Below are 144,179 nucleotides of genomic sequence, written 5' to 3' on the forward strand. Positions count from 1 at the left end.
CTGTGCTCTTTTGTGAATACAGTAGATGTTATTTCAAGACTTTAGCTACTAATTCAACCCTAGAGGATGTTCAATGACTTTGCTAAAGACCATCAAGACATTTAAAAATGAAAAGAATCTCAAAAGTCAATTTAAAAATACAGGCAACCAATTATGGGATGAGGAAGGCATATTTAACTAAAGCAAAAATTCTGAGTTTATTGTAAATTTGTAATGGAACTATTGGCTAGGCCAGATAACTCTGTGTGACAGTAATAAGTAATTAATTAATGATCTAATTCACAAGTAAGCATGTATAAGTTTCTCACTGTTGAGAGAATGTTACAGAGATGTTACTAAGCATTAAGATGACACAGATGACTGATTATTGTATAAAACATACACCATTATAAAGCATACAGTAGTATATTCTCCTCTGTGCTTTATTTCCAGTAACAAGAACCTGTTTTATCCATGTTTAACTGTAGGACACTGAGGCATCTACCAGTTAATGCTGTGGTGCAGTGGTTGCTCAGTGGTTAAGGTACTGGACTAGTAGTCAGAAGGTTGCTTGTTCAGGGGCCCAACAGTGACAACTTGGAAGACCCTTAACCCTCAATTACTCAAGATGTGTTCAGTCATAAATGAAAGTCACTTTGGATAAAATTGTCAGGTAAATTCCATAAATGTAAACACACACATATATATATATATATATATATATATATATATATATATATATGTATATATATAGGAGAACTCAGTTTTGTGAGTGTTTGCCTGTCCACCCCTTTGCAGTGTATCTTTAGGTTAAAATGGTATTGCAGTTCCTCCACAGGACGTTGCCTGAGACAGCACTCTGATGCTGAGATTAACATTAAACACTGGGCAACAATATTATTCTCATACACTTTATACAGTTTAATTGGCATTTCAAAGATACAACAGTGCTTACAAACCTGCTGTTTGTGGATCACTGATGTCTAAACCATGTGGAATGACCAGGTCTACGTTCACACCACCAATTTCTGTAAATGTATAGAAACGTATGAAAGCAGAATGGTTTGCAGCACATTACAATGGCTAGCAGTGCTCTCTCTGAACACAGAGGGTGAGAGATAGAGAGATCTAGAGATGCACGGCCTGCAAACCTGTGCAGATGGTCACTCATGTCATGATTACCAGCATGTCTACAGGGGATGGGGGGCATTTCTTGTCAACAACACTATTGGTACAAGCTGTGGGCGGGTGAATCATGCAGGAAAACAGATTTGCTGTAAGCATCCCATCCCAACCATGTTAAGCTCAGACTCATCAGCCTTAAACTGATTTCTGCGTTCCCACAACAGCTTGAAATTGTTTATAAAATTCTCTTTGTGAGCAGCACAGAGACAAAGCCGTTACTACACAGTCCTTGCGGTGTGACTGAGGGTCCTGAACTTCATAGAGGCATCTGGGTAAGGTGGAGGTCAAGAAAGCCGGCAGAGGAAGTTTAGTGATGACAAAGTTAAGAGCTACTACACATGAGTTCAGATGGATTGACAAAGTCTGCATGGTTTTCTCATTGGTGTTGCAAACTGAATAAAATTTTAGAAAAATAGAAATTTGTTTCCCATAACCCTGATTATTGTCACCAACATGAGCAAAGTTTTGGGGTGAAGTGAAAGATCTTCACATATTATTTGCAGGTCAATGTGTGGGGCTGGCAGCGACCAGAGCTGCTAGTGTTAGAAGCATGTAAATGTAACATATTATGGACCCACAACTCAGAATATAGAGCTTATTACCTTGGCCATGTCGCAACTATAGACCTGAGCCTGAATAAAACAAACAAACAAACTGGATATCAGAAATTTGAAGTAGGAAATGTCATGTATCAGCATCTGCGTAAAGCTGGTGAACTGGCCACGGTCAAAACACTCAATTTAGATGTTGCTCTCAACTGTTGTAAGGAAATACAGCGATATTTCATCACAACAGTTGAGAGCAACATCTAAATTGAATGACCAGGTCTATGTGCACACCACCCATTACTGTAAATGTATAGAAACGTAAGAAAGCAGAATGGTTTGCAGCACGTTACGATGGCTAGCAGTGCTTGATAAAGACAAGGACTTGGCAACAAGAACCGAAACATGGAAGTGATGCTAGAGAGAGCAAAGCTGAGGTGGAAAAGCACAGCATATAAAGGCTCTCGAGGAATGAGTGATAGGTGTTAGTCCTCAGGTGAAGAGGAACGAGTGATAGGTGTTAGTCGAGCTGAGAACGGTGGATGCACATGTGAGAATGTGACGGTATGCTCCCCTTCCCACTGATCACGTGGTACGGCCTGCCACATGCAGTGGGAGTTCACTATTGACTGTTAATTGTGTCCTGTTTGTAACCACGCCCCCTTTGTTAGCACACACCTGCACCCGGTTCATTGTGTCAGTTATGTATGTATTTAAAGCCCTGTTGGTGTGTACTTTGTTGTCGGTCATTATTCGTGTTAGATGTTCATATACATGTCTGTGGTGGCGTCAGTGTGCATTGATCACTGGACCGTTATATGTGAGCACTATTAGCATTTATTGTTTCTCCGTGTCTTGTGTCTTCATCGAGAGGTCTGTGTGTCCTATTCTCTGCCCTGCGGCACTCGGGCTGTCACAGAGAATATTTAACAAAAGAAGTTAATTGAATGTCGACAATAATGCTGGTGTGAAAGGTCTTGGTCTTTAACACAAATTCTGGGACAAAAAGTATCATCAACTAGAGTCCACATTATTATGGCCTGAAGTGTTCAAATGACATTCTTTTTGTCATAAACATTTATTAATATTAAGTGTATAATGAGCAAGGAATACACAAAATGCTTCTGGTACATTATGCCCCTTCTGTTCTCCAGGCCTGCGGAGGGTTATTTTATATGTACAGCTGCAGAATTTTGACATACACAAACCTGCTGTGGCCCTGCTGTGGGTACTGAAACAGTCTGAATGCACCAGTGTGGTCCCGCACGGCAGTGTCTCTGCTGGGGTTAGAGCAGTTCTAAAGCTCCAGCCTGCATCAGCACCAGTGATGTGCTGGGAGAAGGTCAGCCACCATTCTGTGGTCAGAAAACCGTGGATGCTACCAGACCAGCCAAAGAACCAAGCTGCACAGCTATGAGGGCCACTTACAAACTTTTCATCTCTAACAAAGTGGCTGATGAATGTATATCACTAATATATTACCACTTGGTAAGAACCTAACACAATAAGATGTGAATAAGATGGAGAATTTGAATGACCAGTTTACTATCGACAGTTTGCAGGATTCTTTGGGAATGCCGTGTGTGATAATTACTGAAACCCAAATCTATCTTTATTCTGTTCATTGGGAGCTACAAGTACTCCGTTACCATGCAAGCTGGGAGACATGTTCATTACTTACCCTTAATTTTGTGTAATTTTGTGTAATCTAAATACATGTATATTTGAGTACAAAAATAATATTTAATGTTTTAGTTTGCTATAACCTCTAGATATTAAAAGTAATTTTACAAAGAAATTAAAATTTGGCTTCCAGTTGTTGCTCAGTATCACCTTCTTCTAAGCAGTAAAGCAGCTTTCAGAGAGCATCATTAGAATAGGCGAACACGCATTTAATCTCAGACTTGAATGGTGTTCCAATCTACTCCAGCAGGTTTGATGACTGTGTTAGAACACCTGTGTTAGGTTTGAGGACTGTGTTAGGACATCTGTGTTAGGTTTGCAGGACTGTGTTAGATCACGTGTGTTAGGTTTGAGGACTGTATTAGAACACCTGTGTTAGGTTTGAGGACTGTGTTAGGACATCTGTGTTAGGTTTGCAGGACTGTGTTAGATCACCCGTGTTAGGTTTGAGGACTGTATTAGAATAGCCTTCTTCAAAACCTGCTCACTGTGCTGATAGTGAATGTATGAGGTAGTAGCAGAACTCAGAAGGGGTAGTTAAATGTTCCTTATGTCTATAATTGTGTCCTTATTATTAACCTCCAGAATGAGCATGAAGGAGACCTAATCAGTTTAGACAACACGTTTGTGTGAGCAATGGGTATTATTGCATGGCTGAACCACTGTAAGGCTGGATTACTGTAGGACTGTACCACTGTAAGGCTGTACTACTGTAGGACTATACCACTGTAAGGCTGTACTACTGTAGGACTGTACTAAATACTGATGGGTGTAACTATGAGAATGGACGCAGGTTTATGGTTTAACTCCCATCACTCAATAACATAATGTCACATAGGGTAGTGGTTAAGGTACTTGACTAGTAATCAGAAGGTTGCTGGTTTAAGTCCCACCACTGCCAAACTGCCACTGTTGGGCCCCTGAACAAGACCCTTAACCCTCTGTTGCTCAAACTGTACTCAGTCATAATTGTAAGTCACTTTGGATAAAAGTATTAGCTAAGATTACCAGGAAATGTAAACATAATGTGTTGAGTGTAAAGCTGTCAGTTATTTGTGTATGATGCTTTGTGTACATGTGCAGATAGGTGTGGGTCTATCTTTTTTTTCCATATGTGTGAGGTTGCCTGTGATTTCACGGCCTTAGGAGAGGGGATTCTTTAGTAACCTGTAAGTGATGTTTGATTACTGCAACACTTTCTCCACAAGTGAGAAATTCAGCAGACAGACACAATCATTCCCACATGAAAAGTAATGACTGATTATTGTTTTATTAGATCAAGAGAGAATAATTTGATTATTCTATCTGAATAATGCACATGGACTTCAGACTATGCCCGGACTGCATCATTAGTGAAGCAGTATTAAGTTGCTTTGTTTTTAGTGCATCTTCTGAGTTACACTGTACAAAATCGTTCATATCTTCACAATAGAAATTTTAGGCACATTCATATCTTGGTATGATGTTTAGAACATTGTGATGGATACTGTAATTCCACATCAGTTCTCAGTTCTATTATATTGATATGAAATGAAATTATCATAAAATTATCCACTTCAAATTATCTAATCAAATTTGTATTCATTTGTTGTCATGCTTACAAAAATAGCCTCTGATTTTGAGACCACTCTAGATTATACTGAGGGATCCACTTCAGAGATTACGGTTTGTCTGTGATATCTCATGCCTGTATAATAGACACCATATCTGTCAACACATTACCTCTCTATTCCATGCATTATGGTCCACCAGATTCAGATAGTGTGATAGACAGGCACTGAGAGAAACACAACCAAAGGCATGGAGAGAGAAAGCACACAAAGGACATAATGGCATCCACATGGATGCAGCGGAAGTCATCCGTGGCCTGATGACAAGAGTCCTAGACTCTCCAAGACTGACAATAACTTTCATCTTTTATTCAGGACTGAAATATAAAAAAGTGCAAACCGAGCAACTGTGTTGTGACTGGGTGCAGTCAGGTGGAGGTGAGGGAAGTCTCACCCTGCTGCACCAGGCATCCTGGAATGTTATTTGTTTTGGGTTTTGGGGGTGTGCGGGACCTGGGGTGGGATTTGTTATGTCACCACAGGGGTCATTTGAGAGGTGTTGTTCAGAAGCAGAGTTATTGACAGATATTAAAAGGGAAACACCATGTCTAACAGGCTGAACAGAAATCAGCACAGTTCAGATGAGTGTTAATTAATGCCTACAGAACGTTCTAGCCGTGGACATCACCAAATCAACCAAAGACATCCGACCAGCAGAAACCAGCCAAAGGCATTACAGATCCGACCAGCAGAAACCATCCAAAGACAGTACGGATCTGACCAATCAGATGCTCTACTACCATAGATAAAAAATAGGAATAAATTTGGAAATTTGAGGAAGGTTTATTGATCAAAAATTAATTGATCAATCATTCTGTCTTCTGGCCTCTGTGCTCCCCAGACCCAGGAGAGTTATTTAAATAATGCAATTAATTAGGGTCCCCAAAAGACATTTCCCAGATGCATTATTTAGCTAGAGGCACACCAGAGAGGAGCTATTTGCTAACCAATTACACCAAAGGGCTGGTTTCTCTCACGAGTCTGAATCAACAATAATGGAATTAAGACGGTTGTCTTTTTAGCAAGCGAAAACGTAATTACACAAAGGCTCCACTCCACTCATATTCACAACTTATAAGTGAGTAAGAAACATTCACGGCCCAGCCTGTTGCTTGACACCAGCACAATAAAGAGACTGACAGAACCTTTCTCTCTGTTTTGTTTGGCCTTTCCCACAACAAAGAAAATATAAGCGTTTCACCACACAGTTCCCACACACAACTCAGATGCCAAGAAGCGAAAGGTCACTTTCCAGGACAAAGAAATTCTGATATCATTCTTTGTAACCACGATGACATGCTGATGGGCCGAACAGATAAAGACGTGCAGAATGTGGCTTAATATATAGAGTGTGTCTGTATATGACAGAATGTGACACTATAGGCAGAATGTAAGTCTATATGTAGAATGTGACTCTGTATGCAGAATGTGACTCTATATTACAGAATGTGACTCTATATGCAGCAGGTGACTCTATATGTAGAATGTGGCTCTATATGTAGAATGTGACTCTATATAACAGATTGTAACTCTATATTACGGTGTCTCTATATGTAGAATGACACTCTTTATGTAGAATGTGAATCTATATGCCGAATGTGACTCTATATAATGTGACTCTATATTAAAGAATGTGGCTCTATATATACAATGTGTAATACAATCTAAATTACAGAATTCGATTATATGCAGAATGTGACTCTATATTACAGAATGTGACTCTATATGTAGAATGTAACCCTATATGTGGAATGTGACTCTATATTACAGAATGTGGCTCTATATATGCAATATGGCTCTAAATTACAGAATGCGACTATATGTAGAATGTGACTCTATATTACAGAATGTGAATCTATATGTAGACTGTGACCCTATATGTAGAATGTGGCTTTATATTACAGAATATGACTCTATATGTAGAATGTGACTCTATAGGTAGAATGTGGCTCTATATGTAGAAAGTCTCTATATATTACAGAATGTGACTATATGTAGTATGTGACTCTATGTTACAGATTTTGACTCTGTATGCAGAATGTGACTATATATAACAGATTGTGACTCTACATGCAGAATGTGACTCTATATTAAAAAATGTGACACTATATGTAGCATGTGACTCTATATGCAGAATGTGGCTCTATATGGAAAATGTGTCCCTTTAGTGTAGAATGTGACTCTATGTAGAATGTGGCTCTTAACTACAGAATGTGACTCTATATGTAGAATGTGACTCTATATGCAGAATGTGGCCCTATATTGTAGAATGTGGTAATATGTAGAATGTCGCTTTTTTTTGTAGAATGTAACTCTTTATTGTAGAATGTGGCTCTAAACTATAGAATGCGATTATATGTAGAATGTGACACTATATGTAGAATGTAACTTTATATGCAGAGTGTGACTCTATATGCAGAATGTGGCTCTATATGCAGGTCACTCTATATTACCATATGTGACTCTATATTACCATATGTGACTCTATATTACCGTATGTGACTCTATATTACCGTATGTGACTCTATATGTAGAATTTGGCTTTATATGCAGAATGCAAATCTATATGTAGAATTTGACTATATATGTAGAATGAGACTCTATATGACAGAATGTGACACTATATCTAGTGTGTAACTCTATGTGCAGAAATTGAGGCTATATTACAGAATTTGACTATATATATAGAATGTGGCTCTATATTACAGAATGTGACTATATGTAGAATTTGGCTCTATATGCAGACTGTGGCTCTATATGTAGAATGTGACTCTATATGTAGAATTTGGCTCTATATGCAGAATGTGACTCTATATGTAGAATTTGGCTCTATATGCAGAATGTGACTCTATATTACAGAATGTGACTCTGTATATAGAATGTGGCTCTAAATTACAGAATGCAATGTGACTCTATATGCAGAATGTCGCTCTATATGTAGAACGTAACTGTAAATGTAGAATGTGGCTCTAAATTACAGAATGCGATTATATGCAGAATGTGACTCTATATGTAGAATGTGGCTCTATATGTAGAATGTGACTATGCAGAATATGGCTCTATATGCAGAATGTGACTATATATGTAGAATGAGACTCTATATGACAAAATGTGACACTATATCTAGTGTGTGACTCTATGTGCAGAAAGTGACACTATATTACAGGATTTGACTATATATATATATATATATATATATATATATATATATATATATATATATATATATATATATATATATATATATATATATAGAATGTGGTTCTATATTACAGAATGTGACTCTATATGCAGACTCTGGCTCTAGATGTAGAATGGGACTCTATATAAAAGCTTGTGACTCCATATTAAAGTAAGTGACTATATGTAGAATGTTACTTTATATGCTGAATGTCACTATATTAAACAATGTGACTCTATATGTAGAATGTGGATCTTAATTACAGAATGTGACTCTATATTACAGTATGTGACTCTATATGTAGAATGTGACTCTATATGTTGAATGTGACTATATGTAGAATGTGACTCTATATACAGAGTATATATGGTGAGTATATGGTGAATGTGGCCCTTTAGTGTAGAATGTGCCTCTATGTAGAATGTGGATCCTAATTACAGAATGTGACTCTCTATGCAGAATGCCACTCTATATTACAGAATGTGACTCTATATGGAGAATGTAGCCCTTTATTGTAGAATGTGACTATATGTAGAATGTAACTCTATATGTAGAATTTGGCTCTATATTACAGAATGAGGTTGTTTCAGACCTGTGAGGTTGTTTCAGACCTGTGAGGTTGTTTCTTTACCACAAACCTCACAAGTAACTGAGGTATATTTTAAACACCTGCTTTATCTCACTGGTCACTTTATTAGTTACACTTATTTCATAGAATTTTTATGAATATATTTTATAAAAATCTGTAAGATTGTTCAATCATTCAGACACAGTTATCTTAGGGAGCTTTCTGACCACAATTCCACCCATGACACATAGATGATACATAGCCACAGATGGGCAATAGATTCTCTCTGTATAAACATACAATATACTGATAGTGATTTTCACAAACAAAGATTTATTCTATCCTCTAATGACACTGCTTGCTCTCAGAAACCCAGCAGGTTGTGCATGTCTAGGTGCAACTTTTGGACTAAAACCCCCAGAAGGACAGTTGTGGCCTCTCTGTTGGTGTTTGTGGCATGTAGAAGGTGGGAATGTTCTCCCTCTCCTCTCTGTTGGTGTTTATGGCATGTGGAAGATCGGAATGTTTTCCCTCTCCTCTCTGGTGGTGTTCATGGCATGTAGAAGGGAACATTCTCTTTCTCCTCTCTGTTGGTATTTATGGCATGTAGGTAGGAATGTTCTCCCTCTCCTCTCTGGTGGTGTTCATGACATGTAGAAGGTGATAATGTTCTTCCTCTCCTCTCTTCATACAGGATGACTGGTTGACTTCAGCAACTTGGAGGTCTCATTTTATTTTGGGTCATTTCCTTCCTGACATTGTGACATTGTTCTGACCAGGTCATCCTGCCTGCCTCATTCAGTTCTCTGCCTCACTGAACTCCAGCTGTGAGGTTCTGTGCATTATTGTAACTCAGTATCACCCTCCTGTAATGTGCAGTTTAATATTAGTTTGAGTACCTTTGATGTTACATTTTGTACAATCCAACATAATGATCAAACAAGGCTGTAGAGGAAAATTTGGTGTTTTGCTGATGAAAGATATTAATCTGTCTTCAGTATTAAATTACTGCTCACAAAACTGGTTGTTCCTCATGACCACAATGTGTTAAGAGTAATGTCACCTAACAGGATCTGAGCAGGAGACCCTCAGAGTGGAGGTGTGAACAGACCTTAGGGTTTGGAGCGTTCCTACAGATTAACAGGTGAAGGAGAGTTCAAAGTTCACAGTGTCCTTTATTTCTCGGAGATTTTACACCAACATATTTACGTAATTGATCACAAAAAAACCCAAAATAATTAAAAAAATGTTTATCCTATACTTTGTTTCATTTGGTTTAACAAATTGTCTTATTTTCTTTTTCCTGTAGTTGTATTTTGTACACAGAATTTGCAAGCAAACAAGAATGAATGTGATGTTTGTGAGACAGATAAACATTCAGTCATAAGGGGTTCACTCTCTGTGTGTGCTGCATTATCTGTGTTCTGTGTGTCTGGCTTGTCTTGAGATCAAACAGGGGTTTGCTATAGGAATCCTCCACTGTATTCTATAGTCTTTAACATTCATAGAAAGCTGAACAAATACCATGTGGTGTGACAGGCAAACTGAATCTGTCTCATATAACAATGGTTGCTCTCTATTTAAGAAGCAGTACAATTTATCAAAAAGCCTTAAGACAAATTCATTTCTTCATTTTTAAATTATATTTGTATTTTTATTGAACAGTTAATATTTCGACCGAAAGTCCTAAAAACACAAATAATAGCAATAAAATAACTTTTGCAATAAAATACATTTTACATTTTTTTTTACACATTTATGAACATTTATATTTTGCATTTAAATATATTTTGGAATGCACCCATGTAATGATCACATTCAGGTTCTCATGTGATGTTAATCATGTATTGTGATTTAACAATACTTCAAGGCATTTTACAGAAAACAAATGAACACAATGTCCACACATTCCCCTTGCTTTGCCTGCTGGGTGAACATACAATTATGGACATACATCTAGTTCACTACCCCCATACTCACCACCCTGACCACACACACACACCTATCATTGTCATTAGAACTGTCATTATTGTTCTCTCATTGTTATTCTGTCAGTTATTGTTATTGTTATTATAGTGAATATTTTCATTTCTATCTAATCTTTATAAAAAATAAAAGTTGTCTTCTAAAGAGTGAGTGAAGTGGGAGACCAAAAAAGAAAGAAAAGAAAAACAGAAATAATTTTAAAGTGTAGCTAAGTGGTTTGTTTGCATTCTGGTTGTATTCAAGGACGAACCATCGATGAACGTTATACACATCTCACACATTAATTACAGTCAATGCCTTCTGACAGGAGACCCGTTTTTGCTTCTAAAGAGTCTCTTTGTGAAAAGACACAGTGTTTGTTGTTATCTCTGTTGACCAGAATCTCTTGACTAAATTAAAGTGAAGCACTGATTTGAGTTTGTTTTCCCGTGTGTCACAGGACAGCTGCTAGGATGTGTGTGGCAGTGCCCGAGACCATGGAGGGGTACGGAGAAGGCACAGGAAGTCCCCAGCTTCTCCCTGCACACACACTTTCTAATGTCCTCGCACATCATTAAATACACACTGGAAAGCATGATGGAACAAACCGGATCCAATTCCAATTTGGAAACAGACACCTCAGGGTTCGGTGCAGGGAAAAGAGGTCCAGATGATCAGTACAGCAAAGGGCTTGTTTGGGATGGCTGAGGTGGAATTTTCTGGCAGGTTATCAGGTTATCAGGTTAACTGGTTATCAGGTTAACTGGTTATCAGGTTATCAGGTTAACCGGTTAACTGGTTAACTGGTTAACTGGTTATCAGGTTATCAGGTTATCAGGTTAACTGGTTATCAGGTTATCAGGTTATCTGGTTAGTTGGTTAACTGGTTATCAAGCTATCTGGTTAACTGGCTAAGTGGTTATCAGGTTATCTGGTTAACTGGTTAACTGGTTAACTGGTTAACTGGTTAACTGGTTATCAGGTTATCAGGTTATCAGGTTATCTGGTTATCGGGTTATCTGGTTAACCGGTTATCTGGTTATCTGGTTAACCGGTTATCAGGCTAACTGGTTATCAGGTTATCTGATTAACTGGTTATCAGGTTAACTGGTTAACTGGTTATCAGGTTATCAGGCTATCAGTTCCTATTCATACAGTCTACTTCCTTTAGTCTCTTTTAAAAGAAACAACATGTCCATATTAGCCACAGCTTTGGAGATAATATCACATTTAATCAAACACCATGAATCACTGATACATAATTAAACATAAACAAAACAGGCACGATCAATGCTCAGAAGATCACTGAAAATACAGAAGCTCCACAGTTTAAAGCAAAGAGATGATGGTGATATTTACAATACAAAAGATAACAGAAGATTAAATGCTAAGTTTATACTTATAAAGCAGCAGACCATAAATCAAATAGTGTCAAATTGTGCATGGTTCAAGTTAAAGACTAGTGTCAGGTCATGTTAGTATTAGGTCATGTAAGTAATAGGCGATGTTAGTATTAGGTGATGTTAGTATTAGGTCAGGTTAGTATTAGGTGAAGTTAGTATTAGGTGATGTTAGTATTAGGCGATGTTAGTATTAGGTAAAGTTAGTATTAGGTGAAGTTAGTATTAGGCGATGATAGTATTAGGTGAAGTTAGTATTAGGTGAAGTTAGTATTAGGTCAGGTTAGTATTAGGTGATGTTAGTATTGGGTCAGGTTAGTATTAGGTGATGTTAGTATTAGGTCAGGTTAGTATTAGGTGAAGTTAGTATTAGGTCAGGTTAGTATTAGGTGATGTTAGTATTAGGTCAGGTTAGTATTAGGTGATGTTAGTATTAGGTCAGGTTAGTATTAGGTGAAGTTAGTATTAGGTGAAGGTCATATAAACCTTTAGGACACGTCACATATTATTGGAAACATGAACCCAAATGCAGTCATGCAGCTGTCTGATTTAGCTGTCTAGTTTTGTTACAATTATTACTGCTCAGTTTTTCCCCAGAAGGCTTTGCAGAAGCATTATATCATTAACGCCTCCAAAGCCAAACTGCCTGTTTATCAGTCCGCGGTAATTCCGCGGAAATACGGCAACAGGAAGGCAATGGAAGGGAATGTTCAGCTTCCTGGGACGCCGCCAGACCAGCTGTGTGTGACTGAGCTGATGTGATGTGCTGAGTGAATCGTTGGTGAATATGATAATTAGAGAGTTTCATTAAATCAAATACATACATAGTTTGGTTTTGACATTCACTAAAAGGTCTGTGAAATTGAAATTTCCTTTTACTCTCTCTTTCACTCAGTCCCTCCTCTCTCTCTCTCTCTCTCTCTCTCTCTCTCTCTCTGTCTCTCTCTCTGTCTCTCTCTCTGTCTCTGTCTCTCTCTCTCTCTCTGTCTCTCTCTCTCTCTCTGTCTCTCTCTCTGTCTGTCTCTCTCTGTCTCTGTCTCTCTCTCTCTCTCTCTCTCTCTGTCTCTCTCTCTGTCTCTGTCTCTCTCTCTCTCTGTCTCTCTCTCTCTCTCTGTCTCTCTGTCTGTCTCTCTCTCTCTCTCTCTGTCTGTCTCTCTCTCTCTCTCTCTCTCTCTCTCTCTCTCTCAATCTCTCTCTTTCTGTCTCTCTGTGTGTGTGTGTGAGTACAATAATTTAAAATTAACCAGTGAAGAAAGACTAATGCTGACTTGGGCTTAAAGATCTGTCTGCTTTCATTTACACAGAGAGTTTTACAGATGCTGTCCATTATATAATCAGACATATGCTGATTTCATGCAGACAGAGTTAATATTCTCAGTGACAGTGCCTTCCAGGATTTAAATATGTGCTGATATTGTGAAAACTATGCATGCCCTAAAATGGATGTTTCCTCACTAAGTTTACTGTGTGATGTAGTCTGCCATTGACACATAATTATTTGGAGAATATCGGTTACTCTGATTGTCTTGTACCCTAACATTCTTATCCTTCTTATTTCATTAAACAGTGACACTGTTCTTGCTTTGTCTACACTGGGGAATTCAGATGATGCGTTAAATGCACTTGGCATGACTGAAAACTGAGAATCCCCTTCGCATACTAAAGTTTGAATATTCTGATTAAAAATAACAATTAGTGAAATATCCATTTACCATTTTGGTGCAGTAAGAATATAAAGAGATATGACTATAATATGAATATAAAGAGATATGATTCAGTTTTCATGTAGTTCAGCGATGCAACTCAACGCAAACGAAGTTATTCCCGAAAAGGAAAGATGTATGTAATATTTGTAACGCTACTCCGATATTTGCCTGCCTTCTATCATCCCTCCATCCCTCAAATAGCTGTATCCAAAATCCCCAGAGTGTTATCCCACTCCCAGATCTGGAAACCATGCTTCTCTGTTGCTGCTAAAGTCAGTGCAGGTCAAGCTAATGCTCTGGACTCTCACGAGATCTTCCAGTCTGACACTAGATACGCACTGCAAGCTTATTGATGGGGCCAGGTTGGGCGGGGCCATTGGCGAGGCCGGGGTTGCTCTTCTTTATGGAGGTCATGCGAATGGCGGAGGTGCTCTGCAGGTAGCTGGAGCCGCGCTCCTGCCGCTGGTGTCCCTGGCACGTCAGCTGGCTGTGGAAGTGGCGGCGGAAGCTCTCGCTCAGCAGGTAGAGGGCAAAGGGGTTCACACAGGAGCTGGAGAAGCTCAGCACACGCGCCAGCAGGGTGACGACCAGGTGTGAGAGCGAGGAGTCCACCTGCCGGTAGTGGAAGGACCGGTACATGTAGAGCAGGTGGTTGGGGAACCAGCACAGCGCAAATAGGCCCACGAACACCAGCACGATCTTGGCCAGACGCTTCCGGGTCTCCATCTCGAGAAGAGCAGAGAAAGAGAAACGTGTCAGACAGATTGCTTGTGGCACCCGGGACCAACGGCAGACCCTACAGCCTGGAATAAAATCATCTGTACTGAAGGAATGAGATTAGAACTAAATGAGGGAGAAAAGACCATGGTCAGATGCAGATAGGTGTTTGACTGTGGCCATTGGATAGAAAGAAAATGAGAATATGTAGTGAAGAAACCTGCAGCTTGATTGTTCCTGTCTGTTCATGGATGTGTTTCTATTTTCTTCTCTGTTTACAATTCAACACTGGGGATTTGTTCTTTATCTCGATGTGAACCGAAATTGATTAAATTATTGCTATTGGGACAAGCGTCAGTGCACAGCTAACCAGAAACAAGTGTCAGTGTTATAGTTCGTTGGTATGTTGGACTCTGACCTGCTGTACTGTACTAGGATGTATCTATGAGGAAATGACAAAGCACTTTTGTAAGTCACTGGATAAGAACATCTGCTAAATGCCATAAATATAATATAATACTGAAATGATGCATTCATAAAGCACTGACAAAAATGTCTTTAAATAACACCTGTATGTCTTGTATTTAGACACCAGTTATTAGAGTTCTCACTCTGAGCAAGTTCAGATACTCTGTTATTTGCAGAAATTCCCTTGTGTTTATGTCTAATGGAATTTGCTTCTCTGATACAACATATTACAGCTTTTCTGTTATCTTCTGTAAATATTTCTTGACCTTAAATGTAATAAATGGCTATAAGGAACCTTTCAAAAGCTCTTCCATCTCTTTATTGTCACGATACAGGGTCTCAGCCAAGAAGACGGAGCAGATGAAACATCAGAGGAACTGAGATCTACTGCCTGTTGTTATGTTGTAAAAGCAGCACGCTCTCTCTCTCTCTCTCCCTCACCCTCTCTCCCTCTCTCTATCTCTCTCTCCCTCACCCTTTCTCTCTCTCTCCCTCACCCTTTCTCTCTCACCCTCTTTTTCTCTCTCTCTCTTACCCTCTCTCTCCCTCTCTCTCCCTCTCTCTCCCTCACCCTCTCTCCCTCTCTCTCCCTCTCTATCTCTCTCTCCCTCACCCTTTCTCTCTCTCTCCCTCTATCCCTCACCCTCTCCCTCTCTCTATCTCTCTCTCCCTCACCCTTTCTCTCCCTCACCCTCTCTCCCTCTCTCTCCCTCTCTCTATCTCTCTCTCCCTCACCCTTTCTCTCTCACCCTCTCTTTCTCTCTCTCTCTCTCTCTCTCTCTTACCCTCTCTCTCTCTCTCTCTCTCTCTCTCCCTCACCCTCTCTCCCTCACCCTCTCTCTCTTTCTCCCTTACCCTCTCTCTCTCTCTCTCTCTCTCTCTCTCTCTCTCTCTCTCTCTCTCTCTCCCTCACCCTCTTTCCCTCTCTCTCCCTCACCCTCTTTCCCTCTCTCTCCCTCACCCTCTCTCTCTCTCTCTCTCTCTCTTTCTCTCCCTTGCATGCCCCTCATCCCCCCTGTGTGGCTTTCAACACGTCCTACTCTGTTTTACCTCTTTGCTTTCTTTTTGCTTTAAAGGGTTAAATGCTATAAGCATTAAACTCGGTTTGAGGGATACAATACACCTGTCTTGTATTTGTTATATATTTGTACTGTTTGGCCTCTGATTTATATTTTTATAATCATCAAAACCAACTCATGCATTCTTATAAATATTTATGCATTAAAATCTTAATGGGTATGGGCTTTAGGGATTATTGTCATGTTGTAAGCAGCACAGTGGTACTGGCTGTGGTTTGATTTTGCTTAATTCAAACTTTTAATAGAAAGTTTATCAGTATCACAGTGTGTGTGGACTTTGGCAGTCAAAGCCAGGACCTTGGTATTGCTGTACTACAGGAAGATATTTGTCACACTAGGAGGAAATCAACACAAAATCCCCAGTGTTGCACACACACTTCTGTTCATTCAGCCCAGTGCTATTGCTGTGTAGTTAATATTGTGGGTTTTGCTGTAAGGCATGTCAGCAAGCAAGGCATTCTTGAAAAGACTGATCATGATGGCCATACATGTTCTGTGTTTAAAGAACACTGTGATTCTGAGTATTCAAATCTGGTTTTATCATGGCTCCTCATTAGCATACTTAATGGTTTTATCATGGCTCCTAGAACATTTACATTTTAATAAAAAAAAACCCTCTGATTTAAGAAAAAGTCTAAGACACGTATGTCTTCAGTTACAGGCTTTTACATGGTGTTTTACCTGGTCTATTAGCTGGCATTTTACCTGGTCTATTACCCGGTGTTTTACCTGGTCTATTAGCTGGCATTTTACCTGGTCTATTAGCTGGCATTTTACCTGGTCTATTACCCGGTGTTTTACCTGGTCTATTAGCTGGCATTTTACCTGGTCTATTACCAGGCATTTTACCTGGTCTATTAGCTGGCATTTTACCTGGTCTATTAGCTGGCATTTTACCTGGTCTATTACCCGGTGTTTTACCTGGTCGCTTACCTGGCATTTTACCTGGTCTATTACCTGACATTTTACCTGGTCTCTTACCTGGCGTTTTGAGTGCTCGCTGACCTCACCAGGCATGTCATGAGCACTCTTGATCAGTGTCCGGGCGATGTGGTAGTAGTAGACAGAGATGATGCTCAGGGGAATGAGGAAATAGACCAGAAAGATCAGGACTGAGTGGATTCTAGGATGCAGCTCGTTGGACAGGGGATACGGCACACAGGCTGTGAAGGTTATGTTCCCATCGGACATGTGGACCACCTGGGAGAAGATGGCTTCAGGTACTGCCAGGAGCATGGACACCACCCAGATAGAGATTGCCTTCAAGCAGGTCCATAACACAGCACTGGAGGACTGGATGTCCATGGGATTCACAATGGCTTTGTGCCTGGGAAGAGGGAGCGCACTGGTGAGTTTAGGCTGTTACCATCCACGGCTTTCTGCCCCAGTAAGGGGTAAATAAGAGAGGTGCCTGGTTTAGTTTCCTGCCCTGGTAATTGAATCCATGTTGACCTCAACCCTATGGCGCCCTTCAGGGATCACTCAGGAGAAATATTTGGACAAGAGGGAAATACATACCTATGGATTAGAAATCAGTACCCATGGATTAGAAATCAGTATTTATGGATTAGAAATCAGTACTCATGGATTAGAAATCCATAGTCTTGATTTATAAACTGTACCCATGGATTTGAAAGATGTAATCTCAGTGGGTACAGATTATAAATCGACAGTACAGATTTCTAAACCATGGCTGTGGATTATGGATTTCCCTCTTCTCAGTGAGCTCTGATGGGCTCTGAACAATCGTTAGGGGTTTTAAAAGTATCTCTTCATAATAGGCTTTGGGATTTTTTCACAGGGTAACATTCTGCATGATTATGAATGTTTACATTATTGAGATGGTAATCATTTCATAGGTTTAAAGGTCACGGACTAAAATTCATTAACGAAAATTAGATCTTAATGAAATTTTCATTGACATTCACTTTACTTTTGTGTCTTTCATCCATTTAGTTTGACTCCAGCACCATTTCAGGTTAATCAAATTAAACCACCAGCTGTTGTCAAGGAGTTCTGTGATTGGCTATTGAGTAAACATATTATCTAATTATCTTATTCCTGCAACAATGTTCAGCTGTCTGAAATGTGTTGTTGACTATTAGCTCATTCACATAGACTGAAGGTAGACTGGTTGTGTTACGGCTCAAATGCCTAGATCAGCCCGTCAGTCCGTCCATGAATCTCACCGTTGCAGATCTTTGGGAACTATATGACTTTGTGTCTAATGAAAACTAAAATATCATATGTAAAATTCCATTTCCTGTAGAAAACAATTTGTTCAGGTTTATATTTGCTCCTTCACACTTAATGGAAATCAGGCCTGTGAAGCTGAAAACAGCCGATCCAGAGGTGTTCAGTACACATGAAAGTTTAAACATGGTGATTCCACAGTACAACACACGTGCCACTTCTGTCAGACTGTCTAACAGCTCCTGGTTATCCTGGAGTACATAAATAGATTATAGATTATTTCTGGATCTAGAAATACATTATTTCTTATTTTGTTTTTCTCCTTATGTCTGAGTAAAAAAAACAAAACACACAGGTAAACAGATATGATCAGACCCCAGTGAGAGCCCAGGGGAGATCCGACCCCAGTGAGAGCCCAGGTGAGATCAGACCCCAGTGAGAGCCCAGGTGAGATCCGACCCCAGTTAGAGCCCAGGTGAGATCCGACCCCAGTTAGAGCCCAGGTGGGGGTAAACTTTCCTCCTCCCTTGCCCAACATGCCCAACATGATAAACACATTCTTTTTTGCTCAACTGGAATAGAAATATAGATTTTTCTTGTGCTGACATTTTTTGAGATCTTTCACTCAGGCTGCAAAATCTATAGTGTGAAAGAATGCCAAACCAGTGGAAACAACATTCATTCATTCATATTCATTTATATTCATTCATTTACATTCACATTCATTCATCTATCCACATTCATTCACATTCACATTTATTCAAATTCATTTATTCACATTCATTCACATTCATTCATTCACGTTCATACATTCATACACATTTATTCATTCATTCACGTTCATTCCTTAGATAAACCTTTGCTGGGCTCAATTTATTAATTTTATGGCAGATGGAAAAATGTGAAATGATTTTATTGATAAAATAATCTAATTAGGTATATATTTTTAATACTCTGCTGCCATCACATGTAAAGTGAATCTGGTTTGGCAGCAGTTCTGTACTGGGACCACAGGTACCGCTGCCTGAAGCAGCCTGTCTGAGGCAAACCAAGACCTGGGACAGCAGCTGTCAGGGCATCCCATCTCCCTGTGATAAAGACGGCCGGGCTGGACATATGAACTGAGTGTGTGGATACAAATGGACTTGATTGTGATTCATGTGTGGGTGTAAGGGCCAAAGTAAGTGGTAATAGGATTCTGTCTGAGGCTCTAACGGTATCAGCAGGGTTGGCATACAAATAACTCATTTCCCATCCCACTCAGCTCAGGAACACACCCAGGTGCCTCCCACCTACGTGGATGAGCGCCTGCCGTCTGTATGAATTCATGCGTTTGACCGGTAGAGAGGAAGCTCTTGGTTCTGCCTCTGACATGTTGTTGGCTGGGGTGGAATCGTCACTACCACCACACTGAGTAATCCCTGAGTCCTGCAGTACATCTGGAGAACCAGACCAGGCTCTTTCATTTCTGATATGGAGAACTGATAGCTCTGATGTAAAATCAATTTCAGTATCTGTGAGACACCTGTTATCAAAAATTCTATTTATAAATGATGTCCACATTTATTTTAGTCATGTGTGATATTAGTCGTGTGTGATTTTAATCATGTGTGATTTTATCTCATGTGTGATTTTAGTCATATGTGATTTTAGCCTAAAATCTGACATATCCCTGCTTCTACTTCTGGTTTTATGTTGTTGCTCCATAAACATTTTAAGAAAACAACTATGAGACAATAAAACACAACTTTCACCAAATGGAGCACAGACAGACAGACAGGCAAGCAGGCAGGAGTCTGAAACACATAAAGCAAGCTGGGAAAAGTGTCTAGGAGTAGGGGATAGGGGTTAGGGGTAGGGGTTAGGGTTATGGGTAGGGATTAGGGGTTAGGGGTAAGGGTTAAGGGTAGTGTTAGGGTTAGGGGTTAGGGGTAGGGTTAACCAGTGGTCCGTCTGAGCCATGAGTATGTGTGGGTGTAAACATGTGCACATACCGAAAATACCACTTCTAACCACAGGCTAATTGTCTGCAGGTTCAGGACATCTTGGAGATAAATGCAACCATTCAGTACATGTGCCATGAGCTGAGTTAAGCACAGGCCTAAAACTCTTTACTCACAAAATGTTCTAAAGAAACCTAAAGTTAGAACAGAGCAGGGGAATTGGGAATGAAGCAAACATATTACGGTTTAGTCCTCAAAGCAAGCCTTCCAATATCATGAACAGACGAACAGATCTTCCCAAAAGACCAGGCTTTCTGTTCTGTTCTGGACACACTCGCCCCATTATCAAGCCATGTTAATCGTATTATTTATTGTAGGTCTGGTACACGCAAAGTCTTAATAATGAGAATATGAATCCCACCCTCATTAAGATGTGATTTCACAAAGCTACAAATCAGACACGAAAACACGAACATTCCTTATAGATTTATTAGTTCTACTGAATGACTTTGGTTTTCAATTGACGCAAATCCATGCGCGTCTCATTATTTGGTCTCGTATGTATGGGGCTTTCGAGACAAAGTAGGATGCTCGCGACTGGAAGAGTACGTGAACGCAACAGTAAATTCTGTGGAATAACAGATTCTGAGCGCATGGCTCCGTACCAATACAATATGGATAACTTTTGAGGTCCGTGGAAATGAATGAACTGCAGTATGCGGGACAAAAATAATCAACATTCCGCAATTAGTTTATTTTGCGTCACTGCACCATTTTAAATGGAGCACGATAATAGCACAGAGATTTAACTTATTGTTTTGAGGTTTATATAGTTCTTGCTATATGTTTGACACTACATATGTGCGTATTAGTGTTTCTTCTGTTTGGATAGTGATGTGAAGTTAGAGCAAATCAAAGGAAGACTCCAACTTACCTGTCGGCGCTTAGCGCCGTGAGCGTGAAGACGGAGACCCCGACCGAGGTGAGCTGGATGACCGGTATGAGCTTACAAGCTACGGTACCAAACATCCATTCCTCGTAGAAATACCGGACTGCGTCCACAGGCACACAAGTGACCAAAAGCAAAAGGTCTCCTACAGCCAAACTAGAGATGAAAATGTTTGGCACACTTCGCATTGCGCTGTTAGTGATAAAAATCTTTACGAGAGTGATGTTGCCCAGTAAACCAACTGTTATTATAAGTATATAAACTGATGGAATGACGCAGCGAATAACGAAGTTAAATGTTTCCCTTCCATCGGATATCCAGTCGTCGGTGAAGTTATCGGAGACACGCGTGTGGTTGGATAAAGACGCATCTAAGGCGTTATCCATGTTCGCGCGGTTTAAGTTCTTCTGGGAGAAGCGCGCTCAAAGGCGCGGGAGCTGTTCTGTAAAGTTGGTGCTGAAACGCGCGCGCGGTTCTCTGGCAGGTTGCCCGGGCTGAGAGTGAAGCACATGCACGTGAAGGGGGGGTGTCATCCCTCCAGTACCCTTAGTGTTGGGGGCGGGGATGACTTCAAACACAGAGCAATACCTCCTGTTTTGGATTTTTACATTTTGTTTCTGTTAGTGCACACAGAGCAAGTTCGTTACAATTGTGAAAACATTTAAGCTTATTTATTTATGTATTACACATTTACACCAATGTATCAAATTATAAAGCATCTTTATCAAATCATATATGTAGTTTGTGTTTTGTATTAAAACCCGAATCGGAATGCTGATTCGCGCGCTATCAGAGCGGGTCCTGTGGTCCCTTTCACGCGAGGAAAGTGAATGAAAAGACCAATCCAATAAATACGTCATCAAAGGAGCAGCCGAATCTAATGCAGGAGAGAACAAAGAAAAAGAAAAAGAAAAAAAACAACAACGACAAATTCGTTTTATACTTTCAAACCCCTCAACCGGAGAGATAAATAAAGGGATAAAGGGTTTTAGACAACCCTTGGGTTAATAAGATGGATGTACACGGCAGAAGAAAGTCATTCTGTTTCGCATTTTTATTCTAAATCAAAGTACTCTAGGCTAACTTTCGTCGCTGCACGGCATCACCGGGAGAATGTGCAGTATGCACTAAATTCGTCCAACTACCCGCGCATGGGACTACCTGTCAGCCCCGCGTTAGGCTAGTGACACCTACTGGCAAGCAGTAGACAGAACTCGCGATTACGGAGGTAGGTAGACTGACACTGGCATTTCATTATAGATATAATTTTATTATTTTATATGATTTAGCAAGGACCAGCACAGCAGCAGAACGACTCGAAGACAGTTGCCCAGATCTCCATAAAGTGGTACTTTACTGTACGCACTGCTGTTCTGCACAGGCCTGAATGCTCCCAGTCTGATTATCAGTAAGAGTGGGTACAGTACAGATTCAGGAGAAGAACACCATCAGCTTCCTGTACAGGACAGAGGGCAGTGGACAGACCTGGAGGACAAACACCTGGGGATTCTCCAATCACACAGGAACCATGAGGCAGAAATAAGAAAGACAGCACCATCCCAGTACCTCCACAGGGCGAGACAGGTGCTTAAGAGTCAACAGAGTGGGAACAATAACGTCAAATCCATAAACGCGTGTGACTGGCCAGTCATCAGTCACCCAGCAGGCACAGTAACCAGGCCAAGAGAAGAACTGGAAACTTGAAACATCAAGAGCAGAAAACTCCTCACAATGCCTGAGGCCCTCCACCCAAGACCCAACGTCCAAAGACTACAAGGAGGGGGGTGTGGGCTACAAAGTGTAAGATCCTTAGTCCAGGGTAAGACACAAAACATCCGTTAACCCATCCAAGCAATGGCCACAAAGGATGAGGTGATGAGGGTGGGCCTTAGAGGGGAGACATGGTCACCGTGGAAACAGAGGAGATGCCATGAGAGAATAAGTCCCTCCACAGAATGTACCACTGACAGACAGCAGGGGTGGCTGACATAAGACAACCCTATGAATGAGTGGGAAAGGCACTAATGGCATATGTATTATATATACAGACATTACATGTATGTATACAATTAATGAAAATAATACATAAGTTTGCCATAAGTAAGTTTTTGTAATGTTAATTTTGAGTATGAATATTAATTAACATTGTATTCATAAATGTGTGTATAAGTGCAATTTACAAGTGCATTTCCAGTGTAAATGGATATAAAAGGTTTCTAGCTATCACCTGTACTTTGGTTAAAACTCCTGACAGAGGTCAGTAAATCCAGGGTCACTCCCCACACAGGTTAACACAACGTACACAGGATACCAGACTGTGGCAGTCAGTCAGCTGCCTTCAGACTGCAGTAGTGGAGTATGCAGTGGTGGATCATAGCAGCAGCAGGTAGAGTTCTGCAGTAGGTGTGCCTCATACACTGCTCCCTCAGTAAAAATAGTCTACATCTCTGAGTGGCAAAGATGGCCTTGCTGCCCTTTTTCTGTCTGTCAGTGCGGTGTTTGGCTTCTGTGTCATGCCAGCCCGCACCCTCTCAGATTGATATTGTGCAACAGTGTGAGACTTAGACAGTAGACTCGAACTGGGGACCATTAAACTGGGAGAAAATTGCAATTTAAAAAGAAACACACTAACTGAAACATATAGCGTTCAATCTCTATACTGAAGCTGTGGCCTCTGTTCTGAGGCTTGTTTATATCATATCTGAGAATTATTATATTTTAACTGTGAATTTGTGAGATCATACTATTTTGACTAAAAATTAACCTCTTTGGTTTCCGTGTTCATTTTCTTTATATGTGCAATCCCAGTGACCTTGAAAAGATGTTCAGTGTCACAAAGTGCATAGTCTCAGAATACTCAAAGACCCAGTGAGTGGCCTCAGAATACTCAGAGACCCAGTGAGTGGCCTCAGAATACTCAGAGACCCAGTGAGTGGCCTCAGAATACTCAGAGAAGACCATCTTCCTCTCACCATTTTATTTTGTTTATTGATGGTAAACTTGTGAATAATCATATTCGCAAAAGTTAAAGTCACGGGAGTAGACTGTTCTGTCAGTTTGTTTTGTCACTAATTATTTAATCAGCATTTGGAGTGGTGTTATGGGATGCTTTGCTTTGTGCAGGTGACCATTACAGGACCACAAGGACAGGATGACAATACCACTAAGACAGGATGACAGGACAACTGATGGGATGACAGGACAACTGGTGGGATACCAGGACAACTGGTGGGATGACAGGACAACTGATGGGATGACAAGACCACTATGACAGGATGACAATACCACTAAGACAGGATGACAGAACAACTGATGGGATGACAAGACCACTAAGACAGGATGACAATACCACTAAAACAGGATGACAGGACAACTGATGGGATGACAGGACAACTGATGGGATGACAGGACCACTATGACAGGATGACAATACCACTAAGACAGGATGACAGGACAACTGATGGGATGACAATACCACTAAGACAGGATGACAGGACAACTGATGGGATGACAGGACAACTGATGGGATGACAGGACCACTATGACAGGATGACAATACCACTATGACAGGATGACAGGACCACTATGACAGGAAAACAGGACCACTATGACAGGATGACAGGGCCAAGCTGACAGGACCACTATGCTAAATTTAGATGTAAATGGACTATGGGACATCTGATTTTACTCAAAGTTTCAGAAAATGTCATTCCACTCTGACCTGCTCCAGATGTTAGTACAGGGCTACCAGTATGTTTTCTGTTCATATTTACTTTTGCCAAATATGTCTGCATGCCACCGTGTTTGATTTAGTTGCTGTATCTGTGAGTGGAAATGTGTAAATTATTTCTTATTATTTAAGGCTGGGTAATGTCAGAATTCTTATATTGTAGTCATGAGGACATGCAGCAAGGCCTCTGGTTAGAATTACAAGATATTATAGGATACAATATACTATATAACATACTCTACTATACTATATAACAAAACAATACACTATATAACATACTGCTGTGTGACAATCTTTGATGTACTCTACTGACTAGGATGTATTCTGTATAAATGACAAAGCACTTTTGTAAGTCGCTCTGCATAAGAGTATCTGCTAAATGCCGACTGCGTAAAAGTAACAAAGTGTTACTTTTAGAAGTAACTTTGTCCATATTTTTAGTGTAATAACAGTCTTATTTATGAATAAGTAATATATAACATTTTTGTGTCACTCATAAACTATATATGGTAGAACAATTCTAAATTCTGCATAAAAGAAACTATTTTGTTTGGGAAGCAAAATAAACAAAATAAAATGGTCTGGACTGTTCACTATGGACCATTGTTTTAAATGGTCTGGGCTGTTCACTATGGACCATCGTTTTAAATGGTCTGGGCTGTTCACTATGGACCATCGTTTTAAATGGTCTGGACTGTTCACTGTGGACCATCGTTTTAAATGGTCTGGACTGTTCACTGTGGACCATCTTTTAAATGGTCTGGACTGTTCACTGTGGACCATCGTTTTAAATGGTCTGGACTGTTCACTGTGGACCATCGTTTTAAATGGTCTGGACTGTTCACTGTGGACCATCGTTTTAAATGGTCTGGACTGTTCACTGTGGACCATCGTTTTAAATGGTCTGCACTGTTCACTGTGGACCATCGTTTTAAATGGTCTGGACTGTTCACCATGGGTGATCATTTTAAATGGCTTCCTCTTATTTTATTTTGGGTGGCGTTTGAGGTTTTTGAAATTGTTTGTTGAAAGTTGGGCTTCTTAAACCATTCAATGAATTGAGATTTCTGTGAGTTTGGTTTTGGTCTGCTGGTCTGTTGGTCTGCTGGCAGACATAACGAAGACACACAGGACAGAAAATATATACTTCTGCACCCAACATTCAGAGACTATACAGCTGCACAAAGAGCAAGGAAAAAACGCTGCTCTGTCAATATTCAGTTTGGAATCAGATGTATTGGATGCCACTCAAAGGGCACTGAATATGGAAGACACATTTCCACTGAGCCTCGGTCCTCTATGATAGTAATAATAGACATACAATTGCAATATGATTAAACTGGGAATGCAGGAAACAGCTTTTACTTGGTGCATTATTACATAATGTACCACACGTTATTATTACATAATGTACCGCATGTTATTATTACATAATGTACCACACATTATCCTAGTGTACCTCACGTTAGTGTACCATATATTATTATCACATAGTGTATGTCACATTATTATTATCATAGTGTACCTCACGTTATTATTACATAATGTACAGCACGTTATTATTACATAATGTACCACACATTATTATTACATAACGTACCGCACTCTATCATTACATAATGTACCGCATGTTATTATTACATAATGTACCACACATTATTATTAAATAGTGTACCGGACGTTATTATTATATGTACCACACGTTATTATTATATAATGTATCACACGTTACTATTACCTAATGAACCACACATTATTATTACATAATGTACCACACGTTATTATTACAATATGTACCAAACGTTATTATTATATAGTGTACCACGCGTTATTATTACATATTGTACCACACATAATTTTTACATAATGTACCACACATTATTATTGCATAATGTACCACACATTATTATTACATAATGTACAACACTTTGCTATTATGTAATGTACCACACATTATTATTACATAATGTACCGCACTTTATCATTACATAATGTACCGCATGTTATTATTACATAATGTACCGCACGTTATTATTACATAATGTACCACACATTATTATTATATAATGTACCACACATTATCATAGTGTACCTGACATTAGTGTACCACACATTATTATTACATAATGTACAACACTTTGCTATTATGTAATGTACCACACATTATTATTACATAATGTACCGCACTTTATCATCACATAATGTACCGCATGTTATTATTACATAATGTACCACACATTATTATTAAATAGTGTACCTCGACCACGTGTGTCTTACCCTGAATTCTTTAATAATAGTCCTCTCAGAATGGTGTCGCGTTGTCCTCCCCACCGATAGGGGTCAGTAAATTCTGGACTGCGCAAATGCGGAAGAAGCTCATTCTTGTGCGCTTGTCATCTTTGTTGTGTTTTTGCTCGGTTTAGATCTTGTAAATATATCTTTACATGAGAGGAGTCTGAGATGACGGCTGTCCCACCGCAGTTAAAGGCTGTTCAGCACCACTTAAGGACTGCCCAGGAGCATGAGAAGAGAGACCCCGTCGTTGCTTATTATTGTGAGTTTGGCATTTCTCCATGTTCATACAGTAGCTAGCTAACGTTAGCAAGCCAGCTAGCCCGCTAGCCAGTAGCCTGATATGGCTTGGCTGACGCTAGCCGCCCTGCCAGCTCACTAACGTTAACTCACTAGTTTATGGATATAATTATTGATTTCAGCATGTCCTCTTCTCGTGTATCTTCCTCTAAACAATATGGGTTGACGTTAAAGAACTAGCGTAACATTTAACATAATCGCAGTCGCTCCTATATCCTGAGGTCTCTGATGTCTGATAACGTTACCCGGCTTTCCTAGGATCAGAACCAGAACAGCCGGGTTAACCTAACCTAACCCTACCTGACCCTAACCTAACCCTAACTAATCCTAACCTAACCCTACCTAACCCTAACTAATCCTAACCTAACCCTACCTAATCCTAACCTAACTAATCCTAACCTAACCATACCTAACCCTAACTAATCCTAAACTAACCCTACCGAACCCTAACTAATCCTAACCTAACCCTACCTGACCCTAACCTAACCCTACCTGACCCTAACCTGACCCTAACCCTACCTAACCCTAACTAATCCTAACCTAACCATACACAACCAGCTAGTTATAGTAGATTGGAGCTTAGCTTGCTATCTCAGTATCTAGTTTCTGTGGTATAGTCTCTGAGGGATAGTGGCTGACTCATGCCAACTAAGCTAAATATAACTAAAGATAACTAAGCTAACCAAGTAAACTTTAATATTTACAAATTATAACCTAGCTATTGTTATAAGGCAATACAGTAATACACCCATGAGTTTCTTATATACAGTGTAAATGAACTCATGTTCATTTAAGTTTAGTACCTAGTTAACCTAGCAAAGTTCCAGCGCAGAAGGTCTGCGGTAATGACAACATCCAGTTTTTCAGGTAGGGTGGCTTTTGTTTAAAGGGTGTGTGGGAGAAGTCATCAGACGATGATGTATTTTGATGTATTATTATACATCGATGATGTATATTATACATCAACAATAAGTAAAAATGAAATATTATATTGTCTGCATATAGAGGTAGCGACAAATATTTAACTCCAGATAATTTCTTGACCCTGACTACATTAATAAAGGCATACCAGAGAGCGTGGACGTCACCGTTATATGACTTATTGTAATGAGTCTTTCTCCTGAGAAAGTAGAAAAATGTGAATATCTCTATATCTCCACAAACCTCATCTCTTAATACTGTTGACCATATTTAAAAACGTGAAAAAAAGTTAATATCTCCACAAAATGTCTTAATACTGTTGGCCATACACAGTGTTTAATTCCTAGAGTGTGCAGGTCTTTAGAACACTGAAAATTAAAGTTCTATTATGCATTATTTTAGTAATACATATATTAGAATACAAAGGTTTATATTAAAATGGATTAATAAAGCGTATCTTTTATGCACTTGACTTACTAAACTTTTTTTAGTTGTCTTTACATTTATAGTCTGTGATTTTCCATTGTTGGCTGCAAAAGATTAAAAAAAAATTTCCCATTTGTTTATTGATGGTAAACTTGTGAATAATCATATTCGCAAAAGTTAAAGTCACGGGAGTAGACTGTTCTGTCAGTTTGTTTTGTCACTAATTATTTAATCAGCATTTGGAGTGGTGTTATGGGATGCTTTGCTTTGTGCAGGTGACCATTACAGGACCACAAGGACAGGATGACAATACCACTAAGACAGGATGACAGGACAACTGGTGGGATGACAGGACAACTGGTGGGATGACAGGACCACTATGACAGGATGACAATACCACTAAGACAGGATGACAGGACAACTGATGGGATGACAAGACCACTAAGACAGGATGACAATACCACTAAAACAGGATGACAGGACAACTGATGGGATGACAGGACCACTATGACAGGATGACAATACTACTATGACAGAATGACAGGACCACTATGACAGGAAAACAGGACCACTATGACAGGATGACAGGGCCAAGCTGACAGGACCACTATGCTAAATTTAGATGTAAATGGACTATGGGACATCTGATTTTACTCAAAGTTTCAGAAAATGTCATTCCACTCTGACCTGCTCCAGATGTTAGTACAGGGCTACCAGTATGTTTTCTGTTCATATTTACTTTTGCCAAATATGTCTGCATGCCACCGTGTTTGATTTAGTTGCTGTATCTGTGAGTGGAAATGTGTAAATTATTTCTTATTATTTAAGGCTGGGTAATGTCAGAATTCTTATATTGTAGTCATGAGGACATGCAGCAAGGCCTCTGGTTAGAATTACAAGATATTATAGGATACAATATACTATATAACATACTCTACTATACTATATAACAAAACAATACACTATATAACATACTGCTGTGTGACAATCTTTGATGTACTCTACTGACTAGGATGTATTCTGTATAAATGACAAAGCACTTTTGTAAGTCGCTCTGCATAAGAGTATCTGCTAAATGCCGACTGCGTAAAAGTAACAAAGTGTTACTTTTAGAAGTAACTTTGTCCATATTTTTAGTGTAATAACAGTCTTATTTATGAATAAGTAATATATAACATTTTTGTGTCACTCATAAACTATATATGGTAGAACAATTCTAAATTCTGCATAAAAGAAACTATTTTGTTTGGGAAGCAAAATAAACAAAATAAAATGGTCTGGACTGTTCACTATGGACCATTGTTTTAAATGGTCTGGGCTGTTCACTATGGACCATCGTTTTAAATGGTCTGGGCTGTTCACTATGGACCATCGTTTTAAATGGTCTGGACTGTTCACTGTGGACCATCGTTTTAAATGGTCTGGACTGTTCACTGTGGACCATCTTTTAAATGGTCTGGACTGTTCACTGTGGACCATCGTTTTAAATGGTCTGGACTGTTCACTGTGGACCATCGTTTTAAATGGTCTGGACTGTTCACTGTGGACCATCGTTTTAAATGGTCTGGACTGTTCACTGTGGACCATCGTTTTAAATGGTCTGGACTGTTCACTGTGGACCATCGTTTTAAATGGTCTGGACTGTTCACTGTGGACCATCGTTTTAAATGGTCTGCACTGTTCACTGTGGACCATCGTTTTAAATGGTCTGCACTGTTCACCATGGGTGATCATTTTAAATGGCTTCCTCTTTGAGAGATGGCAAGTGCTGGGTGTACCACTGGAGGGCAGCACTGACATTTCTGGGCTTCATTAGAAAGGTGCTGGGGTTGCCTTTGCTTGTTTCCAGAAATGTTGTGGCCTGAAGTTGTTGTTCTCTTCTTAACATTATTTTTTATAGTAATCTGTTATATTAAGGAAATGTAAAATATGAATAAGGTGGGGTATCATGAGTTCTCCCTCTCTCTGGCTGTCTCACTGTTTTTAAGTCTTACAGGGCTGAAATGTTATTTAGGGAAGCACTATCATTGGACAAAGGAAAGCCAGTCTCTTGTGCTTTCTTTCAAGGCAGAATAACAGGGAGTCACTAAGGTGTTTGTGTTCATTGACACTGTCATATGTTATTTTTCAGACAGCATTATAATTATGAGTACTGGAAAATTACATCTGAGTGATTGATCTATTAACACTACAGTAATAGATGTCCTGTTTTTAGTGACAGATTCTCACATGTGGAGTGGTGTGTTTTAACGCTGTTTGGCCAGACTGATACTGTGCTGGAGACCTATGGAAAGGCCACTCTCTCTGACATGGTTCCCATTCGGCTTCCTGGACTTCATCCAGTCCTGGAGCCGAGCTGAGGAAGCATAATGAGTCCGTTGTAATAGAGAGAGCAGGCTGCGAGGGCTGGCATTCCTGAATATACAATTCAGAACTGTCCTTGCTGCAGATGTCGGTGAAAACACTTGCGTTCGTCCCCACAAGACGTCCGTCAAACGTCAAGCTTACGTTGAAGTTTATTTTGCCACGACTCATGGGGGACTACTCAGCCTCTTGTACCGGCTCAGGTTACGGTGTTGATGGTTATCCTGTACCTTGTAGTAAGCCACTGTCATGTTCCAAACACACTCCAGTTGTAATTTAGTTAAGTTAAAATTACAGTGTAGTGAATGCCAGCAGGACAGCAAGAAGCTGTTTAAACGTCTGCTTTCAGTTCCAAACTACGCGTCTCAGAACCAGGCAAAGCGAAGATAGAGCTGCCCTTCATCTAACAGCCTTGTCGAAGCTTCTCACACTCAAATGTGTTTCATAAACAGATGACCAAGGCTAACCAGGGCTGAAGTGAATTATGTTTTTTAGGCTGTGCATTCTGAATGGTTTCAGTGTTGCTCTGTCTCAGTTGAGGAAAACTGGATGTTAAGCAGAAAGGCTTCATGATGTCACAAAGGAGAGCTTTGTTACTGCACACTGTGATGTTCAGTAATGGACATCAGACCTCTCCAAATTGGTCGCCATGGTGACCGAAGTGGGTTATTCTTCAAGGAAGTAAATAGGACAGGGAAGAGTTGGCCAAAGCGGAGCTTTTCCTGGCTCCTGTCATCCTGTTGTGCTGAGTGCTGATGGAGCATCATTGAACCTCTTCTTTTCTCCTGCTCCTGTACCAACAGCCCAAAGTTCAAACATGTTGAAGGAACGTTTCAGAGAAAACATAAGTGTCGGACAGTCTCCATCATTGTCTTTTCTTTCTTACTGAATCACTCACCTCTTCACTTAAATGAGCTCTTAAAAACAAACAAACAGTTGTTTGTCTTCTCTCAAGATCGCCTGCCTGATTATATTGTTGACACTAAGCCTATCTGTGCTCACACAAGGATGTGTAATTGATTACAAAACGTTTACATCTCTGTAAGTGGCTCTGGACAAGGGCCTCTGGCAAATCCAACCATCTGTAAATGTTAATGTAAAGTAGGTATCCCACCATCTGTAAATGTAAAGTAGGTATCCAACCATCTGTAAATGGCTGCTAATGGCTCTGTGTTAACCAACCAGTTTAGTGTTGGGTTCATATTTTAAACTGTTGTTCAGTGCCATGGTCTCAGGGTGGAACATGGTAATACTTATGTCCAAGACTATGACATTCTTGACCGATGTGGGAATTCTCCAGAATCATAGTAACCCCTTAAATGGTCCCTGTGCTCGCTGAATATTTTGAGTCCAATCCAGAAGACGTTTCAGAGCTACTTTTAGGAAGAGATGGCATGATGTGTTCATGAATATTTCAATATGACATGATGTTACAAATATTTTAATTCACCCTTTGTTAGTACAGTAGTGCAGTTACAACAGTTTTTATGCATATGAAAAACTTTCATTATATGTTCCCTTTTTAAACAACTTGTGTGTTTTAAAAATGTAAAGGATGTAACAGATGTATATATTCTTAGGCATTATATTCTAGTCTTTAAATGCTGAAAGAGGCAGTTCTCTTCCCCAGATGATACTGGCTCAGTCTAGTATCTAGTATGTTTTTTTCAGGCTGAATATATTATTACACCTTTAACAATGGCTCCAAAACTCGTAACAGGCTTCAGTCATTTAACATGATCTAAGTAGTATCAGTCTTGGAGTGTCTTGGGTCTTGTAAACCTGTGACATTAACCCAAGTGCATCCTGGACTATATTTTCAGTCCTGATTTGAATTTAGTGGAGGATACGCCTGCTCTGATGGTGATAAATGTGTAGCAGGCACCTTTTCCCTCAGGCATTATTCTGCATCCTGGTTTGGGCCAATCAAAGCACTGCTGTGCTTTGCAGTCTAAACCTTTAATGCAGACGTCTGAAAAAACACTTTATAGATGTTTGTCTAGCATTTTTACATTTACATTTATTGCATTTAGCAGATACTCTTATCCAGAGCAACTTACAAAAATGCTTTGTCATTTCCTCATAGAATACATCCTAGCCAGTACAGTAGGTTAGAGCCCAATATACCAATGAAATAGAATACTGTAGAAATACAGGGATCAATGCTGGTGCCTATATATAAACTCAGGCAGCAATCAGTGGATTTAACAATAAGTGCTAGAGTTAGTCAACATAGGAGCAGTCAACATCAGTGCAGTAATACACTACAATAAGTACTAGAGATTCCGTTAGTTAACACAGGAGCAGGATCATTGGGCATTTTGGCTCAGCTACTGACATCTAAATGTAGATTTCAATTTTTTAAATTTTAATTTGGAAAAGGGAAAAAAAAACATTTTGATTGCGCATCAGGAATATAAAACAAGCATAACTGAAGTATTCCTCCGGTATAATTAGAATTCTCTAATTCGTTTCAAACTCATCCAGTGTTTTTTTGGTGGGCTTTCTCTCTTCCTGGAGCTGCCTCAGACAAACATCTTTATGAGACTCAGCAGGCCGGCTGGAGCCGCTCCAGACACAGCGCCCCTAGACACCTGGCTTTGCTTTTTCATGCTTCCCTTAGGAAGTTGTAATTACCAGTTCAGTATGTTTTGCTGTGTAATGACTGTAGAACTCTGAGTTGGATTAGTGACTTTAAACTGTGTCTTTTTCTCAATGTGTAGCATTTAGAGCAGAGACCTAGAAACATGCCACTGTACTGGTTGTCTGCACCACAGTGGGGCTCTGGACACAGAAAACCTTGTCAAATTTCCAGCTCCAGCAGGCCGAAAGTAGGAGAAGACGTAAAAACACAGACAGCATTAATTCTTAACAAATATTTTCTACTTTATTTTTAAACATGCATGTGTAATGTAGTATTAACATTTGATCATTAGCCCATTCCACGAAATGCAATGTACGTCCCTCATTAATTAATATGGTGGGGTATATAAGAAGGATATGTTACCTGGTCACACAAACCTGAAGTCATGGTCAGGTAAGCTTGGAAAAAGCCTCAATGTTTTAATTTCCTTAGGGAGAAAATTGAATTGTGTGAGTCTTTTAATTGGTGAAAGGACAGGATATAGATCTTGTCTTCATTAGTGGATGATGTCCCTGAGGGTGCAGACCGAAGGCTCTTTGTAAACGTTCAAAACTCTCTGCCGAATTAAGGGCATAGATCTTCTTTCCTTCCTGACAGCTTGTAATTAAAACCTTGCTTGCCAGCCACCTGGATTTCTAATGAACAACCACTTCTCATGTTCAGCATTTATAGCTATACAGCAGAGGTCTGTGAAACTTACACTGGTGTATTGAAGTCTGCTGAGTGAAGTCTTGACCTGTCAGTCACTGATGAGTCCTCACAAGGCTGTTCATGTGAAGGGTGCTGACTGTACTTCTGAAATGTAGTGACCTCTCTGGGTCGTGTTCGTGATATAAACAGCTGCGTGTTCGGGGGGCCGCGTGTTCAGGGACTATGTGTTCAGGGGGCCGCGTGTTCGGGGGGCCAAGTGTTTAGGCGGTGGGGTGTTCAGGGCTGTTCGACATGTTAACCCTGTTTCATTATTCAGAGCTTGTGTCCAGATGTGCCCCAGTAAAGGCTGGAGGGTGGGTGCCACTTTCCTCAGATCTCTGGGCATGTTTTCAACTGTCCTCTACTCTCCCAAAATACTGAATGTGCAATAAAGAACAGGACAGTGGTCTGTAGTGATTAGTAGTGGTTGTCAGTGGTCTGTAGTCGTTCTAGTTAGTTGTTGTCTTGAACATTTATATGCTACTGGTTCTGCCTTAGATTTAATCAGATTAGTTTTAGATTTATTATTATTGTTGTTGTTGTTATTATTATTATTATTATTATTATTATTATTATTATTAGTAGTAGTAGTAGTAGTAGTAGTCTGCTGCATAATACTGAATTTGTTTTATTTGGTTTAAAAGTTTTCAGAAGTCTAAGTGCTGATATTCTGATTTTTGTGTTTCAGGTCGCCTGTATGCCATGCAGACAGGAATGAAACTGGACAGTAAAACCCCAGAAAGTCGAAAGTTTCTTATGAAACTAATGGATCAGTTGGAGACGGTAAAATTAGCTTTTGAGCTCGCCTCTGATATTACTAGGATAAGCTTACATAATGAATAATAAATTCATATAACCTGTCTCAAAACATTCTTTTGATCTAGAAGAGTTAAAATACACCCTCATACTGTCTGGAACCAAGTCTGATATCTGTTATTCACTGTGCTGTACCTGTTTGTTATTTAGTACTGTACTATAGGACATGGTGGTCACTAGCAGGTGACCCTCACATTAAGGACACCATATTCTCCTGGCTTATGGCTCTCCACGCATGGAAACTACCACAAAATAATATTTGTTGTTATTCTGAGGGACAATTGCAAGCAAGTTCCCCTGTTAGGCCAGGCTGGTAGGCATGTGGGAGCTCTGGTTCCACTGTTGTTTTGGTGCAGTTTGTTAAATGTCACAGCAACAGAATACAATAACAGACAAAGGCTCCAGCTAGCTGTGTGAGTACATGTAGGTGGAAGGTCTTAGAGCTGGGGTTCATTTTGGTTTAGCAAGGATTTTAATTAGTGACATAGATCTCTTAGCAGAAGCTTGGCATGAAATGTCATTCTCACATAGTAAAACACAGGAGATGCTGCCACATCTCTTATGATCTCTTGGTGTAGCTCAAGACTGAAAAATGTTTCAAACGTTGTTTTCTTTAGCTGAAGTCCTAGAATTTACCAATAATCTCATTTGTTTGTGTTTTTTTTTTTTTTTGTAAGAGGGATTTGGAAAAACTAAAAAAAGATTTGATCACCTTTAAAAAGGCTGCTCACTTACTAGCATTGCCTGACAGGAGCTTTTAAATGTATTCCGATTTAGCACCTTTAAATGTAATCATATTTAGTACCTTTAAATGTAGTGACATATAGCACATTTAAATGTAGTCACATTTAGCACTTTTAAATGAAGTCCTTTATAGCACCTTTAAATGAAGTCACATATAGTACCTTTAAATGAAGTCACATTTAGCACTTTTCACTTGAAGGCATCCTCTCTTCCTGCTCTCCCATGGGAAGGTCGACTGAGGACACTCATCCTACGGCAGCTTTGCCATGTAACCAAAGACACTTTCCTTGTATGGGTGCCCGACTCCGATTCTGAAGTTGTCTGATCCCAGCAGATAGGCTAGGTAGATAGAGCTTTATTGGTCCCAGGAAAATAAGGGTTCTTCCTTTGTTTTTATCCTGAACATATTTCAGAAGTGTGCTTACCACACACGTAATTGAACGTTAATGAAAAGTGTCTAAAGCCTGATCAGGGATACGCCTGCTTATCAAACTGAAATTAAAAATAAGAGTAATGTTTAATTTTGCATCCCTAATACAGTTTACAGGGCGTTATTCACAAATGTCCTGTGGTGAAACACCATTTGCAGTATGCTTATGTACTTTACATGTGTCTGTAATATGTCAAATTGGAATTTCAAAGATTCTTTGCATTAAAGGTAGGATCAGCGATTGAAGTCTGAACACCTGTAACATTTGGCAAGCTTCTCTTCCCATCCTGCACTGATCACAGGAGGCAGACATGCTGTGACCATCCCCACAATATGGGCAAAGTCATTTCTGAGCACTTCTCAGTGCTGGGAGGTTTGGAGGGAACACTAAAGGGAAGGGGTGCATTTATATGGATGTTGGGTTTCAAAATTGCTAGATTCTACCAAGTCGCTGGCTGTACCTTTTATTTTTAAGTTCTGTAGTCAGAACTTGTGATATCATATCCTCAAGTTATTAGATAATAATAAAAAACTTAAAGGATCTTGAGAAATAATAGGACAGATCATATTTACTGTCCATGCTAATATCAGCAGCTCTCCTGGGACACGTGTTCAGTGTTTTGTTCCGCGAGTTTAAAACGACTCCCTTGTCCGTCTGTCTTGAGGGGCTTCTAATAAATCCCGAGGCTGCCATGGCAGAGACAGGATCTGGACACAAACAGTAAAGCTCTTTAGGTGTGTGTGCTGCACCTGATGAAATGGGACCAGTGTTTTTACAGGGAAACTCGAGGCCTTCTAACAGACTGGAACATCTCACAGGGAAAGTCTAGGCCTTCCATTACTATACCACTATACAGACCTGACCACTGACATTACAAACTATACCACAGACCTGACCACTGACATTACAAACTATACCACAGACCTGACCACTGACATTACAAACTATACCACAGACCTGACCCCTGACATTACAAACTACATCGCAGACCTGAACACTGACCTTACAAACTACATCGCAGACCTGAACACTGACCTTAGAAAACTACATCGCAGACCTGACCACTGACATTACAAACTATACCACAGACCTGACCCCTGACATTACAAACTATACCACAGACCTGACCCCTGACCTTACAAACTACATCGCAGACCTGAACACTGACCTTACAAACTACATCGCAGACCTGAACACTGACCTTACAAACTACATCGCAGACCTGAACACTGACCTTAGAAAACTACATCGCAGACCTGAACACTGACATTACAAACCATACCACAGACCTGAATGCTGACATTACAAACTATACCACAGACCTGACCCCTGACCTTACAAACTACATCGCAGACCTGAACACTGACATTACAAACCATACCACAGACCTGAATGCTGACATTACAAACTATACCACAGACCTGACCCCTGACCTTACAAACTATATCGCAGACCTCACCCCTGACCTTACAAACTATACCGCAGACCTGAACACTAACATTACAAAGTACGTCACAGACCTGAACGCTGACCTTACAAACTACGTCACAGAACTGAACGCTGACATTACCAACTACGTCACAGAACTGAACGCTGACATTACCAACTACGTCACAGACCTGAACGCTGATATTACCAACTACGTCACAGACCTGAATGCTGACAGTACCAACTACGTCACAGACCTGGACGCTGACATTACCAACTATACCACAGACCTGACCCCTGACCTTACAAACTACATCGCAGACCTGAACACTGACCTTACAAACTACATCGCAGACCTGAACACTGACCTTACAAACTACATCGCAGACCTGAACACTGACCTTACAAACTACATCGCAGACCTGAACACTGACCTTACAAACTACATCGCAGACCTGAACACTGACCTTAAAAAAACTACATCGCAGACCTGAACACTGACATTACAAACCATACCACAGACCTGAATGCTGACATTACAAACTATACCACAGACCTGACCCCTGACCTTACAAACTACATCGCAGACCTCACCCCTGACCTTACAAACTATACCAAAGACCTGACCCCTGACCTTACAAACTACATCGCAGACCTGAACACTGACATTACAAACCATACCACAGACCTGAATGCTGACATTACAAACTATACCACAGACCTGACCCCTGACCTTACAAACTATATCGCAGACCTCACCCCTGACCTTACAAACTATACCGCAGACCTGAACACTAACATTACAAAGTACATCACAGACCTGAACGCTGACCTTACAAACTACGTCACAGAACTGAACGCTGATATTACCAACTACGTCACAGACCTGAATGCTGACATTACCAACTACGTCACAGACCTGGACGCTGACATTACCAACTACGTCACAGACCTGGACGCTGACATTACAAACTATGTCACAGACCTGAACGCTGACATTACAAACTACGTCACAGACCTGAGCACTGATGTTCTATTTCAGTTTAAGGTTGACATACACACAGGTACATAGATGTATATATCAGGGCAGAGACAGCACTACAAATGTGCTTAATTCAGTTTCTCAGAGGAGCTAATGTGCCTCAGTAGTAGTTTAGCCAGTAGCATCATAATATAGCAAAAAATCCTAAGGAGACAACATACCCACAAAAAGAAAACACAACAAGTATCTCATTAGACATGTTGCTGAAGGCAATTGGAGTTAATGGTGACAGCAGTGTCAGGTAACAGGCTGCTTTATTACCCATGCTACGCTGCACCCAGTGTGACGAGGGGCTGTGGGGACTCTTTCCTCAGGATCAGTGCGGAATTGTGCTGTCACGGCTACGTGTGAGTCCACTAACAGTGCGAGGGCATCTCCCTGGAGCAGCCCCCTCTCTGCTCTTAATTACACCTTGCTAAGTGACTGATGTGTCCCAGGAATCGATGAGTCATGGAGGTGCAGGTTTCTGAGAACAGCTTTCGCTGGAGTTTGACCCACCGTGGAGGCAGACAGGCTTCTCTTTATGGCACATGTGAAGTTTGAGCTGAGCTCTGAGCTTAGGACCTCTGAGAAACGTTAAGCCTTCCTGGATGGCACGATCGTCCCTGCTGAACACTCCCCTCTAGCTGGGTTGGGTTTTTCCTACTTGTTCATGTCTGGAACTTCAGGAAAGCATTTTGTGTTTTGTTGCAGATGAAGAAGGAACTCGCCGATAATGAATCCATCTCCCAGGAGATCGTCGGCAATGCCCACATTGAAAATTATGCCTTAAAAATGTTCCTCTATGCAGACAACGAAGATCGTTCAGGCCGCTTCCACAAGTAAGAGCCCTGCCCCTCATACTCTTGAATTTTTTTACGTTTATACCCCCCCCCCCCCCCCCAATTTAATCTCCTGTACCATGAGACCAAATATTCCCACCGTTGTCAAGGTGCATTTTGGGAATGAACAGCAGGGCTAAAATTAGCAACAAAGGCTGGCTGTATGCAGGGCTTTGATGGGGCAGGGGAGGGGGTATCTGGCGTGGAGTAGACAGGTATACCCTAACAGCTGCTGCTGTGGGCAGTGACCTCACATGCAGGGCTGCAGCGGCTGAGGGGTGCCAAGGAACCAACAGCCTGGCAGGGTCCCACTGAGGGGTCCTGACCCCCACCAGACCTCTACGGTCCCACTGAGGGGTCCAGACCCAAATGCCCCATATGTTTCTGTGATTTATTCTTTGTATTTTCTGTGGGGGTGGGGGTGTTGTTATTATTTGCACAGTGTAAACCACAAAAACCTTAATATTAAACTTAATTGTGGCCTGAGATGGAAAAAGACTTTAGAATATTTATGGGCACACACGTTTGGCTCCAGAAACTGGCTTAGTTGTACAACTGAGCCTCACACCCATCGTTAAAAGGGCAACATTTAAACATTCTAGGTTTATTTAAAACATGGACATGGCAGAGTGAGAGAACTTGTAAACAAAGGTGAAGTATCTCACAATCATGGGGCAGAAAAGTCACAGACAGCTGCTGCCCTTTTTTCCCGTCCGAAAGCATGGCGGTTTGCCTCTGAGTCACCACTTCAGCACCACCCGAAGAAAATGAAAAACACTAAACAAACACGTCTAATAATTGATATTTAAAACAAGAAAACAAGCTCAGGGATAGTGGCTGACTTCATTACTGTCAGAATCAAAGTGCTGCCTTTGTTGGAATACATGAAGAACATCAATAAATCAATAATCATTATAATAAAAACCAAATATGGAAATGTAGTGCATCAAAAATAAAATTCACTACCATGATAGTCAGGATTATGAGAAACAGACTAGATTATTATTCCACCCATGTCTTCAGAAACACCCGCACTTTATGAGAACCTGAACCTGTATAAGCCAGCAATAAATGTGTTATTTCTGGGGGTGCAGCGGTGAATGATTGTGGACCCTAACCCTGAATGAGAAATACGCTTGAGCAGTGGATTCTCATGGCGAGAGGTCGTACTGATTGGAGATGCTTTAACTGATGTTTTTATCATAGTTTGCAGTGTGTCTAGTGTTTTGGTCTTGAGTGTTATTTATAAAGTAATACAGTGCTAAATATGGCTCAGAGCTGTGTGATACAGCTCAGTAAGCTGTTCAGTTCGTTATAGCATGTGAGTTTACTATAAGGATTTATTCCAACATGTACTGTACCCTCATAACGGGTTGCAGTTGCTGATGTTTGTTTCAACTGTCGATCTGATTTTTTTCATCGCTCATTCCAGGAACATGATCAAGTCTTTTTACACAGCAAGCCTTCTGTTGGACGTGCTGACTGTGTTTGGTGAGCTGTCAGAGGAGGTAAGCTCCCACAATACCTAAGTGTGCAGCTTGTCTGCAGTGACCCAGTCTGTCAACAGCTAATAGAAACCAGGAATGGAAGCCTACAGAAAATACATTTATATTACATGGACATAATTTGGCAGGCGCTCTTCTCCGGAGCAGCCTGCACGTTTATCAGTCGCTGTGCTCCCTGGCACTCCAATCCAGCTCAGCCAGGTGAGCTACAGGGGCACCAACAAATCACAATGTTTCTGAAATCAGCACCGTGTAAGGCTCGCATGTCACTAAGCCCACAAGGTCATGATTCAGCGCTCACACTGCTCACAGTGGAGCTTTGGCCAGCATCCACTCTCGGGAAACCCGTGTCTGGAAAGTGTGGCTAACACAGGCCCACCAGCAGAGCTGGCCCCTCATCCTCTCTTTCCAGCGTGCCATCATCTTTGCTCTCCACGGCCACATTTTTTCTTCTCTTTCTTTCTTTTTTCTTTTTTTTTTTTAAATACGGAGGGAAGTGACCTGTGCATAGGGAAGAACAATGTTTCATTGAGCACTGTTCTCTCCCTAAGGGCCAGACATTTTCCCACTGTAGAGAGCAGATTGGCTGCGCTGTTTTAACAGTGCGCCTTGTCTGAGTAACGCCAGCTGAGACAATGGGCCCTCAGACGGAGCTCGCTGCTACATAGCTGTTTCTGAGTGAGCCGCAGGGAGCCAGGCCGTGTTGGATTACCCACAGAAAGGGAGTGTTTCAGACTGAGCAGATCTGATGTGTGTGCAGGTAGCACCCTGAGAGGTACCAGAGCCCCCTCCCCTTTTAATAATATTGGATTAAGTAATTGTGATATCAGACCAATAAGAAATCTGTCACTATGGTTTTGTTTTTTTATTGTTGCTTTTTAATCAAAATCTTTGTGCATACTGATTTTTTATTGTCTTGCAGTAAGGAACAAACTTCTGACTGTACATGTGTCCATTCACAGTGAGCTGGTGTAACTATTGTACGTGTGTGTGTGTGTGTGTGTTCAGAGTGAGCTGGGGTGACTACTGTAGGTGTGTGTGTGTCCAGAGTGAGCTGGGGTGACTCTACTGGTTTTTAAGATCCAAACCTTTTCTTTCAGAATTAATTCTTGTGAGTGATTTTCAGTTAGTTCCCCTCACATAAACGCTGACAGTCTAGAGCTGCAGGAAGCTCTCGCCATCTGACGCCACTATTCATGTGAAAAGCCCTGCAAACAGTTTAATCTTCCCCTGCAGGTCCTATTGTGCAGTAATTAGCTTGGCTTATCTGAATCCTTCTCACTGTGGTGCTCCCCTCCCCTCCCCTCTCCAGAACATTCAGCACAGGAAGTATGCAAGGTGGAAGGCGACCTACATCCACAACTGCCTGAAGAGTGGGGAGACTCCTCAGCCTGGGCCGATCGGAATGGAAGGAGAAGCATATGGTATTTTCTGATATAACTCCTTTTAACAAAACACACCCGGGCTGCAGCCTTTCCTCCTGGAGCACAGAGTCACACTTCCTTCTCCAGCCCGAGGTACTAAAGGTTGTCATGTAGGGCAGCGTATCAGATTCTCAGAGGCCTGTACGAGACTCTAGTCGCCCAGGAGAATGTGTTCAAGGACTGATTATTTTTGGAACTGAGCTACTTCCTTCCGGAACAGTGTGAAAATGATCTGGTAATGAATGACCTGTGCCTTCGGAAGGTTATCAAAGTCTTAAATAACACACACACACACACACACACACACACACACACACACACACACACACACACACACACACACACACATATATATATACAAAAGAGCCTGTTTTATCTGGAGCATGTGGAGTGTTGTGTTTTTTCACTTGGTTTATTTTTTAGCATTTTCATTGTGTTTAAAATACTAATAAAAAAAAAACTTCATGCATATAATAAGAAAAGGCTGCGATAAAGAAATCATGCTCCTGTTACTCATGCAGATACAAGGAGAGCAACACACTTGGATAACCAGGGGACATACAGACATTATAACCCCTGTTATAACCCCTGCTAAAGTGAGATACATGTACCCTACCTTCAAAGAGCAGGGCTCATATGTGCCTGAATTTCACATCCTTTCCCTGACAACGTAAATGCTGTGTGTAGTGTCTGCAGTGAGTGTGTGCTGTGCAGATTAAACATCTACGTAATCTCAGATTACCACAATCTGGTGCACTGCTCACACTTCTCAAAGCAGCTTCATATCATGAACACCTGCATTGTCTTCCGATAACTCACTAACTAATCTGTGAAAGCAGTTTCATACTCCTGTGAGTGCTGTAGGAGTTTGGTGGTGTGGTAACGTGTGCTGAGTGATGGTGACGTGGCGGGGGGCTGGCCACGGTCCAGCGTGCTCCCCTCGTCTGTCTGCTCGTGACCTGACCAGGGTCGTCTCGGAGATGAGGTCGCCCCTAGGTTCATGCATGCAGCCTGTCGTAGGCAGTGAGCTGAGCACAGGGCGTGCTCTTGTAACACTGGCCCTTGCAATGTTGGTTAGCTATTACTCAAGAGCGCTGTTATGGCTGTATCTGAATTCTTTCTCACTGAGGCTGTTGCTGATCTGCTGGCTCTCCCACTCCAATGGGGTGCACCACGGTGGTGGTGTCATTCTCTTGGGTTTGAGTCTCAGGGTCTTATCACAGGACGCTTGTGTTCTCACATGTGGTGTCTTCAGATACGGTATTCTGTGAAGAAACATCCTCCATGCTCTGGGTTGATTACAGTATTTGGCAGTTGGGATTATAACAGATTTGACTCTGGTTAAATCTGCAGGACCTAATCTTACCATATTTTTTTAAATTCTTTGTCTTTGCTGCTCATGCTAGGTATTGTTAAAATGTGATCAGTCTTTTTGTTTAACATTCTCGCCCTCTGTCTTGCGTTTTATGAAATTCCCATCTGTTTAATCTCTCCATCTCTGTCGCTAATTATTTTTGATGATATTTTTTGTAAACATGGCAGACAATGAATTGTGGGTCAGCATGCATCAGTGAGTGTGGTAAAATCAGGCACTATCATTTAGTCAGTGATCAGCGTGCTGGTGGTGTGATGATTTGAGGACATTCTAACTACTTCTAAAGTGAAAGTCCAAGGAGCCTTCTGTGAGAAGGCAGCAGGCATCCCGCGGCCCTGCTCCCAGATCCGCAGGGCCTTGGGAACGACTTCCCTCTGATCTACGGCAGCCCTGTGAAGATGCTGCTCACCTGAGAGCACAGTGGGGGTTTTACGCTCTTTTACTCGTGTTAGATTTGGTATTTTTCCCTGTGCACTCCATGTTTGGACAGGAGGTCTTCGCTATGGTCATTCCATCATTTGTCAGGAAGGGTCTCTTCCTGTATCCTTGTATCTGAGGAATCAACATAAACCGTCTAGACAATCCGAGGGACGTTTCTCAAAACACCTACCCATAACACCTCTGATTACAACTGCATAAGGAGTCAGGCCGTCTCGTAGTTTGTATCATATCCTTACATGCTGCTGTTCTCTCAGCTGGCCAGTTGTACCTGTAAATGAACGATTTTTCTCCATTAACTGTGGTGTTTACTGCAAAGTTCTCAGTGTAACTGATGCAGTAAGTATCTGTGATCTAACACTGTTTTACTCTGAGTTACGATAATAAATCCCTGACAGAATATGACAAATACTGGGAATGTTTAAATTCAACCTTTCTCCAGACTATGTTCCCTCTACAGTGCAGAAATGTCTTTTCATTTCTTTCTCATTCCCTGCTAGTCCAGGAATGTAAGAGTCCATGTTTACCTCGTCATTAAATGCAGCTGATGTAGGCAAACATAAACAATTGCAGCCTGCAAAAATATGTTGTGTAATATTAATGTTTTGGCTAAAGGAATTCTACCCAGGAGTTTTAGGAATATGTTGTCAGCATTAAGATTGCATATTGGGATTTTAATAAGTCTTAAATACCGTGGTCCTAGCCACAAATCATTGGAATTTCCTCAATATCTGTTTGATTAGTTTTGTTTCTTTTTTGGGGAGTGTTTGTTTTGCTGTTAATTTCAGATTTAGCAATAAAATTCTAAATTAGTTTTTAAGATAGTTACTGCTGTTTCATGGCTCATTAGGGCTTAATATATAGTGTGGGGGAGTATCCATGATGTGTCCCATGTGCCTTTACCACAAAGTCTAATCAAATCAACATGCCACTGCTGAAAGTTTAATGCTCAGACATTTCTCAGGGGCACTCAGTCCCCCACTATGAGCGGTGTTGGTTAAGGCGACTCTGTTTTCTGTCATTCTGGCCTTGTTGGGGGCCTCTGCCGAGGTGGTGTTTCTGGGATTGCTCTTTGTTTTCTGCAGTGCAAGGGGAGTTGGCTAGGGGGCTGTGGGGGCTTGGGGTTGGGGCTGTCGATATTTATTCTTTTAATTTCGACCATTTAGCTGACACTTTTATCCAAAGTGACTTACAACTTGAACAATTGAGGTTTAAGTTGGTGGGTGGTGGGTGGTGGGTTTTGTGTGTGTTTGGGTTGGGTGGTGTTGGGGGTAGGGGTGTTGGGGGGTGGGGCATTGGGAGCGTTGGGGATAGAGGTTGTTGGGGGTGGAGAGGTGTTGAGGTTTTCAGCCCTGGGGGATGAGCTGTGTTGCTTGCTGTTTCCATGCATATGTTTCTGTAGTAGAAAAGTACAAGATGGGTTAAAATGGTTCAGTAACTTTAGTCAGCTACATTTTGTGCCTCTGTTTCCTAAATATATCTGCATTTCTTGTTTGCATGTATGTCCATGGGGTGGGGTTTGGCTCGAAGTGTGTTTAGTTATATGTTAGTTGTACTGGACAATGTGTGCGTGTTTGCATTATTTGAATTAATCTTTAATGTCTTAAATGACATAGTGCTAGGGGCAAGTTAGCATTACACAGTCTAGATGAGGCTAACTTCCCCCTTGCTAACTGCCTGTAGTCCAGATAATGCTAACTGCCCCTAGTCTAGATAATACTAACTGCCCCCTTGGTAACTGCCCGTAGTTTAGATGACGCTAACTGCCCCTTTGCTAACTGCGCCCTCATTCCTTCTCCTCTGTAGCATTTCTGTATTCACCCTGAAACATTCTTCTACAGTGAAATCAGGCTTCAGGTTGAGACTCCTGTCATGGAGTTTATGTTCACAACATAAATTGGAAGCAGCAAGGCAAATAGTTCGACATGTAAGAAGTGTCCCTGGCGTGCGAGGTGTGAATTAGCTCAGCACATGCACTGTTTGTGTGTCCTTGGGAATTTTGACCTATGCTTTAACTTTTAAACTGGGGTGACTCTGTCACCATTTAAGAGCGCAGAGAAAGACCAGAGTCCTTCGGTGATGCGACTCCTCCCTCCCTAATACACAGGCGGGAATAAGACAATCCCTTCATCCCACAGTTCATTCCTCTTATTTATGAGACTATTATTATGTTTCCTTGCTTATTGAAGAATTAGTGTATGGAAATGCAGGATGAAAGCACAGCCAAGTCAGGCTCTGGTAAAGAGTAAAAAAATGACAGAAGGTGTTTTTGAAGCAGCAGAGGGGTTCCGCAGTGAATCGAGGTCTGGTGGACCTTGTTCTGTGTGTAAGTCCATTTTTATTTTACCTTTTTTTTGTTCCAGAGATAAAAGTGTTGTCCATTGAATGTGGGGAAAACACTCTCCAGCACAGATCCAGGCCTCAGGGCTTTTATGGGAACAGAACCCTGCGCTATTGGAAACTGACAGGTAAAGTGGCCGTGTGGAGAGCCAGTACTGATGGTTCCTTCCTCCTTGTACAGATGACGAGTTTGGTGCTGAAGGTGGAGCCGAAGGTGGTGCTCCTCTTGCCGGATTCCAGCCGCAGGTGTCGTTCCGCACGGCTCCCGCAGACCACAGCCCTGCCGTCATGCCTCCACCCTCCAACAACCTCCAGATTCCCCCTGGATCCCACGCTCCAGCCAACACCCCCGCAGAGCCTCCCCGACCCACAGGTGAGGAGCATTTATCTGCACCCTCTACCTGGAGCGTTTGCTACAAAACTCACTGTGCCCCAGAACACGCAGAAGCTGCGTGTAACCATGTAGGTACATTTATTTCGCAGACATCTGTGTGTGGAGCACATGCCTCAGGTGGCCAGTTTGAGCGTGTTTTAATTGGGTGTCGTTTCACACTTCTGTATTAATGTTGTAAGGGAAGGTGCTGACTGAGGTGATGTGTGTCCTCATGGAATCAGGCTTCCTGTTGTCTGTTTAATTTGACATTCTGCTCATACAGAGTTTTAACAAGTCTCTCAGAAACTCATCGTGGAGATTGAGATTTCAAAAAGATGTATCTAGTTCAGGTTATTGTAGTTGTTTTGTTGTCTTTTTTGTATGAATAATTTAACAACAAGATCACAAATGTACCTGAACAAAATCCTATGAGCCAGGTTTCTCTTCCTACCTCTACAGTTGAAGCCACCCAAGTAGCATCGGTCTCTTATGGGTCTGTCACGGGTCTCTTATGGGTCTGTCCTGGGTCTGTCCTGGGTCTGTCCTGGGTGTTTCATTTTCCCTGGGATACAGGGCCCTGGCTGCTGGGCCTGTGAGCTCATTCTGTCATACACCCCGAACTTCCTGTTTTTCTTGTTCCACCAAACCCTGACTAATCCCCACCAATCCCCAGCTAACCCCTACTAACCCCTGACGAGGGCTCAGATCTTTGAGGCACCAGCGTTGGGCTCCGTGTTTGTAGACACGTTGCTGACTCATGCTGCCTTTACATTGCTCGATGAAACCAAAAGGAAATGGTTTTACAGCAGACCAGGAAGGCTGTTTTCATTCTGCCTGCAGTCACGTCGGTTACAGATGGCTGGGTGCTTATATCTGTGTGCAGTGTCTTGCCTTTCCTCACACACGTTCTCACGAGCCCTGGCCTCTCTGCAGGTGAGGCAGTGAAGCCGATCACCATCCCATGCACCATGCCACCTGACGTCTCTCTCACCAACACCAAGCAGGCAGGTAGGGGAAAGCCCACAAACGCCAACCACCTCACCACACTGCTCCCAGACCTGCAGACATCCTGTCCTCATCTCCACCTCACCACACACTGTTCCCAGACCTGCCGCAGATGTCTGCCAAAGGCCAGAGTGTGACACTTTTCCCATGCTGTTGGTCTGGCCTGTCTATGCCTGTGGTTACAAGTGGTACAGAGGACAAACATGGGCACAAATTGGCAGTGCATATAAAGCTGTTAGACTCAGTAGAGCCGTGGCGTTGAGTTTCCGTGGTGAGCGGGGGGCAGCAACCACAAACAAAACCCAAATAATCACAGCCTGTGCTTGATGAAAAGAACATGAGAGTGCTAGCAGCTGTGGAGTCACAGCAGCGCAGGGTTCAAAGGTCACAGCTAGCGTCAGACTCCAAGCTTCACATCCAGTCATGTAGCTCTGGGGCTGGGTTGATTGCTGTAAAGGTGAAGGATTAAAGCTTTTTCGTTTTTGTTTCAATGGCAAGTTTGAGCTTAAAAGCACTCCAGCATAGGAAAACTAGCCTATTATTTAAAACTAGTCTTCAGTGTTGCAGTTTGCATGTAATAGTGGGTTATTACATACATATGGCACTTATATAGGGGTCAGAACTAGAAGCTAGTATTCCTTGAATTAGAAATATATTATAGTCATATTTTAAGACAGAAAGAAGTAAAAGAAAACATTAAGTCTGACTTTAGTTTCCCAGAAAGACCTAGAAGAATGTTTGGAAAGCTCTTGACTAACAGTGGTGGTAGTGGTGGGTTGGTCCCTGTCCACATCATTAATCCTGCCCTTGGCTTTTGGCTTTGGGTAAAACCGTCAGTCAGGCTCAGGCAGAGAGCCCTGACACCCCGACTGGCTTGTGTTGTGGTGTGCAGAGCTCTGCACGGGGCCCAAGCCCTGCGCTGTGAGACTGCAGAGCTTCCCTCAGGCCACAGGAATCTCGCTCAGCTCCTGGTGAGTGTTGGGAAAGGAGCCCAGTTGCAGTGCAGCCTGTAATTTAGAGGGTTCTGGTGGTACAGGGCTGTCCTGTGTGGAGACACTCACATTCATCCCCAGTGTTCTGTGGACAGAGTCTGTGGACTCAGGTTTGTAATATGGCAGCTGTGAGGACATACAGATGTCTGATTCTGCACTGATTTTTTTGACTAAGGTTTTGGCTGTTAAACAGGACTGTTATACATGTAATACAATACAATACAAATATGGTATACACAGTAAACCACATACGCCACAGTACACAGTAAACCACATACGCCACAGTACACAGTAAAACATATGCCACATTACACAGTAAACCACAGTACAGGGTAAACCACAGTACACAGTAAACCACATGCACCACAGTACACAGTAAACCACAGTAAACCACATACGCCACAGTACACAGTAAAACATATGCTACATTACACAGTAAACCACAGTACAGGGTAAACCACAGTACACAGTAAACCACATACGCCACAGTACACAGTAAACCACAGTAAACCACATACGCCACAGTACACAGTAAACCACAGTAAACCACATATGCCACAGTACACAGTAAAACATATGCCACATTACACAGTAAACCACAGTACAGGGTAAACCACAGTACACAGTAAACCACATGCACCACAGTACACAGTAAACCACAGTAAACCACATACGCCACAGTACACAGTAAAACATATGCTACATTACACAGTAAACCACAGTACAGGGTAAACCACAGTACACAGTAAACCACATACGCCACAGTACACAGTAAACCACAGTAAACCACATACGCCACAGTACACAGCAAACCACAGTAAACCACATACGCCACAGTACACAGTAAACCACATACACCACAGTACACAGTAAAACATATGCCACATTACACAGTAAACCACAGTACAGGGTAAACCACAGTACACAGTAAACCACATGCACCACAGTACACAGTAAACCACAGTACACAGCAAACCACAGTAAACCACGGTACACAGTAAACCACAGTACACAGTAAACCACATACACCACAGTACACAGTAAACCACATACACCTTACTAGCACAGCCATACTGACAGTCTTACTAACGCACCTACCTAACACAGCCTTACTAGCACACCTACCTAACACAGCCTTACTGACACAGCCTTACTGATACACCTGCCTAACACAGCCTTACTGACACAGCCTTACTGATACACCTACCTAACACAGCCTTATGGACACAGCCTTACTGATACACCTGCCTAACACATCCTTACTGACACAGCCTTATTGATACACCTACCTAACACAGCCTTATGGACACAGCCTTACTGATACACCTGCCTAACACAGCCTTATTGGCACAGCCTTACTGACACAGCAGTAGTGACACAGGCTGAGATAGACAGGGTTTCATTTGATATTATGTTGCAACAGTAATAGTAATAACACCTCACCCCGCCTCATGCCTTTGGCTTCATGTGTGTCTGTGGCAGGTGATGTGCGGCTCACACCAGAGGACTTCACTCGGGCTCAGAAATACTGTAAATACGCCGGAAGTGCACTGCAGTATGAGGATGTCGCCACTGCTGTGCAGAATCTACAGAAGGCCCTGAAGCTCCTAACCACTGGAAAAGAATGAAGGCACTGTGTGACCACTGTATCTCTGACCTGACCCTTCTAAAGCGTGCTCCGCTCTGCTCAAGAGCGCTCCACCTCCCTCCAGTGCCACTCCATTCTCCATCTGCTCTTCAGCTATGGACTGTAGCAGCTGTTCATTTGTAGAGAAAAAAAAAACACCTATCAATTAAATGCCCAATAACAAATATTCACAATTAATAACTTATTGTGGTAACTATTATTGATTATGACCCCACAAAGTCTGACGTAATCAGGCCGGACGGATGTGTTGGTGTGATCACATGTTTGGGCCTTTTTTACTTGGAGCAAAATTATCCACATCTTGGGTGGAGCTTTGTTTTGTTTTGTTTTTTTTGTTTCTTTTCCTTTTTTTAAAAGACTCTTTCGTGCACTACTCTACCCATTTTCTGGTGGACGGGTTTTGAAATAAGTTTGCATATTAATTCAAAGTGATTTTTTTTTTTTTGCTGTTAGTATAATTGCAATTGACAATAAATCTTTTAGATCTGTTACCTTTTGACTGACATTTGTGTTGATGGTTGTTTGTGTGAGAAATTACATTAATGCGACTGCAGATACAGGAACATTGGGGTGTCTGTTTAACTGACTTAACAAAGAGGGCACTTTAACGTCCCTGACAGCTTTTGTGGAAAGACCTTGTGAAGCAGATGGACAGTGTGAGTGAAAACACAGAACGGACCGTGAGGTTTTACTGATGGCTGAGCATGTTTGAATGTCTGTCACGTTGCTTTCTCCTCCCATTGCTTCACGCATATTTAACTAATGTATTGGGTTTGTTTGTTTGTTTGGGTTTATTTATCTAATGTATCAGGTTGGTTTGGGTTTATTTGTCTAAACTAGTGACCTGCACTGATTCCTTTGTTCCACTGTTAATGGCACCTGAGGCTTCTCTGTTTCAGTAGACACATGTTATTATCTGCAGAAACAGAAGCTGGAGAAGCTGAAATGTGTAAGAGTGAAGTTTGCCTCTGATTTGGCGAAAGGACAGAAGTGTGTCAAGCAGTCACTAGCTAACGGCATGAAAGGCTGGTGACGTTACGAGCATGACGGAGCACGGAGGGTTTTCATCTAATGAAACACCATTGTGTCTCCAGCAATGACCGTGAGCTCTGGCCTCGGTGAACCCGTCTGCCTTGTTTACTGCATGTGGCCACGAAGCAATCAGTTACCCCAGAGAGTTCTGACCGTCCTCTGCTCAGAACTGGTTCACTGAACTGCCAGTGCTGATGCAGATTGTTTTCTCCATTGCCTCGTCGTAGGCTGCAGTCCTACAGAACAGCCCGGCCCTTATCTGGGCGCCGTCTCACCCATCTATGCAGGCGTCTGCATTTGCCTGATTCTTTTCCTTCCTTGCTGTCAATCACTCTGGAGCAGGAGGCAAATGAAAATCATGTGGGATTTTCCGTGTGCATTCTGGCTTGCTTCCCAGCAGCCTGTGCACTTGAGTGCGGTCATGTGACTGCGCACTGCAGCATGTCTCGTTTTCCCTCTACCGCCCTCCCCAGATGGTACTGATCGGAGGTCCTTTAAAGAAGGAGAATGAAGGCACATCTTCATTGTGTATTCTGATGGCACTTCTTTTGTCAACATCAAATTCACTGCTTTTTGATTGGTCATGTAACAATAACAACAACAATCATTATAATAATAATAGCATTATATATTCTCTGACAATACATATTTTAATATCTATGGGAGAATGGTGGATTTGTAGTCCTATCACAGCAGTTGTGTGACGTGTATGCGGTCTGGATAAGGCGCTGTTATCTGATCTTTGCAACATCCTGCACGTGGAAAGTTTCACATCATCCTGTCCCTTCACAAAGTTTAATAAAGCTGCTGCAACAAATGTAAAGACTGCAATTAGCATGTTGAATTATTCACCAGGTAAAAGCCTGTGACGGGGTCAAACGAAAGCCTAGTAGGCACCGCGGGCCCATTCCAGTGAGGCGCTGCGCCTCTCAGCAGGTTTGCGGGTGTAACTGCGCTCGTTGGCGCTGGGGGCGCTATCGAGAGCGCCATCCCTCTGCTCCATACACAGCGCTCCTGCTCGCCGCTGCATCTACCCCAAACCGAGGACAGGTTATTCAAGTTGTGTGTGTGTGTGTGTAGCGTCGATGTAAAGAAGAGCCCCAAACAAAGAGAGCTCTTAAAGCTCTTGTCCTGATTTCAGCACCTGATAATGTGTTCGTTTTTATAACATCCTCTTACGTGAGGCGTACAAGTTGATGGAAAGTTTCTAAAGTTTTCTAAAGTTTTCAGACTGCGTGTGGACCAGAGGAAGGCGATGATCGTACACAGAGACCAGCCTCAATGAAATCATGTAAGTAGCTCTGGGCTGTGGAAGCACTTTTAACATCCCGTTTCCGAATAGTTTTCTCCGTTCAGTTTGCAGCTAAAAAAAATTCGTTCTGTTATTGGAGCTGTTGGCGTGGACTGTCCGTCTTTTGCGCCGGTTTCCCCGAGACTGCAGGTCTTTTGCGCCGGTTTCGCGTTATGTTATGAAACTTGGTAGTTCAGTGAGTAAAGCTCTCGGGGATAACTCACTCTATGCTGTGAATGCAGTTCATTTATTAGGGAAAAGTTGATACCAAACGACCTTTCTAAATAAATAAATACATACATTCCTTAATTGCATCGGATATAAAGTAGATATAAAAAAATTACGTAGGAAGAAAGTTGAAGCAGTGTTTTACAGGCGTGTAGTAATAATAACGCTATTATGTAATGCTAAGAACACAGAATGATGTCCAAGGTGCTTTGCAGTATAAAGCTGTTTATTTAAGACGTGTGTGTGGTTGTTGTTGTTTTTTTGTTTTTTAAAGATCTTATGTTTGCCAGTATGAAAAAAGATAATTGCCATGTCTGAAATGTCTAATATGGCTGCGTGGTTCATTAAATCAGATTCCCGCAGGTTTTCATGGTAGAATTGAGTTGTTTAAGCAGGAGGGGCTGAGGACAAACATCAGCACCTTCTGTTTTCTAAACAAGACTTACAGGTAATAAGACTTTCTTCTTTGTGTGTATGTTTGGAAGTTTCGTACTGAGCCCTGTTGTGGACGTTGCAGAATGTGTGAATGTCAGGACTCAGGGTTTCCAAGTCACTCTTATGGCTGATGAATCAAGGTCTTTATACAGTTCGCCCGGAGCACTGAAGTCTCACCCCATTCATACAGATCTGCATATTCCAAGGGGAACTTTCTGAACAATGTTCATGTTTTTGTGTTTTGTATAATGTCACACATCGCATGAATCTTTAAAAAGCAGCAGATAAATGTCTGCATTCTGCTGCTTGTTTGAAGACCCTCAACTGCTTTTGTAATTTTTCCTGCTTTTGCTTGATTTATCTTGAATCAGTTTTGTTCCATTTTGTTGTCATTCTTCCATTTTGTGGATAAAGGCCTTTGATGCCCTCTGTGAGGAGCCCAGTGGCGGCCTCTTCTCCCGTCTTTATGCTAACCTGCTCCGTGCTGCTGCTGTCCTGCACACTGAGGGCGCTGAGGTCAGACTGCTCTTCTCTTACCTGCCTGGTGCTCACACACGCCCCACTGAAGCAGGAGTCAGACTTAATGTGGTCTTAAGATTTCTCACACTCTTTCAGTGTTGTTACATTAAACACAACATTTTTATTACGCTGGGGCCCTGATGGAAGGAATATTTCCATTCGTTCCTAATTAGGATGTTGCTGAGCCACAGTGATGTGTGGAGTGGAAGACTTTTAGGCTTCCCCCAGCGGAGGTTTATTATTCTGTGAATTTTACATGTAGGGCCTCACCTTCCTGGAAGGTGGTTGTGTTGGCTGACACGTGAGGCCTGCTGTAGTCATCCTGCCCAACCACGTCTGTAGTCCCCTAAAGATACATTGTTGCGCTGCAACATTTGAGATGTTTTGATTAAATTGATTAAAGTATAACTTAACCTATCAATTTATATTCAATCAGTTAAAGTTTTTTTTTCTAAGAAATTGTGCCAGTTTATTTTCAACATAGTTTATCAACTTGTAAAAAGCTCTTTTTTAGAAAACATGGTTGTTTAAGGTATAAAGCACATGTACTGAAATATAGAACTTGGTTGGCCACTGTAATTGGGTGGGGCTTTCAGACTTACTCAGGGCTTATCTGTAAAACGTGTGAGGGGTTGGACCTCGTCCTCTGCAGCGAGACAACACAAACCAGCAGAACACATACAGAGTCACACACCAGCATGAGTTACCACTGAGAACACATGTAATGTTACCTTCAGAAAACATATTTCTGCTAAAGCTGTAAGCTTGCAAATGGAGTCGTTTTGAATGGGTTTGAATGGACATTTCTGAAGCTAACAGCACAGATGACATCATACTCTTCATAGGTGACATCATACCCTTTGTTGAGCTGTTTGCATTCACTGTAAGTGGTCACACTGCAGCCCTCCTGTGCCACTAAATGTTCATCTTATGAACATTTTTATCCCATATGATATAAAGTTCCAGTGTTTTAGAAGACTTGTCATTCCAACATTTGCCCTCTCTGTGAAGTGACATTTCTGACAAAGAAATGTGTTGCTAATTGTGATCAGTGTTATTGATGTTATCAGTACTTGCAGACTACATTGATCTCCCTGCTGTGATCTGCTCTACAGATCAACAGCTAACACACATTGGCACACAATAACCAAAAACGTTCTAAGTAAAGCTAACGTAGCTAACAAGGTCACCGTAGAACAGAGAACTTCCTTTAAGAATAAGGGAGGACAGAGACCGTTGACTGATGCTCATCAAAACCTGTTATACGGCAGGTCAGATGCACCACCGAACACCTCACTAACGGCAAAGGCATTTGGTGAAAGGACTGTGTGTTCATTGTCCTTAAAAACATATGGTTTGGAAAAGAGACTTAGAATATAAGGGTAACAGTTTTCTCCATTTACAGGAAACCAAAGGTTTGCACCATTTACTGTGTGTGAATGGAAATACACGTGTTTGCAACATGGGAAACATTTTACCACATTTCGCTTCTGCAGTTTTAAATGTGAGCATGTGAGTGCTGAATGTGAGTTATAGAGGCACAGCAGTTAAATATGTTTAGGTTTTCTGTCCGAGGAGCGGTGTGTCTGAGGCTCGGTATGGAACATTTCCTGGAAAGTGTCCATGTTTTTAATGTGCCGTACTTTGACTCCACAGTTGTGCTGATACTTGATCTGCCTGATGCTCTCGTAAACGTACACTACGGGTGAAGATTTAGGATACAACGCTAAGTTTGCAAAATGATTTTTTTTCAAGACAGTAAATTGATTTTTTTCAAGAATAAGACATTTAATGGAAGTGTTTCAAATAACTGACTCTTAATTAGTTTTTTGCTTAAATTCTGCATTCATCAAAGTATCCTGCTGAATATAGCAACAGCCTGACGTTCAGAATCAGAGACAGAGACAGAGATAGATACATTGTTAGAGACAGAGACAGAAACAGATACCTAGTCAGACTCAGAGACAGTCAGAGTCAAATCCTTCCTTGTATGAAGTCTATTACTGGTGACTATTACTATAGACACTCCAAGTCTATAACTCCTTCACAAGTGTTTTTGTATAAGATGTGCCAGGTTCATTCTGTCAAAGCTCAGCTGGTGAGAGTCAGTGACTCTGGTACCAGAGCATTTTCAGTACATCCTACAGGTAAAGAGTTAAAGCATTTAGCCTGAACAATAAGTGTTGCTTCTGTACTTGGCCTATACAAATATACATACCACATGGATTTAGAGTATGGGTGTATATAAATTAATAATAAGTAAATCAAATAAGATATGTTTATGCAAACTAGTGTAAAATTCTTTTATTGTGCAAACAGAAAATGCATTTGTTAAAGTCGTGTGTTGTGGGAATTCTGACAACGAGGAGTGGGTCTGATGATCTGTTATGTGATGAGGCTGCTCTCCCAGTATTCTGTTGAGTGGGAGAAAGAAAAAACTTATTTCCATGCCAGTAATACATAATGCAAACCTTCAAATCGCTCACTCCCAAATTGTAGACACAAGTGTGAATGAAAATATTGTACTCTCTCTCTCTCTCTCTCTCCCTCTCTCTCTCTCTCTCTCTCTCTCTCTCTCTCTCTCTCTCTCTCTCTCTCTCTCTCTCTCTCTCTCATATATTCTCTGTCACTTTCAGTTGGCTAGTTTCTCACTAGTCATAACTGGTTTTAATCAGTATTCTGCTGTATGCCACAGCTGAGGAAGGTAAAGGAACTTCTTTCTGTACTGGGAGGTCTGAATGGCTCTTGAGTGATTTGTTTAAATCCAGTGAGGTGATTTTTTTAGTTTCAATTTATTTTGCTCCCAACCATAAGAGTACTGGAGCTGTGGATTGTTGTGAAGGTAGCTGCTATGTTCTGCTTTCAGTCATCTTAAAATGGGAACAAAACCGCTCCCTCACTAGGCTTGTGTTCATTTATTTCCTTTTTTTTGTCATATTTGTGACAGGGTTTCCTACATCAGCGGCAGGTGGTGGAGATGGAAGTTCCGTAATGTTCTCGCAGTCGTTCTGCTGCTGATATGTGTTGGAAAATCAGGTAAAAAACAAACAAACAAACAAAACCAAATTGTTATCTATGCAACCATTGGTGTTATTAAGATGGAGTGGGATGTGCAGTTTTGATGTAAAACACATTCTGGTTCTTTTGTTTATTGTCATTTCAAGCTTCCAGTTCCTTTCTCATGCCTCATTTTTCCATGGCCTTTGTGCTAACACTCTTGTTCATGAGTATGCATGTATGTGTTTGGTCTTTATCTTTTTGTTGGGTGGTATTAACTTGCTGTTTTGTTTTGTCTTAGCAAGTTATAACTTATCTTTTTTCTGCATTTCTGCTAGCATGATCTGGAGTTGCAGTTCTTCCCTAGAACCTGATATCCATGTTGATCCAAACCTGATATCCATGTTGATCCAAACCTGATATCCATGGTGATCCAAACCTGATATCCATGTTGATCTGTTATATGGTGTTGAAGGGTGCATCATAGATAAATCTTTACATATCGCTCACAAGACATTACTGTAATTCCCTCAGAATTCCACGGCTTCCCTGACCCATGACCTGGAAGGAGAAAAGTACAGTCCCTCTCTGGCACTGGTCCCTTTGCGGTTGTTTTGCGCAGACAGACGTTTAGACACAGACAAACAATGAAAATGTAAATAAATAAACATTTGAAACTGAAAGGAAACATTGTGAAACATTCCTTAGGGGTCACCTCTGACCTTTGACCTGGTCTGTCCATCATCCTAAATGGTTCACTTTGATGAAGGTTGTTGGCATGAGGAGGTGCTGTGGTCTGAGAAACAGCCTAACCCTAACCCTAACCCTAACCCTAACCCTAACCTTAATCCTAATCCTAACCTTATGGGTCGGATAATGTGTTAGAATGATTAAGGTTGTTATAATACTCTTGGGTCTGATAATGTGTTAGACTGGTTAAATCCACTGTGTCTTTGCTCCAAACATGCACTGGCGCTCGATCGATCAGATGTTCCAGAAGATTCATAAAATCAGTTTGTTCAGGTGTTTGTTTGCTTTGGCAGGCAAAGCAGAAACCACGGCAGCTTCAACGTATGGATGGGTGACATGTTAAAGACCAGCTAAAGGCTGGATAAACAGAGCAAAGAGACTTCTCACATTCTTTAATGAATTCCAGTGAACACTAGTCCTGTTGAAAATATCAGTCATCTTTTGTTTGAAGAAACAAATTCATATATTTGTTCGTTGCACATAGTCCTTGTTAAAGTTGAAGTCTATATTACTCAAGCATGAAATCTGGCATAATTATTTGTTAGTAAATCTAATTATTCCCATTGTGTACAGGGTGTTGGGGGGAATCCCACACGGTGTTGCACAGAGGTCTGTTATTGAAAACAGATGTGATAACAGCACTCCAATGGCACTGAGCCTCCTGCACACTCTCTGCTGTCTCCTAACACTTATGGGTGTGTTTCTGGAGCTCAGCCCCAAGTTTGGCATTATTCCAAAGCAATGACGAGAACACAGTATATGGAGGGTGGCGGAGGGCTGCTGTCAGTAGTTTATCACAGCTGAGTGTGTGTGAGGTACACACACACTCAAGTCAAACAGCCCGGTGCCACCCAAACACTCTCACAAGACTCAAAGACTCGAAGACAGCTGAAATGAAGCAGTAGAGTGAACCATGAAAGATATATGAGACCCTGTGGAGAGAAGGTGAGGTGCAGGAATGCCAGGTGGAGCTGGAAGGAGGGAGAGAGAGGGGGAGGGGGAGAGAGAGAAAAACACCACTGACGTGATATCTTATCTCTGTCCCAAGAGCGTTAGGTCTCATTATCCGCACTACATATCTGGATTTCCATTCTTTAGCTACATTCCACTGCTGCCTGTGAAAAGGCTCTGATCAACTGCCCACAGTAATCAGACATTCTCCCACAAGCTTCATTGCTCCACCCTCACCCCAATCCTCCTCCCTGCCTTATGGTTCCTCACCGTCTCCATGCACACGTCATAGTAGCAGCACTGAAACAAACTTCAAAACACAAGCTGCTGTTGTTCTGCCAGTCCAGTGTTGACAGTGTCCACTGGGCCAAGCAAGTAGCTGGTAATGAGATTGTCACCTCTGTTCACAAACAAGTAATGAATGGGGAGGTGGAGAGTGTTTCTGGGGACCAGGCCCAGGGATGTGTGCCGGAATGCCAGAATACAGGACATGTCCCTCCTGCTTCGCGAGAGGATGGGTTTGGTGGTGGGTGAGGGCAGCTTGTTTTTGCCGGCTTGAGGCCGTGTGCACGTCTGTATATCAGAAGGGGTGTTCCAGTGAGCTCACCCACTCTCAGAGGAGCTGTCTCAACCATGGGTCTGATTGAAGGTCTGAAGAACCCCGTATATACAGGAGGGTGAGGTTACGCATATGGGGGAATGTAGGATTTCTGTTTAATTTCTTGTTTGTTGTTTATACAAAATTAGGTCATTGAGCTGAGGAGAGACACACAGCTAACAGCTGTCTCATAATGTGGCTGTTATATGTTCGTTTTGGCAGTATGTGCTTGGTGGCTGTCCAGGTAACTAATAGCAGGATCTAAATGCAGTTTCTTTCTTCCAGTCCTTCTCAGGTCTTTAGAGAGTACTGGCGTGCAGGCACACGGGGGCAAACATTTTTACCGCCATCTTCACTGGGCCCTTAGTTCACACAGCTGATCATCTTGAATTCAGATGTTTAAATCCTATATAATCCTTCAGCATTAATCTATTAATTTATTAGATGCAGCTAACTGAAAATCACAGTGTCCAGGATTAGTGGTTCTATCATTAACGATTAGTGGAACGTAACGGGGCTTACCTGGAGATGCACTGCCAGATGTGAATCATATTCTCTGTCTCTGTGTGGTCTCTGCGCGGTCTCTGTGTCTCTGCGTGGTCTCTGTTTGATTTTCATTGCATGATCTCTGTGTGGTATCTGTTTGATATCTACGTGACCTCTGCATGGTCTTCACGTGATCTCAGCATGATCTCTGTGTGGTATCTGTGTGGTATCTTTGTGGTTTCTGTGGTCTCTGCACGGTCTCTGTTTGATTTCCACGTGGTCTCTGCATGATATCTACTTGATCTCTGTGGTCTCTGCATGTGACCTCTGAATGGTATTGGTGTAGTCTCTGCATGGTCTATGTGTGATATCTGAGTGATTTCTGCATTGTCTCTGCATGGTCTCTGTGAGGTCTTAGTGTGATATCTTTGTGATCTCAGCATTGCCTTGTGTACTCTCTGCATTGTCTCTGCATGGTCTCTGCATTATCTCTGTATGTTTTCAGTGTTATATCTGTGTGATCTCTGTGTGATTTATCACAAACCTCTGTTTGCTCAGCATTATGCCTCAGAGTGCTGAACACTGTGCATCTCTGTGTAATTGATCACAGAACACTGCATCTCTGTGATTTATGATAGTACACTGCATCTCTGTGATTTGTCACAGAACACTGTGCATCTCTGCATAATCAATCACAGAACACTGCATCTCTGCATAATCAATCACAGAACACTGCATCTCTGCATAATCAATCACAGAACACGGTGCATCTCTGCATAATCAATCACAGAACACGGTGCATCTCTGCATAATCGATCACAGAACACTGTGCATCTCTGCATAACCGATCACAGAACACTCTGCATCTCTGCATAATCAATCACAGAACACTGCATCTCTGTGTAATCGATCACAGAACACTGTACATCTCCGTGTAATTGATCACAGAACACTGTGTTCTGTTTATTTTTATCTAGTTTTTTTTCTTTTAGCTCTGGTTTCAGGGCCTCCTACACTTCACTTTTAGTCCTGGACAGAGAAGCAAGATTCAGATTCACTTTTCACATTTTTTCTCCTGTTTGAGTGTTTGTACATTCTGAGCCCCAGTCTAAAGCACAGTTCAAAGTCCAAATCCACTCTGAGCTTCATCTGTTGTTGGAGACGAGAACCAGGTGTCTAAGGAGTGTGGTGTGTGAGGTGAGGCCATAAGTCAGAGACTTAGTTAATGACACTACCGATCAGCACTGGGAGCTCTTAACGTGGAATCAAATCCCAAATGTCCTGTTCATCCTCCACGTAGTTTATCAGGTTAGACTGCACACAGTGAACTCCTGACGTCTGTCAGTGGACTGTTAAAGCCCTGGTGAATTGTGTGTCTAACTACTTTTGTTGTTTTGTCCAAGGTAACATTACATTTGCATAAATCTCTGCCCCTGTATTCATATGAGACACAAATCCTCTGCAGTGGAAATATTGGTTAAAATATCAGCCATTAAAGAAGATCTTTAATAACTGAAATAACCATGAAATAGTTTGCAGAGATGCCTAAAAACAACACACATTCCTTATTTGTCTCATTTATGTTCACATGTCATTAGTTGATGTAGATAATTTTGTTGATGACTGAGATAAGTGGTATGAAGTCTAATAGCAGGTATGAAGTCTAATAGCAGGTATGAAGTCTAATAGCAGGTATGAAGTCTAATAGCAGGTATGAAGTCTAATAGCAGGTATGAAGTCTAATAGCAGGTATGAAGTCTAATAGCAGGTATGAAGTCTAATAGCAGGTATGAAGTCTAATAGAGTGGTGCTGGGTTGTGGCTCTGACACTGCTTGCCTTTGCCAGGGTTTGTATGGTTTTGGGCTCTGCATTTTTTCTTTTTGCCAAGCAATGTGGGCTTTTGCTCATAATACGAGTCCTGTAAGGCACTGAGAGTGATGTCTAAGTGTTATAAAGGAGAGTTGGACCTGTGCATTTCCCACTGAGCTGACTGTGTCTAGCAGATATAACTCAGTTACAATTCAGCCATGTGTTGAATTGACACTCTGTTCCTTAACTCCTTGTCCTAAACAAACTGGCCCGTCAGTCCTCCTACCTGGTTCTGTCCGTACTCGCGCGCCGCGTCTGTCCTCTGCACGGCTGTCCTTTTTTCCCTTTGTCTCCTTCTGTCGTCCCCTATTGTCCATCGTCTCTCAGTGACATGCCCCCTGTTTTGGTCCAGCAGTGCTGAGCGCAGTGCTGAGCTGTCACAGGTCCTGCCATGAGGTGCTCACCACCTCTGAGGGTATCTTTACATCCCCCTGCTACCCATCTGACTACCTGCCCAGCCAGTCCTGCTCCTGGACTCTGCAGGCTCCCACTGGATTCATCGTGCAGATCACATTCCTGGACTTTGAACTGGAGGAAGCGCAGGGCTGCATCTACGACCGCGTCGTCGTCAACACCGGCCAGGGCAGCGGTGTTCCGTTTTGTGGCCTGACGGCCAACGGACTCTCACTGAACTCCAGTGGAAACGTGATGGTGGTGTCCTTTATTTCAGATTTTAGTGTCCAGAAGAAAGGCTTCAGTATCAATTACAGGCAAGGTATGTCCAAAGGCTCAGCGTTTCCCCCCTTCAAGCTTAAACATCTATTATGATGTTTGTTTCTGTTTTGATATGATCTTACAGTTCTTTGCCAGACATGCTGTGAAAACACAGGTGTGTCCTCCACTGTTCTACAGCGGTCTCAGCAGTTAGGCGCTTTGTTTTGATGCGCATCATTTGGTGGATATGGTGGGTGATACCTGGCATAACTCCACTGCTGTATGTCATCGTTTCTGCCAGGGCATCACCTAGCAACAAGAATCACAATTTAATATATGTCTGCTTAATCATGCATTATATCAGAGTGGTCTTTTCATGTTATACTCTGAATTTTCTTTTATATTCTTAATGAAAGGCATTATACTTTATACTATATATATTATCTATTATACTATAAAGGTTTTATACACTGTTGCCTCGTTGACAAGCAGATGGAATCATAAATTGAGTTTGTACAGGTCTGAAGATAAAGGTTTGTTACATACTGAGATTTGTGACTGAGGTATCAGTGATACCTGCTTTTCACTTGCATCATCTCAGGTGCATTTTTTTTTACATGGGGGGAAACTGCTAAAATTGAATGGCCATGTGTAAAAACACCATTCCAAAACCATTCCAGTACAATTCCAGCACAATTCCAACACCATTGCAGCATCATTCCAGTACCATTCCAAAAACCATTCCAAAACCATTCTTTCCAGTTATGATCTTACTCTGGTATCACCATCCAAACTCTGTACGTAGCCAGGCCCAGTCCGGACTGGTAGGGGCACAGTAGGTCTTTTTCCGTCTATTCCAGATGGGCTCTGCCACTGGTAATGTAAAGACACAGCCAACAGAAACAAGCACTGAAACAAAATGTCACATGTTAGATTAAAGACAGGAGCTTTGAGCTTGAACATGGAATATCGCCATCGTCCTCTGGAAAATCTACCAACATCAGTAAATCTACTGACAGTTTTGTCTTGGTAGGATTGTTTTACAGTATATTTTAATCACACTTGTCATTGGGTATTTTAAGGTGTTAATTCTGAGCCAAAAAATTGTGGAAATGTTTATTCAAACCTCTGTTTATTTTAAGCAGAGGTCATAGTTAAAACATTAAAGAATTCAAATGGCTGAAAGGGCCATTTTTCTTTATTAAAATGCCAAAGTTGAACAGTTTGGAATAATCCTGTGTTGCTGTTTAACTTCTCTAGTTGCTGTGGCTCTGAGGAACCAGAAGGTCACAGTGCCCCAGAACTCTAAAGACGTTGTGAAGGTTTCTAGTTCTGTGCCCATCCCAATCCTGAGCGAGTTCACCATGTGTTTCGAGATCTCCCGTTTGACCCTGAAAGGCACAGAGGTCATCTTCTCCTACACAGAAACTGGAAAAGGCCCCACGCTGAGCTTGGGGAGCACCGGGAACACCATGGAACTGACCGTAGGCGGGAGCACATGTCCTGTCAGTGAGCTGCTTGCTCCTGTGGACATCACCTCCCAGTTGCAGCTCCTCTGTCTCACCTGGTCCACAGTCAGTGGCCGTGTGGCTGTGAACTTCAGAGGGAACTACCGAGCCAAGGTCTGCCTGGCCCTCCTCAACGTTACCGTGGCCAGTGGAGGCTCGCTCATGTTGGGTGCGGCGGGAGGAACAGGCAGGAACTTCGATGGCATCATCTACAACTTCCGTCTGTGGGCTGTGGCCATGTCGTTCTCTAACCTGTCGGCACTCACCTGCGACGCCGTGGGGAACGTCGTGGACTGGGATAATGGCTTCTGGGACATCCCCAGCTCCTCAGCACAGACAGACACCAGCCTCAGCTGCAGTGAGTCACATGGGCTGCACCGAGTTAAGGCCACATCACTCAGTTCCACACAGCACAATTGTTGCTTGTCATCATGCTGCTCTGATTTTAAGGTTTTTGTTTTTTTTATCTAACTTTGTGAATGTTGCATGTACATTTAGCTCTTCAAGCTGAAAACACTATATTCTAAACCCCTTCATATCCAATGGTGATAAGACCACTGAACGAGATGATGACAGCGAAAGTACTGCACACTTCTGAGCTCATGATTTGTAGTCATCTTTAAAGTTTACATAATCATGACTCATTCACTTAACCTTTTAAACTCTCACAATTCAGTAATTGATGGAATTACTTCAGGTTTCCAAACATGTGGGTAGGCGTAAGGATCGTGATAAGTATTGAACTATGTGGAGAGGTCACGGTAGGGAGGAACAACCTACTTCCACATGATGCGAGAACTTCCTGAAACACTAATCATTGGTTAGACTACTGATTCTTTAGTGTCTAGTGTTCAGTAATCTGACAATATTTTCCTTATTTGGATGACATAATTAATCACACAATATGTATGGTTTTGTACAGGTGTTAATTCATTTGTACTAAAAAAAAAAAAAGGAATAGAAAATGTGGAAAATTTCATAAATGTGAAAGGTTATATAGGAATTTCTGCCCAAAGTGTTCTTACCTTTTATGAATAAGGCCCATTGTTACCAACTTACCTCAACAACTTGGCTTCTGTCAACAGCACAACTAGAACTAAATATAACAGGCTTTAGCCTGTGAAGTACCAAAGACTTGCCACAGATACCTCACTGGATGCTTAGGATGAAGTGATCTGCATCCAAGACACATTTTTAATATGTTTCCTTTATTATTTGCCATTAATATGTTTGTTTTGGACTTGAAATGACTCGGATAATGATTATTTCCAGATGAGAGTTGTGAGAAATGGCAGGAGTCATCACTTTAGGATTACTATGTTATATTTCCAAATCCTTGAAATGATTATTCAAACCATCTTTTCAGAGCTCCATAGAGCACCAAAGTTTTAACATAACACATTCATTCACTATTCAGAGTTTAACATATCATTGACTATACAGAGTTTAACATAACATAGTCACTACCCATAGCATCCAGAGTGCACTTTGAACACTTGAGCAGTGTCTGAAATCACGTGCTATGTGTAATGTGCAGTTTAAGAGCAACACTAGTGTGTGGTTAATCTCCATAATATTTTTACAGTATTGTAGTTATGAGGTGTGTGTGTGTGTGTGTGTATATACACACACACACCTCATAACTACTATATATATATATATATATAGAGAGAGAGAGAGAGAGAGAGAGAGAGAGAGAGAGAGAGAGAGAGAGAGAGAGAGAATAATAGTATAGTAAAATATTGTAGTATAGAGGTATATATAGTATAATAGTTCAAAGTTCAAAGAGGTTTTTATTGTCATTTCAGCTATATACAAGTACACAACAAAAAACGAGACAATGTTCCTCCAGGACCATGGTGCAACACAAAACAACAGTGCAACAGACAACATGCTACACAAGTGCAAACAGTCCAATATAGTGCAAAAATGTCATTAAATAAACATTAAATAAACAATAATAAATACAGAACAGGACAAATACAAAGTATAGTATAGCATGGTGGTACGTGATTTCAGATGTGCTCTAGCTCAGCATTTCAAAATGTGGTTATGGTTCATTTTTGAGTAAACCCACTAAACCCAACAAACCCACCTGCTACATTTACATTTACAGCATTTTGCAGACGCTCTTATCCAGAGCGGCTTACAAAAGTGCCTTGTCATTTACTCCTAGAATATATCCTAGTATAGTATAGCAGACCACACCACACCCACCACAGCACACGACACACACACCACACCCACCACAGCACACGACACACACACCACACCCACCACAGCACACCACACACACACCACACCCACCACAGCACACCACACACACACCACACCCACCACACCCATCGACCATGAGGAATTAAACTGATCCTCATTTTGTTTGAAATGGCAGTACATGCTAATCATTAGAAATAATCTTGATGCCTTACATCAGTATTTAAATGTTTGAATGCCTTGATGCTCTGAAGGTTGATGCTATTTACTTTACTTGCCTATCGTGAGGAGAACCGTCATCACTGGGTCTACCCATGTCCCTGCTGTTCTGTTCCTGTGCAGTTGCATTTGTTTGTTTGTTTGCTGTGAATTACACTACTAATATCTTGTCTTCTTTTCACAGTCTGTTACCCACATTGCATACATTTAACAACAGCTGCTTCCTCTAGTGGTGAGTGTGATGCTAACATGCTAAATGGCTAGTCAGGCTGCAAATGTGTGCATGTGTTTATCACCAATGTAACGTGCTCCTCAGAACGAACTACCTTGTGTGTGAAACGTACTAAACGTCTGACGTAGATATGGAATGATGCATGTGACGAGGACCTTGTGAACAGTCAAGGACAATTCCCTCAAAATGGATGAGGAAGAGGACTCTACTATGAGATTGCATCATGGGAGATAAAGTCCCATGTTGCTTTTAAAATTTTATATCAAGCTATGTCCTTTCACGCTCCTTAAATGGTCGATGTTTATTCCTTCTCCATACCATCCCAAGACCCTAATTTTTTAAAATCAAAATATAGAAAAGAGGATCCCCTGGGGAGGTGCTGAGCACTGAGACACTGTTGTTTTAGTTCCAGTGTGTCACTGAGGCTCTAACCATCTCAGATCAGTGGAGATAAACCAGGTGGGGCCTTCACATAATATCAGACCTTCGTCCAAGTCATTGGGGCTTTTAAGAACACAATGTGGGGCAGGCAGGTAGAGGCTGGAGTTGCAGCCAGACTGCCCCAGAACCCACCTATAATCCCCCAAGAAACCACTCAGAACCTCCCCTGCTTGGTTGTGGGCTGCCTTCAAGAGGCTTGTGAACAGCACACAAATAAAACAGCCCAGTAATAATGATACTAGTACATGCTTTCCCATCCCTCCTCTCTGATTGGAGAGCCTCGTCAGTCCTCTCCCTGTTCTCAGAGGGCTGATGGGAATTGGAGCTCCCTGCACTTACCTGACATTTTCCATAGATTTGTTTGTTTTTTGATCCTAAACTCAACTAACCTCTCAAGACAGCATTTGTAAGAGTTCAGCGGAAGAATCTGTCTACACTGCTCATGTCCCCAAGATATTTTATTCCTGTTGCCAGAGGCTGAAAGAACCACCTCCTCACCTCCACCTATACTATTCTCACTGTGATATAGTAACATTAGTGTTTTCAGGTTCCTAGTTCTTTAAGGTGGGGTAAGAAGTATTCCTTTAAGACAGGGCTTTGAAGACGGCAGTAGACAGCTGCTCTGCAGTTCCTCTCCACTCGTCCTTCTAGAGACTCGTAAAAAGCGCACACTACTACTTCACTTTTACGGCATTATGCAAAGTCCATTTTAAATCCGTTTTATACCAGACGCGGCAAGTAGCAAGCAGCCTGCCTGCCTGTTAATCACCACAGCGTAATGTTCACAGTACATTATACTAGAAATAGATTTTGGATTTATTTTTTTTTTTTTAACCACTTGCCAAGTGCAGAAAACCAGCAGTTTCTATCCAGAAACCATACAAAAAATTCTTCCTAAATCATGCAATCTGGGCCAATAATCAAAACACAAGGTAACCTAGACCACATTTGTACTTAACAGGATTAATAAAAACCTCAACTAAGATCTAATCTTTTATTATTCCTCAGTGTTTGAATGTTTCAAAGGAAAACCACCACATGATGGTTATCGCCCAAGTGCTCCAGGGCAAGGACAAGGATGCACAGATGTCTCGACGATGACAGACATTTATTAAACACGAGACACAAACGAGAAACAACGGCACTCACACGTAACAAAGTGGTGAACAACGTGATACATACGCAGTACAGAAGTGTGACCATGAACAGCAACAACGACCGACTACGCACTCCCTAACACTGGAGTTTAAATACATACATAAACGATTACAAGGGGCAGGTGTGCTGGATTGCAGTGCCAACATGGGGGCATTCACAGCGAAAACTGTCAACAATGGCTCTGCGAGCACGTGGCGAGCCGTACCACGTGAGATGTAGGAGAGGGCGTGCACCGTTACAATAACTCTAAAGAACAAAATCTGTTTTAGCTTAAACCATTCAGGGAAAAAAACACAGAGACCCCATTACTGAGCTGTTAACAGATATTTTATTATCATTCACAAGAGTGGACACCAACACAATGTGTCACGTCCAGTATGAAATCGTAAGACTCCCGGAGTAGCTGCGACTTTTCACGCTTGCCACACTGTCTCTGGCGTGAAATAGCCTTTTTCCTCTGGGTATTTTCAAGTCCAATGATGGCCTCAGTCGTTTCCAGTGGCTTTCTCAGTGGGCTGACCTCTGACCCCCCTGCTTTTCATAGCATTTTATGAATTATGCATTAGGAGAGCATTAGGCATTATCTGTAGTCATAAAATATTTGTCACCAATTGTGGTTGATTCAAATCCCCACCAACATACCACCTCCACCTAACTGCCCCCACCTCCACCTTCTCACCTTCACCCCACTTCCAGCTAAGAAACCACCTGGAAAATGTAACTAGTACACATGCTGCCTGTTGAAAGCCTTGTTGTTGAAATGGTGAGGAAGGAAACAGCTTAATCTTGGCATTAGTCCGTATGTGTGGTATCGTTCCTGGGCATGACTTCAAAGCAACAGGCCTGTGAGAGAGTGTGAGCAGTGTGCGATCAAACCTCTCCACATCGGAGGCGCTGACAGCTTCAGTACCAACATGCTCCATGTTCAAAACCCAGAGGAGGGCAGATAAACATCAGACCTATTACCCCACTCTTCCTGTGTGTGTGTGTGTGTGTGTGTGTGTGTGTGTGTGTGTGTGTGTGTGTGTGTGTGTGTGTGTGTGTGTGTGTGTGTGTGTGTGTGTGTGTGTGTGTGTGTGTGTGTGTGTGTAAGATGCTAAGTGTTTAGCCATTTTACTAATTGCATTACCTGTGGTGTTCAATCTGTTCAAAGGTACTTCTACACCAGCTACCACCTCCCAGAGCACCCGTTGTCCTCCTGGCCTTGGCTGCACAGGTACTGACCGCTGCTCTCCTCTAACCCTCCAGATTAACCAGCATGTGTCTGGGACCAGTAGAAAAGAGATTTTAGCCTGGGGAAAGAATTTCACCCGCCCACAGGTCAGGATTCTCAGCATGTCTACTGTAGCAGATGTGTTGACAACCAGTTATTATTTCCCCAGAGTCTTTGGTTGGGTTTTTCTGGATGATGTCTTTCTCCACGTTCCTCATCCTCATTTGCTGTTTTGGGAAAGTAAATCTTAACCATGTAGTTGAATTCTTATGGAAACATGCTAGCTTTGTCCTGCAGAGTCCCAAGTGTGCTATTTTCTCACATTAATTAAGCCTCTTAACTGTGTCTGTAACGCTTCTCTACAAATTGGGAGAGGTCCTATTTGTTATTAGTAGAGGTCAAAGGTTACTCTCCAGTTTTTAAAATGTCTCCGTTCCTTGGCTGAAGTGTGCTGTTTTAGATCAGGATTGTTTTCCCTCTGTTGCTTCTGGACCTTTGTGTTTTTCAGTGTTTTACTGCTCTGAACACTCCTCACTTAAACCGCCAGCTAATTAATACACAGAAAGTGGGTGTGTGCCTCATTTACTGTTAGTAGCACTGTGGCATCAAATGCCTCGTGTGTAAACGGTTTATTTACAAGGACCCTGTTTCCCACAAACATGGTGGTGTTAAGATCATCATAACAGAGTATTCCATGTGTCTAAGGTAACACGTGTCCTCCTCCTGCTCTGAACAGCACACTTTAGAGTTATTTGTTTAAAAGCAGCTTATTGCATTTAAACCATGACTAAGGCCCTGAATGCTGTTCTGGAACAGTGGTGCATGCTTTGTCAGTTCAGAATTACACAGAGAGAAGAACTGAAGAAGAAAACAAAACAACAACATTGATCTACTCTTTTAATAGGCAATCGGTTGTTTTGGGAAACCACAAAATTATTGTTTAATGACTGCTGCACATATTCTCCTTCCTTGTTATTGATGTCGCCCCTTTGCAATGTTACTGACGCGCCAGACGTGTTAGTCCAGATGGTTCTTGCATTTTGGGCGGCACGCTAACCTCTGTTTAATGCCCGTGTAACTCTCTCTCCTCCCTACCACCAGCAGCATTAACCACTCTCACCTCATCCACCGCCACCACTAACATCCCTCCTACTAATGCAACCACCAACGGTAAGAATTCATCTCAGCTTCCTTTTCTTGTCTCTCTGTTAACCTTTCAGCTGGACAAAACTAAAGCAGTTTGCATAACTCACAGTAGGTGGCAGTCAGTTCAGTAAATGCTAATGTAATGAAGGACAACAGATGGTTGTGTTTTAATAGAATTGCCTCAACAAATGGGATCACACTCAAAATTAAGGTTTTATTTTTTTTAAAATTCTGTTTAAATATCGGATGAATTTAGCACCGATGGCTGAAGTCCAAAATAGCAGGCAATTTTGGTTCCCTCTTCATTTCTTAACCAAACATTTTCAGAAATAGATTACATTTTGTTACAAGAGAAGAGCTGGATTAAGTATATTGGTGAACTTCAGAATCTGATGATCATATGGGATCTAAAGCTGTGTTTCTTCTCTAAGATCTTGTCTTTTCCATTTGCATAAAGCATATCAAACCTTATAGGAACAACAAACGCCACATACAATAGTCAAAGACATATGATAGTCAAACATACAATAGTCAAAACTACTACTATTGCATGCTTAGAAAATTCATGTTAAAGTTATTTTTCAAGGCTGATTCATTCTTGTAATAATTTGTGGTTTTTATAAAAATTGGAATATTGGAAGGATTGTACACAAAATGTTAAAAAAATTTTATCACTACAAAATGGTTTACAATTAGTACTACAAAAAGTGCAGAAATATTTTAGATGCTCTATATGAAAAGCCTTTCAGATTCAATTTCAGTTCAGCAATCATTATATTACCTTTAGATTTTTTGCACGAAGATATAGTTTCTCACTAATGTGTTAATGTTGAGTATCTTTAATACTCCATATAATTGTTTTGTGTATTAAAGATACTCTTCCTGCATATGACAGAATATCCTATATGGTCCTTATTAAAGATATTATATGGAATATTAAATATACTGTGCAAATGTCACAAGTTCTAATGTGAATCTTTTGAAAGCTATGTTATGGATTATTAAAGATACTCTAAGTGCAAATGTCACAGGGTCTGATGTGGATGCATGTGCATAGCATTCATTCATTTTCTATTCTCTTCCTCAGCTCTTTCTACTACCATTTCATACACAACCACTCCTAGTGTTTCTTTAATCACAACCTCTGGTAAGAGAAATGTTTAGAATTTCCACTGCCCTATACTTTTTCTACTGAGATGTAGTGATTAACTAATGTGCACTTTAACCATTTAAGCGCATTGCTGCAGTGCAGTCACTGGTTCAAATATCATCGTCCTCCATAACTAACACAGCATAATCACAGCTACTGGTAAAGTTTCACTCCAACAGGGTAAATTATCACATATGATCTGGTCCAGTCCCCTGCTGGAGTGTTTCATTAGAACTTTGAGATTGTCTCAATAATCAGACATATTTAACAGATGTTTATGAGGTTTGAGCCCGACTCAAACTGATTTAGTAAAGTCCTCAGCCTGGTTAGTAACACATTACTGTGGGTCTAGTCCTCATGTCTGCATTGTCAGCCCACAGCATGGATGTTTCTGGTTCAGGATAACGTGGCTGGATAATGTGATATTTTTCTTGTGGTTCCTGTATAACCAGAACTACCAGGTTGCTTAACTACTTAACTCAAGTGTGCTTTAACCACTCTTTAAAACTCTTTGATTTTATGATATCACTAGTTCAAACTACACCATCTACTACTACAAGTAACACACCAGCCTACAACCTTGTGCGTGTTGGTAAGCATACACTTCAGACAGTCCGTATCTTAAAAGCAACTGAAGTGTTTCATCACAGTTTTACCATCTTCTCTTTATTAAGACATAATCAGCTTTTTACTGGTCAAACTGTTGAACCCATTTGAAACAGATTTAGGAAAACCTTCAGCATGTGTAAGTTTCAGCTCAAACTTTGCTTCTTTTGCTTAGTCTACCAGTTGTGACTGTCCTCACACTTTGCAATACAACAAAAATGTTTTATGTACTGCCTGTTTGCCTGGCATTGTGTAACTTTACCCTTGTGCTGTATTTATAACCAGAAGGTCTGACTACCACAACCCTTGCGGGTAGCACTCTCCCTGTTGGTGAGCAGCTGTGATAAACCACACTCACCAGTTCAGTCACACTGCTTCTGGCTTTACAAGACTCAAACACTAACATGTTTGTGCTCACACACAAGCCCTGTCACGTTTAACACACCTGTGGCTTCTAATGCGCCATGTAGCAGCGCTGCTGGTAAGAAACTTTCTTGCTTGCTCGAGGCAGTTGCTTGAAGTAGACCCAGGAACTTACCTGTAGTGTGAGTCCACATCTCACATCACATGGCACACCTGTGTCTCATATCTCACATCACACGTCTCACCTGTGTTTCATATCTCACATCACATGTCTCACCTGTGTCTCATATCTCACATCACATGTCTCACCTGTGTGGCTGTGGGTCAGTTATCCACCTCAAATCCTTTTAGTTAACATTTATGTCATTGTCTCAGTTACTCAGACCAGGAGAGGCCATGCTGAACTGAGCTAACTGCTAATCTGGGCTGAACCGAAGCGTTTCAACTGAAGAACACAAAAAACAAAAGATGTTCTTTTTTTTTTCTTTCCTTCCAGCTGTTGTTTCTTCTGTATAACATTATCTTAAGTATAAATAGTTGAATTTACAAAATCTATAAAAACTATGAACTATAGTTTTTGATATTAAAAACCCACCCACTATCAAATACAACTCCACAGAATATAAATTTCTTTTCCAGCCATACCCACCAGTACAGACACAGTGTAGCGAGGCTCTAAATAATGGATAGCCACACAGTTTTTTGTGTTTTGATTCTGTAAGTCTGCACTGGATTTCAAATGAAACCATACAAGTCTGTTTTATTTCAGTGATAGTTAAAGATGGTTACATTTACATTTACGGCATTTAACAGACACTCTTATCCAGATAGACTTACAAAAGTGCTTTGTCATTTCCTCATAGATGCATCCTAGTACAGTACAGCAGGTCAGAGTCCAAGATACCAATGAACTAGAATACTGTAGAATACAGGGATGACTGCTGATGCCTAGGAGTGCAAAATACATATAAACTCTATAACAGACAACAATCAGTGCAATAAACAATAAGTAAAAGAATGAGTTTGTTAGTCAACATCAGTGTAATAAACAATACCCTACAATAAGTACATAATAAGTATTAGTTTCAGTTAGTCAACATAGGAACAGTGTCAGTGGTCAATATTCCATAAATAGATGGGTCTTCTGTCTGTGTTTGAAGACTGCAAGGGACTCTGCTGTCCAGACAGCAAGCGGATGTTTGCTCCACCATCTTGGAGCCAGGACAGAGAATAGTCTCGATGCTTATCTTCCATGAGACTTGAACCGTGGTATTTCAAGCCGAGCCGTACTTGAGGTTCGAAGTACTTGAGGTATGGATCGGGTTTTGACCATTGACCTCAAGTATGAAGGGGCAGGTCCATTTTTGGCTTTGCTGTCAAGCATCAAGGTTTTAAATCTGATGCTTGCAGCTACTGGAAGCCAATAAAGTGCAGCAGTGGAGTGATGTCTGTGAACTTCAGAAGATTGAAGACCAGTCGTGCTGCTGCCATTTTGAGATTATAAGAGATTGTACAAGTACCCGGGCAGCATCCTGTGAGAGAAAGGGCTGAATCCTTCATATGTTACAAAGGAGAAATCTGCAAGACTGGGTTAGATTTGAAACATGAGTTGAGAACGACAACTGGTTGTACAAAGTTCTGCCCAGACTACAGGCAGCTTCAGATGGTGATATCAGGGAGTTCTCGAAGGAAACTGTGATGCCATGGTAAGGGCTGGGAATACCTGGGATGTACAGAAGCTCTGTTTTACTGGGTTTTAATGGTGGGCTGTCATCCATGACGCAATGTCTGTCAAACATGCTGAGATACGTCTGGAGACCTGCATGTCGGAGGGTGGGAAAGAAAGAAATAATTGGGTGTCATCAGCATAGCAATGTTAGGAGAAGCCATGAGAAGATATTACATCACCAAGAGAATGCGTGTACAAAGATAAGAGAAGGGGGCCTAATACTGAGCCCTCTGGAACACCACTGGAGAGTCTACATGGATTGGATGTGGATCCTGTCCATGTCACCTGATAGGACTGTCCCTCCAGATAGGACTGGAACCATTTCCATGCAAAGCCAGTCACACCAAAAGGTCCAGAAGAATAAAGACAGATGACTTGCAGCTTTGGCAGCATGAAGTTTCTCCGTCACTGCTATAAGGGCTGTTTCTGTTGAATGTGCTGGTTTGTAGCCAGATTGATTGGGATCAAGGAGCTGGTTCTGTGTGAGGAAGAGAGATAATTGACTGTAAACTGCTTGTTCAAGAAACAAGAGAAGTGATACTGGTCTGTAATTAGTAACGTTTGAGTGTGGCCTTCTTGAGGATTGGTACCACCCTGATGATTTTGAATGTAGTATGGATGAGGTGTTGATGATGAAAGAAAGCAGATCTCTTGAGATCGTCTGGAACAGAGTGGAAGGAATGGGATCCAGCGGACATGTAGTCATATTGCTGGAATTCAGGAGTTGAAGAATTTCATCTGAGGAGAGAGAAGAAAAAGAATCCAGAGAGTTGGATGTAGGGGAATGAACACTGGGAAGAGTGGGAGCAGAGGAAAAGGCCTGGCGGATTGCTTGTTAGTTTCAGCTCCGTGTTGCTGAGAAGAGGAGGTAAGCTTTAGTTTGTTAGGTGTATGTTAGATTCATTTTTAGGTGTTTGTTAGGTGTGTTTGTGTGTTTTTAGGTGTATTTTTACACCACATTTTCTTCTCTCCAGCTGCTGGTATGCTGGCCCAGACTGGCCTGTCTGTTAGACCACTATTATCCAGTTCAATAGTTGAAAGGTTTTTTCATGGTTGAAAGTCTTTTTGTCATCCACTACTGTAGTTTTCCAAGTCATTTACTATTTCTAAGATCATGAATTCCTCCTTCTCATCAATGTACCAAACTGTTTGTTTTGTTTGTTTTGGTTTTTTTTGACACACATAAGGTTTTGGCTATGTGGCTGATTGATTCAGTTTTTTCTGACATAACTTTGACACCCCAGTTGTTCTGACACACACACCAGATATACTGACACAAACACCAGATGCTTTGTCACAAACACCAGATCAAAATCAGTCAAACAAAAATGTATTTATATAGTGCTTTTTACAACAGCAGCTTTACAAATGTCTAAATCCAAGCCCCCAGTGAACAAGTCAACAGTGGTAAAGAAAAACTCCCTAGAGCATGAGGAAGAAACCTTGAGAGGAACCAGGACTCAAAGGGGGGCCATCCTATTTATTTTTAAGAGAAAAATAAATAAATAAATAATCAAATGAAAAAATAAGCAATTGTTGTGTAGTCAGGTTTTCTAGAAGTCCTAGTCTTGTACCAATGGTGTGCACGTGTCTGAAACCCATCCCACAAAAGAACATTCATAAAGGCCAACGGAGAAGTAGTTGGTTGGGTGGAGGTGTGGTGACCTACAGCAGGGGACATCAGGGGTCTGTAGCAGTAGCCATGGCAGCTGAGATGGGTTGAGGCTCAGTAACATCATGACATCAGAGGCAGGTGTACCTCAGCAGAAAGGGAGAATAGATTATTAGGCATGTCCAAGTACGAGGGTCTGTAAATTATGGAACTATAATGTGCAGTGATGGACTCTAGATATGGTAGCACAGCTAAAAGGAAAGAGCCAGAAGGAACCACAGGCATGAGGGCACCCTGGAACATCAGCACTCCACCGCTCTCAGTCAACAAACTTGAGTGACAAAAGAGAGGTGAAGTGACAGCATCATAACATCCCAGTTTACCATAACTCTCAATGCCCATGGACCCCCAGATCTACACTTTTACCTAAGATGGGAAGTAGTTAATAAATTCCCAGACTGTGTGATGCTTTAAGTTCCCCAAGGACATCTGTTTTAGTTTATACCTAAAATGTCCATGAATCATTAAAAAAGACAAAACATAAAATGTAACCGTGTATATTATGACATATACTCTACACCCAGTACACTTTAGCTTTGTAGTACAGAGCCAAAATAGGAAAATATGTCTTACTGCCCAAATACCTTCAGACTGTTTTTTTTATTGATTAATGTTGATTGATTGATTATACTGGCAGAGAGGGAATGGTAACTATGTTTATATTCCATCGCCAGCTGGTTATTATAAACACGTATATTGCTGCTATCTTGCTTCTATACTCACTGGCTATATTTTTAGGTGCACTCATTTTAAAGGTGTTTTTAATAATTGTATAAACACAGGCTGTTCTAGGCAGTAGCCATGAACAATGCTGAGTGACTGGTTTCTTGTCTCTCTCTGACCAAGGCTGTCCTGACATTATTCCTCAGCCCAGCAGAGCCACAGCTAGAGCTGCAGCACTGTGTGTGGGTAGGCAGGCACGACGGGTTTGTACAGGGATCAATCACACTGCTAGGTGGCAAAGGGTTAGCTGATTTGCAGAAAACAGTTTACACACATTGTGTACTGCCACAGATGACCTGTCTGGACCTGCAAGGTGTTTATAATAAACTGGTGTTTACTAATAAAGTGACTGGTGAGTGTATACAAGTATATGACATTTCATCAGCTATAACTGCTCTACATTATGAGTGCCTTTTAGTTCCTAATACTGCAGTCCATGGTTTTTTTAGACCAGGGTTCCTCAGCTGTCGAGCACTGGTTGGAGTGCAGCCTGCCCCAAGCCCAGGCGGTCCTGAGCTGGCTTTGGGGTGGAGCTGGGGAGGATGAGGGCGGAGTAGGGTGAGGAAAACCTTCCCCTGATACAGGCTGTGTGCTGTCGCTCATCTGCTCAGCTCTATTACTGCTTCCTTCTGTGAGGTTGATTTTATTATTACTTACTTATTTCTGATTGATTCTGATTTACTTTGACTTTTGATTTATTCTTTCCATTAATCTGTCTGTCATTAATAATACTTCATGCATTTTTCAAGTAGTCAATTATCCCATCACCCGTGCTACATTTACTATGTGTCTTTAATGTTAAAGCTAAAAAGCACCCAAAAGTCAAAAAAAGAAAATTTCACCAAATGTTTGGTCAGGTTCACGCTTTCCATTATGCCCCGATTCCCTGGTTTGTGTATTTGTTTTTACTATGAGACATTTGTCATAACAGGCAGATCAGTAACAAACCACTTTCTTCATTCCTAATCATCCACATACTGACACAGAGAAAGAGAGAGCTGTGTTTTTGTGGTCACTCCTGCATCTGCACCCACGCACAGCAACCCTGCCCTCTGCTCCGTCTCCTGCCCCGCCTCCTTCTCGACTTCCCATCGCTCCTGTTGGCCGGAGTTCCAAAACCTCTCTTGGCTTCATCTCCACTCCTCTCATTTGGCCTGTAAGAAAGAAAACAGAGAGCACAGTCACTCAAGCCCCGAAACGTCCCACTCTACATCTCACTAAACCGCCTCTCATGCCGACAAAGGGTGTGACGAACATGTCTTCTGAGTCTCAACTGCCCGAAGCACTGACCATTACCAAGAAGGCAAACTTAACCGGCAGGAGGCCTGCCTACCCCCAGCTACAACGGCAGCATAACCTGACTGCTGTGCTTGAGGTTTTCCAGGTCACATCACTCGGTAACCGAAAGAATAAACCACTGATGCCACACTGGATCCTGAGTGACATCAGCAGGAACAGCTCTGAGATGGTGGATTACCCATCCGGATTGAACCCAGAGGTGTTTCTCTATGATCTCGACTTGGATGAGGATGTGTTCAGCCAATTTGACTTGGACTCTGCGTACTCTCTGGATGAAGGCCTGACCACGAGCGTCCCTCTAAACGTGTCTCTGTTTGAAAGCATGCCCACTGCCCGCTCCAGCACCGCAGCTCCTGAGGACAACAGCGCGGCTGTTAGCAGGCTGAAAAATCTGCACAATCAGTTACATCCCCTTTCTCCATGGAGTGCTTTCACTCAGGTCCAGGGACAGGAGCAGGGTGAGACTCTGGGTAGTGGGGTGCTTATCCCTGCACTGTTATTTTCAAGAGGAACCAGTGTGCAGATGAGTCCGCCTGGAATGTCCGCCCCACCCCACCTCTCAGTGCCTTCACTGTCGCTGGAATACCTTTTGCCTTCAGGATTAATGAACCAAGGTCTCCAACAGGGAGCAGGTGTCCATCACACCTCTACAGTAATGGAGCGTGACCAGGAAGATTCCACTGGAGTGACATCTCATTTGATAAAGCCCACAGTTCATGTCCACAAGCAGACGGGAACTGCACAGGAGCCCTATGGCAGGACAGCTGCAGTAGAAAAGGGCTATAATCCAACAGAACCAGCTCCTCCTTCTACCATAGCTGTCTCTCTGCAGAATGTCCCTTATCAAACCCCTTCATTCACAGAATTACAGACAGTGAGTTACTCCCCTTCACAAAACAACTCTCCCTTGGCAGCAGCCCCTGGCCTGTCTGTCACCGCTAAAGCAGAAGTGCTTGTGGACTCATCGTACAGCGGTCCCACTCTTACTGAGGTGTGGAGTTCCTACACTAGAACGAAGTCTGAAGCAGAGGTACAAAGAGACTTAATGACGGAGAGCAACAGATCCAGTCCATTGTCGCCGTCATCAGCTGCTGATGCGTCCGTGGTTTGGAGCCCTGGTTCTGGTGAAAGCTTCCTCAAACCAGGTGCTGAACACAACAGTCACCTGGTTTTATACCCATCAAACAATCTGTTTATCTCCATGCAACAGCCGCACAATAACGACTGGAGTGATTTGATTACTGCTGGCCTCGTCACTCCATACCTGGGCACTGAGGCTGTGACTATTAGGTCTTCAGTAGTCAGTCTGTCCAAAGTAGATTCTCCTTGGCCACTAGAGCCATCGCATGTAAACAGATTGTCAGAGACTCTATTCAGGGCTTTATACAAGCAAAATGATTTTTATTGTTCTGAGGCAGATCTCAAGGTTCTCTCTTGTACGTCTCCTATGACCTTCAGCAGCTATTCTGGGTCACCACACACCTCAGCGACATCCCTGACCTTCCTGACAGACCGCATGGCCAGTTCTCTGTTCTCACCTCTTAATTCAAACTCTCAATTGAGAGCAGAGAGGATCAATGGATTTCCCATGTTTAGCACAGACTCTGGTGGCATTTTTGACTCCAGCTTCACACCATATGTGGACATCTTAGATTCCACTTATTGGGAGGGTGATGCCAATACATGGAACGTTGTGAGAGAGGATGTGGTAGCCTTGTCTGCCTTCAGGGATTCCACAGTCACGCTTCCCCTGATGCCCTCTGCCAGTCTGGACTCCCTGAGAAGTTCGTCTATGTCTTATAATATCAGAAACACACCTTCAGGTCTCAGGTACCCCACAGCTGGGCTCAAGCATGCATACTCCCACAGCACAACAGACATCCCCGTGAACACAGCCATGATGGCAACAGCGCAAATGCCCAGTGACCTGCTCACTACCTCACAGTCCAACCTGCTAAGCTCATCCAGTGTGACCACTGAACTGTCTGTGTCTGATAGAGCAGAGAGCCTCCAGTTTCATGTGGGAAAGAGTTCACCAATCACAGGCCCCACCCGCCCTATCATATCAACCATGACTGTCGATGTACGCCATTCCCCAGACACAGAATATGAGCGACCAGATGGTGGATGTCGTAACTTCTCCACTTTCCCTAGCAAACAGTCATGGCCTTCAGGGTTAGAAGCAGGTGGCCACACCCTTGTGCCACCCAACCATCCAGTGGACACTTCAATTCCAAACAACCACAGTGAGGATCTTCTGCAAACTAAACATGCCCAGTCCCTCACATCAGAGCTGCCATTCTGGTCCAAGAATGAATCAGCAAAGCCCTCCAGCCAAAGTCACAATGGGCTTTTTGTTTGGTCCACCACCACAGATAGAGAAACGTATCCATCTCCCCCAGCCAATCACCATTGGCCCTTTGTCCCCACGAATGCTACGTTCCCTCTGGCCACCCTGCCAAAGGGAGTCATGGCAGCTGCTGACTCTGGACTCACTGGTGCTGCCCTTGTGGCTGCTACAGACTCCCCAGAGCTCACCCCATACCGGTGTAAAGATCCCTTTCCAATTCCATGTCTGCCTGGACGTTCAGCTGGGAACAGTATGTTTTCCAAAAGCAATGTAGACCTTAGATGGAAATCTAGATTCTTATTAATCAGTTGGTTTGCTTGGTACACTAGGTGGCACATTAGATGGTACACTAGATCACTGAATGATGGCTTTAAAGGGGAAAATAATCATAATAATCAGTGTGTCCTCATGTTGTCCAAATAGAAGGATACTGACTTGATTCTGTGTGATTTGGTGATATTAACATTTTCATACAAATCTTTGAGTTCTAGTTCTCCTCACACTTCCTGCTACTTTCACACAAGTAGAGTGCAGAGTTTCCTTGTGATTTTTGCCTAATTATTTTTCTAAATCATTCCTCTGTCTTAGGAGACAACATCAGATCATTCATAGCTCCAAAAATTCATACATTCTAAAGAAGGATTTGAAGGGAGGCAAAAGAATGAAATTACTGTGACAAATCAAAACAACTTTCTCTCAACATTCGGCTTCATTAGAAACGTCTTCTTTTCTGTAGTCTCCTAAGAAGCTCTTGGCATGGATTAGAGCTGCACTAACATAAGATACATGAGCTCCATCTAGTGATGGCTGTGCAGCATAGCAGTAGACTGCTTAAATGTCTCATAGAAATATAACAGAGTACTTGAATGGTTTAAAAACAATTGACTTTCAGTAACATTATTATACAATAGAGTAAAATGTTTGCATTAAAACACGAGTCCCTTTAATTAGTATTGCATCATCATTGTACTACCGCTATGCTACACAGAGGAATGATATTAAACAGTACATTAACTGTACATGAACTGTACTTTAATTGTACAGTAACTGTACTTTAACTGTACATTAACTGTACATGAATTGTGTATTTACTGTACCACACACTAAGTACATCTGTATTCCGCTTTAAATTGCAGAAGCTGCTTTCTATAGGATTTCTCTCTCAGTAATGGAGCACATCACAGATGACACCATGACACAATGGGTATGACCATATACAGTGGTTACATTCAAAACACACACACACCGGCACTCACTTATTACCCTCTTATTACTCACTGTAGTGAGTGGTAAGCATATGTAAACTGATTCACTTGCATGCTAATTGATTTCTTTTTTCTCATGTAGCTACCTCAGCTTTTCTTGTTAATCATTAGTTAAATGTTATGGTGACAAACTAGCAGTAATTTGATCTGATATATTCATTGTAAAGCAGGTTATGCTTCCCCCCCCCCCCCCCCCCCCCTGCAGTTCAACCAAACATTTCAGAACTGGAACTACACTGTTTATGTTCGTAATGTCAGGTAAGAAATGGGTGCTAACCTTGTGATTCTGTATTTCTGAACATTGTGATTGTCATTAATGTTTTTCTGATCCTTGTCTTGTATCCAGTGTTCATACAGACCACTCTAGTACAACAAGCACAAGGTAAAGCGCTGTACTTTTACACTGTACCTTTACACTGTACCTTTACACTATACTTTTACACTGTACATTTACACTGTATATTTATATACTTTTACCACATACTTTTCCAGCTACTCTCGGCTACCCTCTCTCTACTGCTAATTGCTCTTATTTTTTGGGTAATAAACACATTTTATCACTATGTGTTAAAGGAGTTTGAAACATTCCTGTGGTTATTTTGGTGTTTCTACAGATACACCTGTAAGGCACTGTTGATGTATATAAACACTACGGGGAAAATCCTGACAGACAGTGACATCGAGAAGAGACTGAGGAGTGCTTCTGCTGGAGAGCTGCTGCTGGGGGAGGTCACTGTAGATGGCATTGGTATGAAAGTCAAACCTTAACCCTAACCCTAACCCTAACCTTTAACCCTAAACCTTAACCCTAACCCTAACCTTAAACCCCAAACTTTAATCCTAATCCCTAAACTTTAACTCTAAACCCTTAACCCTAAACCTTAACCCTAAACCCTAACCTTACACCCTGAACTTTAATCCTAATCCCTAAACCCTAACCATAAACTCTAACCCTAAACCCTAAACTTTAATCCTAATCTCTACACTTTAACCCTAAACCCTAAAGTATAAACCCTTAACCCTTAACCCTAACCATAAACCCTTACCTTATACCCTAAACCCTACCCGTAACCATTTATGATAAAATACCACTTTAGAAATATAAACTGAACTTCAGATAAACTCTTGTTGCTAGGATAGGGCTAGTGTAGGGCTAGTGTCGGGCTATTCTTATCTAGGCTAGGGCTAGTGTAGGGCTAGTGTAGGGCTATGCTTATCTAGGCTAGGGCTAGGGTAGGGCTAGAATTTGCAGAATCTCAGAATTTGCAAGCTTGTCAAAATTCAAATAAATTGAAATTACATTAGAATTGAGAGTCATACAGGAAACTCAATTAAACCAAAAAATTGTTTCATAAGCTTGAACCAATTCAACACATGAATGATGTAAATATTTCAAGAGATGTGAGTTATTTCTGAAGCCCTGGTGGTAACATGACACTCACATTTTATTCATATGTGAGGTGTTTCTCCTCTTATGGATTTGCAGCTGTAGAAACATCTCAGTCATATGGAAGGTTATACAGGAGTGACAGAGGACCCAGTTTGAAATAACAGATCAGATAACAGGACAAAACAGAAATAGAAATCAAGAGCTGGACATAAGAGTTAACAGGACATAAGTGGAAGTCAACACACACCACAAACATACAATATACGTGGTGAACAGCCTAAGGAACAATGTGAGGGTGTAACTGCTAGCAACAAGTGAGACCAACTACAGCCAGAGGCCAAATGGATTTGGATTGATACACTTATGTCCAAAACACATTATAAACCCTCAAATAACTCCCTACAGTACCACACAAAGTAAGTGCCACTTACAAACTGAAAAGCAGATTCCAAATCAACTATAGAGGCTTGTCCTAACACAGGTGTGAGATGACTGTGCTGGCACAGGTATCAGAAGACTGCTGACACAGGTTTGAGAGGACTGTGCTGACAGGTTTGAGAGGACTGTCTTAACACAGGTGTGAGAGGACTATGCTGGCACAGGTATCAGAAGACTGCTGACACAGGTGTGAGAGGACTGTGCTGACAGGTTTGAGAGGACTGTCTTAACACAGGTGTGAGAGGACTGTGCTGGCACAGGTATCAGAAGACTGCTGACACAGGTGTGAGAGGACTGTGCTTGCACAGGTTTGAGAGGACTGTCTTAACACAGGTGTGAGAGGACTGTGCTGGCACAGGTATCAGAAGACTGCTGACACAGGTTTGAGAGGACTGTGCTGACAGGTTTGAGAGGACTGTCTTAACACAGGTGTGAGAGGACTATGCTGGCACAGGTATCAGAAGACTGCTGACACAGGTGTGAGAGGACTGTGCTGACAGGTTTGAGAGGACTGTCTTAACACAGGTGTGAGAGGACTATGCTGGCACAGGTATCAGAAGACTGCTGACACAGGTGTGAGAGGACTGTGCTGACAGGTTTGAGAGGACTGTCTTAACACAGGTGTGAGATGACTGCTGGCACAGGTATCAGAAGACTGCTGACACAGGTGTGAGAGGACTGTGCTTGCACAGGTTTGAGAGGACTGTCTTAACACAGGTGTGAGAGGACTGTGCTGGCACAGGTATCAGAAGACTGCTGACACAGGTGTGAGAGGACTGTGCTGACAGGTTTGAGAGGACTGTCTTAACACAGGTGTGAGAGGACTATGCTGGCACAGGTATCAGAAGACTGCTGACACAGGTGTGAGAGGACTGTGCTGACAGGTTTGAGAGGACTGTCTTAACACAGGTGTGAGATGACTGCTGGCACAGGTATCAGAAGACTGCTGACACAGGTGTGAGAGGACTGTGCTTGCACAGGTTTGAGAGGACTGTCTTAACACAGGTGTGAGAGGACTGTGCTGGCACAGGTATCAGAAGACTGCTGACACAGGTGTGAGAGGACTGTGCTGGCACAGGTATCAGAAGACTGCTGACACAGGTGTGAGAGGACTGTGCTGGCCCAGGTTTGAGAGGACTGTGCTGACATTGCTTTCTCAGGATCTGACAGGGTTTGAGCAATAGCCAAAACCTTAGTGCAATGAAATGACTGCTAGTAACAGGTGGAACTAACCACAGCCAGAGACTAACTTGCTTTTAAATTGATGTGATCGTGTGTTACAGACACCACCCATCTTCTTAACTAACTCACTACAATAATCTGACAACAACAAAGCAACAAAGGCAGCACCTACAAATCAAAGCAGTCTAATTTCTCTGATCAGTCCTTATAGAAACACTTTATTGTTTTTTTCTGCAGAAAACTGTCAGGCGGAGGAGAATCCATTCCACTATAAATGGCCTGAGAGCAGAGCTTCGGTTACTCAGTACATCCCCTGCTTTCCTTACAAAGAACAGAATGCATCTAGGACATGGTGAGTAGACAGCTGGACCATGTCTGTCATTTCAAAAGATCAGCACTTATGTGCTCAGCCAATCAAAGTCATCATCTTCAGCATGAATCTTTTATGAGTCTTCAGTTCGCTCTCTGTTGTTATAGATATACTTCACTGCACCCAGCAAACGTTAAAACAGAATTTGTTTTCTTCCGTCAGTTTGATCAGCTCAGAAAATTATACATCATTTTGGGATGTACCGGATCTTAACAACTGCAAAGACATTGAAGACATTGATGTTTCAGATGGTAGGTTTGTTTTCTTATTTTGAAATAAATTAAATAATAAAAATAGTCATATGTAAGACACCTTCAGTTTTTACTTGATTCTTGTTTGAAAACAGAGAATGCTGCAGAAGTGGCAGTCCAACTTGTTGACATTACAAACAATGAGCTCTCAACTGTGGAGGTGTCAAAGGTCGTTACCATGGTGAAAAAGTTAGTAAATGTGGCTCGGATTAATGCCACTTTGGCCTCCAGTGTGGTCGCCATCATCTCCAATGTGATGATCAGCTCAGACTCAGCGCAGCTGGCTGCCTCAGAAACGTACGTGTCACGAGGAACTGTCAAAAACTAACGTTAACCTTAACGCTGACCCCAACCCAGTACCTAACCCTAACACTGACCCTAACCCTAAGCCTGACCCTGACCCTGATCCTGATCCTGACCCTGACCCTGACCCCAGCCCTGGCCCTGATTCGGACCCTAGTAATGTTTGCTTTGTTCATGATTTACAAAAGATCTGAAATCCACTATACAGATTTAAAACAATAGCAAAATGCCTGACAATGAAAGCTAGGTGAAGTGTCTGGAATGACCTCATCTGCATAATGTCTAGAACGAACTCATCTGCATAACACAGACTGAGAATTTAGTTTTACCTGCATCATTTAGTGGGTTTTATTAATGTATGCTATGGAATAACATCTGTTCTTTCAGTGCTTTAAAAACCATGGATGAACTAGTTCAAAAGATCGAGTTTGATGGTCCCTCTTTGACCATTACCTCCAAGAACCTGGCTGTGGGAATCTCTACTCTCAACATCAGTGACTTTAACGGAACCACCTTCAGCGCCTACATTCCTGCCAACAGCACCGACCCACAGGTGCCTGTCTCTGTGTCCTGTCTCTGTGTCCCGTCTCTGTGTCCCATCTCTGTCTCCTGTGTCTGTGTCATGTTGGTAGGCAGGAGAGCATTTTTGTAGTGTGTGTATGTGTTTATATCATATCTTCATTTCTCGGGGTGCTTTCACGTGTTAAGGCCTGGTGCACTGTGTGTGCTGGCTAGTGCCTAAGGCAGTACAACGCTGCAGAACAGCCCAGAGCCGCAGTGCCCGACTACTGTGTGTGTGTGTGTGTGTGTGTGTGTTTATATAATGTTTTTATTTATCTAGCAGAAGCTCTGCATTCAAAGAGTAGTTCTGCTCTTTGAACAAGGAAGAACCTCAGAGAAAGCCATTGTCATGTTATCAAGATATTTCTGCCAAAAACCTGCACTTTCATTATGCACGGTTTTAATTTTAAACTATTTTATCTATCTATAGTTACTCTATAGTATACTCTATACTCTATACTCTATATAGTAATTATATAGAAGTGAATAAAGTCAATGTAGTTGTATTATTTTACTGACTAAAATAATTTAAATAATAATATTATTTATTATAATAAATATTATAATTTATTATAATAAATATTATGATAAACAATAATATGTTATTATATTATCAATCTTGGGGGAACAGGAGAAGTGTAAGGCCCGAGTGCCACAGGGCGAGGGGCAGGACGCACAGACTCCTTTGACGTGGACAGACATTTATTAACATATAACGAAAACAACAATGGCACTCACACACGACATAAACGGTGAACATCTACATACATATAACTAGCATGAACAAGGGCAACCATATACAGAGATAAACATGCACAAAGGCAAACATATCAAAGACCAAGAGCACTGCACTCCACGACACGGGTTTATACACACAAAGACAAAACACTAACCCGGTGCAGGTGTGCAGGCGTGGTTACAAATAAACAAAGATCCTCCCACTGCACGTGGTGGGCCAAACCATGTGAGTCGCGGGAGGCGAGCCTTCCGTGACAATAAGATGGTCTGGGCATGTAGGAATGCTGGGGGAACAGGAGAAGATGCTGAATCTGGCTCTAATGCTTCCCTGTTCTCCTGGTCACCTCAGATTAATTTTGAGTCTGAGATCCAGAATCCTCTGGCTTCCGTCAAGCTGCCTGCCACATTGCTGATTAACCTGAGCAACAGTGACATGGAGACAGTGTCCAGGATTAACTTCATGTTCTTCAGCAGGACAGGACTCTTTCGGGTGAGCACTCACTCAGAGTTTTCTTATCCTACATCTCTTGCTCATGTAAATATCCACTTGCTCTTTTGGCCAGGGAATCCTGGTTATTTTGGATCAGTGTACCTATACCGAGTATTAACTCTTTGTTCAGAGTTCCCTACAAATAGTTAAATGAGTGCAAATTCTCATTGATGTTTTCTCTTCAGTGTTTCGGATCATTAATGGTAAGGTAATCGAACTCCGTGTGAAATCAGTCCACGTTTGAACGCACTAACACCCAGAGTCCATGCTTTAAAGGACAGATTAAAATAAGTGATGAGTGAAATAAGATGTTTATTGATAATCAATTCATATATAGTCCTCTGATAAATATTTACTACTCTATTAGTTGTTTATTAATACCTAATAAAGTGTGGTGACCTTCTGACATTTTTGGCTTGTACTCCACATCTTACACATAGAGGCACTGTTGCGCTGTGTGTGAACCTCCCAGTCCTAATCAGGAACTTAACACTAACAGTGTTGCTGTCTTAAATCTTCAACATACTGAATGGAGAAGTTGAGTTATAATTCCCCTTCTTACTCATCCTCTCAGCTTTCGCAGTGCACGAAACCAGCTACACAAAGTTATTTAAAAAGTTTTACATGTTATCTGTAAACAACAACATATTTTTAAAAAATGCATAGATATTAAGACACACAATCTTTGAAAATCAATTGGATCACATCATCATTTTGATGTAAATAAAGTTTGTTTTGTGAATCCCTGGTTGTGATGTTTATCTTTTATTTCTTTATTTGAAGTCACTGTGTTATCACTCCAATTTACACCACATATGAAAACGTTCATGAGTGAATGTGTCCGTGTAGGAGCAGCAGAGTGACGGTCTGTCCTTGAGCAGCTATGTGGTGGCCAGCAGTGTGGGAAACCTCACCATCAGCAACCTGAGAGACCCTGTGAGAATAGAGATTTCACATCTGCAGTATCAGGTACGGCTCACTGTGCCATGACCAAGACTCGAGACAGAGCAGCAAGTCTGTGTCAGCCAGGACAGAAGGTTTCTGGGGTTCTCACTATTCAGAGGGTTCCTTGGGTTCTCACTATTCAGAGGGTTCCTTGGGTTCTCACTATTCAGAAGGTTCCTAGGGTTCTCACTATTCAGAAGGTTCCTTGGGTTCTCACTATTCAGAGGGTTCCTTGGGTTCTCACTGTTCAGATGGAGAAAGCAGGTCTTGTTGTCATTATTGAGCCATTACTCTTGTTCTCATTATGTCTATAAATAGGAACAAGCCATCCTGTTCTTGTTAATAATTTATTATATCCCAGAAAAAAAAATCACCTGGCCAACTTCCTCATAAATAAATCCGATTGAATAAGTTCACCAAAGTGATCAGTAATGAAATGAACCTTTCTAATTTTCTTTCAGTGGAATCCAAAACCATTGTGTGTATTTTGGGATTTCACCCTCAAGAGTAAGTGTGAGTTTTTAAGTTTGAGTTGATCTAAATGGAATCACTGTTGTCTGTGTGTGGTATTGATATAGGTGGCCACGTATCACTTATCAGGAGGGGTGTAATTCTGTTGTATGTCCAACAGATGGCACTGGAGGCTGGAACAGAGAGGGTTGTATGGTTGATCCGGAGTCCAACAGCAACAGAACTGTCTGTCTCTGTAACCATCTAACACACTTTGGTGTCCTCATGGTGAGATATGTCATCTTCCAGCTTCTGTCTGGGACATGTGAATACCTGAGAGAGCAGACGTTTTGCATCTAAGAGAGAAACTGTTATGTAATTTATGGAAACATTAATAATACATATGCATATGAGCAGTTATGCTAATTAGGCGCATCATATTTTCTTCAAGTGTATGTGTGGTGATTATCAGTAAACCTTGTTATTAAGTTATTTAATTCCTCTAGGACTTTGACTCTTTTCACATTTTCATATGTTCTCTTCAACCTCCCAGCAGATCTGAACCTTTTAGTTGGTCCTGACCCTTGACCCTGTCTGTGGTTTACAGAACCTGTCTGGTTTTCTTCTCTGTAGGACATTTCTGGAGCTGCAGCGCAGATTGATGAGAAGAACACCAAGATTCTGACCTTCATCACATACATTGGCTGTGGTATCTCTGCCATCTTTACAGCAGTTACTATTCTGACCTACATTGCATTTGAGTAAGCATAACACAGCATTATTTGAATTATGCAGAAGTGTGCATGTGTTTTGTGACCCAGATGATCACTGACTCAAGTTGTAGTTATAAATATTTTCTTTGCCTGGGTCCCATCTGTCACACACAGATATTAGGGGTTTCCTCTGTCTTGTCAGTTCAGAAAGCTTCATAATCTTCATAATCTTGTATGTGGCTTTTCAAAAACACATCGGTACAGTTTGCCACTGTTTTGATGGAGAATTGTCTAGTTTGATATTACTACTCTGCTTCTATTTACATTCACTTACATCTGCAGCCTTGCATTATGTTTACAGAATTTGGCAGGCACTCTTATCCAGAGAAACATGCACATCTATCAGTACCTGGGAGGTCAGCTAGAGCTGAGGCATGTGTTTGAGAGGAGGACAGAACTGGGATGGTTGTTTTGCAAAGATGATGACTTTGGTTGTAGAAAGAAAGTTTGGATCATGTTCCATAATCAAAATTGAAAAAGAATACACAATAAACATAGTGCCAGTGTGTATGGTAGTAATAAAACATTAAATAAAGGAATTATGAAATAAAGGATTACATAAAGGAATTATGAAATAAAGGCTAAGATAATGGAATTATGTAATAAGGGATAAGATAAAGGAATTATGAAATAAAGCATTAAATAAAGGAATTATGAAATAAAGCATTAAATAAAGGAATTATGAAATAAAGCATTAAATAAAGGAATTATGAAATAAAGGATTACATAAAGGAATTATGAAATAAAGGATTACATAAAGGAATTATGAAATAAAGGCTTAGATAATGAAATTATGTAATAAAGGAACAAATAAAGAAATTATGAAATAAAGGACTAAATAAAGGGAATATGAAATAAAGGGTTATATAAAGGAATTCTGAAATAAATGATTAAATAAATGGAAGCCTTAGAGTATTTCACATGCTTCAACTCCATGTATGCCAGCCCTGACCAGGCGTTTGCTTGTCCTCAGGAAACTGCGGCGAGATTACCCCTCCAAGATCCTAATGAACCTGAGCAGCTCGCTGCTTTTCCTGAACATGGTGTTCCTTCTGGACGGCTGGCTGGCATCCTCCGACACCACAGGCCTGTGTGTGGCAGTAGCCGTGTTCCTGCACTTCTTCCTCCTGACGTCCTTCACGTGGATGGGCCTGGAGTCCCTCCACATGTACATCGCCTTGGTCAAAGTCTTCAACACCTACATCCGGAGGTACATCCTCAAGTTCTGCATCGTCGGATGGGGTAAGCGCCTTAAACAAACGCTAACGAGAAAAACAAGCCCAACCACTGTGTCCTTCTCATCAGGAGAGTTCTCACGAAAAGCCGGTGCAGTGGGAGAATCCCTGTGCTCTGTGTGTTTTGATCCTCTAGGCCTTCCGGCTGTGGTGGTGGGCATCGTGGTGGCTATAGATAAGGACTTCTATGGGAAGGAGTACTACGCTAAAGGAGAAAGTGGACACAGCTCATCTGAGTTGTAAGAAATACATGCTAAACTTTGTAAAAAAAAATAAAAAATAGTTACGTCTTAAAATCCCAAACACAGTAACGGGGGTATACAAGAAAAACACCAGGGGCTGCTTAACATAAAAACCAATCAAATTAACATATAAATGATGACAGGAACTTGGATCAGTGCCGTTCTGAACCATCGCTTCACACCAGTCCTTTCGGTCCTTTCTGTTCTGTCATGTCTTGCGTTCCCATTTTCTCTGTAGCTGCTGGATAAAGAATAAGGTGGTCTTCTACGTGACATGCGTGGTCTACTTCTCAGTCATCTTCCTCATGAACGTGGCCATGTTCATCGTGGTGATGATGCAGATTTGTGGCAGGAGTGGGAAGCGCAGTAACCGCACGCTGCGGGATGAGGTCCTGCGCAACCTGCGCAGCGTGGTCAGCCTCACCTTCTTGCTGGGCTTGACCTGGGGCTTCGCCTTCTTTGCCTGGGGCCCTGTCAACCTGGCATTCATCTACCTCTTCTCCATTTTTAACTCTCTGCAAGGTGCGTCAGCCAGAAAACACTGTGCTGTTTGCACAGAAACGCTAAGCAATTCTAGCAATAGAAGTCATTTAGTGATATGCAGAATGGCTTTTCACTGGAACACAGGTGCTTCCTTCTCACTGTCTAGTGCACAGACGTTAATCCTGTCTGTATAACATCATAGCAGAGATCTTCATAATTTTCTCTCTAATATCTTTTATTCAACAGGATTATTCATTTTCATATTCCATTGTGCTCTGAAAGAAAACGTACAGAAGCAGTGGAGACGATACTTATGCTGTGGAAAACTCCACTGGACAGACAATTCAGGTAAACAGAAGTGTTTTTAATTTTTTTAACTTCATCAGCAGTTATTCGTCTTTTTGTGTTGCCTGACTGTCTGTTGGTCTCTGGCAGGACTTGGGTATCACAGGTGATATTGTTTAGATTTTAGGGTGCTCAGATTGGCTCAATAAACAATTTATATAATTATGTATTTATCTCATGTTGGTTCAGTGAATAATATATAGAATTTCAAATGTAGATTACTGGAGTTGATGATATTTAGTTAATTTTATCTGCATAAGTGACCTTGGGCATCGAACAACAGTTTGTAAAATGGAAATCCAATAATATTTGAGCTGGTCTTTACTATCAATGAGACTTGCTACAGCCCAGAAAATTAGAGATGGCTCAAAGTCAATGGCTCTGTTCTTTATACCTTTTCACCTTCATCCAGTGTTTTTGTGAAGCAGTCAGGGACACATTGACGTACAGACATTAACATAGATTTACATACATTTACATACATTCATCAGGACTTCATTACAAATGGGACATTTTTCTAAGCATAGATGAGGACTAGTTGCCTTTATTATTTCATAGTGCATAGCATTTATTAAATGTCCATCGCATAAAACATTTAAAACACCTTCTGGATTTTGAATATTCTAGTGTTTGGAGTGTTTCTGCATAGTTACTAATGCTTGTTGCAGACTGGAGTAAGACTGCCACCAACAACACCAAGAAGGTGAGCTCGGACAACCTGGGGAAGTCCCTGTCGTCCAGCTCCTTCTGCTCCACCACGGCCAACTGGACATCCAAGGCCAAAGCAACACTGAACCCCTTTGCCAAGCACCACAGCAGTGCAGGTAAGAAACTTAACACACTCCTTAACACAGCAACAACTTAACACACTCCTTAACACACACAACAACAACTTAACACACTCCTCAACACACAGCAACAACTTAACACACTCCTCAACACACACAACAACTTAACACACTCCTTAACACAGCAACAACTTAACACACTCCTTAACACACACAACGACAACTTAACACACTCCTCAACACACAGCAACAACTTAACACACTCTTTACCACACACAACAACAACTTAACACTCCTCAACACACAGCAACAACTTAACACACTCTTTACCACACACAACAACAACTTAACACACTCCTTAACACACAGCAACAATTTAACCCACTCTTTAACACATTTATAACATCACACTCCTTAACATACAACTACTTAGCACACTCCTTAACACACTTAAAACAACACACTCCTTAAAACACAACTTAACACACTATAGCAACTTAACACACTCCTTAACACACTTACATGTATAGCATAACACACTCCTTAATATACAACCACATGCACTCCTGCTTACAGCTATAAGCAGGTCTCCGAAACACCAAAACATTTCCAACAAAAAAACCTGCTTTTCAGAGGACATTTGACAGTGTAATTTAGTTGGAGTTCAGAACATCAGTCTAATAACCCATAAATGCTCTTTGTCTTTTAATAATTTATGATAATTATAAGCCGTAAGCATAATGTCATCCCCAGAAGAATTCCACGAATAATTTTCAGCTCTTGGGCACCTTATATTATTAAGGTTACATAACTGTAATAAAAGTCCTGAAGAGTGATATAATATTACATTTATGGACCCATTTTAGGGCAGGATTGTAAGGATCAGGACCCTTTTAGTTCTGTTTGTTTAGTTTTGTTTAGTTCATCTTGGGTTTGTGTCTCGTTCTGTTCATCTGTTTTCCAGACTTAGTGGTTCTGTGTGTTCTTATTTATGTTTGTGGAATAGATAATATCCACCACTAGAGCGATGGAGACTCTCCATGAGGTGAAATTCAAGGTAGCCTGAACCCACGCTTCCTTGTTTTGTGTGGCTGGCCTTCCACTCGGTAGGACTGACCGGATTCAATCCGCAGTTGTAGAATTCCCAGCTTTTCCCAGCTTTCCCATATGGAAGTGCAAATCAATAATAGAGTTGTGGTTTTTCAAAATGAACGCTTCACTAATGTTGCAGAAATTGTCACAACTGTTTGCTGGATTGAATTCAGGTTGTGTGATGACATTAAGTGTGATGACCAAAGGACAGTGCTGTAGTCTGCCGTGTCTACACCAAACAAATAAACACTGTCACAGGCATATGGGTTAGGAATCAATTGTTTTGGTAGTAGTAATTATTGGACTGAAAATTGTACCTAAACATGCAGTGACGTATTTTGCTAGAAAGTTGATTAAATTCTATTTAAAACCTAATAGTTACAATGTAAAAAAACACCTTTGAAGGGCTTTATAAATTATAGACTGTATCTTTAAATCAGACTGTGTCTTTAAATCAGACTGTAGCTTTAAATTAGACACTGTAGCTTTAGATCAGACTACAGCTATATCAAACTGTAGCTTTAATTCAGACTGTAGCTTTAAATCAGAGACTGTATCTTTAAAGGAGTCACACTGTGTATATGAAGAGACTCTGGCAAAAGATATTCACTGTCCTTTAATCACTGTAAATGTCACTTGCACTGTGATACTAATTGTTAATCTCATGGTGGCTAGTTTTCTGGTTTGACATGCAAAAACCTTAATTATGTCAGTACATATACAATGGACAGTAGAACAGGACAGTTCCCACTGACCCACCCACTGACCCACCTACACACCCACCCATACATAGTGTTGTTTCAGGTTTTCAAGTGAATATCTGTCAGTTATCCACACTGTTGTCTGCAGCTCCTGAGTTTACACACACATCACTAGGGAGGATCTTTTTTAATGATTCGGGCGGGGGGGGGGGGGGGGGGGGGGGGGGTGGTATTCCAGAAATATTGTTTAACAACCCGCCCAGATCTGTTAACTCAGAGTTCGTGGAAACTGAAGGTTTTGTGTTCCAGCCTCAGAATAAGCAGAGATTAGTTACTATGGGAACATATGTTATTAAGCTCATAGGTTAGTTACTATGGGAACATGTGTTATGAAGCTCATAGGTTAGTTACTATGGGAACATGTGTTATGAAGCGCATAGGTTAGTTACTATGGGAACATGTGTTATGAAGCTCATAGGTTAGTTATTATGGGAACATGTGTTATGAAGCTCATAGGTTAGTTACTATGGGAACATGTGTTATGAAGCTCATAGGTTAGTTACTATGGGAACATGTGTTATGAAGCTCATAGGTTAGTTACTATGGGAACATGTGTTGTGAAGCTCAACTGTGCTTCAGTTAAGGTCAGTCCACTCAGTTTTAGATCACTCAAACTGGTCACTGTTCTGGAACCAACGTCTCTGGATATTTCGGGTGTAGTTAGTTCAACTCAGAGTTCAACGTTAAGTTTAAGGTTTGTTAAACCTGCTTTCTGGAATCAATCCTATGTTGCAATTAGCTGTCAGGCTGAGCTGGAATAAAGCAAACCCTGACCTGACAAGTGCACCGGTTCACTGGCACTGGATGACGTTAATATAGAATTGATAACCTTTTCCATGTAAATTACATTTGTTTTTGAGATGTTTTATGTTAAATAAAATATATATAGCTTATTACATTTACTTAATTATATTGTCCATACATTGTTATTCATGATGTACTTTGTAGGTCTACATTTTATTTGGGTGAGTAAAAGGAATACAGCATAAGAATTTTATTAATAATCTTCATAAAAGGGGCACAAATCAGAAACCATTTCCCACACAAAACGAACCACTCAAAACCACACAAAACCACACAAAGCCAACCATCCAAAACAAACCTCTCAAAACCACACAAAGCCAACCATCCTATGTATGTCTGACCTATGTATGCACTGTTGACAAATGTTCACTGGAACATGTTTTATATAGTGACTTGCACTGTAGAACTCAAGGTAGGACATCCACAGGAATTTAATCCACGTCCACAGGAATATGGATTAAAACTGGTGTCAATTGTTTCTTTTATAGTTTAATATACATTGTGTGCATATTGAATGTATCTCCTTGTTTAAGCAATTTTCATCAAAGGTTTACACACACACACACACACACACACACACACACACACACACACACATGCACGATATCAACTCTCTATTTGTATTTTTCTTAGAAACAAATTTAGGAATAAACCATTATACTTAAATGTTTTTAAGACGATAAAAACACCTTCAGTCAGATGTGTCCAAACCTTTGACTGGTACGGTGTGTCTGAATCTTTGTCTATGCAGCTCTTGGAAAATGCTCTTTCCACATTCCATCCTTTCTCCATTCACCTCACGTGACTTGGCTTCCAGGTAAAGGGTCCTCAGGCCAGAGCAGCCCGACGAGCACAGCTTCTGCCTGTCCAGCAGGTCCTGGACAAGGTGAGGGGCTACTGCTTTGTTCGCCCCGACACCTTCTACAACAACATCATCATGTCTGACAGCTTTTGTCACTGCACTAAGTTTTGCCTGAGAGGGGGCGTGAGGTGACAGGGCTTGAAACATTTTATTTTTGTATAGGCTTTTATTTTGGACAGGCTTTTATTTTGGACAGGCTTTTCTCTAGACCAGATAAATACTAGCAACATAGTGAGCTAACTAGCCAGAAATGGAATACTGCAATTCATAAGAAAAGAAGTGGATTTTAGATACTGTGATGTTTAAACTTTGTGTTCTGTAAATATTTATAGTCTATATTACTGTATGTGCCTTTTTTCTAATTTCTCTTTATGTACCTTCTTTTTTGCACGACTGGTTTTGCGTTCAATAGTCGGCCTGTTTTGTATATACATAGCTACATACATTTATGTTTATAATTTTGCCTTATAGGAAATAAAAATAAATACATTTTTCAAAGCCTGAGGACCCTGAACGCGCAGACATGATGGAACTGTTACATTTTGAAAGTCACCTTTCATCAGCATGAGAAGCATATTAAACATGTCCTTTGTAGATTAGTCAAACAAATAGTTGATTTCTTTACTTTATATTTTAGTTGTGGTTTTCATCCTCACATGCTTCACTACTGATCAGCCCTTTCCAGATGGCCGTTTGGACACAACAGTGCTCTAACAGAACTGCTTTTTTGTACAGACTCAGAACTACACAAACTCCTCCTGAGGGTTCAATACTAGGGTCAAAGTGTGTGGTCTGCTTATTCTCATGGATATGCATTATAAAAAATGAAAATGATGCACCAAATCTAACCAAAAACATTCCTTTTTTGGGGGTATTTATTCTCTAAGACCTGGAAGATGTAAACATATGAAATACTGCCTACTTCACCAAAGGCATTTATTTTCCAAAGTCTGACCTGTATATGTTATGTTCATTATTGAGCCATGACTGATGCTTTCTGTGAACATGTGACAGTCTTACTGTGTAATAAAAGGAGTTCAAACCAGCCGTGGCCTGTCCTGTAGAGCTGAAACACCGCACAATATTCGCTTGTCTTCATGCATATGTATCTGCATGCATGATTAGTGACTCTGCAGTCTGCAAGCAGATCTGTGTCCCTAAAAAAGCCTCAGATGTCTTTGTGTGCAGACAAAGCCAGAATGGAACGCATGTTAGCTGTGTGCAGCAATAGCAGGAATAAGTCTACATGTGTATCTTTTTCCTTGTGCACTACATGCCTGGCATGATTAATGTGCAGTCCAGATAACACACTGTACCTGAGATACTGTAGAAAGGGACTTACAAATCAGCATGTTAAGAATTAATGAAAGTTCAAGAAAGTTGCTTTTGTATTGTTTATTTATTTTAAAGAATGATCCAGAAATGTTTACTGTAGAACTGATGTGATTTGTTGAAGAGGTAAAAGCTGTTATATCATTAGCTTTCCAGTTAGACTATACACAGTGCAAATGGGAACATTTAAGACGCTCTCTAGTTTTCCACATTTTGGTATTGGTTTGGTTTCAGACTGAAAATGGATTCAGTTTTTTTTCCCCTCAATTTCCAACAATACTCCACAGTGATAAAACAAAGACAGGTATGTACATTTATTTAAAAAAAAAAACACAAAAAAAAACCCCTAAACCTTTAATAAATAAATTCTAACAGATGACATTCTATTATCTTTCAGACATCCCTTAATCACTGAAGGAATCAAGCTGTTTTCTCAAACAACAAAAACAAAAGGGGAAACCAAACACTAAATCAAACATGGTTTAACTAAACTACACCAATTCCTCCGCTGCTATCTTATTGGCTGCTGCAGTCTTACACTGCTGTTGTCATGCGGTCTGTAGTCAGTCTGATGTTGTCATTCACACTATAGTTAGTCATCCAGTCTAACTGTCTGGACTCCGCTCTTATAGACTCATGGGCATAACATGTCTTACCCTGCTGTCCGTCTAGACCATAAGTGTGGTAGTGCATGTTCGCTGAGAACTTCCACATAGTGCACTCAGGATGTAGACTCGAGTAGAATTTATTTGTAGAAATTATGCAAACATGGATGTGACGAAAGAGGAATAAACAAATAAACTTGAAATTATACTATAAATTCTGATCTTCATTACCAGTTAGTCAAATTGGATATGACACTGTAATGTATTCTGTAATCTGGATTAAAATAAATTGCAAACCTCTGACATGGAAGGCAACATCCTGAACAATGGGATCAGTTAACATAACTGTTATATCTCTGAGTGTGTGTGAGTAATATATCAGTTAATGTAACTGTGTCTGAGTGGGTGTGGGTAATGTATCAGTTTGTTATGAACCCCAGAAACAACCATCAGCCCTGCACAGCCACGCCCACTCACACACACCCCAGATCTGACTCACCAGACTTCTAGCACACACCTGATTCCTATTCCTCTCATTACCTACCCCTTTATAAGCTTCTCCTCCCCTCTTACCAGTCGTGAAGTATTGCTTCTATGTGGCGAACTGAGCGTTTCCTCATCCTGTGTGCTTTCCCGGTTATTAACTGCTGATTGCCTTCTAGACCTCGTCTCCTGCCTGACCATCAGACACCTCCTGAGCACTACCCCATGCATCGACCTTGGACCGACCCAACCACGCTTACCTGTCCTACTGCACGTATTAGTACGGTTGCTAAAATAAAACCTCTGCAACTGGATCTTCTACGTGTGTACATTCATTGCACAGTTAATATACCTGTGTCTAAGTGTGTGTGGGTAATGTATCAGTTAATATAACTCTGTGTCTGAGTGTTTGTGGGTAATATACATTGCCTGGCCAAAAAAAGGTCACCACCTGGATTTAACTAAGCAAATAGGTAAGAGCCTCCCATTGGATAATTACTGCATGGGTGATTATGTTTCCGCTTGCAACGATTTATTTAACCCTAACTGATGCAGTGACTAGCTTCTCATTTGTTAAACAACCATGTCGAAAGACACATCCTGTGGTCATGCAAAAGATGTTAATCTGTTTCAGAAGGGTCAAATTATTGGCATGCATCAAGCAGAGAAAACATCTAAGGAGAATGCTACTAAAATCGGGTTAAGAACTGTCCAACGCATTATTAAAAAGCGGAAGGACAGTGGAGAAACATCATCTACGAGGAAGGAATGTGGTCGGAAAAAACCTTGAATGATCGTGATCAGCGGCCACTTAAACGTGTGGTGAAATCAAATCATAGAAAAACAACAGTAGAACTCAGATTTGTTTAATAGTGAAAGTAAGAGCATTTCCACATGCACAATGCGAAGGGAACTCCAGGGATTTGGACTAAACAGCTGTGTAGCCTTAAGAAAACCACTTGTCAGTGAGGCTAACTGGCAAAAACAGTTTGTTTGCTAGGGAGCATAAAGATTGGATTCTGGAGCAGTGAAGAAGGTCATGTGGTCTGATGAGTCCAGATTTACTGTGGCTGAACTGATGCACCCATCATGTTTAGTGCCTACCGTACAAGCCTGTGGGGGCAGTGCTATGATCTGGGGTTGCTGCAGTTGGTCAGGTGTGGGTTCAGCAACATTATGTGCCCAAAGAATGAGGTCAGCTGACTACCTGAATATACTGAACGACCAGATTATTCCATCAATGGATTTTTTCTTCCCTGATGGCATGGGCATATTCCAAGATGACAATGCCAGGATTCATCAGGCTCAAATTGTGAAAGAGTGGTTCAGGGAGCATGAGACATCATCTTTACACATGGATTGGCCACCACAGAGTTCAGACCTGAACCCCATTAAGAATCTTTCGGATGTGCTGGAGAAGACTTTGTGCAGTGGTCCAAATCTCCCATCATCAATACAAGATCTTAGGGAAAAATTAATGCAACTCTGGACAGAAATAAATGTTGTGACATTGCAGAAGCTTGTGGAAACGATGCCACAGCAAATGCGTGCCATAATCAAAGCTAAAGGTGGTCCAACGAAATATTAGAGTGTGACCTTTTTTTTTTGGCAGGCAGTGTATCAGTTAATATAACTTTGTGTCTCTGAGTGTGTGTGGGTAATATATCAATTAATATAACTCCGTCTGAGTGTGTGTGGGTAATAGTTAATATAACTCTGTGTCTCTGAAAAGTGGTTATCAAATGCTCAGTAGTGTAAACAAGAGAAATGGAGTTAGCTGTGTTCATCTTGCTTCCAGTATTATATATTGGTGTTGATGGTAACCATGGAAATGAGCACTCGTTATATGCTTGCAGGCCTGCAGCCTTGCAGATTCAGTGTGCCACTTCAGTAAACCTTACAGAACATAAGTTCCATGTCTGTGAGACCAGAGTCCCGAAGTCTGGAGGCTGGAGATTTAGTTCCACCCAGTGATCAGAGCACCCCCTAGAGCCACCAGAGGAATAATTATTACAGGAATGCATCATATTAGGACTTAGGAGAGCAGAAGCAAGTTAACAAAATTCAATAACTATACACTAACCAAAAACTATAATATATTTTCAAAATATATAAACTCGCTCTGATAGAGATTTCACTGAGGCTGCCAAAGTACTAAGTGAAGGATCTGAATATGTATTTAAATGAAATATTTCAGTTTATTTTAAATACATTTTAATACATTTACAAAACATTCTAAAAATGATTTTGCTTGTCATTGTGAAGAATTGTGTGCATACTGATAAAAAAATTAATGATTTTAATCCATTTTAAGATGAGTTTACATATACCAAAATGTGGAAAATTCCAAAGGATCAGAAACTTATCCATATGCATGAGGACAATGGATAGTGGAAACAGCGACTACACCACCTCAGGAAAGCTCGCCCAGGAATACATATATATTACAAAAAAGGAGCTGCTTACTGTACAATATAAAACAGTATATAATGTGTCACTTAATGTCATTTCAAGAGAGAGTTGAATTAAAAAATTGCCAATCTTGCCATATAGAGAACCTGAATTTGTGTGGTTATGATTGTGATGTGAGAACTTTGTGAGGACTGCAAACATGATATTTCTTTGTCCCTCTTGTTAGGGTTTGGCGTCTTGTCCTCACACTTCTCTGGGTTTGGCGTCTTGTCCTCACACTCCTCAGGGCTTGACGTCTTGTCCTCACACTCCTCAGGGTTTGGCGTCTTGTCCTCACACTCCTCTGGGTTTGGCGTCTCATCCTCACACTCCTCAGGGCTTGACGTCTTGTCCTCACACTCTTCAGGGTTTGGCGTCTTCTCCTCACACTCCTCAGGGTTTGGCGTCTTGTCCTCACACTCCTCAGGGTTTGGCGTCTTGTCCTCACACTCCTCAGGGCTTGACGTCTTGTCCTCACACTCCTCAGGGTTTGGCGTCTTGTCCTCACACTCCTCAGGGCTTGACGTCTTGTCCTCACACTCCTCAGGGTTTGGCGTCTTGTCCTCACACTCCTCTGGGTTTGGCGTCTTGTCCTCACACTCTTCAGGGTTTGGCGTCTTGTCCTCACACTCCTCAGGGTTTGTCGTCTTGTCCTCACACTCCTCTGGGTTTGGTGTCTTGTCCTCACACTCTTCAGGGTTTGGCGTCTTGTCCTCACACTACTCTGGGTTTGGCGTCTTGTCCTCACACTCCACATGCTTGCTGTCTTGTCCTCACACTCCTCTGGGTTTGGTGTCTTGTCCTCACACTCCTCAGGGTTTGCTGTCTTGTCCTCACACTCCTCATGTTTGGAGAATACCACTGGATGCAGAATTCCAGGCACTTATTGTCTGTCTTGTTTGTGCAAAGGCAGCGATCTGCACCTCTCCGTGGACGAGTATGGGGTAAGCCCACACCGTACGGAATAACCTGACTGGAAAAGAAGGTGAAAATCTGAGTATATACTGCACGTCAGTATATACTGTAAAGAACTTTTATTTTATCATTAAAATGGCTCGCTCTGTGAATTTGACCAATTAACTCAAAGTACCCAAGCTGTCCTGATGTGGGAAATAGCCAATCAGGATTTCCCATGGTCTTTAACTCTTTCTCTTGAGCCATAGTGTGGCTTTGTGGTTGCTTAGTTGCCTTTCATTGAGTCCAAATACAGTCTGGCAGGCTTTAGGTCTTTGTGCATGAGCCACAATAATGAGGCCGCACACTTAAACACAAGCAGATGTGAGCCAGGCCCAGTTCCCTCCACACACCACACACCTCTCTCTCCTCTCTCCTGTCTGTGTCTCCCCCCCGGTGGTGTCTGTGTTTGTTTAAATCACCAGCACATCTATTCTATGTCAAAGGTTCTTACTTAAAACGTAAATCTTCACTTTTAGCTGTTCTATTTGTTTCTATTTGGTTATTTCTGATAATTAGAATACCTGCAAGCAAGTCAGACAATCCTATCCAGAAAACTAAGTGGACCTGTCCGTGTGGCTGCTGGACTGTTTCTGTGGTGACCTTTGTACCTGGGTGTGTTGACCCAAACAATTCCAATGTGGCAGAAGTACATGCATTCCTTGTCCTTCAGGTTCTCACAAGAGCAACGCTTGTTCCGGCGCGGGACCCTACTTTGCTCCATGGGCAGACCTCTCCCTGTAGACAAGGCAGGATAAGACAGGGCAGGACGAGACAGGACAGGACGAGACAAGGCAGGATAAGATAGGGCAGGACGAGACAGGACAAGAGGAGACAAGGCAGGATGAGACAGGACAGGACGAGACAGGGCAGGACGAGACAAGGCAGGTTGAGACAGGACAGGACGAGACAGGACAGGATGAGACAAGGCAGGTTGAGACAGGGCAGGACGAGACAGGGCAGGATGAGCCAGGACAGGTCTGTGGGCTGGAGGGAAGGTCAAAGTCAACTCAACACAGCTGAACTGAGAACAACATTCACATGACTGAATGATTTATGTCTGTTTACAGGTTTGTCTGTGCTAACAAATGCAAAAAATTCTGATCAGAACTTCAAAATCCAACAATTCCTTAAACAAGTTCCCTTTAGGTCAACCAACAATCTATTCACCACCTTTCCCTATGATCTTATATCAGCTCATTATTTTAAGAACCTGATATTCTGATATTCGCAGCTTTAATAAAACATTTATTTAACTACTTGAAAGAAAATCAAAAATAGCTGAATGTTGGTTTTGACATATGACACAATAAAGGCAGATAACTGAAATAAAATGTAAAAAAATATATAAACTATAAACAAATTTTAAAAGGGGATGTATGAAACATTCACTTTTTCAGTACTTGCTAGCATTATGTGGAATCTAAGAGATAAGACCAGGAACTTCTGGGCTGTGTTGGACAGAGGCGCTGAACCTGTGCATGAGTGCTAACCTTCTTGCGTCCGGTTATCCTACAGCAGGAATAGCCAGAAATCTCTGTAAGGCTAAACTGCAAATGAGGGAACTGTAAGATTTTAAAACAGAATCTTGGATGTTAATGTCAGTAGTTTGTCAGCTATGTGAATGTCTGTAAGATGAAATTCACCTCATCAATGAGCAGTGGCTCATTAGCATTTAAAGGAACAGGCACCCAAACCAACTGCTCTGAACGGCTGTGTAGGCAGGGTGACAAGGGCGCTGTGGTGCTTGATCCTTGTGGGATTTTGATCAAAACATGTCAAAGTTTACGTCCCCTACCTCACTTATGTCACAGAGTCGGTTCTTTGATTACGTCCCCTACCTCACATATTTCACAGAGTCAGTTCTTTGATTACGTCCCCTACCTCACATATTTCAGACCCTTTCCGCTACTGGAAATTGTTCCTTTGTGAGTCGTTTGTCACTTTTAGAAGATCACAGTCTAAAACAGGCTGTACAATAAGACATTTTGCTTGCATTTGCAGTTTCAAAACTGTTCCACTTGGGGATATGCATTAAATCATGAACATGCTGTATATTGCTTTATCCAGATTTATCCAGGTGCAGGACATTACCCATAAATGGGAAATCGAGAATGGAGTGTTCATTGGTTGTTCTTTAGCTGATTGAAACTCGAGTTTAAAATGTAATTGTCAAACAACAGAAATGATGAATTCAGAACCTCCAAAACAAATTCATTTAGGTTTTTCTTTCCAGTAGTTTGTGTGAAATGAAAAGCCAAGCATGCATGTGGAGTGTGTTTAGATGACAAATAGGAAACCATGGCCAACCGCACTTGAAGCTCATGTGATTCCTGCAGTGCATGTCGACATCTGCTACAAAAGAGCCACACGTGCAGCTTCCGACGGTTTGGATTTTATAACATGAACAAAAACAGACTTGTCCACGGTTCCCATGACTTCTGTGGTCTGCTGTAAAAGCACATCTCAGGGGACAGATAAGAAACCCACTGTAGTAGTGTTGAGTGGTTCTCATCAGCTATGCTTTGTTTTGTGAAGAAAATAATTATTTTGCAGCCTGTATCTTGAGGAATGACTGCCAAGATAAACCTTCAAAAATAAGAGTCAGAGACATGCTGGGTGTTATTTTAATTCCCACCCACCTACATTAAACTCTCTCTGAAAATAATGAGGTAATATGTTCTCAGCTTTCCAGATGCTATTAAAATCTATTGTGAATTTATAGATTCACAAGACCTAGATGAAGGCTCCGCTACACTGTTGGACTGGTGATTTTCAACAGCTATTCCAGCTATCACCAACCTCAAAACAAAATGGCACAAATATTGAACTGCTTCATAAAGTATGCAGCTATATTCCATATTCCTGAATCACACTTGACAACTTGACTGATATGACAACTAACCCACTGTGAAACCACACCATGGGTTGGATAAGTGTGGTCAAATGGTTACAAGGGACAGTAGCTAAAACAGAGGGAATCACACTACCAGAGGGTAATATGACAGATGTTAAGGGCAGATACAAGTACCTTGGAATCCCACAGGCAAATGGGAATCATGTAGAAAACAAGGAAAATCATTAGGAAAACGCCTAGACAAGTCCAGAGTGAGACAAGTCCTGAGAGGTCAGCTGAATGGGAAGAACAAGATCTGTGCTATCAACACCTATCAACAGCTACACACTACTAATCTTCAAATATATTAACACCTACACACTACCAGTCATCAGATATATCAACACCTATGCCCTACCAGTCAACGGATATATCAACACCTACACAGTACCAGTCATCAGATATATTAACACCTACACACTACCAGTCATCAGATATATCAACATCTACACACTACCAGTCTTCAGATATCCTGCTGGCATCATAAACTGGCCTAAGTAGGAGACAGAAGCCACTGAACTCCTTCCAATTCCCAGAGGTCTTCATTTCTAATCCAGCATCTCAGAGTACCTCAAGCAGCAGAAACACAAGGGGGATGGAACAGAAACCACCACGAAAGGAACAACCCCTGCACCGTATGTACCACCAGCAGATAGTGGAAGTGGCTGATATGGAGAAATCCTACCAATGGCTGGAAAAGGCTGGACTGAAAGACACCACAGAGGCTCTAATCATGGCAACACAGGAACAAACTCTGAATACAAGATCAGTAGAGTCTGATATCTACCACACCCAGCAGGACTCTAGATGTAGGCCATGCAAAGATGCCTCTGAGACAATCCAGCACATAACAGTGGGATGCAACATGCTAGCAGGCAGAGCATACATGGAACTTCATAATTACGTGACTGGCATAGTGTACAGAAACATTGGTGTTTCTGGGGCTGGTCAAAGTGAAATACATATCCAGAGGTGGTGGAGCTAGGATCGAGCTAAGATTCTGTGGGACTTCCAGATATAGACAGACAGAATGGTAAGGAATAACCAACTGGACATAGTAGTGATGGACAAACAGCAGAAGAGGTTCATAGTGGTGGATGTGGCAATCCAGAGTGATAGCAGCATCAGGAACAAGCAACACAAACAGTTGTCTCTCAAATACCAAGGATTGAGAGAAGATCTGGAAAAGATGTGGAGGGTGAAGGTAACAGTGGTTCCCATGGTAATCAGATCACTATGGGCTGTGAGTGAGCTCCAGTAGATCCTAGGAACAACATCCAAGTTCCCAGTCCAGAAGAGTGCAGTCCTGGGAACAGCTAAGATACTAACACAGGACCCTCAAGCTCCCAAACCTCTGGTAGAGGACCTGAGCTTGAAAGAAAAAGAGACTGCCTGGGAAAGGATGAGAGGGCAATTATGTTTTTAGATATATGAATTGATATAAGGGGTTATTTTTAAACGATTATTAAATGGTTAAAATGATTTAAAAATTATATTCTTTTTTTGTAATTCAAGGACACAGTCAGAGCTGATATAAGAACATTTATTATTTTATTTTAGCCACCACTAGCTCTGCCTCTTTAGTGTGGTACATGATTGCTTTGAAACTGTATTTAAAAAGGTTTTTTACAGTGCTCTGCTTTTGTCTGCAAAGTACAGCATCCATATTCTTAATTGCAGAATACATTATGGGGTTTTTGCAGTGTCTCAGCTCACACATCTGTAGTGCAATTACTGTGTTCACACTGCAAAATACAATAAGATGTAGGTTAGCATACTTATGTGTCTGGATGACAAAGACACTGCACACTGCAATTGACTCATGCTCAACATAGCAGAAGGGGACAGAGAATAAAGCAAACCAGTGCCCTATACTACCCTATACTACCCCATACTACCCCATACTACCCTATACTACCCCATACTACCCCATACTACCCTATACTACCCCATACTACCCCATACTACCCTATACTACCCTATACTACCCTATACTACCCCATACTACCTTATACTACCCCATACTACCCCATACTGCCCTATACTACCCCATACTACCCTATACTACCCTATACTACCCTATACTACCCCATACTACCTTATACTACCCCATACTACCCCATACTGCCCTATACTACCCCATACTACCCTATACTACCCTATACTACCCTTTACTGTTCTATACTGCCCTACACTACCTCACACTACCATATTTACATTAAAATTTACATTTACGGCATTTAGCAGATGCTCTTATTTAGAGTGACTAATAAAAGTGCTTTGTCATTTACTCATAGAATAAATCCTAGTACAGTACAGTAGGTTAGAGTCCAACATACCAATGAACTAGAATACTGTAGAAATACGGGGATCACTGCTGATGCCTAAAAGTACAAAATACATAAAGTCTATCTTAAACAATGATAAGTGTAATAAACAATAAGTACTAGAGTTTGTTAGACAACACCAGCGTAATAAACAATACCCTACAATAAATACTAATTCTACCCCATGCTACCTACACTATCCCAAACTAACCTATTTTACCCCATACTACCATATACTACCCTATACTACCCTATATACCTTACACTACCCTACACCACCCTGTACATGTGAGTTGATTGGCTCTGGCTATTATTCAGCAAATGTGTGTGATGGTATTTGCATTAGACTGTGCTAATATGTGATATGTAAGTAGAATATGTGTGTTGAAATGCAATTGCTTTAATGTTGATGGGAAACGCAAACTTTAGCTAGATAGCATTAGCCTACTGGGCCTGTCCATTTGCTTGTGCACTTCAAGGAGATAAGGCATCTTACAGACATTAATATCCTACCAAAATCCAGATACTAGATAATATGTCCAAAGAGCTTCACAGAGTGGACAGAGCTGAGGTCATACAGAAAGAACCTAACCCCTCAGTGAAGTTTGGTGGTGAAACTGTTATGCTGTGGAACTGGTTCTACAAACCCAAGGAATCTCATTAAGGTTTGCAATTAAGTGTATTGGTGTAGAATTAGATTTTTAAAAATAGTATGAAAACCTAAAAAAATAGTACAAAAATTGTATCACCTTTTTTTGGAAATGTCAGATGAAGCAAGCCATTGTATATTAGATGTAATTCAAATTTTAAATACATTTAGTGTAATTAAATTCTTATTCACTTAAAACATAATTCTACTGACCTAACCACTACTGACCTAACCCTCACTGACCTAACCACTACTGACCTAACTACTACTGACCTACCCCCACTGACCTAACTACTACTGACCTAAGCACTGCTGAACCTCTGGTTTGAGTGGAGATCCTTCACTTCACCAAGCATTTTAAGAAATTCTATCGAGGAATTTCTTTGAATAATTTTATCTCACTGAAATATTTTATTTCTTTCATATTTATTTTTTTCCCATATTTAATATTTATTTCATTTCACAGGCATTTTTTCATACCTATTTTTGTTCATCTGAAAATACTAAAATACTACACGTGAAATGTGAGGAACACAGGAACACAGTTCACGTGGGAAGTCATTTCTGTGGTTCCAAGAGAGGGATATGCCCTACACATGGGGATTAAAAGAGGGATATACCCTACACATGGGGATTAACAGAGGGATATGCCCTACACATGGGGATTAACAGAGGGATATATCCTACACATGTGGATTAACAGAGAGATATACCCTACACATGGGGATTAACAGAGAGATATACCCTACACATGGGGATTAACAGTGAGATATACCCTACACATGGGGATTAGCAGAGGGATACGCCCTACACATGGGGATTAACAGAGAGATATGCCCTACACATGGGGATTAACAGAGAGATATACCCTACACATGGGGATTAACAGAGGGATATACCCTACACATTGGGGATAAACATATTTTCAGGACAGACTGAATTAAGTATCATTTTACAGCACATTTAACTCTGATTCAACAATTAATATGTCAGGTTTTAGTTAACTGTAAAATGTCATTCACTGTTGTTGTGTTATTGAGCTGCATTTCATATATATGTTAGTTTAGATTGAAATGCTTCTAACTTTTTCTGAAGTTCAAAAAGGGATCATGTTTATCTGATACATATATTAAGATATGAAGATATTTCATATTGGATCAATTTAAAGCAGTTATTAAAGCATGTTTAAATAATAATAAACCACATGCATTCAATGAATAAGAAATGATGAAAGAAGATATTGTACCATTTAAATTACACAGTAATGTGAGTTTCACATTTCATTTGGATAGCTGGATACATCATATCTATAACGTTCCCTTGGTAAATCTCATTGTTGGACTCAGTTCACTAAGCAATAATAATTAGTGTTCCATGCATATGGTACTGGAGTTGTAATTCTTCACATCCCATTTTAATCAAGTGTGCCTGCAACACACAGCTAATAATTTAACAGTAACAACATGTACTAACTGATAAACAGTGTTGTGGTGGAAACAGTCCAATGTTGCCCAGGGTTTAACCAGAATCCAAAACTATGCAAATCAAATGCCGTTGTTTACCTGCTTGTTCCATTATCAAAACCATGACAGTGATGAAGAAGACAAAGGAAAGATCCATCACGTTTTCTTCCTCAGACACAAAACCAAAACGGGATGCATAGTACAGCAGACATGCAGGCATCTGTGTGGAGGATGAGGGAAGGATGTTGTGTTTCAGGAGTCTCTCCTAGTCCTGCTGCTCTCTCCACCCTCAACCCTGCCACACACAGTTCCCCAACTAAGGACCACATCGCCGCATTCGGCCGAGAGTGTGCATGTGTGTGGATGGATGTATGTGCGGTTAAAATGCATATTAATACCATGAGATTAGTGAGCTATTTGAAGCAGGAGCTGGAGCTCCAGAACCAGAGCTCACCAGACATTTGAAGAACATTGTAAAGGTCAGAGAGGAAACCCGTCCACCACCAGTCTTTTTCCCAAACCAAGGGAAACCCGTTGTGGTAAACCTCCATCTTAATTAACACAGTTAAAAGCCAATTAAAACACTTTGATTAAAGCATCTGCAAACCAGACTCTCTTAATAGCTGGGGACTCTCAAGTGTATGCTGCTATTAGACAGGAATGCATCCAGTTTGATTATTTCCACAATGGCCATTTCTTTTGGGCGGTTCCTCCATCTTTTGGCTAAGTTGTGCCTGACGAATGCAGCAGAAGGGCTCTCTGATCATTGTAATCTGGCGTTGACATGGCAGTCACACGTCCTCGAGTGAACAGAAAGGCTGTGATTCTGTTCAGGCAAAGGTAATGGACTCTGAAAGTTGTACCACGTGCATCTCAATGGGGTTTGACAATCACAGTGAGAGAAATACTGATGTATTCTGTGCTGCACCACATGGACTATTTTTTTTCCCACCCTAAGATCTATTTAGCTCACGTTTTGACTTCTCATTAGTCCAGATTAGGCTTTGAGGATAGCTAATTAAAGAGCAGGTACAACCCAGAACAGCGCATTTGGTCCCTGTGCCCTTGGCTACAGCAGTTAGATGTGTGTCTGTTTTCGTCCGCGGGAGGTTTAATGAGCATTTTCTGAGTGCCTGCTGTTGAAAATGGTCACTTGTTCCCACTCCTGAGCTGAGAGCAACAGGAAGTGAGGGCAGCGTGGAAAAGCTTCATGCACTTTTGCCCTTCATACCAAAGTGAAGAAAAGCTGTTTTTATATTCCTCTTAAACTTTATTTTAAAAAGAAAATATAAATATAAACAGTTAAAGTTAGAATTGCTTTGAATCATTCTGAATCTTTTTCCAAATTTGTAGACAGACAAAATAATTCTAATGATTGAGCTTTGGCACACACTAGAAGTGGTGTGACTACATATTTTAACTAACATTTAGATTTGTTCTGTATTTTGTGGTTGTGATAGTCTGTTTTGTGAAATGTTCCTTTGTCATGTTAATGCTAAAATCTTTAAACCCAATTTTAAAATACTGAGAGTACTTATAGTAAGTAATAAAAAATATTTTTTGGGTAATATTTATACTTTTTGTTTGAAATAAGAAAACATTAAATGTATTTTAGTACACTAGTTGGCATTGATGGTGTGATACCTCATAATTATAATTGTAATATTTTATTATCAGTCAGTATGACCCTACATAATCTTTCAACCTCACATAATCTTTTAAGGTTAACCACATAGATTTTTTTGTTATACACAGGAGGCTACACAGTTATACTGTGGCGTTATGTGGTTTTATTACTATGGTGTTATGTTGATACGGTTTATGTGTGGGGTGATATGGTTCGTGTGTAGGGGTGATGCGGTTCGTGTGTGGGGGGTGATACAGTTCATGTGTGGGGGTGATACGGGCAGATAAAGAGGCTAAACCAACTGTCTGCTGGTCGTTTTGTGACGTCACCTAAGGTTCATCATACTGACTGTGCCTGTTCCCTGAGCTAAGCAGAAATACAGAAAACAAAGAAAAACTTGCTTTAATAACATAATTAGTATTAAAGTAACTGATTCATAGAACACTGCCTGCACCTTTTATCTAAAGCTGGTTTTATTACATTTTCCTGATAAATGAAATCCTAATAGATCATAGATTTAATTTACTTTGTCTAACAGAAACCTGGATCAAGCCAAATGAGTCCATAGCTTTAAACGAAGCGTGTCCTTCTGGCTACAGCTATGTGCACCACCCTCATCTAACTGGCTGTGGAGGTGGCACTGCAGTTATTTATACTGACACATTAGGCATGAACCAAAAAACTGGTTATGATTTCATGTCCTTTGAAATTATTTTTATTAGCATAAATGATGTAGCCAGAGATAAGAAGCCCACCCAGCCTCTTCCACTAATTGGCATCTACAGGCCATCAGGACTCTACTCAGAATTTATTAACCAAAATTTGCAGATTTCCTCTCAAATCTAGTCACTCTAATAGAGCCATTATTGTTTCTGATTTCAACATTCACTTGATAGTGTCCAAGACCCTCTGAGATCGGCCTTTAGTTCTATATTAGAATCAATTGGTTTCACCCAATGTACAAGAGAACCCACACACTCTGGTGGACATATGCTTGATTTAGGACTGACATATGGTGTAGATATAGAGAACAGTGTCATATTACCCCAGGCTGATGCCATCTCAGACCATTCCATTATTTCATTTGAACCACATATGAGCCACAATATAGTAACCTCACCTCGCTACTACACCAGACGCAGAATCACATCAGCTACTGCATCTAGATTTATTGCAAATCAATTATCATTTGTGACTGGGATATCCTCAAACCTCTTGATCAAATAACTGAATGCTTAAAATCAGTATTCTGCTGAACACTCAATGATGTTGCTCCACTTAAAAATAAAAAAATTATGGACAAAAAATTAGTACCTTGGAATAATGATCACATTCGCAATTTAAAACAAAGGAGAGCCTTCTCAAGTATAGAAAGGCACTTATTACAGCTCGAACAGCTTAGCTCTCAACCCTTATAGAAAATAGCCAAAATAATCCTAGATTTAGGAATAAAAGTGATGCCAATGCTCAGATTACATCACACAGTAGTAATGAGTTCATGAATTTCTTTAAAGAGAAAATTAAGAACATTAGAGATAACATTTAGAGCATTAACATGACATTGGGCAGCTATTTAGAGATCAGAACAACCGAGCCAAAAACGACTCTAGAATCCTTTACACCTATCCAAGAGCCAGAACTTACATCTCTGATCTCATGCTCAAAATCTTCCACTTGCTCACTAGATTCACTGCCCACACACTTATCAAAGAATCTAACCTCGACCCATGTCAGCTGTCAAACTACAGGCTGATCTCAAACCTCCCATTTATTTCCAAGATGCTAGAAAAAGCTGTAGCTCAGCAGCTAAACTCATACCTGAACCAGAACCGGATACATGAAGTCTTTCAGTCAGGGTTTAGGCCTCATCATAGTACAGAGACACCACTGATTAAAGTAGTTAATGACCTGTTGTTCTGACCAGGGTTATGGCTCTTATATTGCTTGATCTGAGTGCAGCATTTGACACTATAGATCACAACATTTTACTAAATAGACTCCAGAAAGTTGTTGGGATTGGGGGAACAGCCCTTTCCTGGTTTAAATGTTATCTAGCTGGTCACTACCAGTTTGTTAACATACATGGAGACTTCTCAGCATACAACAATGTTAACTATAGTGTCCCATAAGATCTGTTCTAGGGCCTTTGCTTTTTTGTTTATATATGCTACCTCTAGGTGACATTATATGTAAACACTGTACTAACTTCCACTGCTATGCAGATGATACTCAGCTATGTGTCTCAGCCAAACCAGAGGACATATATCAGCTTAGTAATATTGACGAATGCATAAAGGACGTAAGACGCTGGATGTTGAGGAACTTTCTCTCACTTAATCCTGACAAAACAGAGGTGCTTCTATTAGGCCCAGAGACAGCTAGGTCCTCTCTCTCTCTAATTAATCAATGAACCTCAGTGGTCTCACAATCACATTTTCTCTAACAGTTAAAGATCTTGGAGTTATTATGGATCCCAGTCTCTCGTTTGATGCCTGTGGTTCCTTCTGGCTCTTTCCTTTTAGCTGTGCTGCCATATCTAGATCTGTCGGAGTCCATTACTGCACATTATAGTTCCCTAATTCACACACCCTCGTACCTGGTCATGCCTAATAATATATTCTCTCTTTCTGCCAAGGTAAACCTGCCCCTGATGTCATGGCTCCTCCCACCACCCCATGATGTCCCCTGCTGTAGCCCACCACACCTACATCCCTTGCGGGATGGGTCTTGGACACATGCACACCATCAGGACAAGACTAGGACCTCTAGAAAGTTGGAATAGACATTAATTGCTTATTTTTTCATTTTTTTCATTCATTTTTACTCTTAAAATAGTTATTGTTGTGATCATTGTCAGCCAGAGGTGGAAGGGCCCCCCTAGTCTTGGTTCCTCTCAAGGTTTCTTCCTCATGCTCTAAGGCTTTTTTCCTTTTCCACTGTCACCCTTGGCTTGCTCACTGGGGGCTTGGACTTGAACATTTGTAAAGCTGCTTTGTGACAACATCCAGTCATAACCCAACCTGTGACCGGTCCTCCAGAGATAACCCGACCTGTGACCAATACTGCAGAGATAACCCAACCTGTGACCTGTCCTTCAGAGATAACATTAAAAGCCAGTGCCAATAACCTTGGAAGACACTTGTTGTATAATTGTGCAGCTGTGAACCTAAGATTGGCCACTAGAGGCTGCTAGTGACCCACACATGGGTTGAATGTGTGGTAAGGAATGAAGAGATAATGTACTGTAGTTCTGTAATACTTACTGTAGTACTGTAGTTCTTATAATAGTTCAGTGAGAAATGTTAATAGTAACGTTAGAGCCGCCACCACGTAGAATAGACCTCAGTTCTCTGAAAAAATATGTTCCATGAGACATTTGTCTCTCTGTTTCCCTGCAAGATTCCAGTTTGCTTCCTTTTTAACTAACTCTACTTGAAGCAATGAAAAAGTAAGCAAGTGTTCAACAATTAACACCATAAGCCTGGCATTATTCTGCTTGATTGAAAATAATTTCACACTTATTAGATCATTTTGAAAGTTAGCAATGTTTTGTTCTATATATATTTTAATAGGTCAGGCATCCAGAATGACTAGTTTAACAACAGAGTCAGTAGATTTACTGTTTAAAGTGCACTAGAGAATAAAATATCTGAAACAACATCTGAAAACAAACTTTATTCCAATGAGAGGTTTTAATCTTAAAAATGTGATCAATGTGATTTTAGTGCATTTAACTTTTTTTTTTTTTTTCCAGTGAACACAGCTAATGAAGAATTAAAAAAACTAGCTAATATTACTCATGCTGTGAATTTATTGGTTTCTACATGGCTGACAAAACTCTTAGTTCATTAACGTTAATGCCTTTTAACATCCCTCCAGCGTCACCATAAGGTTCCATACGACCTCAGGCTCCTCGTTCCAGCAGTAAAATAAAAGGAAATATACATTAAACCTCTCAGTGAAATCAGACAACACAACTGTGTGAGTCCCATGGAACCCTGTACAAGTGCCACGGGGTTGCATAGTTGCTGTGTGGCTGCTGCCCTGTAGATACACCAAAGTGATCAGCAGTGATCAAAATCTAAGTTATTATCTGCAAACACTAAACATCTCTAAAGAGGTATATAGAAGTAAAGAGAGATTTTTAAGTAAATAAATATGTTGTGATATAAAGGTCTCTCACAACCTACTAAAACCAATGAAGTGTTTCTACCTCTCAAAATATATTTTTATAAGTCTCTTTCTATATAATAAAAATACTGTATGTTTTAAAATGTTTGGTTCTCTTCAGAAGGATTTGTATATCCTTTGACTAAAAGATGTTTTTCTAAAAAAAACAAAAAAACACAATGTAAAATAGTACCTAGTAACACTTGTGTGAGTGCTGTGTTTATTCACTGTATGGTCTGTACGATGTTTAGTTAATTAAATCATTTAATAATTATTATAAAAGGATTCTAAAATGATGTCACAGCAAGGAATGCATGGCCATCTGAGATGAATCATGGGATCAGACTGCTTGGTCTTGACATTCAGAATATCATCAGTGTGGGTCTGATGATGGAAACTCTTTCTAATTCTGCTGGGCTGTATGAGGTCCAGCACCACAGCGCTTCCCTGGTCCAGCCTGCGTCAGCACACTATGGCCTGCACATGCTTTGCGCTGAGGCTTGCTGGGAATCCTTGGCCAAATCCAGCCTGACGTTCTCTGAAGAGATGAGGAACAGGTTTTTCACCATATGTTTACAGGGTCTTGCTGGGTCTCCAACTACTCCCTCAGCCTGACTGCCAACTGTCTCTTCACTGGATATTACAGATGCCTCTAATGAGTCTAAGGGTACCTGTCCTGAAATATTTTAATAATTAATTTATGCAAATGTGTAAATGTTAACAATGCCAGCATCTTTAAAATCTGAGAGGAGTGGGCATTATAAGTTGTATCTCTAATATCTGTTAGTCATGGTTATGGTATCTCTAAGCCATATCTCTAATATCTGCTAATCATGGCTATGTTATCTCTAAGCTGTATCTCTAATATTTGTTAGTCATGGCTATGGTATCTCTAAGATGTATTTCTAAATGATTGTTTATGTTTACCCTGCTGGGATAAGGGACGCCACTAGTCAGGTAGAGTGATCCATAGGGCCACGTTAATGCAAAGATTCCCTCTCACCCAGTGGTGGCCTGATGCTGGTTCCATCTGACATCCCTGTTCTGCCAATGGGGCATAACCTTCAGTGTGTCTGTATAGCTTTGGCCTTTCCACACATCAAAACAAAATTCATGCTGGTCTTTCTCCTTAACATTTTCAAATAAATCTCTTGAAGGTGGCAGCCATAATCACAATTTAAAGGCACCTGACCCGGACACTGCACCTGGTCTCCTCTGTGCAGAGCCTCTGTGGAGTTATGACACCAGACCTGCCGTACGTCTGTCAGTCTGTGAAGGGGTAGAAATGAGGAAACTGGACACTTTATCTTACACAGAATGGCTTAGTAGGAAGGAACCAAACTGCTGGAACGGACTCTTTTGTTTTTAAAGCTCTCATGTAGATTAGAACAAATGTAACTTTCATGAAGGAGTTAGAACAAAATTCCTAAACAATCTATAAAGTGATTCAACAATTTGTTTGATCATTTTTCATATTAGCACTATGTCTAATGGTCTCAGTTGTTAATGAGGTAACCACTTGGACACCTCAGAGAATACTGGAAAAGGATGGCAGTAAACAAAATCATTAGCCAGACTCTGAAAGTGTTCCTACCCCCATGGCATCTGGTTTCTACCCCCATGGCATCTGGTTCCTACCCCCATGGCATCTGGTACCTATTATCACCATGTGTGGGTAGACCTCGGTGCATGTGCAAGATTCGTAGGTCCGTCCAGGACTGGCCAATGAAACACACCACTTCATCTTCTGAAAAATTAATTCTATCTGTAATCCTTATATTCCAGCTATGTACAAGAGGATTTATAAGACACACAATGATTTTTGTAGATTAAATCTTCTTAACCCATTTCTTTTAATCCAGGTTTGAGAAATAAATTAGAATTAATTACTAAGATTTTGGGTTTGTCTCTTAACTCTCTAGAGGTAATAATGGAAATAAATGGTATTTGATTTTGTCAAGGTTAATCTTTATATCATATATTATGGTACCACTGCAAATAAGGTAATAAATAAATAAATGGCTTGTTTTTGTGTACAGAAAATTACACCAATAGATGGCGGCATTTGTTTATGAACTTAAACATTGCAGTCTTGTACTCATAACTGGCCAAAGTCTTAAACACAGGAAGAAACACACGAGTTTAGCTACACATAAATTCCCTCATCACTGATTACAATACAAGATCTAGTCTCAGAAATCAATTACACATTATGAAGAAACAGTTACAATAACAATTATAAAGAAATTGTAAAATTATAAGAAAAGGAATTGAAGGCCAAAACAATTACAAAATATGTGAAATAATAATACATCTATTAACTAAATCATGTAAATGATAAAAGTATATGCAATTATAACACATATATTACTAATGCTTTAATGTTTTTATTCAGCAGTAAGTTGTCAGATGTGGGACATTATCACCTGATGATTAGTTTTTGTTTGTTTGTTTGTTTACATAAAGATAGTCTACAAAGAACTTCCTGTTGAAGCCTTGTTTTCCCACACAGTCCCACCTTCTTTCAGTCATGGAACAGAATCTGGTCACCAAGAAGATCGATCTGCTGCCACTAAACACAAGTAGGAACATGTAGGAACATATACTTTACATAAAAAATAAGCATAAGGAGTGTTGTTTTAGAAGGGCAGTGAATTAGAGGGGAACACAAGTCTTTCCAAACACGGCTGGCAGGAAAGCTGCAGTACTTGCAGTGGAGTGTTGGACCTGCACACATTCATATCACAGGCAACACACACTGATTGATCAATTATTTCAAATGCAAAAACATTCATTTGTTGGACAGTATCTGAAGAAAACTTCAGCCTGTATGCTCCATACATCACACACCATCCACCATCCACCACACAATATACATCACGCATCAAACACCACACATCAAAGATTATACATCATACCACACATCATACACCACATATCACACACCATACACCACACATCAGACACCATACATCATACAACATAGAACACACATCACACCATATATCATACACCACACACCATACACCACACATCATACACCACACATCACATGCTATACATCATACAACATACAACAGACATCAAGAATCACACACCATACAACATACAACATACACCAAACATCACACATCAAAGATTATACACTATACATCACTCTCCATACATCATACACCATACATCACACACACCATACGTCATACATCACACACCATACATCATACACAATATACCACACATCAAACACATCACACATCATACAACATGCACCCCAAATTACACATCATACATCATTCACCATGTAACACACATCACAAACCATACACCACACATTACACACCATATATCATACACTATGCACCACAAATCACGCACTATACATCATACACCATATAATACCACACATGAAAGATCATGCATCACACACCATACACCACACATCACACACCATATATCATACACCATACATTACACATCACACACCACACATCAAACACCACACATCATACACCACACATCACACACCATATATCATACACCATACATTACACATCACACACCACACATCAAACACCACACATCATACACCACACATCATACACCATACATTACACACCATACACCAAAAATCATACACCACACATCACACACCATATATCATACACCATACATTACACATCACACACCACACATCAAACACCACACATCATTCACCACACATCACACACCATATATCATACACCATACATTACACATCACACACCACACATCAAACACCACACATCATACACCACACATCATACACCATACATTACACACCATACACCAAAAATCATACACCACACATCACACACCATATATCATTCACCATACATCATACACCACACATCACACACCACACATCACACACCACACATCATACACCACACATCAAACACCACACATCATACACCATACATTACACATCACACACCACACATCAAACACCACACATCACACACCACACATCATACACCATACATTACACACCATACACCAAAAATCATACACCACACATCACACACCATATATCATACACCATACATTACACATCACACACCACACATCAAACACCACACATCACACTCCACACATCATACACCATACATTACACATCATACACCACACATCACACACCATATATCATACACCATACATTACACATCACACACCACACATCATACACCACACATCACACACCATATATCATACACCATACATTACACATCACACACCACACATCAAACACCACACATCACACACCATACATCATACACCATACATTACACATCACACACCATACATCATTCACCATACATCACACACCATATATCATACACCATACATTACACATCACACACAATACATCATACACCACACATCATACACCACACATCACACACCACTCATCATACACCACACCCTGTAAAGTGCAGTGGTGGAGACATTGCAGTTCCCAGTCATTTCCATGCCAAAACCTTTTATTTGCTTCATATTTTGAATACAAGTCTCCACATGCTCTATAAAATGTACTTGTTTTGCTTTTGCACAATCATATTTCACAATCGAAGGGTGGAGTGGGAGACAGGGAGGAATCAAATGTGTAGTAATCTTCCAAACAATTAACAGCATTATTCCAGTTACCCTGTCATGCTGAACAGTATTACACAATCTGTTACATACTTGTGGCATGGAAAAGAAAAGGTTAAATAATTGGATCTTCCTTTTTACACTTATTACATGGAAAGATGTTGAATGTTTGGGCTTGTGTTGTTAGTAGGTAAGTGGAACAATCACAATGGCCTTACCAATGGTAGGAATAACACTTTCATGAAAGCATTCTGAAGCCTGCACTGTAAGATGTGTTAACTAATTCAGTATGATAACACCATAGCTTAGCCTGAGGACAGTTCTACAGAAAAGAAGCATGAAAACACATCCAGTGTCATGCTGGCAGGTGACTGATCGTAACCTCGTTAGACTAATAATCAGAAGGGAAGCTTCTTTACTAACCCTAGTGCCAGATCAGAGGTATATTTGACTGGTGTTTGGTACATTAACACTCACTTGTTTCAATGGTGTCACAAGTAATTATGTGTTTCAACATAAAAAAAATCTAATCTGGACTGACTGCACAAAACAGAAAAAAGACAGTGGTGAAGGTTAGGAGGAGAGAGGACGAGAAGAACGTACGATAGAGGAAGAGTAGAGCTGTGAGCGGTCTCTCCCTGGTTCAGTTATATAACAGCAAACATCAAATACAACTAGTTCATGAAGTATGTTTCACAACATACTGGAGGACTGTAGACTTTAACGCAGTCGGAAAAACACAAGAGAACAATTCAAAATCAGTAAGTGTAAATTCACAAACGAATCACCTCCACCTGTTTATATAAATGTATATTAAAGTTGAGCTCAATAAACGGTGTGCTACTGGATCAGCTAAAAAAAGGTTCAGACGAAATGACTCCTCCAAGCGTCTTTAAACTGCAAACATTTGAATCAGGTCTTCATTTTTGCGTTTTGTGTTCCTACTGCGTAATGAAGGTGACATGGAGAGATATGAGAGATAAGCGCTTTACTAACCAAAATGATGGTTATGTGTATTATGACAATTTATTATCAACACGTCATTTATTTGAAATAATGATGAGTGGTCATTTGGGAGAAAATGAAAGCATCACGGACATGCCAGGTTCTCATAGTTGTATTTATTGAAAACAACAATCTGGATGGGGTTTTTTTCCTTTCTTTGTTTTGTTTTGTATTGTGATTCATTCTTAAGTGTCAAAATTGAATATGATATTGTATTTTTCACTGGACATCACAAAGTTATCAATTTTTAAAATGATTTTTATGTATTTTTTCTTTCCTTACAATAATTTGTGCTTTTGATACTTAGGTTTTAACAACATGTTAATACAGTTAGAGTTAATACCAGGGACTACTGACAAAAAAGTCCAAGGAGTAAAGTACAGAGATCATATATATGCAGTACAAATGACAGATATACACACCAGAGGGATCCACCTCTACGCCAGTTCAATTGAATTGGTTCAACACATACAGATTTGAAAAGCATCTATATTTCAGATCCCACATTAAAAACTGATATAGCATGGGATTTTGTCTGAAATTTTAAGAAATATAAGGTGCATTTTAATAGTTCGTAATATCGGAGTTTACCAAATTATACGCTTTTATAAAAAAGTGTTTGCGCAGTGATGGCATTGTCATAGTGAACTCCTTCCATGTATAAATGTATGAATATGCACAGAATTATGGGTATTCAGTATTTACACCTGCTGGAATGTTCTCCATACTAATCAATAAATCAAATACTTCAAACAACATGATTCTCAGAAGATCAAAATACCTTTAATATTTCACGGCTACTTCAGAATGCTTTGGGGGAAATGCACAAGTAGATTCACGTAAAGCAGGTCTACAGAAACGAGCACTGAAGTCACAGCTACTGTTAGCCAACAGGAAAGAGTAAAGGGACAAGCACTTAGAGACAGCTAGCTTAGAGCATCGGGGTGTGTGTGTGTTTGTGTGTGTGTGTGTGTGTGTGTGTGTGTATATATATATATATATATACATACATATGTATAAATATATATATAAACATAAGTGTGTGTGTGTGTGTGTGTGTGTGTGTGTGTATATATACATACATATGTATAAGTATATATATAAACATAAGTGTGTGTGTGTGTGTGTGTGTGTATATATATACATACATATGTATAAGTATATATATAAACATAAGTGCATGTATGTGTGTGTGTGTGTGTGTGTATATATATATACATACATATGTATAAGTATATACATATATATAAACATAAGTGCATGTATGTGTGTGTGTGTGTGTGTGTGTACTTATACATACATATGTATAAGTATATACATATATATAAACATAAGTGCATGTATGTATGTATGTATGTATGTTTATATATATATATATATATATATATATATATATATATATATATATATATATATATATATATATATTCTCTATAGATAGAGTATAAACTTATGTTTACTTAAATTTTATGTATATATTTCCAAGTAAAATTAATTTACTTAGAACTATATGATAACATATTTCTAATATAAAGCCAGTATAGATATTTTTGCTCTAATTATGCAATAGCAAAACCCATGCTGACATAGAAAAGCATCCACCACATTAAGAAAAAAAATTTACAATTTATGAAACATGATACAATAAATAGTATTATAGAATTGCTGCTGTACACAAAAGCAATTTAATTTCACTCATATAAAAATATGTTTTAGTGCAACCTTACATATATTGATACTTCACATAATTCAGACTCAGGTGTCCAAAAAGACGGTAAATTGCATTTAATACAAAGCTGATACACAAAACTTGATATATTTACATGTCTTCCTGTTTCATATGCTTATAAGAATATAAGCAAAAAGAAAAGGCACACACATCTGTACATTTAAAAGTACCAATCAGAGTCCATAAGCAGTTTTGGTCAGGCTCATATACAGGTATAAGTTAAACATATATGTATATTCTCTGAAATTTTAAATAAGAAAGTTGTAATTATAGTTGAAATAGCAAACCAGGTTATAAAAGGCATGCTACACTGTACATTAAAACCATTGAAAATCTAACGTTTAAAGACTGCTTGTCTGTGTGTGTGTGTGTGTGTGTCTAAACGTTGTTTATCAGTGTAATTTGCTGCCCTCATTGTTTACCTGTTGTCAGTGGTGTCCTTTGACTCTTTGCCTTTCTTCTCTGCATGGCCCTGCTGGCCTGGTGATCTCTCTGCAGCCTCTGGACTGTGAAGAGAAGGATGTCCTGTTTTTGGTGTGGCATTCACACCACTGTCTGTGCTGGAGAGCAGAGGAAGCCTGATATTTGAGCTGTTAAAGTGCTGAATGCAGCAGGGTAGACTGTCTGGCTGGGCTGTGGGAGAAGAAGCCAGCGCGTGCTGATGGACCTGCTCGATGGCGCGGGCCAGTTGTTCTCGTGGCTCCTCTGAAGCGATGCGCAGAGATGCAATGGCCTTCGTGCATGTCTGGATGCCCTCCTCTTGCTTGCTTTCTTTGTCACACACATCCTTGCCGTCCTCTCCGGGCAGGTGAGAAGGTGGCGAGAGTTCCAGGGATGCTGCTTTGGGGAACGTGGTCTTCTCTTGAGGTTGACTAGGAGCCTCTGGCCCTCTGTTGCTGCCACCAGTTCCGTGCCCCTCACTGGTGCTGGACTCCTCAGACGGGCTCTTCTGGAGAGGAAGGTGGGTGGGATGGACCAAGCCTGTGACAGAGTGTACCATCTGGATGCCACCGATGGGGATCATGGGGAATGGGGTCCGGATCTGCTGCTGAGAGTGCAGGGGCAGATGGCTGAACAGGACCTGCTGGGTACAGGAAGCCTCAGCAGGGTGACCGTCTCCTTGGTGATGACCCTTCCTCTGACCCTAAAAGTTTATTAGTGAGGTGAACATGTTACTACCAAATAACTCCAAATAACTTTTCAGGAATTCTTGAAGTATACCAATAAATGTAATCTTATATTTCTAATACGTTAGAACATTATGAATTTTCTTTAACTATTTAACTAGATGGATGTTTTAGTAAAATATAAGACTCAGCAAGTCTTCAACTAACAGTGATCTTTGAGGTTTTGTGCTGAATAGTCAATATGATGGCAGTGGGAGGTCCTGTGGGGTGATACATCCTTAGCATCACCTAGTGCACTACATAACCCTAAACCTAGTGCACTAACTGACCCTAACCCTAGTGCACTAACTGACCCTAAACATAGTGCACTAACTGAGCCTAAATCTAGTGCACTAACTGACCCTAACCCTAGTGCACTAACTGGCCCTAACCCTAGTGCACTAACTGACCCTAAACCTAGAGGACTACCTAACCCTAAACCTAGTGCACTAACTGACCCTAAACCTAGAGGACTACTTAACCCTAAACCTAGTGCACTAACTGACCCTAAACCTAGAGGACTACCTAACCCTAAACCTAGTGCACTAACTGACCCTAAACCTAGTGCACTAACTGACCCTAACCCTAGTGCATTAACTGACCCTAAACCTAGAGGACTACCTACCCCTAAACCTAGTGCACTAACTGACCCTAACCTTAGTGCACTAACTGACCCTAACCCTAGTGCACTAAATGACCCTAAACCTAGTGCACTAACTGACCCTAACCTTAGTGCACTAACTGACCCTAACCCTAGTGCACTAACTGACCCTAAACCTAGTGCACTAACTGACCCTAACCCTAGAGGACTACCTAACCCTAAACCTAGTGCACTAACTGACCCTAAACCTAGAGGACTACCTAACCCTAAACCTAGTGCACTAACTGACCCTAAACCTAGTGCACTAACTGACCCTAACCCTAGTGCATTAACTGACCCTAAACCTAGAGGACTACCTAACCCTAAACCTAGTGCACTAACTGACCCTAACCTTAGTGCACTAACTGACCCTAACCCTAGTGCACTAACTGACCCTAAACCTAGAGGACTACCTAACCCTAAACCTAGTGCACTAACTGACCCTAACCCTAGTGCACTAACTGACCCTAAACCTAGTGCACTAACTGACCCTAAACCTAGAGGACTACCTAACCCTAAACCTAGTGCACTACCTAACCCTAAACCTAGTGCACTAACTGACCCTAACCCTAGAGGACTACCTAACCCTAACCCTAGTGCACTAACTGACCCTAAACCTAGAGGACTACCTAACCCTAAACCTAGTGCACTAACTGACCCTAACCCTAGTGCACTAACTGACCCTAAACCTAGTGCACTAACTGACCCTAAACCTAGAGGACTACCTAACCCTAAACCTAGTGCACTACCTAACCCTAAACCTAGTGCACTAACTGACCCTAACCCTAGTGCACTAACTGACCCTAAACCTAGTGAACTAACTGACCCTAACCCTAGTGGACTAACTGACCCTAAACCTAGTGCACTAACTGACCCTAAACCTAGTGCACTAACTGATCCTAACCCTAGTGGACTAACTGACCCTAAACCCAGTGCACTAACTGACTACCTAACCCTAACACTAGTGCACCACCTAACCCTAACCGTAGTATACCACCTAGCCCTAGTGCACCACCTAACCCTAACCCTAGAGCACTACCTATCCCTAAACCTAGTGCACTACCTAACCCTAACCCTAGAGCACTACCTATCCCTAACACTAGTGCACCACCTAACCCTAACCCTAGAGCACTACCTAACCCTAATGCACCACCTAACCCTAACCCTAACCCTAGCGCACAACCTAACCCTAACCTTAGAGCACTACCTAACCCTAACCCTAGTGCACCACCTCACCTTAACCCTAGTGCATGACTTAACCCTAACCCTAGAGCACCACCTAACCCTATCCTTAGAGCCCTATCTAACCCTAACGCTAGTGCACCACCTCACCCTAACCCTAGTGCATGACTTAACCCTAACCCTAGTGCACCAACTAACCCTAACCCTACAGCACTACCTGAGCCTAACCCTAGAGCACTACCTGATGCTAAGCCTAGAGCACCAGCTAACCCTAACCCTAGATCACTAGCTAACCCTAGTGCACCACCTAACCCTAACGCACAACCAAACCCTAAGGCACCACCTAACCCTAAATCTAGCGCACTACCTGACCCTAACCCTAGTGCACCAGCTAACCCTAACCCTAGATCACTAGCTAACCCTAGTGCACCACCTAACCCTAACCCTAGTGCACAACCAAACCCTAAGGCACCACCTAACCCTAAACCTAGCGCACTACCTGACCCTAACCATAGTGCACCACCTAAGCCTAACCCTAGTGCACAACCTAATCCTAACAATATAGCACCATGTAACCCTAACCCTAGCGCACAACCTAACCATAACCCTAGCGCACCACCTAACTCTAACACTAGAGCACTAATTATCCTTAAACCTAGTGCACAACCTACCCCTAACCCTAGGGCACCACGTAACCCTAACCCTAGTGCACTACCTAAGCCTAACTCTAGTGCACTACCTAAGTCGAACCATAGTGCACCACCTAACCCTTACCCTAGCACACAACCTAACCCTAACAATATAGCATCACTTAACCCTAACCCTAGCACACAACCTAACCATAAGCATAGCGCACCACCTAACCCTAACCCTAGAGCACTAATTATCCCTAAACCTAGTGCACAACCTAACCCTAACCCTAGGACACTACCTAACCCTAAATCTAGCACGCCACCTAACCCTAAGCCTATTGCACCACCTAACCCTAACCCAACAGCACTACCTAACCCTAACCCTAGTGCACCACCTAACCCTAACACACCACCTAACCCTAACCCTGGCACATAACCTAACCCTAACCCTAGAGCACTACCTGACCATAAGCCTAGAGCACCACCTAACCTTAACCGTACATCACTAACTAACCCTAACCCTAGTGCACCACCTAACCCTAACCATAGCACACCACCTAACCCTAACCCTAGAGCACTACCTACCCCTAACCCTAGAGCACCACCTAACCCTAACCCTGGCACACAACCTAACCCTAACCCTAGAGAACTACCTGACTCTAAGCCTAGAGCACCACCTAACCCTAACCGTAGAGCACTAACTAATCCTATCCCTAGTGCACCACCTAACCCTAACCATAGCACACCACCTAACCCTAACCCTAGAGCACTACCTACCCCTAACCCTTGAGCACTACCTACCCCTAACCCTAGCGCACCACCTAACCCTAACCCTAGAGCACTACCTGACCCTAAGCCTAGAGCACCACCTAGCCCTAACCGTAGAGCACTAACTAACCCTGACCCTAGTGCACCACCTAACCCTAACCATAGCACACCACCTAACCCTAACCCTAGTACATCACCTAACCCTAGTGAACCACCTAACCCTAACCCTAGTGCACCACCTAACCTTAACGCACCATCTAACCCTAACCCTACAGCACTACCTGACCCTGACCCTAAGGCACTACCTGACCCTGACCCTAGAGCACCACCTAACCCTAACCCTAGATCACTAGCTAACCCTAACCCTAGTGCAGTACCTAACCCTAGTGAACCATCTAACCCCAACCACAGTGCACCGCCTAACCCTAACTTTAGAGCACTATTTAACCCTAACCCTAGCATACTACCTAACCTTAACCAGAGTGCACCACCTAACCCTAGCCCCAGTGCACCATCTAATCCTAACCCTAACACTAGTGCACTACCTAACCCTAACTTTACTGATTTATTATCATCCACTGTGTCATCTGAAATTTGGCTAATTGGTGATTTCATCTTAAACTGGCTTTCACAGAAAGTTGACTATTTTAAACAGCTGTGCATAGACTTACATTTAACAAATCTATATGATTTTAAGAAATCCTGATAAATCTACTTTGACTGAGAAAGTTACTTCATAACATACTTCTTAAATAAATTTCTGTTGGCATATTGCCATCAAATCTAATTAATCACAAAGATTAAAATATTTAATCCATATTAATATCAATTTTAAACACTTCAATGATATTTTCTGCAAGATCTCCATCATAGTGTATTGCTAGCATTTCCCTGAATTAGCTTTGGCATTTTATTTCTGCATCTCATCTATATGACATATATGTCATCTGTGTGGTATTATGAATATTAGATAATCCTACTGATCAAAAGTTTCAACCTTGGCCAATACCTTATATATATATATATCTTCTTAACTAAGAAGATATATCTTCTTAGTTAATGACGTTGTTGGAGAAAATCACCACTGTGTTACTCTGGTTATATATTCATCAAAGGCTTTTGATCCCATTGATCATGATGTAGTCACACAAAGGCTTATTTCTATTGGCTTTCATCAGCAGGAACTTAATTTGTTACATAATTATCATATTAATAGGAGTCAATCTGTTGTTGCCAATGGTAAACGTCCTACAATGGTTCCAATTCCTACAAATTGTTAATGGGGTTCCACATGGATCTATGCTTAGCCCTCTGCTTTTTACATTATATATTTCAATAAACTCGTAAAGCAAATTGAAAACTCTGGACCTAATTTTTATGCAGAAGACATGGTCCTGTATTCTTGTGTTTCTACTATGAAATCACACTATGAAGCCAGAAAACATTTACCGAAAGACTTTAACTTATTGCAAAGTTGTTGTGAATAAAGCAGAAACTAAATGTATGTTTTTTCCAGGTCTTATAGAACTCCAGTGTTATAGAATCTTTGCTTTTTCAGTTAATACTTCAAAGGTGCATTAGTCAGTGCTGACATCTTTCCTTACTAATTCAAATAAACCAAGAAATATTATTTTAGCATTGTTTTGGGGGCTTGAGAAAACCTGCTTGAAAAAGCAATTTGGAATCTTGTGTGTTTACACTGACCTCCCGTCAGTCACTTTATGAGACATTCAACACCCCATCACTCCAAACCTACTACTTCTGTTTGGCTAAGGAACCATGGCAGAGCTCAGTAAGCACCCTGCATCGCCAGGGTCATTACTGTGGACAAAAAAATATATGCTACACTGCCAAAAATATTCATGACAAGACATAATAAAATGAGCTAACATTAGAAGTGCTTTTCCAAATTGGAAAGAATCAATACATGCAAAGGGGATGAACAGACTGACAGACTTTATATAACAAATCAAGTAGACACATCTTAATTGCTTAAGAGCTTTATTTTCTTTATTTACTTAGGTGAAGTAATGCTTTAGCTGAAGCTCATGCAGAGACACATGTGATATGCCTGTCAGCTGCATCATCCCTTGCAGCTAATGACGCTCTCTAGCTAAGACAGGGGGAGACTGAAAGTCATGTCAGCTCAATACAAACTAATACTGGACAGTAAAACACTCACCTAATCTCACAGCGACACATTTTCAGGATCTGAATCCTACGTGTTTATCGGTTTATACAGCCAAGAGGCTGAATTTTGTATTGGGAATCACCACATATCAGAGTCAACACCGTCACACCCCCGGGGGGTCTGATGCTCACTAATGCCACTTTGATATCAAGAAGAATTTGTAACGTATGTGGGTAACATTATTAGAGGGTAAGGCTCTCGAAAAAAAAGATTAATGATAAATAAATAATCTTAATTTGTCAAGCAGAATAAATCAATACTTTGCAGGGGAGAGCAGTGTTGTAGCTCTTTCCTGATGCTTATCTAGGCTTTTGCATACAAGCACTCCCACCCGGAGATAATAGCTACCACATGGTTCATTTTGCTAATAAGTTGTTAAAAATTAAAACTCTAAATTAACTCCGCTGATCACCATAAATCTTAGAGGCAAAAATGGATGGTGGATACAATGAGTAAAAAAATAATAACTCCAGTGCTGTTGTGTATTCTCTACTACTTCTCAACTACTTCTCCAGTGAGGAGGTTTTTCTGTAATCTTGACTAATGCACCTTTAATTGCCAGTTATTGACTGTGTCTCAAACTATAAATATCTTGGGAGTTTGGATTGATGACAAGCTATATTTTAAGACAGGAAATGAGGAATTAATAAAGAAATGCTACAGATTAGGGTTTTTATAAAGAAATAATACCCATCTTTCATTTGAAAGTAGAAAGATAGTTATTAATGTAACACTTTCATCAGTATTGGATTATGAGGTCATAATCAACATGAACACACCTGGTAGTTCAGTGGTTAAGGTAATTGCCTTATAATTGAAAGGTGGCTGGTTCAAGCCCCACCACTACCAAGTTGCCACTGTTGGGCCCCTGAGCAAGACCCTTAACCCTCAAGTTGTACTCAGTCATAATTGTAAGTTGCTTTGGATACAAAAACATTAGATGCTATTTACCACAGCACACTACATTTTATTACTGGTGACAGACCAAAAACCCATTACAGTGAACATGTTTTTTGTGTGATTTCACTGTCCTTAGTGGTCTGATCTGTCACTGTATAAATGAATGAATTTATGAATGAATGAAATAATGTGTAGTCTCTTGGCATTCTTCCCCAAGGCTTCTTCAGCAACCATAGTATTTAAAAAATATTCCTTTTAATACTGTAATGGCAGCAAGACAGTAACAGCACTTCATGCCAAACGCACTTATGCATATAAATTTATGAACATTACAAGGTTTTACAAAACATTACTTTCCAAACTATTACTTTCTCTTATTAAGTAAAATACTAAACTGAAGTATACAAAATTTTACTGCTGTATGGAAGTCATGAGTTATAATGAATGGTACAATACAGGATGTATTATCATGACATCATTACAAAGTAGACAAAGAAAACAGACTTACCATCTCCACTGCTGAATGGCTCCTGCATTTCTGGGTGGCTAAACCTGTATCTCCAGATGGATGCTGGCTGAGGGACCAAGGACCACTGTGGTGGTGAAGTGCCCTTCTGGGGGACAACGGTCTGATTGCGCCCTTGTGTCGGCTCCTTGGAGACAGTTCACGTCTGCCAGCAAGGTCCCTTCCTGGAGAAGTTGGCCGTTCTACATGGGAGATGGGTGTAAGGTGGCCTCTGGGAGACAGATCCCTCCTTGGAGACAGATCCCGTCGATAGACATCTCTCCTTGGGGAAAGAGGCCTCAGAGGGGATACCTCTCGTCTTGGTGACAAACGACCCCGCGGGGAGAGGTCCCGTCTTGGAGACAAGTACCTCTTATAGGTGGGTGAAGACTCTCGAAAGGGTGAGGAGTCACATCCTGGTGAGGACAGACGAGATGGGGAGAATTCAAAGGAGGATGAGCTGTGTTCTGGAGACAAGCCAAGGTCTTCATCCATGGAGCTGGGCACTTCCAGTCTGTTTTTGTAGTCTTCGCCCAGAGCACCTTGCAGGAGTTTCTGGTATTCCACCATTTGGGCCTCTGCAGGCCCTGGCTGCTGGGTGATCTGAATACTGGGCAGACTGGTGTAATAGCTGAAGAGAGGCTGTTTGGGCAGAGAGGCTGAGCCCAGGACCTCAGGGACACAGTCCTGGGATGCAGCAACTGCAGTGACAGCATGTGAGGGGATGACATAGGGCTGAGGGCTCGTGCTTCGAGAGCGAGTCTTTGGTGTTGAATCACCATCATAATCTTCATCATCATCTTCATCCTCATCGACTTCATCACAGTCTTCCTCAGCTCCATCTGAATCATCAGCATCGGAGAACTGGTGTTCTGCCATCGTTTCTAATACCCCGATCTTCCCAGGATCCATTTGGACCTCTTCAGCGGTGTCTGGAAAAAATATAAAACTTTTGTTTTTTTGCACTTGGACAAAAATAACATGATCATATTTAATAATAATACTGATGATGCAGGTCTTGGTGTGTAATTATGCACTGCTCTCATATTGAACTTTTATAATTAAACGAACAAAAGATGTCACAGGGTTTCTTTGCCACTCTAGTTGATCCAAACAGAAATATATATATTGTAGAGTTTAATTTGGGCATTTTCTAAGAAACCTGCTGGAGGCTAATAGTGTGGCAGCAGATCCACACACAAGACCTCGCATTTATTACATTATCGGCTTCTCTCAATGTAACAATGTGCTCAGAGTCTAATTCCCACCAGCTTCCTCTGTCTCTGCATCATCCACAGATGTCACAGACACCCCCAGCTCCAAGCACTTCTTCATGTGCGCTTTTGACTTCATGTGTTTTGTTAGGTTTCCTGAAACCAGAGTTGAAGAGATTTAAAGGCTTGTATTGAACCAGGCACGGAGACGACTGAAACAGGCACGGAGACGTCTGGCTATTCAATTTATCATCACTTAGTAGTACCAAAAGTTCACTTTGCTTTTTCTACATTGCACAAAAATGTCTTTTTAATTTTTAATTCAACATAAACACTCACACTGTGATTCTCATCTTTCTTCAAACCATGGTGTTTATTTGTTTAAGCCTATAGGAAGACATTAGCATGTATGTGGTTACAAAGATGTTAACCCACCTTTTGTTTTAAAAGCAAAGTTGCAGAACTTGCAGACATATGGCCTGACGTCCGTGTGTGTGCGAATGTGTTTCTTCAGCATGCTTGGCTTTTTGCAGCGGATCCCACACTCCTCACAGATGTATTTACCTCGACCGCGGCCCCGCACATAAACATAGTCCTCGTTGGACTTGTACCTGAAACGAAAATATGGCTGTACTTATTAACATTATTGGAAGGTTTTTAATGTATGTAGGTGAATGTTTATTGGCACTAATATCACATATATATAAATATAAAGCTGCTTTCATTGACTACATTTTTTGCAACAAGGGAATATGACTCATGCCAAACTCAACTATTTTGAAGAACAATATTTACACAGCTGTGACTATTTAAGGTTTTAAATTTATTTTTTAAGCTTTAATGTATGTAATAACATGTAAGCCATTAGCGGAAAGGTTACAAATTCAATTAGTTGCTAAAAATGTACAGGTTGTTATTTAAATTACCTAACATTAGTAGTTCAGTGACATTTCTTTTGAAATGCTCAGACAAAATATTTCTAAAGTGACAAAAGACCATTTGACTATGTTGTCTTTTTTAAGGTTTTATACTTTCAAGCTTTTTAAAAGACACCATATATAAAATGTTTTATGTATGGTACATTTCACAGGAACACCTTCTCTATGTATGTGTATCACTACAGCATTATAAATTACTTAGACTTAAAAAACGGCATTCAAACTCAAGCCGAGAGTTTGCAGTTGAATATTCATAGATATTTCCATATGTCTCCACGTACCCTCCTTCAAATATTTTAATGCGAACAGACTCCGCCTGCTTTGTGGAAGTTCCTTTGTCTCCATGGTCCTCCTTTCCTCTATCTCTGTTCACCCCCTTCATTTTCTTGCCAAACTTGCCAACATCCAGCTGCATGAGTTCAGGCTTTATCTAAAATAATAAAATAATAATGAAAAAGGAAATATGTGGTGATGCCCTGAATTGTAAATGTGAGAGAACATAACTGGATGAGACAATGAACTCTAAGATAGATGAACTAGATTAACTCTAGTTGAGCAGAACTAATAAATATTAATTTTGGAATTAATAAATATTCATACTCATTAATAGATGGGATCTTAGTCTTTAGGTATATCTTGCTTTGCCTTTGATTTTTATTCACTAAAGGTTTGTGAATTAGTTTTATTACCTGCTCAAACTTCTGCTTCCACAAGAGGGATGACACAAGTTTTCCAGTCCCTGGTTGATACATAGCAGCCATTGTGTACATTTCTGTGTTCCTCCTCTGTTTGGAGCGAAGCAATGCCAGAGTCGCCCGGGTGCTGAGGCTAAGTGGGTTGGGGTTGTAGCTGCTGACACACCAAGAGCCATAAACAGAAGTTAAGGGAGTTGTCTGAGCATAGTTTGGCTTTGTGTAGTTCAGGAAGCACCAGCTGACACTTGTTGTTGTACGAAGACTAGGGAACTGAAAGAACTGTTGAACATCTGCCAAGTCGGTGACCAGGAGCGTGCTCCCCACCACACCAGCACCCTGACTGGCTGGAAGCTGCACCAGCATGTTCACAGGGACCTTACTGCTCATGCTCTGTTTTACTTCTTCTTGAGCATCACCTGAGGAGACCATGGACTGAGGGCTTGAGCTGGTCTCTGGAGTAGAATCATCTATGTCAAGCTCCTCTGGGGACTCTGTTCTTTTAGACGTGTTGGTAATGATTTGTAGAGGAGGGGTGAAGCTGTCTGCAGGAGGCACATCAGGTAAATGAGATGCAGAGGGACATACAGAGAACTTCGATGATGGAAAATTAGCAGGTGGGGATGAGGACATCCTCTCCTGGTCATCTGCCGAGTCATCTCTCCTTAAAAGATCAGGCTGTGATGATGTGTCAGTATCTCTTGGTGCACTCGAGTTACTCAGCTCAACTGCACTAAGCTCTTTCACTATTTGGCCATACATCTTTTCCTCCTTGACCCGTTTCTGTTGTTTAGTTTCAATAAAGAGCTCAAGGCTACTGGCTGGAGACAGCATTCTCTTACTTCCTCCAATACTAGAGGAGGCATCGGTCGTTGAGATGGTTCCTGATGTCAAGGACAAGGGAATGCCTGTATTCAGTTTTCCAGGTAATGGATCTGGAATTTTCCAAAGAGGATATTGGAAAGATCCTTCTTGATGGCCTAATATCTTGGATAAACTGAACCCTACTGGGTGTTTTGAGGACATTCCTGTAAGTGAACTAGTAGACGTATTGTCTGAGCATATTAGCCTTATAGATGTAGTGCTCTGAGCATGGGTAGCAAGAATTTGTGACACACTTGTGTACATAACACTACCAAATGATGGCACATTGGTTTGGATCCTAACAGGGACGAGCATTCCAGGGAGTGATGGCTGTGAACCTACAGTCTGAGTGGCAAAAACTGGCTGAACTTGTTGTAAGAAAACTGAGCTTGTAGTAACCACCTTTGAGGTGCCAATATTCTGTGCAGAACCTCTTGAGAGATACAGATAATTGTGACCTGTCCCATCAGCCTTTGAATCAATTTGTCCCTGGAGAGGATGGTGTGATTTTTGTAGCATAGGCTGTACATTTGGTGGTCTGATATGTAGTTTCTGCAGCTGATTTGTTTGGAAAGCCAGATGCTGTTTGGGTAGTTGCGTTGATTCCGGGTGCCAGAACGCTGACTGAAATGGCAAAAATGCAGATGATGCCAGGCTGCTTTGCGCTGAGGAATGAAGCACAGCATCCTGGCCTGTATGCTCATGCACCGAAGCCTCACTGTCTGTGGAAAGTTGCCCTGGCAAGCGAGGTGACTTCTGCAATAAGTCTTCTGATTGGCTGTCTTCACTGATACTATGCTGCAGCGAGCGATGCGATCCAAGGACAGGCTGTGCACCTCTTTTGGGTCTTATTAAGTCACTGCTACACACTGAGTGGGATGCACCTGTCAGAGTCAAGGAGGCCTGCCAACCTGAACTGGTACCATGTTGGTCCGAATGCTCTTGTTTGATGTTCAACTCGGAGCCTTGCTCTTGAACCACAACTTCAGGGTAGACGCTTAAGGATGCCTGTCTAACCAGGTATCCACGTCGACGCTCTTTCATGGATGAAGCACTGGCATAAACTTCCCCTTGTCTTGAAGACGTCGAAAGGCTCCCGTAGTCAAATGACTTACTACGAATTTCTGGTACCTCAACAGGTAAAGCACAAGGTGCTTGTTCTGATGAGGAACGCCGCATCTCTTTGTGGTGATGCCCTGGTATGGACAGAGAATGACTACTCCCTGGTACAGTTAAGAACTCGGATTGTTTACCAAAGTCATCTTGTTTAGTTGGTGACACTGATTTCATGCTCTCCTCTCTATCAAATGACATTGAGAAACTTGAGCTATGGGACAGATTACTCTCTTGACTTGGGCTCCTTGAAAGGCTTGTGCATGTAGAATCGAAACTTGATTCTCCAGACGAGTGCTCCATGTCTGCAAGACGAAGACGTTTTTTCTTTGGGGGCAGTTTTTCCGCTGGGAGCTGGGACAGAGTCTCACTCCTCTGTGGCCACTGGAACTCCTCCATATGTTTCTCTGGCTCTTTAGCTTGCACCTCTGGTTCTTTTTCTGGTTTATCAGGTTCTTCTGTTACCCTGATTTCAGGCACTTGAATGTTAGGTTGCCGTACTAGTTTGTGGGGTATATGATATTGCTGGCAGGGTGAAGTAGATGCTACTTCACTATCACTCTGCTGATGATGCTCCATACTCTCAGACCTAAGAAGAGAGTCAGGATTCTGCAAGTCATCAATGTTCTCTGTGTCAGATTGCTCAGAGAGTTGACCAGTAGGTTTTTCTGGCTGATAAGACTGATGTTCAATAGACTCCGACTTCTCAAATGAGCTTGGTCTACTAAGTGAGTTAGTATGCTGAATAACAGATATTACATTGCCAGTAGCCTTTCTGTCTGCATCTTGAATGAGCACCACATCTTCTGGACACATACCAATACCTTTATCAAAACTTTCTGATGGGCTATAACAACTAAACATAGGTCCTTTGCCAGTGGGAGTGGCTCTTGAAGACTCCTGAATTCCCTGTTTTAAATCATAGTCCCCAGATGTCTCAACAGAGCCACCTCGAGTATCATCATACTGCCCAGAGCAGTCCTCCTCATCACCAACGCTCTTTTCTTTACGCCGCTTTCTTGTGGTCATCTCTGACATTCCAACCTTGGTACAGTAGGGTCCATATGCTGTGCGGATTTCAGGACAAGCAAGCTCTGATCCTGAACCTTTAAACTCGGGCATCAATTGTCCTCTCTCAGTCAGTTTCATTGTTGAGACAGAACCTGTTATCTTCCCATAGTTCTCAGATTCCCCATGTTCAAATGCAGCCTGTCTCCTCAGCCTTCTCAGACTGGCAGGATAAAACACGTCATCCGGAGACATCATCTCATCAAACGAGTGACTCCCTCTCAGACCTGGTGGAACATTCAGGTTGGTTGGAGAAGGTGTAGGCATTGAGTTACTTCTTATGAGAGGCCCAGATTCAGAAGGAGCTTCCAGGAGACCAGGATTGCTTTGGCAAGGGCCTCCAAGATACTGCTTAGGATCACACCCTGCAACCATTTGGGAATCTGCAGAACCCCCTCTGAAAAATATATGATCCTCTGATATCTGTTCCATATCCAACTCTATCATGGCACCAGACTTAATGTGAGGGTCTTCACTGGCAGTAGCAGCCATCCCAACTGTAATGGCTTGTCTAGATCTGGAGTTTGGTCTGTAATACCAAGTTCTTCCAAACATGATTTCCTCATATGACTTTGCATTTGTGTTAGGTGGACTAATCTGTTGTTCAGCACTCTCTGAGCGAGAAAAATAACCAGAATCAGTACTGCCTTTGCTGTGTGGGCTCAACAGATTTAGAGACTGATCTGAGTCCTGTCCCTTTTTCTCAGTGAGTCTTAAAGCAAGCCTCTGTTTGATAGTATGTGACTCATCTCCTCGTACCATTTGTCCCCCAATATGGGATCCTTTGATTTCTGTGAACTGAGTGCACTCTATGGCTGTTGGTGGAAGTCCCTGTTTTGGGACTATTAAGATAGGCACTTTCATAGATGCCATGGCCAATTCTTCCGCTGGATCTGCATACGCGGGTTCTCTGCCCTTTTCCATTGTGCTTTTGTCAGATTCGAACGATATCTGGGGTACAGGGCCACTTTTATCAGGGCACATCCCCCCGTCGGCCGTTTCTTCATCCGTGTCTGTGCTCTGCTCTCCATCGGAGTGCACCTCTGCCTCGCCAACTGAAGATGCCTGATCGAGGTCTGTGCGAGTTGCCAGTTCGGAGAACGGAACGAGGCCTGCTTTGATTGCATGAGCGTGAGATTTTCTATGCTTATATAAATTGCTCTTGGTTTTGAAAGAGAAGCCACAGGGGCCACAGGGATAGGGACGCTCCCCTGTGTGAGATCGGATGTGCTTTTTAAGCACACTGGGCTTAGCACATGCCCTTCCACAGTACTGACAAATGTACTTCCCTGGCTTTTTAGGTTTCTGTTCCTTCTTATGTCCTTCTTCTTGCTGTTCAGAGCCTGACTGGGAATACTGGCCAAAACCACTGGGTAAACTGGGAGATTTCTGTCGTGGAAAAACTCCATGAGAGCGGGAGTGCACAGGAAACATATCATCTGGTGGCAGAGACTGCAGTTGTCTTGGGAAAGGCCAGGCATGGGCTTCCAAAGCAGGCTGTGGTTTTGTACCGGTCAGAAAAGGCTTTTGCATCGGTTGCTGTGGGTATGAATGTGGTAGCTGATAGGAATAAGACCGAGGAAAGAACTGACTTTCTTGAGATGACTGAGATACTCCACTTAAAAGCAGCTTTCCAGAACCTGCGATTCCTGTTCCACTGATGGCACCCTGCAGGCCTTCCTGGTGCAAATGTCTTTTACCTTCTGATTCAGCATAAGTGCTTCTTGTACCAGTAGAGGGCTCAGAGACCCACTTTCTTTGTAAAAGGTTTTTCTCACGTGGTTCCTTGCTGCATCTTTGGCCAGCTGCTGTTGCACGTGACTCCATTTTTTTCTATATTTCAGATGTTTTTTTTTTTCAAGGTGCTGTTTGTTAAATTGCATTCAAGTATGTAATCATGCCAGATGATTCACTAACAATGAGATCTAAATAAAAAGTCTTCTGTTTCCATTTTTTTTTTGAGAATTTGAATTCCCAAAATATCTCTATAACTATATAATAATATGACTATAACTATTAGCACATGTGCTTTCCTCTTGGCATGGTCATATTCATCAGCTCCAAGTGCACTTTTCGCCTCCTCCTCTTTAATGTACCCTGATCCCCTTGTTATCTATAAAAGAAGAGACAATGAGAAAGATTTCAGATGAACAATTTTAGTGGATCACCAACATTTCAAAAAAGGAAAATATTTCAAATTTTAAAAAATAAAATAAAATAAGAACTACATTGGAGAAAAAAAGAACTGATAAACCTAATGCATTTGGTAAATCTTGAAAAACAAACAGAAGTATCTGATAGTCCAGTGAGCATGTCAAGACTTCACAATGAACCCGGAGCAGTAAACGTCCCTCCCTCCCTCAGTCCATGAGTCATCAGTAGCAACCATGCCCACTCAGTTCCTAAAAAGACAGAAATGTGTAAAAATAGCCTATGGAACGCAAGTGGCGTTCAGCGTCATGTGCGTGTGGGTGTCTAAAGGGCAGGCTATGAAGAAACTATTGGCATTTTCTTTCCTCTGTTCCTTTTCTGTTTATCGCTCTGCTGTTAAATGCATCAACAGTGTAATAGATGTGAGAGGATGGTGCACGTATGTGGTTGAAACAGTCTACTACTACAAAGCCTTGAGTTACTATATGGAACCAAAAGATTCAGTGGTTGTGATGGTAAGATGGAGAACATGTTCTCTGTATTTCCTGATCTCAGACCTGATGGTAAGACGGTGAATGTGATCTCTGTGTAATGCATTTCCTGATCTCAGACCTGATTGCAATAAGCAAAGTTGCCTGAGTGAGGAAATTGTGTGACGCTGATGTCTGGAAGGCAGTGTGAACTCTAAAAATAGCAGGGCAGAAAAGCTATTGGTATTTATAGCACCTGAAACACTAACTTTTGGTTCGTTTTGTTTTCTTTTTATTCCATAGCTGACACAGAAAATTATGCTCTCACAAACCAGGACAAATCATGAGTTAAACTCAGAAGAATCATATGTACAGCAGGCTGCTGTGGTCTTCAGCACCTTCTTACACTTATTTCTTAAAAAAACTATAGATATATATGTGGTAATAAGTTCATATTGTTTTTCAGACTTTTTTCCACAAAATTAAGAAAACCAACACTGACATATGATCAAATTATACTAAAATAATACAGTCAAATTATAATACCATAACAAAAGGATGTGGCTAGACAAATATGTCCAATATATCCAAATATACTTCTTCATAATGTCATTACGTACCATATGCTTATGTCCTTTTAATATCTTGACAGTCTTGTACAGCAAATAAAATGGATTGTGAGTTTCAGGATTTCATGTTAAATTGTAGTGGACTGTGTCTAGACGTCATCATTATAATGTGGCGTTCCAATGCATATATCAGCGCCGATCCCCTTCACAAAAACAAGACGTATGGGATGGAGATTTTTATGAGATTTCTCTGTGAGATTCTATGTTTTGGAGGTCTAAACGACTGGGAGTTGCTGTACAAATATACCTCTTACCCCAAAGCCAGGCACTACTCTGCTAATGCCAAAATAGTATGAATATGAAGGAATGTATTGAAATCTACAAGATATAGCCTGTCATGTAATAATGTGAACATCCCATCGTAAACATAGACAGTCTGGTTTTTAATCAGTGAAGCAAAGGTCAGAGATGACACCAGGAGTGGTACAGAACGTTCAGAAGCAGTATGGCTTAGAGGAAGGTGACATGCCAAAGTTAGAAGTTCATACATCACACTGGACTGCAGGCCAGTCAGCGGCGGCGTTTTTAATGTGGCCCTCATCAGGGGCCAGGCAAGACAGAGTGGCCTCGACCCTGATCGACCTGATCAAGGCTTTTCCCATCACCACCGCAATGAATGATGCCAACAGAACAGGACCCGTCTCCCCCGACAACACAGCTCACCACAACATGCCAGAAACAGAAAGGTCTTGAAGGCTCTCATGTAATGTACCCCACCCCTCCCCCGCACTGCAGTGTGTGCTGCAGTAGATATGAGGTTTTTAAGTTCACACGTTACATAATCTTTTCTACAGAAATAAGAAAGCATTTATGGTTTTCATCAAGGCAGGACAAAAATACATCGGGCTGCACTTTTTTGTGAGAGGATGCGCTCTCAGTATGAGCCCGTGTGAGTGAAATATTACACACAGTCGAGGAGAGGAGTGCTCAGCCCACACAGAGCTGGTTCATTCATGCCACACACACTGGACCCCTGCACATGATGACTAAGTGGAATTACATAAACCCAAAAGCCTTTAAAAAATCATATAGAACATGTGGTCTTTATGCCATGTTGAGAGCCTGTTATACACATATAACTCTCCCCCCCCACACAGCTCATGTTATCCCCATATGTGTGAAGATGAGAGATATCAGTGAGCTTCCATACATTGTCTCATTGAGTAGGAGGTACTACCCTGCAAACAGTCCTCCATCCTTTACCCCACCACTGTGATAGGGAGAAAGAGCAGAGTGTGGAGCACCAGAGCCCACATCACCACACACCTCCTCACCTCACGCTAAGAGCAAGTGTTTTACACATTGACTTCCTGAGCACAGTGAGGGGATTACGGGTAGTCAGTCAGGGTCTATATATCAATGAAGGTGACACACCAACCCTAAATGGATTTATGACAGGTATAATATCACATTCTGAACAATGCGGATATCCTCTAGCCGCAAACAAAGGAGTGTAGGTTTTTTTTTTGCTCTCAGTTTTAAATTAGAACCACCATATAATGAACTAAACAAATAAAAAACAAACCAGCCTAACACTTATTCCAGAGCATTCATCTTCAGGTATTCTCAATTTTCTTCATCCCCCCTACTAACAGATGCTTGGCTACCTGGCTAAAGTTCATACAGCCATACAGGCAAACAAATGAAGGCAATTTACTCAAGTCTTCTTTTTCCAGCTCTCTCCACTTTTAAAGAGCTGGTTTTGCACTCCCGAGACTTGTGGTGCTGTAATATGCTGATATGGGCCCACCTGAGAGCTTGGTGTGGTCTGAGATGCTCCCGAGAGCTGAGGCAGGAGTCTGGGAATCGGGGCTTTGCATGATCAGTTGAGCAAGCCCAGAGGGTACAGATGGTGTCACGAGGTCACGCACGTCGCTGAAGTTCTCTCTGGTGCGCCAAGTTCCAGATATCGGGTTGCATCTTTTCTCTATTCAGTAAATGACGTGGAGCTATAATAAAAGCCCTGTGAGTGGAGCAGAAGATTTGGGTTCTGTTGTCTTTTGCATGGCATACCATGAATAATTCAACAACTTGCTAATTGTTTCCATGCAGTAATTCCAAAGTTTATTGTAACAGAATTCCCCTTTTGGATTTATCGTGGTTGGCCCCAAATCCTGCCTCAGGATACTGCATTTTGTTGTTGTTGTTTTTGTTTGTTTTAGCTCGGGGTTGAATTCTGCTGCCTGCAGCGAGTTTCCAGGACATGGCTTGGAGATGGAGAGAGCACTGCCTTCATTTTCCTATGTTCACCTTACTACAATTCCAGCTCATTAGTGACAGAAGCAAAGTTTACAACTCCAACTGGTCTGATCAGCTGGCACAGAGCATAGTGAGTCTGGAAACACAACGAGGTAAGAATCCCATGGTGAAGTTTTGTGTTTTCATGTATATCTGGCCGGCTGCATTCCCCACCAATTAGCCAAGTACGTACTGTGAAGACAACGGAGGTTCAATAACTACCTCTTCATCTCCAACAGCCCTGAGCCACACAGAGGGAAGGGACTGCTTCTCAGCAGACTTCATGAGACGAACCCCTGAGTAATGACCCACTCGTACCCTTATATCCCCTCCCTCTCTGGTTTTATTCACAACTTTCTTTGCAGTTTGGCTTTCCTCCTGCCAAAAGTTTTGTCTTTTTTTCCTTTTTTTTGCTCACCTAGCAACTTTCCAGAGTGTGGGTTTTTTTGGCGTGCATTAGCAGGTCTGGGGGACGTATCACCACCCTGCAGGGCCCTGCTGCGTCCTTGTTAGGAGCCCCAGATGAAGCGCAGGCTGCCACTCTGGCCGAGCTGGGCTCCTGCCGCAGCTGAGAGGCCAACACAGAGAGGTGCGGCGGCTCCAATCAGGACCAGATGGTCAGTAGAGGTAGCTCCAGGCCTCTGCAGTATCAAAATGAGCAGATTCATATTTATATTACACATTCCAGTGGAGTAAGGATATCACAGGACAGTCCTCACACAGAGGAAGGCAAGCTCACTGCAGGAGTCAATGAAACGAAGCCTGTACTCATCGTGCTATTTCCTTTCACACAAAGAAGCAGACTCAAAAAAGTATCTGCAGCAGATAGGAAGCAATTTAATAAGAGGAGGTGTATTTTTAACACTATGGACAAGAGAGCTTGAATGTGTGTGTGTGTGTGTGTGTGTGTGTGTGTGTGTGTGTGTGTGTGTGTGTGTGTGTGTGTGTGTGTGGGTGTGGGTGTGGGTGTGCGCGTGTGCATGTGCGTGTGTTGTATGACTGCTGGAAAGAGAAAGCATGCGTGGGAAGGAACCACAGCCATCCAGAGACAGGGTGAGGAGCGTGGGTAACAGTTCCTGCGTGGGATAAGAGGCATCAGTACCATGCAGGCAGGAACTGAATTAAGGAGCTGAGGAACTGAGTTAAGGAGCTGAGGAACTGAGTTAAGGAGCTGAGCAACTGAGTTATGGAGCTGAGGAACTGTGTTATGGAGCTGAGGAACTGAGTTAAGGAGCTGAGGAACTGAGTTAAGGGGCTGAGGAACTGAGTTAAGGGGCTAAGAAACTGAGATATGGAGCTGAGGAGCTGAGATATGGAGCTGAGGAGCTGAGTAAAGAAGCTGATGAACTGAGTGAAGGAGCTGTGGAACTGAGATATGGAGCTGTGGAACTCAGCTGTGTTCTGGGGGAGTTAAGGAGCTGAGGAACTGAGTTATGGAGCTGAGGACCTGAGTTAAGGAGCTGAGGAACTGAGTTTTGGAGCTGAGGAACTAAGTTATGTAGATGAAGAACTGAGTTAAGGAGCTGAGTAACTCAGTTGCGTTCTGGGGGAGAAGGGTGTTGGGGGTGACTCAGTGTGGGACCGCCCCATGCCCCCCTTCGACACGGATGGCCAAACGTACAATTACCCAGCAGCTACAATGCCAGTTATTGGCAAGAGGGAGAGAATGTGCCAGAAAAGGCAGCCCATCAATGGGCAAATGATGGGGTACTTGAAGGTTACACGTCAATCTCAATATTCCCACAGAAGGAGAAACCAAGAGATGTACTTGCGTAATAAGTGTGCAGACAAGGCAGTGCAAAGATCACATTAACCATTAACCTGTCACCATAACTATATCAGTGGAGACAGTTTTATATAATGACAACTAGCTGTACCTTCCACAGACGGCTATGTGCTAAAATTCAGACATAACATTAGGGATTAGACAATACAGTAACCACAGCTGCATGGAGCCTGGAGAAACAGAGAGACTG

General features: G+C 41.4%; 4 protein-coding genes across 17 annotated transcripts in view; 2 read left to right on the top strand and 2 right to left on the bottom strand.

Moving 5' to 3' along the window:
- Positions 1-14,079: 14,079 nt before the first annotated feature.
- Positions 14,080-21,557, bottom strand: nmbr (neuromedin B receptor). Its single transcript, XM_027019332.2, has 3 exons — positions 21,157-21,557; positions 17,068-17,413; positions 14,080-14,548 (listed from the first exon to the last, which is right to left on the bottom strand). The coding sequence occupies exons 1-3, from the start codon at positions 21,555-21,557 to the stop codon at positions 14,150-14,152; spliced, it is 1,146 nt and encodes a 381-aa protein (XP_026875133.2). The 3' UTR covers positions 14,080-14,149.
- A 5,715-nt stretch (positions 21,558-27,272) lies between these two features.
- vta1 (vesicle (multivesicular body) trafficking 1) lies at positions 27,273-51,425 on the top strand. Of its 2 annotated transcripts, XM_035524247.1 has the most exons (8): positions 27,273-27,455; positions 35,227-35,321; positions 39,693-39,820; positions 41,253-41,328; positions 42,638-42,749; positions 47,084-47,275; positions 48,209-48,283; positions 50,755-51,425. In XM_035524247.1, the coding sequence occupies exons 1-8, from the start codon at positions 27,362-27,364 to the stop codon at positions 50,898-50,900; spliced, it is 918 nt and encodes a 305-aa protein (XP_035380140.1). In that variant the 5' UTR covers positions 27,273-27,361; the 3' UTR covers positions 50,901-51,425. The 2 variants fall into 2 exon arrangements, with proteins under 2 accessions (XP_035380140.1, XP_035380141.1); XM_035524248.1 differs by lacking the exon at positions 48,209-48,283.
- Positions 51,426-53,257: 1,832 nt separating this feature from the next.
- Positions 53,258-97,567, top strand: adgrg6 (adhesion G protein-coupled receptor G6). Of its 7 annotated transcripts, none has more exons than XM_035524770.1 (29): positions 53,258-54,422; positions 57,373-57,461; positions 62,430-62,792; positions 63,992-64,597; positions 66,857-66,904; positions 69,657-69,719; positions 70,818-70,886; positions 78,092-81,004; positions 81,891-81,958; positions 82,225-82,277; positions 82,366-82,401; positions 82,634-82,767; positions 85,267-85,381; positions 85,562-85,650; positions 85,746-85,947; positions 86,341-86,506; positions 87,602-87,742; positions 87,928-87,945; positions 88,592-88,711; positions 89,149-89,200; positions 89,319-89,425; positions 89,771-89,898; positions 90,884-91,152; positions 91,282-91,384; positions 91,626-91,909; positions 92,117-92,218; positions 92,884-93,039; positions 94,010-94,060; positions 96,412-96,565. In XM_035524770.1, exons 1-28 carry the CDS (start codon positions 54,328-54,330, stop codon positions 94,024-94,026), a joined length of 6,606 nt encoding a protein of 2,201 aa, XP_035380663.1. In that variant the 5' UTR covers positions 53,258-54,327; the 3' UTR covers positions 94,027-94,060; positions 96,412-96,565. The 7 variants fall into 7 exon arrangements, with proteins under 7 accessions (XP_035380663.1, XP_035380664.1, XP_035380666.1 ...); XM_035524771.1 differs by lacking the exons at positions 70,818-70,886; positions 78,092-81,004; positions 94,010-94,060 and adding exons at positions 71,950-72,009; positions 72,545-72,604; positions 72,904-72,948 and having other exon boundaries at positions 53,263-54,422; positions 96,478-97,567; XM_035524773.1 differs by lacking the exons at positions 70,818-70,886; positions 78,092-81,004; positions 94,010-94,060 and adding exons at positions 71,950-72,009; positions 72,904-72,948 and having other exon boundaries at positions 53,263-54,422; positions 96,478-97,567.
- A 24,997-nt stretch (positions 97,568-122,564) lies between these two features.
- hivep2a (HIVEP zinc finger 2a) overlaps positions 122,565-144,179 on the bottom strand; it is a 70,139-nt gene continuing 48,524 nt past the window's right edge. For 5 of the 7 annotated variants that reach the window (XM_027019323.2, XM_027019325.2, XM_027019327.2 and 2 more), the window contains 6 exons: positions 133,668-138,828; positions 133,260-133,408; positions 132,476-132,651; positions 132,095-132,196; positions 130,830-131,758; positions 122,565-123,986 (listed from right to left, as the gene is read on the bottom strand). In XM_027019323.2, coding sequence (XP_026875124.2) covers positions 123,261-123,986; positions 130,830-131,758; positions 132,095-132,196; positions 132,476-132,651; positions 133,260-133,408; positions 133,668-138,542 — 6,957 coding nt within the window. In that variant the 5' untranslated portion in view covers positions 138,543-138,828 and the 3' untranslated portion in view covers positions 122,565-123,260. Of the gene's footprint in view, positions 123,987-130,829; positions 131,759-132,094; positions 132,197-132,475; positions 132,652-133,259; positions 133,409-133,667; positions 138,829-141,715; positions 141,929-142,621; positions 142,845-144,179 lie in introns of all 7 variants that reach the window. The other 2 variants (XM_035524129.1, XM_027019329.2) reach the window with 2 other exon arrangements.

This window comes from Electrophorus electricus, chromosome 3 (assembly GCF_013358815.1).
Source record: "Electrophorus electricus isolate fEleEle1 chromosome 3, fEleEle1.pri, whole genome shotgun sequence".
NCBI classification, from domain to species: Eukaryota; Metazoa; Chordata; class Actinopteri; order Gymnotiformes; family Gymnotidae; genus Electrophorus; species Electrophorus electricus.

Excerpts from the sequence above, each read along its gene's own strand:
- nmbr (XM_027019332.2), bottom strand. The coding sequence starts at position 21,557 with ATGGATAACGCCTTAGATGCGTCTTTATCCAACCACACGCGTGTCTCC. Across the intron at positions 17,414-21,156 it reads ACGGCGCTAAGCGCCGACAG|GCACAAAGCCATTGTGAATC; the intron begins GTAAGTTGGAGT and ends CCCTCTTCCCAG. Across the intron at positions 14,549-17,067 it reads GCGAGCACTCAAAACGCCAG|ATGGAGACCCGGAAGCGTCT; the intron begins GTAAGAGACCAG and ends GCTCTTCTCGAG.
- vta1 (XM_035524247.1), top strand. The coding sequence starts at position 27,362 with ATGACGGCTGTCCCACCGCAGTTAAAGGCTGTTCAGCACCACTTAAGG. Across the intron at positions 42,750-47,083 it reads AATGGAAGGAGAAGCATATG|ATGACGAGTTTGGTGCTGAA; the intron begins GTATTTTCTGAT and ends CTCCTTGTACAG. Across the intron at positions 48,284-50,754 it reads CACCAACACCAAGCAGGCAG|GTGATGTGCGGCTCACACCA; the intron begins GTAGGGGAAAGC and ends TGTCTGTGGCAG.
- adgrg6 (XM_035524770.1), top strand. The coding sequence starts at position 54,328 with ATGCCCTCTGTGAGGAGCCCAGTGGCGGCCTCTTCTCCCGTCTTTATG. Across the intron at positions 62,793-63,991 it reads CAGTATCAATTACAGGCAAG|TTGCTGTGGCTCTGAGGAAC; the intron begins GTATGTCCAAAG and ends TAACTTCTCTAG. Across the intron at positions 91,385-91,625 it reads GGACACAGCTCATCTGAGTT|CTGCTGGATAAAGAATAAGG; the intron begins GTAAGAAATACA and ends TTTTCTCTGTAG.